General features: G+C 36.8%; 1 protein-coding gene and 3 pseudogenes across 6 annotated transcripts in view; 1 reads left to right on the forward strand and 3 right to left on the reverse strand.

The window, feature by feature from the left end:
- Lrrc63 (leucine rich repeat containing 63) overlaps positions 1-8,727 on the forward strand; it is a 33,206-nt gene extending 24,479 nt beyond the window's left edge. The window contains exons 8-9 of the mRNA XM_078015921.1: positions 3,595-3,834; positions 8,051-8,727. Of these exons, the coding sequence (XP_077872047.1) occupies positions 3,595-3,834; positions 8,051-8,237 (427 nt within the window). The 3' untranslated portion in view covers positions 8,238-8,727. The remainder of the gene's footprint in view (positions 1-3,594; positions 3,835-8,050) is intronic.
- Positions 8,728-40,348: 31,621 nt separating this feature from the next.
- Positions 40,349-85,757, reverse strand: LOC120888454 (thyroid receptor-interacting protein 11 pseudogene; annotated as a pseudogene). 5 transcript variants are annotated; one of them, XR_013423363.1, is made up of 5 exons: positions 84,988-85,757; positions 82,462-82,640; positions 77,884-78,109; positions 52,289-76,811; positions 40,349-51,472 (listed from the first exon to the last, which is right to left on the reverse strand). The product of XR_013423363.1 is annotated as a thyroid receptor-interacting protein 11 pseudogene, transcript variant X4 (transcript). The 5 variants fall into 5 exon arrangements; XR_013423362.1 differs by having other exon boundaries at positions 52,289-77,227; XR_013423364.1 differs by lacking the exon at positions 52,289-76,811.
- A 17,074-nt stretch (positions 85,758-102,831) lies between these two features.
- LOC101974650 (phosphatidylinositol-3-phosphatase SAC1 pseudogene) lies at positions 102,832-104,592 on the reverse strand (annotated as a pseudogene).
- A 32,724-nt stretch (positions 104,593-137,316) lies between these two features.
- The window catches only part of LOC144365145 (thyroid receptor-interacting protein 11 pseudogene), a 9,208-nt pseudogene continuing 2,345 nt past the window's right edge, over positions 137,317-144,179 (reverse strand).

A 144,179-nucleotide genomic window follows, 5' to 3' on the forward strand; every position in this document is an offset into this window, starting at 1 on the left:
CACATGCCCCCCCCCCATTATGGATCAGAGAGCATTCAGCCTTTGGTTTGGGGGGATTGGCTTACTTTGCTTAGCATGAGTATCATGCAATTTTGATTTTTACTTTAGAATAATCTAATAAAAATAGATTATTTTGTTATTTTTCAATAATAATTTCTTAATAACTCTCTTTAGATGATAACCTTTAAGATCATTTTATATAATTCCCAGCTTCTCTTTCAATACACATCAACACAAAGTTGGCATTTTAGTTGTCCATCACCTTGAGATTTACACAAAATTTTGAAGAATTTATATTTTTGATGATAATAAATTTTTTCATTCTAAAACACATTTTTTATATTTTCAGATCTTGTCTGATCCACCTTGTATCTTTCTTAATAGGCTTTTCTAAGTATTCTATAATTGTGTTGTTACTGTGAATATAATGCTTCTCTTACTTCCATTTTTAGCTCTATCCAGCATAGAAAAACTATGTTTTTCTTTATGTTATCTTAAAATCAAGCAATGTAAATCAAGTTCTCCTTAGATCTGATGGCTTTCCTTTTGTTCTCTAGGAGTATGATCTTTGGCAAAGGAGATCATTTTCTCTAATTTTACACTATTTATACTATTATTTGATTTTCCATGTGACAATCCCTGAATTTTAATAGGAGAATTCTGCCCATCCATATTTGTTAAAGACTGATGTATTTAATTTTTTTTTTTGCTTTCTGCTTTACTTTGTATTTACTATTTATTTCCTGTTTCCCCCTCTCCTTTTCCCTACTTTTCCCTCTTCTTCTTCTGGTTTGTTCAGCATAATATTTATTCTCTTTTATTCCTCCCTTGTTAATTGTGGTGTTTTACTATACTTTTCTAATCCCTTCCCCAAACTCATTATCAAACATGTTTTCCTTCATATTTTACATAAGCCTCCACATAATGGCCTGTCTGCCCACTGCTGTCTTTGACATCTAGTTGAGACTTAAAAATTTTTATTTTCCCTTAAAACTTACCTGCCTTTTATCTAACTCTAGATTTTATGGAGATGGCTTAGAAACTTTTGACAGAGATTCCCATTGATATTTTCCTTTGCATTATGTCTGTCTGTCTACAGAACATTTATCAAGTATTTCAATCTCACAACATTTTCAGGCAATCTCCATTCATTTTTAACTGTATGTTTCAAGATCCATTGCTTGCTGCTGCTTTGTCTCTTCTTTCATCTCATCTTGAATCTGGAAAGATGTCTGTTTTAAGTCGTTGATGGGATAGTGTTCCTATAGACCTTTTCTCTAGTGAGTAGCTTTTTTCTCTGAATCTTGAAGATAACAAATGACATCATCAGTGGTGGTAGATCTGGCTCTGCAGCCCTCCCTCTCCATCAGCATTTCCTCCCCATCTTCCAGCATGGCAGGCCAGGTGCCTGATGCCAGTTTACTCTTACTTTGTAAGCAGCTCTTATTCTCATCTGAGAAGCCTTAAGGTTCTCTCATCATCTCTGATCTTCAGCAATTCCATAAGGTAATACTTAAGAGTGGATCAGTTTTCTTTTGTAAATCTGTCTTTCCTTGGATTCAGGGAACTCTTAATCAGCCAGCTCACACTTCTTTAAGACAATATGTTAAGTGATTGCCTCTTCCATATTTTTCTACTTCTCTTCCTGAAATGACTATTACTTATATATTAGGTCTACTGGATCTATCTTCGGTGTCACCTACATTTTTCCTCATGATTTTTCTTTATACTTTTGTTTTGTTCTGAATCATGCCTTCTACTTGGCTTCTGATTTGGATCTCCACAATGGTCATGTTCTTCTGTTTATTCACTTAAATCTTTTATTTCACAAATCATGCATTTGGGTTCAAGAAAGCATTTGGATGTTTGAGTGTGCACACATTTGACTCTCATTGTTTTTCCTGTTCCCACCCCAACTTCTTATCTGTCTCTCCACAGAGAGTGCTTGCCTCAGGGCCACTGTCCTGTGCAATGTGTCTGTTTTCCTCATCTGGTAGCTCTTCTGCTTGCCCAATGGCAGTTGAGAATGTCACCACTCAGAACAGCAGGAATGTCAGTCATGACTCAAGGAGACTCCTCTGCCCCCAGAGTGCTCAGTTTTGAAACTGGATGTGGGGGTCTTCCAGCTTCAAATATTGTTTGGCCAGCTTAGCTCCCCAAAACCCATAAATAGGAAGAGGGCACCCAAACTTCTGGGTCCTCAACATGGATGTCCTGGGAACATTTGCTGGCCTTTCCCTTGCATGTGCCACACTCATTCTGGTTGTCCACACAGGACTTGTCCTTGTCAGAGGGGGCTGCTACAGCAATGTCCTGTAGGCTTGGTACCTTGTAAATAACAGAAACTCATTTCTCATGTTCTGGAAGCCCAGAAACCCAATATGAATATGCAAGTAAATTTGGTGTCTGGCTAGGGTGTGCTGTCACGTACACAGCCACCTTCTCCCTCTTGCCTCCCATTATAGAAGGAGCCATCTGAAGCCTGTTTTATCCTGCTTATGAGAGCTGTCCACCCCAACCTAATCACCTCCTAAAAATTCTACCTCTAAATGTCATCACCTTGGGGACAAAGATTTCAACATAGGAATTAAGAGGGACATAAATATTCAGCCCATAGTCAGTCTCTCTGCTTCTGGCATGTTGGCTTGCATTTGATGCAGAGGAAAAAGTGAGCATGCTAGTTCTCTCCTTCAGGACCAAAACAGCCTGGAGTCTTGCTCACCTGTACCAGATCATGGGAGGCCCAAGGTCAAACTGGAAGAATTCTGTTATCTGCTTAGCCTCTTTCTGTTTTAAATACATACCACCTTCAAACACATTTTAATACTGTTAGTAAGGGTCACAATATGAGACTAGACTGTCAGTGAGAACCTAGAAGCCCCTTGCTCCCTGCCTAAATTCCATTTTCCAGTCGGTTCACCTTTAATGCATATGAAATTTTGTTGGCCTTTGACTTCGATTTTTATGTGTCCTTCATGAACAGATACTTTTCTGTCTTCTTTCAGCACTAATTAGAAAGGAGATAAGTGACTGTGGAAAACACTACTGAGACAAGTGAAAATAAGAAAATCAAGTCATGCTGGTTTTCTGAATAAAGGACCAAGGATTATTGAAAGCAACTGACACAGTGAAGACTTAAGGGGACTTGGGTGTTGAAAAAGTCAAAGCATAACATAGCACATGGTGTATTTTGATGGCACAAATTTCACTGGTTTTATTACCATTGGAATGACAAATACATGTTGAAATTCAATTTTCTATAAAAGCATTTTTTCTGTATGTTTTTAAATATTGTATTATATAATGTTTGTTAGTCTTCCTGTGATTGTGGACATTATTTCTTTTTCCACACTGATGACCCCATTCAAAGACCTTCCAAATACAGGCACCAACTGAGCACACAAAGTGTACTTATTTGGGTAAAAATATATTAGTTCAGTTGTTTCATATGTGAATTTCTCTTGATTTTAATACTTAAATACACATGTGTTTTTTCCTTGCCACTAAATTTGTTGCCAGTTTTTAAGAACGCTGGGACAGAATTGCATAAATATTGCATAAATATCTTTAAAATGAGTTTATCTTTGTTTACAGATCTCTTGACAAACTGATTATTGATGGGAATTACTTGTTTTTTCTTCCACCTGGAATTTTGAAGCTTAACCTGACAAAAATCCAGCTTGAGAATACTTTCACTCATCATAGTTTATGGGTCGAGAATTGTTTCAATAGTCCCCAACAACTTACTCACATATGTGCTTTGTTCATTGTCAAAAATGATCTACTTGGTTCTTATGATAAGATCCCACTAAAAGTTCAAAAGTTACTGATATGGTGAGTAAATTTTGAAGTACTTCAGACCAAAGTACACCTTTTTGTATCTGAAATGTCTTCATTAAGGGCTGGGGCTATAGCTCAGTAGCGGAGTCTAGCATGTGTGAGGCAATGGGTTTGATCCTTAGCACTACATAAAAATAAACAAATAAAATAAAGGCATTCTGTCCATCTACAAATACAAAAAAATTTAATTTCTTCATTAGGGGCCAAATAACAGTTTTACTAAATCACACACACACACACACACACACACACACACACACTCACACACACACCAGCGCATCACCTACAAAAGCATATACACAATTCTTCAAATTGCCCCTTTCAGCTTTTCAGGGATAATAATACAGTGTGAATTTAGTGCCATTTTTCTCAAGTTATTATATAAATCCAATATAAAGAGTGGATTGCTGAAGTATATTTATACAGCTGTTACATAAATCCTTTCTATGAGTTACTATGTACATAGAAGTGTACATAGTAATTTTTTAAAAAAAATTCCTCCACCCAGGGAAAATGTTTGCTCTACTGTGATAGAGACCTGGACAGAGCAACTGCTCTCCTCCAGCATCTATGACCAGTTGTAGAGTCATTACCTGATCTCAGGACTAGAATTCTTAAACCCCTACATACTTATAGCTCACTTAAGCTTGTTTATTATTTCCTTCAGATAGCATAAAACCATTTTTACTTAAGTATTAATCATCAGCACTGTTGATTTAATAAATACTATTGTATGCCTAAGTTTCCCTGGAATGTCTAAATTACCAGTATTGACTCAACAAAAGGCAGATGCTATAGTTTGGATCCTGAATGTTCTAGAGGACCATGTGTTAATGGTGTGGTCCTGAAGATAGTACCTCCATTGAGAGGTAGTGGCACCTTAAAAGGGTAGGGCCCACCAAGAGATGACTAGGTAATTGGAGACATGCCTTTGGATGGGATTCTGGAGTCCAGTTCCATCTTCTTTCTCTTTGCTTCCTGGCCATTCGGTGAGTGATTTTACTCCACCACTTGCTCCCATCACGATGTGTTGCCTCACCACAGATTGAAAGCAATGGGACCAATTGATTATGAATAGGCACCTCCAAAACTGTGAGTCAAAACAAACCTTTTCTCTTTTTACAAATTGAATAACTCAGGCATTTTGTTAGAGTGATGCAAAGCTAACACAGCAACTATTAAAGAAACGTTAAAAAAAATAGTTAAAGATCTATCTATAAAAAAAGGACCAAGCCAAGAAGTTTTCAATTTTAATATACTGAAATTTCAAAGCACATGAAATTTTATTGCAAATGAGAAAATTTTTTAAAATTCTCCAAGGGAAAAATGTTTTAAAGAAGCAAAACCCAACTTGTAAAGATTTAGATTCACCTCAAGGTTGGGAACATGAACTTGAGATTCCTAAATTAAAGCTAGACCCAAAGAAGGCCTACATGGTTCCAGAGCAATGAACCACCAATGTATTGGACATTCTCGATTTATACAGCAAAGATTCCAGGAATTTAAATTCAATGAATATTATCTCATAATTTAAAGAAATTTACAAACCATCAAAAATAAAAACCAGAAGAAACAACTAACATGTACTAATCTTCAAGAATCTAAGATATTAGTATTATTTACAGAATATGTAAATGTTTCAAGAAATAAAATACAATTTTAAACATAGTTAATAAATAAGAGATTATCAAATATGGCCAAGAAAATATAGAAAAGAAACTTTAACTGAAACTAAATTCTAGAAACTAAAAATGTAATACTTCAAATCAACTTGGTGCATGAGTTAAACAATAGGTTATGCTACATGAAAAAAGAGGCAGAAAAATCACAGTTAAGACAGAGACAGGAAGTAAAGAAGGAAAAGAGTTAACATAGACTTTGAGAGCCAAAAAGTGAGAACAGAATAGCAGAGTCCTCACTGGATGAGATGATGGCTGCAAAGTCTCAGAAGTAATGAAAGGTGTAAATTCACAGACAGCTCTGCACTGGCTCAGAAAGGTACCTCATAGTGAAAATAAAGAACACCAAAGACAAAGACAAGAAACCAAAATCAGCTGGAAGAAAACCACAGTAATGGCTGAGGAACTGTCAGCAACAGCACAACAGTGTCTGAAAAAATATTATATTCTGCCTGGCAAAACTACCTTTCAAAAAAGAAAGACAAAGAATGGTGTTTTTGGAGGAAAACAAAACAGAGAATTTACTCTCAATAGATTTTCCTTAAGGATATGCATCCGAAAGAAGGAAAACAACTAGAAAAACAAAGTCCAAAATGTAAGAAGGAATAGTGAAAACAGAAATTTAAAAACAAGTAAGCAAACATAATATCTATGAAATGATAATAATAGTAATGGGCTTAAAAGGAGATATGGTTAAAAGCAGACATTAAATAGAAAGAAAATCTTTAAAAGAGATTTTTATGATAGTAAAAACAATGTATCTAGGAATATATCAAGTGAAATATGCTCAAGATATTTATGAAAAACAATTTAAACAATGAAAAAGTAAAGAAGTCTGAATGTAAGGGGAGGGATACATATTCAATACAAAAAATATAGCAGATATTCCCAAATACAGCTATAAATCCAATACATTTTTGGTCAAATCCTAATACAATTTTTTCAGGAACTTGATGATCTGATTCTAAAATGTACATGGAAAAGCAAAGGATCCAAAGTAGCCAGAGAAAACCTGGAAAAGAAGTCTAACATACAGGGCTTGCAAGACTTTATATTAAAAGTTAAAAAAAGTAAAACAGGTTGGTATTAGGTAAAGGGAAGGACACACTTAGTAATGGAAGAAGAAAACATAGCCCAGTCATTTTGTTTTCATGCATATGTGAAAACTCAATATTTGACAAAATGGCACCGTGGATCCAGAGGGAGAGGCTTTTCAATAAATGTTGCTGAGACATTTGCTCATTTTCAGAGAAAAAAATATTTAAAATTAGATTTCTGCTAGGCATATGTCACCACCATTCACAAAGATCATTTATGAAGATCATTTCCAATAGTGTTAAAAATTTAAGTATGAAAACCAAAATCTTGAAGCTTTTAGAAGCAAGTACAGGAGACTTATCTTCATGGCATACAGGAAAAGACACCTTGAATAAACCACAGAAATGCAAACAGTAAAGCAAAGTTTATGAATTGGATCCAAGAGAGAAATTTTCACAAATACAAAATACCATCAATGAAATTGAAAAAAACAAGTCATCGACTGAAATAAGATATGTCAATGCTTATAAAAAGTTGAAACATGTATATCTTCCACAGATCAATTAGTAAAGATATAACCCAGAAAAAAGTGAGTAATAGGAATATGCTGTTAATTCATGAATGATTCAGATAACAGATAACTAAGAGGAATGTTAACCTCATGGTAATCAAGGAACCAAAATGTGAAATAGCAACAATAGATTTCTTTTTTTTACTTACCTGTCTTATCAACTTTTAAAAGATTGATATTGTGTTGACTTTCCATGCCTGAAGACAGAACTATTGGCTACTGTTGGTGGTAACTGTAAACCGCTGGACAGCAATTTGACAGTTTGTTACTTACCCCTTAAAACAGCAGTTTAAATCTTAGGATTCGGCCTCATGGAAGTAGTTACCCGTGAACACAAGTCTGTTACAGGGATGGTAACTGCAGCTTAAATGTGCATCATAAAGAGAGTGGTAAAATAAATTGTGGTCTACCCAAACTATCAAATGTGCTATTAGTAAGAATGAAGTAAAACAAAATATATCATTATGGAGAGTTGTCTAAGAGACTACACCTAATACTTTTGTTTAAGAAAAGTAATATTGGGTTACACATGTGAATACTTCATTGTTTGGCACTTTTTAACATTTAAGTTTTTTGTCTTACCAGGGGTGCTTAACCATTGAGCCACATCCCCACTCCTATTTATTTATTTAATTTTGAGACAGGGTTTTGCTAAATTCCCTAAGGTCCCACTAAGTTGCTGAGGCTGGCTTCAAATTTGTGATCCTCCTGCCTCAGCTTCCAAAGCCACTGGGACTACAGGCATGGGCCACAGCACCCTGCAGCATATAATTTTTCACTTGATTGTAAGTGCCACTTCTAGAGGATAAGCTCAACGAAGAGAAAGGTTGTATGTTATAGTACTTTGGATCTTGCAAAGAGAAAAGTGTTTTTACTTTGGTAGAAATTTATTACATGTTGACTTGATGTTTCTCCATTTCAGCACATCCAGGTGTGAATGGTGCCTTGGTCCCAAGTTTGGTGAAGGTTTTCGTATCATCCAATCCTACAATATCTTTGGAGCAACAGAGCTTCCTGTCATGTTTCATGTGTGTTCTCTTTCCTGCTATAGGAAAATAAAGGAGAGTGGTTTTGCTTGTGAAGGTGATCTTTATGACAATACATATTAAATTGAACAAGAAAGATAGTACAGTGGTTTATCATTCTCTCTGTAAAGGAGGGTAAAGTTTATGTTTAGTCATTCCTCTCTTTGCGTACAGGTTCTGACAGAAGTGTCTTCTCAGATGAATTCTCTGTGTAATCTAACTTCTTGTGAAAGTTTGTGATTGGTAGGAACTTGTTGCAGAATAATTTTACTCAAAAAAGATTAGTAAAGGCTTCTGAATTTCAACAAAGATTTAGAAAATTTCTTTCCATAGCCTGTTTACCATAAAAAGAAAAATGCTCCTATGCTTTGCAAAAAGATTTGGTGCATTTGATCTTTCAATGCATCCTCAGTAAATGAAAAGGTAGCATTTTGAAGGCATCACTGAAGTTTGTGCTACAGATGGCTTCAATGTTATGCAACCCAAATTCTCAATGTTTGTGTGCATTTCTTTGGAAATCTGTCCAGTGCTGATCATCTCAATTGTGGTTTGCTTTTTGGAATAAAAGATGAATTCTAGATTGGTTTTTAGTTGTTTGAATTCATTTCCCAAGCTCTTAGAAAACGGGTACAATTTCCAGTGGTTACCTTGAACTTCATTGCAGAAAGCTGAGATACTGACCATTAGCCTGATTCCCTAGGTCAGCACTACGTTTACCAAGGTCTTAAGTGATAATCTGACAAGAAAAAAAGAATAGAACTCACAAATTGCATTGCAAAGCAACATACACCTAGGGTAGAGCTTGAAGATTAAAGAATTATTTTTTGGTAAGAGGAAGTTTAGTAAGTGTTTTGCTATAACAATTTTATATGGCACTGAATTGTTTCATGTATGGCGTGTGTTTTATGTGCAGTTAACTTAAATACAAAATATGGTTCATTGAATTTTATGACATAAATTTATGATCTAAATTTATACAGCTATCTTAACATTAGAGAATGTCAGAAAATCCACAGTATGTTAGGTTTATGTGTATCATTGAATAATATTTAAATTAAAGGCAATATAATGAGGCAAAATAATTTTTTGACAATTGAACTAAACAAATCAAAATACCTATACACTATTCCTTGAAATTCAGTTGATTTTAAGTAGAAATAGGCAAACTTTGCCTGAGAAGTACAAACTGTATTCTCCAGCAAAATATATTACTTATAATAGAAATATATACCATATCACATATGTAATCCAGAAGAAAATATTAGCATGATAACAAATTAATTCATTAAATCATAATATACAACCAGGCGTGTTAGTGTATGCCTGTATTCTTAGATACTCAAGAGGCTAAGGCAGGAGGATTACAGTTTTCAGGCCAGCCTCATCAGCTTAGTGAGGCCTTGTCTTAAGAAAGGGAAGAAACTTTACCAAGACCCTGTCTCAAGATTGAAAATAAAGAAGGCTGAGGATGTAGCTAAGTGGTAAAGTGCCACTGGGTTCAATCCCCAGCGTCCTCTGCAGAAGTACTTCTAGTGTGTATTTCAATATAGAGTCTCCCTTGTAATGCCACCACCAAGTGAAAGGTAGAGATAGTAATTTTGACATGTGTTGGTATGTGTTCTCAAATTTATATCATGCATTACTGCTTTTAAAATGAGATTGCCTAGCCAAACCTGGTAGCCTAAACCTGTAATCCCAGCAAATCAGAAGGCTGAGCAGGAGATCACAAGTTTGAGGTTTGAGGTTAGCTTTGGCATCTTAGCAAGATCCTGTCTCAGAATTAAAAATAGAAAGATCTGGGAATGTGGCTTAGTAATAGAGTTCCCCTGGGTTCAATTCCCAGTACCAGAGAGAGAAAGAGAAGGTGGGGAAGAGGGGAGGAGAGGGAGGCAGGGGGAGAGGAGGAGGGACAGAGTGAGAGAAACATTGCCTGGCCTTATACCACATCAAAAATTAATTTCCAATTTTTAGACCTAAAGATCCATATTGAAAATATAAAGAAATAAATAGGGACTTCAAAAAATCAGAATGAAAAGCATCTTTCTAACCAGGAATTGAAACTGCAATGATAAGATTTACTATCTAAAAAATAAACCTAAAAAATAAAATTAAGTATATGGCCAAAACCACCATAAATAAAATTACAAGCCACACACTGGGGAATATAACTATAATGTATATGACCAAAAAGAGGTAGGCTATTAACCAAGGAATCTCGGTTGTAAATTACTGAAACCCACTTGAACCAGTTGAAATTATATACATATATTCATTTGTGCATGTGTCTGCAGGTACAGCTGATTCAGGAGCTCAAACTGTGTAATCAAGGCATGATCTATTTTTCTATCATCTAGCTCCATTCATCCATCTATCAGCCTGTAACATTTCCAAGTTTGCCTCATAACCAGGTAAAAAGGATTGCTGCTGATAATCCCAGGTTCATGTACTTAGCATTTCAGGAACCTCAGAGAAAAGCACATCATCGATTCCACCTGTCACCATAAAATATATTAGGGATAATTTTTATTGGTTCAGTGTGGGACACATAACCACATATAAACAAATCCTTATAGCTTCATAGACAGAGCCCTCTGATTGGCTGGGCATGAGTCACAAGCACATCTCATGAACTGGGAAAGGCAGAATTAGCCCCTCCCAAAACAAAAGAAATAGATTCTTCATTAGATAGAAGAGTCCTGGAACTGAAAATTGGGGAAAGGAAAAGTGTTTGGGGCTCCTAAAATCCAGAACTGCCAGAAACTTCTAACCTTCTTAATATTGACTAAGCTGTAACAAATAATGAAAAGGATCTCTTTAAAGATTAGATACTTGAATAGCTTTAGGAACTAAAATTAAATGTATTTTTATCACAACAATTCTAAGAATTGTCGTCTCAAAAATACTTGAACATTATAGGCAAGGATATTCACCATAAGATTATTTATGTGGTGAAAAATTGAAAACAATCTAAGTTTTCATCAATAGAAAATTGGTTAAATATGATAAATCCACATACAGCAATATCTTTCAGTCATCTAAAGAAATAGCTGTTTTTCCTGACATGAAAAGATGTCTATCAAATATATCTGTTTTGAAAATTATGTACTAAGTAATCTAATCACATAATTCAAAATGTGTCAAAGAGTATAACATAAAAATTCTTTCTTTAACCGAAATTCTTCCTTTATTTCCCTCTCAGAGGTAACCACTGAGATCAATTCTTTTGTATTCTTTCAGGATAGCTTATGCACATATAAGCTAATATATAAATGTATTTATTTACTCTTTATATAATGTTATCCTAACATATATTCCTCTCTGCACCTTTCCATTCAACATTATGTCATTGAGGTAGTTCCTTATCAGTACCTTATTAGCTTATATTTTGTGGGAGATGCGTACTGAGGATTGAACTCAGGGGCACTCATCCATAACCCCAGCCCTATATTGTATTTTTATTTAGAGACAGGGTCTTACTGAGTTGCCTAGTGCCTCCTCATTGTTGTGGCTGGCTTTGAACGCAAGACCCTCCTGTCTCAGGCTCCCAAGCTGCTGGGATTACAGGCATGTACCACTACACCCAGTTTTACTTATATTATTATAGTTACATATTATCCCATTAAGCAACATATGCAATTTATTTCTATAGCTTACAACTAATGGAATATTTACTTTTTTGATTCTGGGGATTGAATCCAGTGGCACTTTACCACTGAGTTACATCCCCAGTCCTTTTTATTTTTTATTTCTTAGTGCTGAGTCTGGTCTTGAACTTGCAATCCTCTCGTCTCAGCTTCCTGAGTTGCTGGGATCACAGGCATGTGCCACCATGCCCAGCTTGATGTGGGATTTTTTTTTTATGTGAAGATTTTAAACTATAAAATGTATTGTTGTTTTTTTATGTTTTTTGTTTTTATTACTAAACTTAGTAATTCCATCTTCACTCCCTAGATTACATAAATATTTACCTGGATTTCACTTACTTTGCATTTTAAACATTGAATCACTCAGAATTTTTTAGTATAGTGATGCATTCTGGTCTTTCTAGCATTCTGGGAAGTTGTGCTCTCAGTCATTATCTACTCAATTTTTACACCATCAACTTGGGATACTTACATTTATAATACATTAAATTATTGCATGGTTAGGTCTTTTTTTTTCTACCTTCTATTCTGTTCCATTAACTTGTCTATTTAATGCCCAATACTGCACTGTTATTGTTTTTTTTTTTTAAATTACATCTCAAAATATCTGGATTATCAGTTCAAATTCATCACTTTTTTGTGCAAACATTTTTTTCTATTCTTATGCCTTTCTCTTCCTATAATAATTATTATACTTTTTGAAATTATTTTCTCTTTCCCCCACAAGCACACTGCTTTAGATTTTGGTCAGAACTACATTAGTTTGAAGAGAGTTGACATCCACACAATCAGGAACACTCTGTGTAGCTTCATTTGTGTAATTAAAATGATAATGATAATCCAGCCATCAGGGGATTCACTTCTGTAGGATCCAGACTGTTTACAGGGAAAACAATAGTCTGCATCTTATGTGGGAGTTATAATTATGGATATAATTGCTTTGGCACTTTCTCAAAAAGTATAATTTCAAGATCAAAGTTTTGCTCCATACAGCTCCATGGAACTTAGTGTCTTGCTCTGGAAGCCTGGGTGCCAACTCTGCCATCTCCCTGCTTTGTTCTCTCAGTCAGCATCAGGGTTCTCTGTGGAATCAGCATTCTCAGATGACTGTGGTGGCAAGCAGTGAGTAGGCATGGAGGGGCAGGGTGGTGTTGTCACAAGAGAAGAGATGCCTCTGGAGAAGGGTCCAAGGAGTTCCCAGAGGGGAAGGAGTATTCAACCCAGGACCAGAGGGGTGCCTGGCATATATGACAGAAGAGAATTTCAGCATAAGCCAGACAAAGGCATAGACAGAGTATTTTTTAGGAAGTAGATACATATTCAAGGGAGAATGGGGGATATGTTGGGAGTGAGACCCCTCCTTGGGTTGGGGGTCTTAAATTTATAGAAGGGCTATAGTTAGGGGCCAGACTGGAGGTGGAACCAGGGTGAGAGCTGCACAGTTTCATGCCAGTTTCCCTGCACTTGTGTATTTTCCTCATTTTACAAGGGCATGTTGCCCGTTCCTCAAGATTTACAACTGGGTTTCTTTCTGCATTTCAATGGCTCCTGGATGTTTCCTTTAAGACTCAATATTTCTCTGTCTTAATCCTAAATTGCTATCTCCTTTTAAACCTTCTTTTCTAGGGACTGTCATTTCATGCTTGGAATCTCAGAGAGAAGAACTTTGCAATATCCCTTGCATGCCACAGGGATATGTGACTCACGAGGAGCCCTCTGGCCTTGCGGTTGAACCCTAACACACCCATTGAGACAGTGCTTTGATCCTGAGTCTGTACTTTCACAATCTGACTCTCATAAATTGTCTTACCTACTATACCTCCAGAAAGATGATTTGAAGATTTTATATGGTGTCTTTGTCTACCACAGATGACAGATGGAGTGGGGATGAGGAAGAACCAATCCTCAACCAAGCCATCAGAGCTTTCTCCAGCCCAGGCTGGCCCAGCAGCAATGAGGGCTCCAGGCATCGTCCTGTGAGCTCAGGAAGTCAGGTGCTGAGGCCTGCAGTCTGCTTGCACAAGTGGGCCACAGGAATTGCCCATTCTGTAGTACTGACTATGATCTCTCCAGGCCCCTGCCTCTTCTCCACTAGTACCCCATCCCTCCCAAACTTTTCAGTATTGTGGGTTGACCCCCTGTTGGAAAGCCTCAACCAAGGTCACGTTTATACACATGGAGTTCTTTGAGCAAGTGGACAATTCAACCTGGGCAGTTGCCACAGGGTACAGAGGAAAGGGGATAGGAGTTGATTCTTTCTCCTCCCAGAACCCAGAATCAAGGCCCTCACGTCCAATAAAGAAAAACAATGGCCAGATGATTTTCACAAAGTACCTCAGAGCATTATAGGACTGATAAAGCACCTGGTACAAGACTTGTCACAGAGCAGGGACTCAGAATGGTTGCTATTTTTTAAATATCAGGACTGGAGTCTGATCAGTACCATCCCAATTTTCCCTTTTCCTACACTGTGATGGTTGCCTTTCAGGGCATTATGGTTTGTTTCTTTAAATAGATTTTTAGATATAAACTCCTCCATTTTTTTTCTATTTAAATTATAAACACAATGACCTTTCCAAATGACTGAATGTCCATTGAGGATCTCTGACTTTTTCATTTGTTGTTTTCATTTCATTTGGGGGAAAGGGAAGGATGTAGTGAGCATTGACAGAATTGATTCTTCTTTCTATTCTCTCTGAGTTGTGCTTATTTAAGCACTTCAAAACTTTCAATAGGATTACTTTGGCTACTGAGCAATGCAAGTGTTGCGAATGCTTTTAATCTCAGAAATCCATATATCCACAAGAGTGCCAACTCATCTTGACTACCTCACCACTCTTTTCTAATATATTAGCAAGTTCTATTTTCCACTAATAATAAATGCTATGCGTCTGATCAGAAGATGGTTGCTGGTGACATATGGGTAGTGGGATCAAAGTGTAAGGAGACAAATAGATGAGGATGGTAGGAACCCAAGGTTAAGAGAATAATTCTACATAATGAGTCCACTGTACTGACTCTCCACATGCTTTCTTTGCCAAAAAGCAACCTGCCTGCTCAGGCGAGGAAATGTCACATTCCTCAACATACTGAGGCAGCAGGCAGAAGGTAATGAACGATGAGAGTTGAGAAGATGAAGGCTGGTTGTCAAAGAAAAGACAATGGGTTGCTAAGGGCTAAGCTCTGGTTCACACTTCCCAGCTCAACCTCCTGTACTTCCCAGTACAAGCAATTACCTGCTGTGCTGCTCCTTCGGTCCCCAGACATCCAGAGAAGAAAGAGAAGGTGCAGGAGTCTGGGAGCCTAGAAAATAGCAAGATACCCTCTTCCTCACAGGCACCTAGTTCTGGGCCCACTTCTCTCTGGAGAAGTCTGTCTTTGTCCCTTTCTTAAATAAAACTTGTTTTTACAGCTGCGTTGGCATTTCTCAGGTGTTCAATCTTCCACAAAAGGGCACTGAGGACCGTTCTTGCTCTCCAAGACCAGTATCCAAAGGGTTCATTCACAATGACCTTTTGCAAAATACCTCTGGAGAAACCTGGAGATTAGTTGATTTGTAGTGGAAGAAAGAACATAAAAATAACAATATTGAATAAAACTTTCCAACTAGCTTTCCCCAGAGATCACATTCTGTTGGCTTAGTTCAGTTCACCAGTGATCACTGAACATCTACTAGATGCCTGGCACCATGCTAGGTCCTTTGGAAAAGTTACAATGGGGAATGTCCTATGACAGAAGTGTGCCCATCATGCCATAAACACACATATACACAACCCAGAGCCAATTCTGGGCACTCAAGGAAGTCTTCCTAGAGTATATTATTCCCACCAGATAAAAGTGTTTCTGTTGTAAATGTACAGCAGAGAATTAACAGAAGATAAAACTACAGAAAGAGGGATACAACTATGGCCAGGGACATAAGATTCTCATACAACATGATGAGGAGTTCATCAGCTGTTAAGGAGTGAGAAAAAGGTTATTAAGAGAAAAATAACATGATGGATATGTTGTTTAATAGCTCCTGTGTGAGATCATACAAGGTTTAGAGATGAATTGATTGGGTTAGTAAAGCCTTAACCTAATCAGTGAATTAATCCCTTGATAGGGATTAACTGAGTGGTAACTGTAGGCAGGTGGGGGCCTGCCTTAGGGGTATATTTTTTTGTAGTGGGGAGGAGTGCTGGTGTTCTCTCTCTCTCTCTCTCTCTCTCTCTCTCTCTCTCTCTCTCTCTCTCTCTCTCTCTCTTCCCCCCCCCCGCCCCTTCCTGGTGCCATGTCTGCAGCTGCTTTCCTCAGCCACACTCTCTGTCATGATGTCCTGCCACCCCTGGAGGCCTATGAAATGGAATTGGCTTCTTATGGACTGAGACCTCTGAAATCATAAGGCCCCATATAAACTTTTCCTCCTCTACTTGTTCTTTTCGAGTCTTTTGGTCAAACAGCAAAAAAGCTGACTAAAACATATACTCTAAATAGATGAATCTGATATGTACAGAAGAAATTTAGAGAGGATGCTAAAGTTTCTAACAAGGCACAATGATAGTGGTAAGGAGAAATTATTGGAAAATAAAATTGGCAGATTGGGTGCTGAGCATGAGGGAAGGGGGCCCTCTAGAATAATTCCCCTGATGGGAATTTTATGTGAGAAAGAAATATGAAAAAAGTTTGGTGCATCAGTTCACCAAGCCTATAACATTGCCATAAAAAAGGTAGTTCATAGGACTCCTACTACAAAACTGTATGTTGGTTTTAATTCATATTCCATTCTCAAGTGGGTACTGAGGTGGGGTTGAGGCTACTTTATGCAAATGTGACATATTAAAAAAATCAAAAGTTGCCAAACAAACAAAAAGAGAAAATAAGATATTTTCTTTATAAAAAAGAATTCTATTTTACAAAATAAACCTTCATATGACATCTTCAAGTTGTCGGATATGAATTAATATACTGCCCAACAGAAGCGTATCTATTTTCTAAAATAAGACATGTACATCTTTCAAATTGATTTATTTTTCCCAAAAAAAAATTCTAGAGGAAGGTCAGTATTTTCTAGAGTTCATTAATTTATTCAGTTAGTAAATACTTACTGAGTTCCTATTCTATGCCAGACTGTCTTATATGCTTCAGTAACTGCAGTAAACTAAATCAACAAAAAATCCTATCTTCATGGAATTTCCATTTTAATGGATGGTCCTTTTTTAACGATAGGTTATGGTATTTTCCATCCTGCTAATGTATATGGTATATTCTACTGCAGAGTTTGCATGTAGCAAGCACCTTTTGTATATTTGATTGAATAAATTCTCAAAACAACAGAAAGTGACTCCAATAATATATTGCATAAATGACTTCCCAATTTCAAATATTCTGATCTAGTCAGACTCCAATGAGATGCCAGACTATATATTCTCATTTTGTGAAATACATTCAGATACATGATCACAATGTTTAAGTTTTTATTAGAAGGAAAAGACATGAGGATTTGAATATTTTTTCTTCCGTTCACTTATTCTGTCATCAAATAGTATATTGCTGCATCAGTTCAACATATTAATATCATCCAGGTTACATTGCCTACCTATTTTATAATTTTGCATAGCACTTTCTTCTACCAATGGAAAGGAGGACTTTTAAAGTCATTGCTTGTCTAAAATTACCTGTGTGGCACAGAGCTCTTACCCACAGCATTTTCTTTCTCTCTTTCCTCCTTAAGAGAAGAATCCTGATTTTGTTAATACTTGGAGGCACAATTTCCCTCTTGTATGAGTTCCTACTTTTCCCAAGCTCCATTGAAGCTGCATATCTAGAGCTATGTAATGTTTTGAACAACTAATTTAAAAAAATTAAAAAAAAAATAAAGAAGCTGCAGATCTGGTCAGTAAGATATGAATGAAAGTGTTAGGTCAATTTGACCCAGCTATCGCCCTTCTCGGACTATTCCCTGAGGATCTTAAAAGAGCATACTATAGGAATACTGCCACATCAATGATCATAGCGGCACAATTCACAATAGCTAGACTGTGGAACCAACCTAGATGCCCTTCAATAGATGAATGGATAAAAAAAATGTGGCATCTATACACAATGGAGTATTAAAATGACAAAATCATGGAATTTGCAGGGAAATGGATGGCATTAGAGCAGATTATGCTAAGCGAAGCTAGCCAATCCTTAAAAAACAAATGCCAAATGTCTTCTTTGATATAAAGAGAGCAACTAAGAACAGAACAGGGAGGAAGAGCATGAGGAAAAGATTAACATTAAACAGAGACGAATGGGGGGAGAGAAAGGAAGAGAGAAGGGAAAGCATATGGAAATGGTAGAAGACCCTCAATGTTACACAAAATTACATATAAGAGGTTGTAAGGGGAAAGGGGTGAACAAGGGAGAGAATTGAACAACAGCAGATGAGGTAGAGAGGGAAGATGGGAGGGGAGGGGAGGGGGGATAGTAGGGGATAGGAAAGAGAATACAAAAGTCACTAACATGCCATTATGTAAAAATGTGAGTGTGTAACCGATGTGATTCTGCAATTTGTATTTGGGGTAAAAATGGGAGTTCATAACCCAATTGAGTCAAATGTATGAAAGATAATATATCATGAGCTTTGTAATGTTTTGAACAACCAATAAAAAAAAAAGTGTTAGGTCAGACTCCAGGAAGGCTGTTGAAGAGATGACTGATTTGAGAGAAGACCTTTGTGATCTTTGATCTTTCTTTCAGCCTAGTATGTAGACAGGGTGACCGGAGTTTCAGCAGTCTTTGGGGTCATGTGCTCATCTTGAAAAGAGAAAGCAGGAGCCTGGGTCCCAATGACACCATGAAACCACAACAAGACCTGGAATTGCCTACCTTCTACGTGAGAAATAAATCAAATTCTGAGCTTGCCTTAGCCACTTTTGGTTTTTTAAAATTATATCCATTCAAATCTTCTAATAAACATAGTTTGATATAGATGTTAATCAGCTACACCAGGGAAGAGTCAGATTCCCTCTAATACAGAATATTTTCTCAATTACCTTTTAAATTCAGTCAGGCTTGTACACAGCACTGGGAAAAAGGCTAAGCAAACTGATTTGCCTATGATCCATACCGTGAGGGGGACAGGCAGCCAGGTCCTCTGACCTCACCAACACTGCTTTATATGACATACTGGCAGGAAAATCAGTGACTTCTAGTCAGATTAGCTTCCTTTTTTGTACCTCTGTATACACTAAAATTAAAAAAAGAAAAAAATCCTAAATCAGCAAGTCAGGAAAGCCTGGGAACACCATGTCAAATCCAGCTTCTTACTAATACTTCCATCATCCACCAGGATGTCAGATTTCTAGCCTCACATGAGCATATTGCTCAGCTCACTGCAGACATTACTAAATCAGTCCTAATACTCTTGCCTTCTAGACCCTGACCTGCCTCTGAATCTTGGTCAATATAACATTTACATATTAGCACCTTACAAATGTATTTGATATCACTTCTTTTCAGATTACAATGCTATTTATTGGTACTGGCTAGCATCTGTAGCAAAATACTAAAACGGGATTCTCAAAACTGGCAGGGAAGAGACTGGCTATTGATCAAAGGTAGAGAAAAGAGGCAGAATAGTTCAAGTGCTCATTACAGGACCATGGACAGGGGAAAAGATGTGTGAGTTTTCCTTTGAGGCAGGTGGACAAAGGGAGGATTGGGACTAGGGGTCTGGTGAAAGGGTTCTATTTGGTGAGCTCTACTCCGTACTTGGGATTGGGGTCAAATGACTGCAACAGGATCTACTGCTGAGGGATCAGGGCTTAAGAGAAGGAGTGGAAAGTAGCAATTAAAGTAAGCATCACCCAGATGGTGGGAACTGAAGTGGCATATTCCTACTGGGTAATATGATTCTCCAAGAAACCCACAAAATTGCCTAGAGCATCTATTAAGCCCCAGTGGCATAATGCCAGATCATGACAGTGCCAGTGACACAAGGCTGTGCCAGTTACCTCTAATCTCCTTTGCCTCTGGGGCACCACTCTGAAAGGCTTAGGAACTGCATCCAGTCATTGGGTGAGTAAAGAAGAACCAGGAGTAAAGGAGTGGGGAATGATAGGTACAGCTGATCACAGCTGTTGCTAAACCCAGGTCCAGGCTGCTTGCTGCTTGAAAGCCAATACTCAGTAGACAGGAGTTGGTGGGAAGGAAGTCAGTCTTATTCGAGGGCTGGCTCTGAGAAGATGGAAGGGTTATTCCTCTCAAAGCTCCATCTTGGGGAACTTGGGGGGCACAAAGGACTTTTATAGGGAGGGAAAGGAGAAGCAGAGGAAGAAAACTATGTGCTGAGAAGGGTCCAGAACAAAGCACTGATGCTGGACACTTTCAGAGAAATGGTAATGGAAGAGACAGGCTATTGACTTAAGATGGCCAAACAAAGAGAGAGGAGACAGTTGTGTTCCATTTTTACAGTCAGGTTATAATGCAGGTAAGAAAATCCTAGGGAGTCTTTCCCCACCCACCGAATTACTCAGCATGCAAATAAGAACAACAGTGAGAAAAACAACAAAGTAGCATATTTGAGGAGTATTGTTCTCTGAGCCCCCAAATTTCTATCAGAGATTCCACTGAATGCAGGAAAGCATTACATGATCATGGAAGCTGCAGTAGAAGATTCTTTGTGGAGTGGGAAACTTTCCAAGAAACCTACAAAATTGCCCAGAACATCAGCCTAGCCCAAATGGCACAATGCCAGATCACAAAATATTGAAAGCAGTATTGAAGGCCAGCAGAGAAAAAAACCACATTATTTCATGCTCTCCATGGCTCCCTCCCCTCCTGGTCCTTCTTGCTCAAAAGAAGCAGCCACACTCCCCTCACCCGTGGACCTCTTCTGACCTATAGACAATATGCAAGCCCAGGGCACTGGAATCACCTGGCCCTCTTGAGAGAATTCCTCCCATCTATACATGAAAATTGAAAAGGATGTTTCCTGACACCTGCAGCACAAGAAGAATCAGGATCTATTCATTATGCCACATCAACTTGGAAATGTTTCCCCCTCCCCCCAATGCCATTTGGGAAGCAACTCACTGACTTTTTCTGATTACTGGAAAAACCTAAGCCTGTTAAATTTTTACCGTATTTCAAACAAAAAAGCTGATAGTAGAACATTCTGCAGAAGCTAGAGGTGCCTCCAGAATACTATTGTGATGACATTTCCCTTAAGTTGAAACTTTATGGAGCCAACTGGCATATTCCTCAGGACTCAGACAAACCACTTACCATAATTGCAAAATGTTTAATAAGAACCACAGGTTTATGCAAAACTATAAAAATAATAGATAATAGTTTTATTTCCTTCTTTTACTTTTCTGTAGCTCAATTTCATATAGCTTATGGGTGGTATAAATTTTTTTCTACTAAAAGGAAATGCACACTAACTGTTCTTTGTGATCCCTAGGTCACTCTTGCTTTTGTCATACACTTTTAATTTGAGTGAGGTACTAAAATGCAAGTAGTACCCAAGTAATTTATAGTAATGCAAAATTTGGCTCAAGAAGCCGATCAATAGTCTCCATAAGGCCTAGACCAGATACAGAGAGAGTTGCAAAAAGTCATTATCTAATTGGAAATCTCTGCCAGGGCACCAGATCTCCAACTGACCTCAACTGAACATTCTCTTCACCCAGAAAGTGCAAAAATAGATAGTCCTTGAAATAACTTCAGACAAGGGCATTTCTCTGTAACATCATGCATCATAGAAAGAATTGCCTAATTGGGACTTTCCACTTTAATTTTCCTTTTCTGTTTCACAATGCACCAAGGAAAAGACCCCAAATGATAAACAGCATTTCTTCTGTTAAATTTCAAAGTGTCCCTGTATTTAGATTCCACCTGAATTCATTCCATTATCATGACAGAGGTGTCTGTTGTCATCACCATTAGCTCTAAATCCTTGCCTCCCACTTTATACAGAGCAAATGGAATTGCAGATATTTGTAGTTCTCAGTGGACACTGAGTTAAAGACAAATACATGTAAAAGAAGCAGGGAAAGAATATGACTTAAACATAATGGGATGCTGTTAAGCACTGTCTCTCCAAGGGTCTAGATTTTGCTCAATTTGCCAAGACCCTTGTCCCAGGCACAGCACAAGGAGTTCCTCCAAGAATACTAAGGCTCCCCCAGAATATGAACCCACTTTGAGGTTTATAGGTATCCTGGAGAGTTCTGACAAGTTATTCACATAGGGTACCTATACAGAATCAAGCATCCTGGTACTGCAAGGGGTCGCCCCAGCTGGTCACACAGATGGTGAAGCACAGGGTCAGGTGGAGCCCAGGTGAGTCCTGTCTAGAGCTTGCAGAAGGAAGGGAAACAGATTCCCACATATGTGAATGCTAGGTGGTCAGAAACGGACAGGCCATTCAAGGAAGCTTCTGGGCACAGAAGAAGGAACCTGCATAAATTAACTGTCAGTTTCCTCCCAGTTCAGATCCCTGTCTGCACTGACAGCCTCCCTTCCAATTCTGACAGTTTCTTTCCTGTCATATCCCAGGTAACTGGGTTTCCTTCTTCTCTATTCTCCATAGGCCCCTATTGCACACCCTCTTTACAACCTTCCCCAAGAGCTATATTCTCTCCACTCACAGCAGCACTAGTTCAATCATTGCCCAGCCAGCGGCCATCTGGATCCTCTCCCCTCAAGAACTGGTGAGGTCAATAGGCATGGTGGTACATGCTTGTAATCCCAGTGGCTTGGGAGGTTGAGGTTGGGAGGCTTGCAAGTTCAAACCCAGCCTCAGCCACCTGAGGTCTTGAGTCACTTAGCAAGACTCTATCTCAAAATTTTTATATATATATATATATATAAAAGGGGGCTGGGGATGTGGTTGAGTGCCTCTGAGTTCAATCCTTGGTACAAACAGCAACAACAACAACACACACACACACACACACACACACACACACACACACACACACACACACACACACACACACACACACACACACACATACACACACACACCTCAGCAAGGTTCCACCTTCAAAGCCCTTCAAATTCTTTAGAGATCCAGATCTTAGTTCCATGATAGTACTCACCAGAAGGCTGATAATCCCACACTTCACTCAAAATTCCAGGTAACTGAATGTTCCTGAGAATATTCCACACATACATACTAATTTTATCCCAAAAGCAATCCATAAAAATAATGTGTTTCTCTTATGTCAAAGAAGTTCTAAAATTTTTTATGACATTATCTCTGAAATAAATCATCACCTCCAATTTACATAACTTTCAGACATCCTAAGAGGTCTGTTCAAGAACTGAATGGGAAGTGAGTAGGTGGAAGTCTCAAACATGGTCAAAGCTCAATTCCAAAAATGGGTTTTTGGTTCACTTCTTTCCCCAACTAGATTTTAGGTTCAGCACAGAGAGTTACCAAGGCACTAAATTTCTATGCCACATTACTGTAATAAGTGTTGTCTGGAAAAGTTTTGATTTTTTCCTCAAAATTGTTCCTAATAATTGTAGAGCAAACACACAGTATGCCAGCTGTCCATCACCTATTTCTCACATCACTGTATGAAATATTTCCTGCAGGAGGTTGGCATGTTCCAGGCCAGCTTCAGCAACTAAGCAAGGCCCTAAGCAACTGAGATCCCAAGCAAATTAGCGAGACCCTGGCTCAAAATAAAAATTAAAAAGGGGATAGGGATTTGGCTCAGTGGTTAAGCCCCTCTGGGTTCAATCCCCAGTACCCCCAAAAAAGAAAATTCTGAGAAAACTTTGTGTTCCCAATAACAAGTGACATCATCATCCTTCCTGCCCCACCTTCACAAAACGTTGAAGATCATCTTTCACAACATTTTCTCACTTGAGATATGGAAAGATTGTCTTACTGTGGTAATTTTAATTCTTAGTTTTAAATTCCTTATTTTTTGATGGTTTAATTTCTTAATCCTCTTGAATTTTCAAGGGAGCAAATGTGGCTTACATTCTAAATAAATAGAATAAGCACTTTATTATTTTAACTGAAACTGGCCTTGGGCTGTTTTACTTTTAAAAAGGAACAAAAAGAAAAAGAGAGAGAAAGAGAGGCAGAGAGAGAGAGAGAGAGAGAGAAAGGGGGGAAGGGAGGGAGGGGTGAGGGAGGAAGGAAAGAAACTCATTCAAAAAGGGAAAGCTAAAAGTATCAGCTTTCCCACACTTTCATGGCTTGTTCCAGAAAAAGGAACAGCTTCTTTACTTGGAGGAACCTGAAAAATGTTTGGCCGGTTCCTTCCTCTTCTCTTCAGCCCGAGCTTCAGTCTCACGAGTGTCATCCAGAGAAGCCAAGACAGGAAGCACAAGTGTCAGAATTGGTTTTCAGCCTCATTGTGCTTTATTTCCTCTTACCACAAACTCATGGCCTGTGATTGTCATGGCATTGTCACCACACGCTGAGCTTTTTATGTACTTAGAGTATATGTGCTTATGGAACATCTAGGTTCCAATCCCCAAACCCAGAATGAGGAAGCAGGTCTCCTTTCACACCGCATCAGAGTTGCATCAGACCGGATGGTGGGAGTGGCAAAGAGCAGAGACCACAAACCGTCAGCCTCTACCTCCAGGCACCAAGGCACCTCATTGTCGTTCCCCCCTCAACCCTTTCCTGGCACAGTGCAGAAGGGCTATGCTTTCTGAAAAGAATACAGCTCTTACTAAAACTGGCAATCAAGCAAAAGGAAAAAAAATCAAATGACCAGCTATTTTAGAGAATATTTAAATTCCCATGTGCGATGGCACCAAATGCAAACCATTGTTTTGGTCTCATTACTGGAGGAATTCCCAGAGAGAGGGAGCTTGAATCAAGCTGGGGTCCTTGGCCTAAGTGTCTGAAGAGAATTTCAGCACGTGCCAGAGACATAGATTTATTTAGGAAGGCAAATATACATTCAAGGGAGAATGCAGGGCATTTAGAAGCTTTGGGGGTAAAGCAAAGAATACATATTCAAGGGAGAATGAGGTCTATTTCCAGAGGGAGAGACAGCAACTGGTTGGTTTGGGGAGTTGATATTTATAGAGGGAGAGTAGCTAGGGGCTGGACTAGAGGAGGAGTTGGATGATGTTACACAATTTCTTGCCAGTTTCTCTAGAACTCACTCACTGCCCTCCTGTTACTGTTTGCAGACAAGGGCATGGGTCCAGGATGTGGAATAAGGACATAGACTGGGTTGCTCGCTAGGCTAGTGTCCTATTTCAAAGCTGCATTCTAAGGGCACATGGGTGTTTCTCTCTTTAAAAAAAAAATTTTATTAGTTGTTGATGGCTCTTTTATTTGTTTATTTATATGTGGCACTAAGAATTGAACCCAGTTCATGCTAGGCAAGCGCTCTACCACTAAGCCACAACCCCAGACTAATGCTTCTCTTTTGAGACTGTTTCTCTTTCTTTTTCAGTACCTCCTAATTCCTATCTCAGATCTGGCTGTATCCAAAACAGCTGAAAAGAATACATACAGCAGGAGAGAAACTACACCTCAGAAAGAAGTAGACTTTTTGCTTTGGCCAGCATGTGTTGAGGCGGCAAGAATATCATGAGAAGATGTGCCTTAAAAAGCTGTATCTTCCAACAGGATGGAGCACTGTTCTAGGGAAGCATTAATAATGTTCAAATGTTATTGCCTTTGGCTACTAACAAAGTACTACAAATCAGTGACTTAAAATAATGCAACTATCATTGTGCAGCTTCAGAAGGTCTGAAGTCTGAAATGGGTGTCACCGTGTTAAGGTCAATGATAGTGTCCCTATCTCAAGGTCAGCTGATTATCAACTTTATTTATTTATTTTGGTACTGGGGATTGAACCCAGGGATACTTTATCATCAAACTAAGTCTCCAGCCATTTTTATTTTTTATTTTGAAATAAGGTTTTACTAAGTTGCTGAGTTGGTCTTGAACTTGCAATCCTCCTGCCTCAGCCTCTCAAGTTGGTGGAATTGCAGATGTGTGCCACCGTGCCTGACTCCTAGACTGATATTTATGTTCAATTCAGCACTTTAACATTACTATTCTGGATCCACTGTGTTAACATGGGTCTGTTCTCTATGTGATTAGTGTTCCTTTATAACCTGTGTATCTTCTCATTGCATTTATTATTTCCTTTTTGTCTTTGATGTTCTGAAGTTTCACCATGATGTGTTTTATGTGGATTCGGTTTCATTGTACTTGAGAATTTAGTATGCATTCTCAAACTGAGGCTACATACTATTTGTTTTCTTTTTTTAAAATTTTTAGTTGTAAGTTGACACAATACCTTTATTTGTTCATTTTTATGTGGTACTGGGGACTAAACCCAGCCCACATACTGTTTCTTTTTTTTAATTCATAGCCAATGGCTCTTCTCCATTTTCTCTAAGCTTTTATAGCTGTGATTTGTGAACTTCTTTTTAGTTCTCTGTTTCGTTTACCTTTTCACCTGTTTTATTCTGGTGTTCTATGTTCAAGATGATTTTTCCATATTAATCTTATATTTTTTCAGTTGTTCCTAATATGCTATTTAATTCACATGCTGATTTTGTTTTAAATGACTTTATTTTTAGAAATTCTATTTGATTCTTTTCAACTCTTTTTCATAGAATCTATTCTATGATTTACAATCCTATGAAAATGAACAAGTCACTATAACTGTGTTTATTTTATAGTTTCTTTCAGATTAACCTGGTTTTCCAATTCTCAACATGTTATTCTTCTATTTGTGGTATTTGCTGAGTCTCTTTCTTGGGGAATGATTTCTTCTTTTTGGCTAGAATTTTTTTATTGTGATTATTTTGGGTGGGTATCATCTTCTACCTCCACTGCCCCCACGAATCCCATAAGCATTAGGTTATGAAAACCTTTCACTATTTTGGTAAGAACTCCAGTGGTTTCAATGGCTCTGCTCAGTGTATATCTTCATTTCTTGGTTCAAGTCTCCCAGTCTGTGCAAACAGGACACACTTAGACATCATCAGCAAGGTTTTTATTTTTCATGAGTGATTTTTCTCCCATGTGCCCACACATATGGTAACTTTCTTCACATCTTTCTCAAGCCAATGGACACAATTTTTCAAAGTAGTATTGGCTTTTCTGCATTTTTATTGTCTTAAATTAAAATTCAGATTCAACTCTGAGGCTTCAAAAGTTATTATCTCAGGAGGTTTCTCTCCAGAGCTGGTATCATCCAGTCAACCCATTCAATTCTATGCTTTTGCTACTCTCCAACACTTTCTTAGTCATAATTCATCAACTTAGTTTGGTGCCTTATTGCAAGAATAATAGTGGCATTCTCTGTGATGGTTTTATGAGTCAACTTGGCAAATCTGAACTACATTTTCCCTTCCTAGTATGTTTCTAGTCAGGGATGGCCACAGGAGAAATTGGCTTGAGGCACCTCTCTAAAGACTGATGGAGGCCCAAACTTTCTTCAGTGGATGCACATTTTCCTTGATTTGCTGACTCATCCTGTTGGCGTGGGGCAGCTGCTAGGACCACAGCTCCTCTAGCTTCCTAGGGATTTCTTCCTTTGGCTTCTCCACATCCTGCAGCAGGCAGGAGTGCCCCTCTACAACAGGAGCACCCATTTTCTGTGAGTCATCTACAGCTGTAAGGATGGGGGCGTGGAGGTTGCAGACACAAATGCTGTATGTGTAGACAACATGTAGGTGTGGTCAGGGAAGAGTTGAGCAGGAGATGGGGGAGGTCCCTGGACTGCAGAGCCCTCATCACTCCTTCACCTGAAGAGACGAAAGAGATAGAGGTTTCCAGAAGGAAAAAGGCTATGTGGAGTAGCTACCTTGACAGGCTGTGACCTTTGGTCAAGGAACATGGCCACCTCAAGGCAGCTTCTCAGGAAGAAGCCAAGAGAAACAGATACTCTGACCTCACTCCCCTTCCTCTCTCAGCTGTCCTTTTGGGATTACTGATGTCCAAACTCACCTGGAAGCCAGAGAGGTAGGGAGACATTGACACAGAACATCAGGTTGAACTCCTGGGGCAGACAGCAGGGTGGAGACAAGTGGATCTCAAGGAGCAAACAGAAGATGTCCAGCAGAAGTTCTGACTTCTACCACTCTTCCTCATCTTAACAGAAATTACAAGCCAGGTGCAGTGACTCATGCCTGAATTCCCAATGATTTGGGAGGCTGAGGCAGGAGAATCTCAAGCATGAGATTAGCCTCCATAATTTAGTAAGAACCTGTCTCAAAATAATAAATAAATGGAAAGACCTGGGGACATAGCACAGTGGTAGAGAACCCCTGAATTCAGTCCCCAGTACACACACACACACCTTAAGTACAACAAAATTCTTAGTTCAGTAACCTTGATAAGTTAGCAGATAAACATGAGCCATAGGTATGTTACCAAAAGCTCAGTTCTTGTCCCTAATGCCAATCCAATAAGGAGGACACAGTTTTGAGAAAAAGAAAAAAGACGGTTTATTGCTTTGCTAGCCAAGGAGAAGCACAGGGATCTCCTGTCCCACAGGCTGTGATTCTGCCTATCAAGTGGAACAATAAAGAAATGATTGAAAGGCTACATTCCACGAGTTCTCTGTCCAGAGTTTGTAATTCACTTGTGAATTTAGAAGATAGTCATTTCTGAAATCTTCTGGAGCCATGCAAGTCTGAATTACTTCCTTCCTGTGGTGAGTGAGTTCTCAAGGACAGATAACTCTGCCTAGGATGGGGAAGACAGGTAATCCTGTTTCCCTGAGATTAGGAAGCGGGAGAGATTAGGGAGCAGAGAGAGAGGAAGAGAAAGAAACATGTTGGTTTTAAAAATAAGTAGCAGTGGCAGAGCAGCAAGGGCTATATTCAGATCATGAAGTGGACCACTGTAACAGGAACAGGAAGGTAAGGGGGTAGCAGTGGTCCACTTCATGCTTTGAATACTGCCCTTACTGCTCTAAACAGACATCTATTTTTTTCTCTCCTCCCTTATCTTTCTTTCCTGATCTCTCCTCTCTAATCTTCTTCTCATTTCAGCGGAGGGTAGTGGTGGAGGATTCCTTTGGATCACCTTTTTAAAAATCCAGTTGATGGGCAGAATTACAGGATCCAGGACAGGAGGTCCCCTGTGTTTCTCCTTTGCTAGCAAAGCAATAAAACTTCTTTTTGCCTTTTTCTCAAATCATGTCATCATTTGGATTGGCATCAGGGACAAGGACCAAGCTTTCTGTAACAAGGAGACAATTCTGTAGACTTGGTCAACTGTGTGGTCCCCCTCCCATCCATATGCTTTTTTATTTATTTATTTTTTTTAATTGGTGCATTATAGTTGTACATAATGGTTTGATTATTGTTATATATTCCTACATGTACAGGATATAACAATATAATTTGGGGCTGAGGATGTGGCTCAAGCGGTAGCGCGCTCACCTGGCATGCATGCGGCCCGGGTTCGATCCTCAGCACCACATACAAATGAAGATGTTGTGTCCGCCAAATACTAAAAAATAAATATTAAAATTTTCTCTCTCACTCTTTAAAAAAATATATAATTTGGCTAATCCTTGTGTCTTCTTTTTAAAAGCTATTTACCTAAGGCCAGTTAGGCCTGCTCTGGCTTAAGTTAATAGGATATTACATTTCTTTACAAACAACCCATTATCTTTTGGATTATGTTTGCAAGGACAGAGGAATTTAAGACTCCTCCCTCCCGATAAGAACACAAGTTACCATGAAATGGGACTTTTCTGTTTTGTTTTGTTTTGTTTTTGGAAAGGAAACTTTTATAACTTTTCTCAAAGCCATAAAATCTGTAAAAAAGCCTTTTCCAATTAGAACTTGTCAGCACTGGCCAAGGTGACTCAGGGTTGCATTTAGATTAAGCAATTACAATAATAACTTTTCCCCCATGGGTTTCACTTGGATACCCTGGGTAAGACCATGCACAGTAGGTACTTAAAAAATATGATGTGATCCTACTGTCAGTCAAAAGTTGAGAGGCAATACCCAGGCAGGACTCTTGAGAAACTTCTCCAAGACACCCCCCCCCCAAAAAAAAGTGAGACAAAGAGCCCATTGGCACTCTCCTTACTGAGAGAATCCACGCTCTCCCTTGAGAGCATCTTTCCTCCCTTCTCTTTTCCCTTCTAATAAACTTTGTTATACTTTTACTTAGTCCTATGTCTTGCCTGAAATTTTCTCATGCAAGAATAACAGCTGAGAACTCCCACACAATCTCAGATGTTAACCTCTTGCTCCATCAAGATCTGCTTCACCTCAGAAATCTCTTCATTCAGGAATTAATAATGCTACTGTCATTGACTTCATAATATCTGTCGTCTTCATTTCTGATCACAGGGAATACCACACACACAGAATCCAGGTTGATTTCCCCTTTTGCACCATTTGAATTTCATCTTCTAGGACTTTTGTTACTTCTTAGAGAATGGAGACATTTTTTATTCACATTCTATTATATTTCTCCACTGTGGGCTCTCCTCAAGAGAACCACCTTCTGCGGAGTGGGGAGGATAGTAAGTTTTTTGGCTGGCAACCTGCCTCCTAAAGCAGAGTGTTAAGAAAGAGGACCGGGAGGCTCTGATGTGCAGATTTTCACTGGATTCCCTTGATTTCAACTTATATCCACCCCTCTCACTCCTGTTCACTGTGATTCTGAGAATAAACTTCTGGTCTCAGAGAGGTAGGAGGGTAGTTGCTTAACTTCATGAGGACAGAGGGGAATGCCTGGCCACTCCATACATGGACATCCAGACATCAATGTGGCTGGAGCACAGGGGTCAAAGATGTCCCATTCGCATCCTTTGCCCAGGGCATGGCATAGCGCACCTGACTCAGCCTGCCTGCGGTGTGAGGAGGATTTGCTGGTTCCCAGGGGACTCCTCCTCTGTTGAGCTTTCCTCTGTGACACCAATAGGAGCGACAGACCCACCATCAACCAAAATAGTGTGAAAATCTTTCTCACTTGATGTTCTCGCCTATTCAATTTAGACATAGACATTTTTTAAAAACCTCCTTTGCAGTAATTTTAACAGAGTCCTAGAAGAGAGGGAGGAAAGAACCTATAGCTGATCTGCCATGCTTAATGCAGTTCACACCATCCTTTCTTAACATTTGAACAGGATTTTTGCCTTATGTAATTTTTAATATAAGGGTAACACAGAAACATATTTTAGAAAAAAGTATCACACACAAAAAGATTAAGATTAATTTCAGAAGAGAAGTAACTTTTTTTTTCCTCTTTGGTCTTTAAATAAAAGACCAAATAAAAGGTGGTTGAATAAAAGGTGGTTCTATCTTCCGCTGTGATTGCAATATCAAGAATTGTGAAATTTGACAGGAAACGTGAGGGAAGGGTATGTTGAAATGAGCTCCAGACAAAATGTCCTGTTGCTTATAGAGCTGGTCACCTAAAATGAAAGTTAGGGACACCTAGGACTCTTTCTCTTGGGCTTTTTTGGCCACTTGTTATCTCAGATGGGGAAGGAGAGAAGCTGGGATGAGCAAGGAATTCATGCAGGTCATGGTCAATGACTGAAACAATAGCCAGGTCCATGAGGGAAGGTAATTGTTGTTCTTTAAGCATGACATGCACTTTACAAATATAACATTAGTGAATAACAGATGAACTAACAATTTATGATTATTAATTCGTTAGTCGATTACTGATTAATTAGTGATTCATAATTCAAAATTGTTTTTACCAAGGATAAAACAAACAGGGAGAACATTCCCAGCAGAGGAGACATTGAGGACAAAGGCCTTAAAGTGGGAAAAGCTACATGTTCTCCAGGATGTAAGAGACACCAGTGTGGCTGGAATACAGTGGTTAGTGGCAGGACAGAGAACAATGAGGACAGGGGGCAGGAACATGGAGGATGATTGATGATGAGAAAGCATTGGTGCTCTATAGCACCAGAGAATTGCTGGGGTGAGAAGAGGAGAGTGAGGTGGAGGCCATGGGACAGTGCTCAGACACCTGGATGCCTGAGATAAGATCTAACAGGAGGTGCAATTATTGGTGGCGACAATGTCACATGTGTGATTTCAGGAGTGTGTAGATAGGCTATGGGAGGGGAACAAAAGACCAGAGACAAAGGGGATGAGAGACAGAAGGCAGGCTGGGGTTGGTCATCCACATGGACTCGGGGTTTGGGTGGACAAACTACTTGCACAGAAGCCACTTTGATGACCCCAGAACCCCTTCACCCTACTCTCCACAAATGCCACCCTCTCATCCAGCTGTAATGCCTGACTCAGCTCCCATGGGAAGGTGGGCATTGGGATGGATGAAGCCTGAGTGGCAGCACACGTGGGCTTTGAGAGGCAGCACTGTACAAAGAGACCATTGGACTGACCCCAGGTGGGCAGAACACCAGGTCAGGGGCAGGCCCTCAAACCCACAGTGGGTTCCCTAAACTAAAAAACAATGAGTGTGTCTGAATTCCTCTTTTGGAAATGGTGAAAGAGATGAGCCTTCTGTCTTTATTTTATTGACACACATAAGTATGGAAACCTAGAAGAGAAAGCAGGAGAAGTTGGGCTGGAAACTCTTAGGACTCATGAGGACCACCTGAGGGGTCATGGGTCTTACAAAGGGCATCTGTCCAAACTATGGCCATGATGGACAGTTAGGGTATCCATTCAGGCTGCTTTAACAAAATATTGTAGACAGGGTAGCTTATAAATAACCTTCATTTCTCATGGTTCTGGATGCTGGGAAGTCCAAGATCAAGGTACCCATAGATCTGGAGTCTGATGAGGATGTGTTTCCTAGTTCATACATGGCACCCTCTAGCTCAGTTTATATGTGGAGGAAAAAAAGGAGCAAGACAGGTCTTTGGGAGCATTTTCAAAAGGGTACTAATCACATAATTACATCCCAGAGGCTCCATCTGCTAAAATCATATGGATTGTGAAAAGTGGAGGGCATCTGATATAACCTCTTATTTGAACAAGAAAGGAAGTGGGTCTCAGAGAAGTTGGACAATTTGCCTAAGATGGTTCATTTGCTGAAGTGGCAAGGGCAGGATTTGAACTTGGACCTGTTGGACTCTAAACATGTGCTCTTTACTGAACTCTGGCAACCAGAGCAGGGAAACAGTTCCATTTGGGTTCTGAAGGCTAATTGGAAATTATTCAGGAAGGAGAGTAGGGAGGAAGTGGAGTTAGTGTACTAGGCAGAGGGAGCACAGAGAGAGCAGAGCTGAGAGGGTGAGAGAGCCTGATGTGTCCAGGCAGCAGCAAAGGCCACTCAGGGTGGTTAGTTGATTCCACAGAACACTTTCTCCCCTCCAAGCAAGTGAGCTTCTTCCATTCATCATTCCTTCCTGTCAGTCTTCATCTCAATAATTCTCCTTATTCTTCAAAATATATTTCAAGTCAATTCTCCCAGGAAGTCCTGCCATCGGGAGGAAACACCAGGAACACCCAGATGGAGGGTCCTGCTGTCATGTAACTAATCTGTCAAGGTTATGAAAGAAAGGAAAACTGAGGGATTGACCTGGATTAAAGGAGTCTAATGGGACATGATGAATGAAGTGTTTGATTCTGAATTAGAACATGAATGACAAATTTTGTATACAGTCTATAGATTTTTTTCCTAAAGATTATACCATTGTATCCGTCGTGTTATTTTGTTGATTTTGATCACTGAACTCTGATTTATAAAGAACGTCTTTGTTTTTCAGAAATTCCCACCAAAATATTTGGAAGTTTCATTGCTGTAACTTACTCACAAATATACACACTGGCTCATCTTGAGTATTTTAGTCTCCAGAGGAAAGAGTGAGTTTCTAGTGCTTTCATATTAAAAAAAAAAAAAAAAAAGTCTACATGACTGTCCTCACCCTTCAGTTGCTTCAAGGAAGGGGGATGAGGGATACTACTGCCTTAGTTCTTCCACTGGGTATGCATTCTGGTCCTGTCTTATGGACCTCCTCCTTCTTGGGCAGTTTATACCTTTATTGACCCTAAGTCCTGCTGCCTTCTGTATTGGTCCATGTGTGATTCCCCAGTCCCCACCCCTGGCCTGCCCCAGCCCCTCTATGCTTCAAGATATTTTGGTCTGAACTCCTATTATTCACCACTTCCATCTTTTGGTCACTGAGGTCTCAGAGAAGAGGCATAGGTTGGCTCATCTTTCTCCCTAGGAGATGAGCCACAGTTTGCTGGCCAGTGTAAGGATTGTTTATTCTGGGGTCAGTTGTGGTTGGATTTGATCATTTTCAGGGGCTCTTCCAACTCTCAAAATCATGGTATTTCAGGAACTTGTGAGAAATCAGACTAGGGACAGATACAGGCAAAGCTGCCTGTTCTTTCAAATACCTTTGGAAATGTTCTGAGGCAAAGCTATGTCACCAGTGCCCCCTTTTGGTATATTTTCTTCCAGTTCTAAAATTCTGTGGTTTAGGTCTGGGGATTTTGCTCAGTGATATAATGTTTGCATAGCAGTGCAAGTCTCTGTGTTCAATCCCAAACACCGCAAAAATTAATAAAAATAAAATTCTGTGGTTTGATATGTCTTGATACTATAAATAAATTCTGCAAGTAATCACCACTAAAAGACATTATAAAGTTAGAGGTGCAGTCCCCCCTCAACAATGAATCCCTGGAAATTATACAGTGAAAGGAAAAATGATAAACATGATCAAATATTAACAATGCCATAAAATTAGCAATTTTCAAAATATTAATGAAAAAAATCTCCTGTGTTCAAAATATCCACCAAGAAACACATACAAAATAAAACTATTCTACAAGAAATGAAGAACATATGAGTATCACTTTAAAACAAGAATCCATTTATTCTTCATTTTTTGTTCTTTGAATATTTCCTACATTAAAATATTATCCATTTTCAGTTTTTTATTTTAATATATTTTTCTTACCTCTTTGAGAATATCAATTGTCCTTTTGTGAAATGTTTTTCAACTATACGTACCACTCCTATATTTCAAAGTTCTTTTTTTTTCTGTTTGTTTTGATTCCATCCATCATGTAAGAAGTTACCCATTAATATTTTAAATTACTTGTAAAAAAAAAGGGGGCATTTTTGCACTAGGGTAGGGCTGGTGAACAGGCAAGTCTTTGTAAAGTTTTAGGGAAAGAACTCGATGGTCATCCTTATCCGAAGTACACATATGAAGACACGAATTGTTGTGAACATACTTTGCATTCAACCAGAAAATAAAATAAGAAGATATTCTATTTAAATCAAAACAGAAAAGAGGAAATTTAAAAAATGGTTACTTTCTGCTCCATCTTTCTAAAGCTTTTGCGCTGTATCTGGAAATAGCCAGATGACTTAATCTCTAAGAATGTGTCTACATCATATTTAAACTATGTTTTTCAAAAGAATTGATGGGAACTCTACTTAGAATGTCCAGCAACCTGTATGTATTGCCATTTAATGAATGAATTTTCTCTCACTAATTATTTAGTTTTCTATATGCTCTCTGTGGACACAGATAGAAAGATAAATAAAAATTATTCCCTCACAGTGATAAAAGGTAATTAAAGGGTTGCTTAATTTTCTACTGCCTTCAGGAAAAAAATCTCATGACCTTGATACAAGATTAATCTTCCGCCTTTTCTCCAGCTTTCCTTTACAGCCCTCCTAGTATATCTAACTAAATTGAGCTGCTTTCTATGATTCCCAAACTCTCTATCATAATTTCAATTCCATTGCAATATATTTTACTTTTCTTCTCCTTTAAAAAAAATATATTCTTGTCTTGGGCATGGTACTGTCCAAAAAGACTTTTGCTAATTTCCTGCCAAGAAGTGTATATATGTATACACACAGAGAGAGAGAGAGAGATGGCAGCTTCCTTGGATCCAAGTAAGGAAAGGGGTATACTTTAACTTTATCTCTTCCTATTATGGTCTCACTCCTGGCCTATCCTAAGCTGTAGGAGTCTTCATTATGGTTCCTGCCTTTTGTATGGTAGGAAAGTGCTGCTGTCCAGGAGCACAAGGTAGAGGAGAAAGCCAAGATGCCTAGGCGGCCTCTGTACCGACTTTTAACTAATCTTCCAAATTCTTGTGCCACCCACACATCAATTTCTAGGGCTACCCAGTGCCTTCAAGTCCTAAAGCAAACGAAGGCAAAAAAACTAAACAAGAAAAGCGAAGAAACACAGCACCAAATTTGACTTGCTCTTTACTGTTCTCAGGACTCAGGCTCAATGCTGTATGTTTTGCTGTGTGTTTTTTAGTCTTCTAATTTGTCTTTAGAATAGGCTTAAACACTATAATCCTCTGCTGACAATTGTCCTATCATTGATTTCCTGCTTTCTTTCAAGTTGACAAGTTTAGGCAAAGGCCATTTTTTCAATTCCATTTTTGGGCTTGACAAAACTTTCTCCAAACAGGATTACAAACAAAGCTTTCATTTTAACACTAGGATAGATGATGAATTATATAACTCATCGGGTCATGATTTAATGTTGGGTATTTAGGTAACACTGTTTCATTTTAATTTGCTTTGTTTCCATGTAAGCACTAAAGTATTCTGTAGCCCAATATTACCTAAATCCTATGTTTCCAATTTTTGTTTACTGAGGATTCACTCTGTGTCAGGCATTTATCATACATTTTCTTATATTAGGATAAGAAAATGAGGTTTTGAGGGCTGGGGATGTGGCTCAAGCGGTAATGTGCTCTCCTGGCATGTGCGGGGCACTGGGTTCGATCCTCAGCACCACATGAAAATAAAATAAAGAAGAAACTAAAAAAATAAATATTGAAAATTCTCTTTTTAAAAAAAGTAAAGAAAATGAGGTTTTGAAAGAATAATTCATTTGTCAAAGATCCCATACAATGTTCAAAAGGGATTTGAAATCTGGTATGACCACTCCGAATTTCATGCTCTTAAACAATATTCTATACTTCTTATGAATAAAAATCATAATTATGTTTGTAAACATAAGTTTCTTTCTATAGTCATTGTGATGTGTTGACTATACGTATAATGCACCAAATAAGTTCAGCATTGTAAAAATTGTAGAGCCATTGAATATGAACCTATTCATGGCATTTGACACCTCAATTTATAGTAGGTATATTCCTGAGTTAATTTACTTTCCTTATATAAGGAAAATTGCCTTAAATATTTTTTCTAAGTTTGCCTTATTTATTTATCATATTGCTCAACAATATGTGCTGAGGATATGGTAACATTCAGCATAATGATCTTAAAGTTTGTCATGAAAGAAGAGAGCTAAAATATTCCTGCTGATGATTTGAAAAGAAATTTCTCAAGGTTAGGCCTTTCCTAGAGAGTGAAAGTTGATATTTCTATTTTTAACCTTAATTTAAAAGTCTATGAACCCCACAATTTTCTTAGTTTTTAGGGATGTCAGTCTCCTTGTATGGCCCAAAAGGTTAATGAAAATACAGTTTCCCTAAAATCACAAACTTGCTGATTTGCTTGTCTTAAGGAGGTGGTTACTGATTTAATTTCAGTTGTATTTGACAATTTCAGATAATGTTGTTATCAATGGAAGCATTACTTCTGGAAAGAATGCAATATCAAGTGGCAGGTTTTCTTTGTTCTGAAATACAATGGATATAAGAAAGGCGGCCCCTACACATGAACCCAGGAGCATCATCTCACGTGAGGACAGACTTCTCTCCAATTCTTGGCTCAGACCAAGCTCCCAGTTCAAGAAGGGCCCTGCACACCTGCAACTGGTACAACTCTGGGCAACTACATTTCCCAGAGACAGCATGACACCATCTAGTCTGTGTTCTCGGTCCTACCTTCCCTTCCCTTTTCTTTCACCTCTCTCTTCCTATTCACATTCCATTGCCTTGTTTCTCAAAATACTCCCTCTTAGGTAACTGTCATCATTCTCCTCAGGCAGTTGGCTGATAAAGACTTAATTAAGCCAGTGGCATGTGGGAGCCAAACTGTACCAGCTTGTGAGAGATAACTGCTCAATATTCAGGAATTTTACAAGCAAACTTTCAACTTTTGGTAGCTGGTCATCAGCCTTGTAGGAAATGCTTATACCCAGGAAATCGGCATTGTTAACACTCCCTTCTGGCCTGTGAGGAGCTGGCTTATCTGCACACCACTGGGTACTACACTGCCCAGGGGACTTGCAGTCTTAGTGGGTACTCTTGAAAACCTTAAAGATTCAAAACGAACTTCCATTTCTGAGATTTCTCTAACAGGGAATATTTTCTAACAGGGGTAAGTGATAAAAATAATAAGAGACATTGCCAAGGGTTACCACATAGGCACACCCCTAGATCACCTTGGTCCAAGTTGGCTCTACAGATACATATCACTAGGAGATATGGCAGGAAAAGGTCAGAAAGGCAATGCCTCTCTGGGTCAAGAAAGATTCCCAAAGATACGTGTACACGTAACCATTATATAAAACAGTTCTGTAACACTGACCTGCTGAGACAGACTGTTTTCCCATTACTGACCAAAACAAAGATGAAGCATGCTTTCCAAGAGAGGACCAGGCTTCTTGTACCACCACAAAGGATGTGGCGGTAACTCAGTCTGTGCACTGAAAAACTAAATTTACTGAATGCCAATTAAAGAATCTAATGATTTCTAAAATGAAAATAGGTCTTAATATTCTACTGAGATCTTCAACAATCAAAACTTCTGGACTAGTGCCTAAAGAAAGGCCACCTTTGTTACCTAAGTTGCACTGAACTGCACTTATTCATAGCCCCGGAATATTTTCTTTAAAAGAGGGAATGGATCAATGGTGCTTAATATAAATTAGTCCTCTTTTCCATGTATTTCTTTCCATGCTTCTCTAAGAATTGATTGTGTGCTAACTCTGTACCAGTCACTGTCATGGCTATACACAAGAACATTTAAGTTGTAGTCCCACATTGGGTTTCAGAAGATTCTGTGCATTTCAAAGATAGATGGTGAAGGAAGTTCTACTGAAAGCCCTCATAGAGATTCTACCAGTAATATACGGAGAAATCACTTTCTGATTTGCTCACTATAATTAGAAAATGACATTTGAAAGTTATAACATTTTACCTTTTTGGTCCCACAATAATAGTCATCAAAAGCCTTTGAAAGTATATGATTTTATTTCTAAGGAAAAATGTGATATAGCTTTATAGCATTCTTGAGAGGAACATAAATGTAACAAATTAAAAATATACTTTATAGGGAATATCATGAAATACAGCAAGAAAAATTTTGGTTTATAATTAACCCATGTTTCTGAAAATATAGAGTCACATTTTAATAAAAAATGGATTTTAAATAATGGGTTCTAGGAACTGCAGTTGTAGCAACACTTGGATTTATTTTTATATTTGTTTACTATTGGAAAAACACACGTTTCTGTCAAAGCACATCAAATTCATGATCACATTTTATATGGAGAGCTCAATAAATATCCTCTTGCAAGCTGTACTCATTTTAAAATATGATCAATAATGGAAAAGATTCCATGAGCTTCTGGAAAAAGGTAAAATAGTGTGTAGATGTCTATTAGGTACATTTGATTTATAGTATTAAAGTCAGAAAAATCCGTATTAATTTTATACTTAGATGACCTGTCTGCTGGTGATAGGGGTCCTTGCAAACAACATTTAGTTGAATTTTGTTTTTTGATACAATCCATTAATCTGTGTCTTTTAACTGAGGATTTGAGGCCAGATGCATTCAGGGTTATTGTGAATATGCGTTTGTAATTTTCTGATATTTTGGTTTGTTTACTACATTTAATTCTGTCTTAATTTTCATTTAGTTGGTTGCTCTTCTCATGGTCATCATCTATTTAGGAGCTTTGGGAGTTATTTTTGAGGTATGTCTTTGTGCAGTTTATCTTTGAATATTCTTTGTAGTACTTCTTCGGTGATCATAAATTCTTTTAGCTTATCCATATCATGTAAAGCAATTCTTTCTACATGGATTTTGAAAGAGCTTTGCTGGATTTAGAAATCTCGACTGACAAATTTTTTCTTTAAGAGTGTTCTTGAATATCTCATTCTAGGCCTTGTTCTTCTTTAGGATCTGAGTTCAGAAGCCACAAGTTAGCCTTTGTGGCTTGCCCCTAACTGAGACTGATGGTTTTCTCTTGCAGCTTTTAGTGCTCTTGCCTTCCTTTCTATGTTAGGTATTTTCATTATCATGTGTAAAAAACCAAAAAGTTGAAACTGAGAGAAAATTTTTAAAAAGGAAATAAAAAGGAAGAAAAGATGATATATATTTATAGCTACCAGGTATTTTATCTTCTCTTTTTGATTTTTGTAAATTAAGAAAAAAGATAAATCAAAAGTTACCAGCCCAAGCTAGGTGAAATCAGAGAAGAGAAAAAAGCAGATCATACAACAAATACCTTTCTGACACCTGGAGCTTCCAAAACCACTAAGAACACTTTCATTAAAATTAATTGTATGAAAATTTATATTAAATTATGTAATGAATATTAATTAATCAGATTTATATTAAATTTTATTTAAATTCATTTCTTTACATTTTATTAAATTAATTTAAATAAAATTTAATAAATTTTTAAATATAAATTATGTTATAATTTAATATAAATTAATTTTATTAAATTAAAAAGCAATACAAATAAAATTTTAAGTGCTACATCAAAAAAATAAATTAAATGTAATAAAACTATTATAAAATTATTAAAATAAATTTAAATTAAAGGTGATAATATTAATTTATATTTAATTATAATATAATTTATATTTAAAAATTTGTTTCATACTAAATTAATTTTAATAAAAATGTTCTTAATGGTTCTAGAAACTACGGGTGTCAGAAGCAATTGCCATATCATCTGCTTTCTCTCCTCTCCAACTTTCACCCAGCTCAAGCTGGAAACTCTTGATTCATCTTTTATCTTAATTTACAAAAATAAAAAAGATTAATTTTAAATACACTTTTTGATAACCCAGAGAAGCGTTTAGATAAACAGTCCAGATTTTAATGATATATTCTTACAAATTAACTTTTCTATTGGAAATGATTGATGTATTAAGACTTTTGGTTTGACTCACACTTAACGAGTAGAAACCATTTTCCTTATGGACATATTTAACACCTAGAAAATTAAATTTTACCTGAAGTGACTTTGTAGCCAATTGAAATAGTTAAATGGATAGGTTTTGATTAAAGAATTTTGATAAAGAGAATCTTAGAATTGAACCACTAAATTTCATATTTGGGCCCTCCAAGTGTAATTTTGTTTTAGTAGTTGGACAATGTTGAACAAAAAGTCCTGATAAAGAACTATTAAGCCTAGTTTGTTCATCTGGTCTCAAGGGACACTTTTGGATCTTCTCACTCAAAATGGCTATATTTAACACCTAGAAAATTGAATTTAACCTGAAGTGACATTGTGGCCAAATGAAATAGTTAAATGGATACTAACAAATAATCCTTGTCCGTGTCTTTCTGTTGGATAATTTGAGTGAGTTTCTCAACCTCATCTTTAGAAAGCTGAGTCATCTGTTTGGTTAAAGATATATTCTTTGAATTACAAAGCTGAATATCAAGTATTCGTTCTTTGATTCTTTTCACAAATTTTTCCATTTTGGCTTTACATATGGCATGGTTTTCACTCCCATTTTCTATATTAAGGCTTTTCACTTTTGTTTCTGGAAAAGTACCAGAATTCTCTGTTTGAATGTCCTGTCTCTCTTCATGCCCCTGGGCTTTTATTTGTTCGATGGTTTTCTGCAAATTCTTAATTTCCTTGTCTTTTTTAAAAAACAGTTGGGTATGTGCTGCCTTCATCTGCTCATACTGGTATTTAAATTTATCCATTTCCTCCTTCTGCTCCTGTAGAGACTGAAGTAGTTGTATTTGACTCTGGTTTTGATCTTCAATGACCTTTTGATGATGTGTAACTTCCTCTTCCAGATGATTCTTGATGATATTCAGTTGAGATACCTCAGATTCTAGTTCTGTGATACTATCGAGGGTTTGAGGCTCTGCCACAGCTCCAAGTGGATTCCGCTGTTCCCTAAGTCTTTCCAATTCTTCTTGCAGATGTCTGTTTTCTTCTTTCATGGAGCTAAGACTTCTGTCTTTTGCCTCTATGGTCTGCCTTAAAGTTTCATCTTGTTTTAAGGCCTGAGAACACTTATCTAAATCCTTTTGCAATTCTGAACTTTCTTGTTTGAGTTGACCAATAAAAAATTCTTTCTCATTTACAAGTTGCATCAATTGCTTCTGTTCTTCTAAACAAGATGCCAACATTTCCTTAGTTTCTTTTTGATCAGTAGCCATTTGCTCAATATTCTTCTTGAGTCCTGCTATTTCAAAGTCTTTCTCTTGACTGAGTTGCACTACACGCTCCTGTTCCAGCTGTAAGGCAGAGGTACTCCAATTACATGCATTTGAGAGTTCCTGAATAGTCTGCCTGTAATTGTTTGCCTCTTCCAACAGTCTCTTTTTGGCCTGACACAGTTCTACTTGTATCTGTTCTTTCTCTCTTTTCAGAGTCTCCATAATAGTGTCTTTTTCTAGAGAAATTTGGTTGTTACCAGCAATAGATTCTTCCAACTGATGCCTTACATCTTCACATGCTGAAATCAACTTGTCATTTTCCGTTTTCAGATCAAGAGCAACTTTCTTTAAATTTTCATTGAGCTCTTCTACTTCTGCAAGATTTTGCTTCAAGTTAATAATTTCGACTTCCCCTTCTTTAAGCAAGTCATCCTTAAAATTAGAGTCTTCATTAACAGCACATCTTAACTCGTTCTGAACTCTACATAGTTCCTCTTCCTTTTGGCTAATGTATTCCTTAAGTTCCAGGTTTTCCTGCTGGATGTTTAAACTACTTTTTTGTGACTGACGTAGCTGACCTACTAAATCTTTGACTTTAACTTCAAGCTTCTGCTTGGTTAAAAGCAAATCACAGAGGCTCAGTGCACTCTGAGTTAACTTTTCTTTCTGTACATGCAACTCTTTAATTATGCCCATTTTATCCTTCTCAAGTTGATGAACTCTCTCTTTTTTATCATCCAGATCTTGTTTCAACTTCTTGATTAGACCATCTCCTTCATTTTGCTGTTTTGATAGCTCATCTATTATCAAATTCATGTGCTTTGGGGCTTCCCGGTGTTCATTGTACAAATATTGTAACTCAGCTATCAGCATTTGCTTTTCGTTAATACTCTCATACAGCTCTTGCTCCTTAGCCTCCAAGTTCAGTGTTAAGTCATGTATTTGTACATTCAAATTCATGTCTGTTGAAGCCACACTTCTAATGACTTCATATTCCCAGCTCAGTTTGCAAAGTGATATCTGAAGTTCTTCCTTTTCTTGACTCAATAATGACTTCTCTTTTTCTAAAACTTGGACATGCATTTGAAGTTTCAGATTGTCTTCAGCAAGGCTGGTATCCTGTCTTAAACTAGTCAGTCTCATTCTTTCAGCATCAGACAGGGCTTGTTGGAGTCTGAGCCCTTCTCCCACTGATGAACTCTGTGGAGAAATTGTTCCCTTTTCCGCAGCAGGATCACTCTGCTCCATCACAGAAGGCTGCAATTTACTACGTTGCACTTTCAAGTTTTCACACTCTTCAGTTATTTGTCTCTTTTCCACACTGAGCTGCTCCTTTTCTCTCTTCAGGACATCTCTGTCGTGTTCTGCAGAAGATAATTTTTTCTTTATGACTTTGATTGTATCCTCAAGTTCTTTGATTCTTCTTGTGGACTCTAGTTTTTCAGTTTGTAGAACCTGAATAGTGTTTTGCATCTCCCAGACTTGAGACTGATCAGTGACTGTAACTCCTGAGTCACCTTGGTGTAACAGCTTTTCAAGTTCTGCGATCCGTCCTTCATAGTCATTTGACTCCTGTTGATGCTGGTGATTTAACTCTGCCAGTTTCTGTTGATGTTCCTTCTGCAAAATGGACATTTCATGTTGGTGATGATCCATGTCCTGACTTCGGTTTTGTTCCAGTACCTTAATTGTATGGTGTAGTTTTCTGATTTCATTTTGATGTGAATCATTTGTTCCTTGTACCTGCGTGTTACACCTCCAATGGCCAACTTCACAAGGTGCGCTGGTTGCTGGTACACCACCCGCTCCTGAAGGTACTGATTGAGCAGTTGACTGCAGGCTCAAAATCTGCTCCTGTAGTGCCATCTGGCTTGCTTGAAGATGGCTGATGTCTACCTGTTTCTGTTGCAGCTGATTTTGGTAACTTGTAGATTGAAGGTTTATTTGAAGCTGTGATGCTTCATCCTTTTTTTCCAGATCAGTACAATACTTTTTAAGTCTTGTATTTTCTGATCTCAACCTTGATTCTGTGGTTTCAGTTTTTTTTCCTCGACAACGAAGGGAACTGTCTTCCACAGCTTTGGAGACCTCCACAGGCATATCTATGGTGCAGCTGGAGACTTGGCCAGTGGGGGAAGCCAAGCTGCCTCCCACCTGACCCAAGGACTGGCCCCAGCCGAAGCCTAGGCCTCTAAACCACGAAAACATTGCTAGAGCTTCAGAGAGCCCTCAGCTCTGCTCCAAAAACCGCTCTATGACCATCCACCTTCTAGCTGAATGTCCTGGACCGTTGCAGGGATCAATTATGACCAAAGCATTCAGAATTCTGGGGAGTGCAGGGTTCCTGCCACCTTGGAACTCTGCCTTAAAGGTAGAGGCCTGGCCTGGACTTTGACTAGAAACTTGCCACCAAGGGCTCAGTCACCCCCGAGGGGCCTCTGCTCCCTCCCTGGACTTTCAGCCCTCTGGTTGGGTGACTTCTCCCTCAGAGTTAGTGACTTCCCCAGCTCCAGCTGGTCCTGCCACCTCCATGCTGGCTGCCAGAACACCCCCATATGAGACATTTTACCCTGTCTTGGAGGCCTGAAGTTGAAGTTCTGTCCTCAAGGACTCAAGTTTTCTATGAAATCTAATCTTTTGGTGATGGTTTCCAGTGGAATTTTCTTTCTTTCTTTCTTTTTTTAAATATATGACAGTGGAATGCATTACAATTCTTATTACACACACAGAGCACCAGTTTCAACATCTCTGGTTTTATACAAAGTTTTTGCACACCAATTCATGTCTTCATACATGTACTTTGTATAATAATGATCATCACATTCCACCATCATTTATAATCCCACGCCCCCTTCCTTCTTTTCCCACCCTCTCTGGCCAATCTAGAGTTCCTTTATTCCTCCCATGCTCCCTCTCCCTATCCCACTATGAATCAGCCTCCTTATATCAAAGGAAACATTTGGCATTTGTTTTGGGGGGGATTGGCTAACTTCACTTAGCATTATCTTCTCTAATTCCATCCATTTACCTGCAAATGCCATGATTTATTCTCCTTTATTGCTGAGTAATATTCCATTGTGTATATATGTCACATTTTTTAAAAATCCATTCATCCATTTAAGGGCATCTAGGTTGGTTCCACAGTTGAACTATTGTGATGTGTGATTTGTGTCTTTCATTTTCATGAGTTCTGACTGGTTTCTTTTCAATATTTCTATTTCTTTATTGAAGTGGTCTTTTATCTCCAATATTAGCTTTCTTCATTCATTGCTTAGATCTTCTTTTAGTTTAACATTTTAATAATCATTTTTATAACCTTTGAAATTTCATCTACTTCCATATCTGTGGGATCCTTTGTTGGGAGATTCTGAATTTTGGAGGCGATTTCTTGGCCTATTTCCTCATGTTTTCAGAAGTCTTGGTTGGACTTGTGCATCAGTTTAGATGGATTCTCCTTCCTCTTTTAAGTCCTCTTGTGGATAGTTATCTTTTTTGCTTTATGAGTAGATATCCAATGTGCAACCTGAGATGCCCCTCTGATTGTTCCTCCTTGAGACTTGTTTTTTTGTTTTTGATTTTGGTTTTGGATTTTTGGTTTGAGAGTTTTGTTTCCCCAATTCTCTGCCCTTAAAGTAATGTGAAGGCTCAGGTGGGGCTAGATCATCATGTGTGGAGTAAGATTTGCTGTTACTTACTTGGCAGAGTTGTGAGTATTGCTCCACAGTGAGATCTCGACTCTATGATCTTGAAATGTCCTGATCACTTTCCAGTCCCTCTTATAGGAAGTGGGAGTCAGGAATAGCACTACTGTTAGCAACAGAAGTACAGTTTCTGCTGTCCACTTTGACATCTATAGCAATAATTGCCACCTATATAGGAATGTTGAGGTGAGCATCAGTACCATCAATACCAAAAATAAAAAATCATGAACTCAATCAAGAATTAAACAGCAGGTGTCTACTATGTTGTGTATTCTATCAATAATCACAACAACATGAATGGGGTATGAGTTACATTAACTATCTAATTCTATTAGACAGTTAAATTAAAGTTTCTTAAGTAAAGAGAAAATAGGGTAGGAAAGCAACAAAAGTTTGAAATATGTTAAGTAAACAAAAGAGAGTCAGGAGATAGGTAGCTGATGTTGACTATAAAGAAGGAATTACAAAAACAATTAACTAAAAGTAATTAAAAGACAAAAGATGAGAGGGAGCATGAAAATTTGGTATTGGGGTGGAGAGAAACTAAAGAAGTGGATTAAGGACATAAACCAATATAGAAACAAACAAGCAAATGTAAGATCAAAACAGTTCAAACCTATATATAATTATATCCTACCTAAGTCAAAACAAGGCTAAATCATAAACAGATGCAAAAGAAAGCAATTAAATGAAAGTAAAATTACATAAATGTATATTTTTTCTAACCTATCCACACAGTGAGGATACACACACACATACACACACACACACACACACACACACACACACACACCCCTCAAAAATTGCAGAATAAAAAGAAATAACAAATAAATAAAATATAATAATTAGCCAACCACAGGAATATGGTTTATTTATCCCAGGTTATTAAGGAAAATGTGTATTATATGGTATAAACTATGTAATTTCTAATACACACATCACAATTTAGGCAAATAAGTTCAAGAACTCTAAACTCTGAAAGTTCATGCATTCTTTGAACCTGAATTTAAAATATAGCACTCTTCATTAGGGTAGGCACTAGATTGACACAAATAAAATATGAAAGTCAAGTATAAATACATATGGAAAAAGAATTTATAAAAATACATATAACCAATAGTATGAACTCATTGAATGAGTTAAGAGAAAAAATAGATTATGAAACATCATAAATAATATATCTAATTATGTTTTTGACAAAGTAGCTATGTTTGAGTTTCAAGGAGCTGGAAATATTTAGCCATGACCAAATCAAGCACTGTTTTCTCTGGGCTGATTATTCCCAGTTCTTCTCTCATAACTTATGTGGCTTCAGTTCAAGCACTTTCACCATCCTACTCACATCTCTTTGGATATATTCTGCCTTAACATAATCCTATAGAAGATGAATAATAAAAAAATGATAGTTGAAGAATAGCCCAATTGGCTACTTGTAATGGGGATGCCACTTTGTAATAATGCAGCCTGAATTGAGAAGTGCTTTGTACTGTAGTCATATTGTATTGCTCACTCATATTAAACTCATTCTACTAATCTGAAAGATCACATTGGCATACACAGGTACACTCCAGCGCATGCTGGAACATGGAACTCTTACTGCCATTTCATAACATATTCCTTACTTTCTCATCCTGGACCTTATGGAATAGTGAATAGAATATGACACTGAGAATAAAATTTGGTTTAGGATAGTGAATATTTTAAGTTGAAACTTAATATGTTCTACATGTGAAAATAAATTTTGAGGATATTTTCATTATCATGTATGTTCTTTCTACAACATCTTCAAAAACAGAGAGTATATTCTTCAAAAAGACAAATTATACTTAGGAGGCTGAGTCAGTAGGAGTTCATGTTCCAGAAAAAAAGTAAAAAGGAAAATGGAGATGGGAATGTAGCTTACTAGTAGAGCATTCTTGGGTTCTATCATTAGTACCACAAACCACCATCGCACAACAACAAAAAACAACTGAAGAAAAAAGCATAATTCTAAGAGTTTGTATTTATTGAGACTTTACAGTGAGTCACAGTAACACTGTGACGTAGATCACAAATGTATTTTAGAGATTATTTATATTACTTAGATTAATAAATAATTTAGATTATTTTAGGAACTGATTACTTGCTGTGATTCTGACATAAAGAATTTTTTAAATTTATTTTTTATTTTTTTAATTTGTTCTAAGCAGTTATACATGACAGTAGAATGCATTTTGAACATCACACATAAGTGGAGTATAACTTCTCGTTCTTCTGGTTGTACATTATGTAGAATTATACAAGACATGTAATCATATATGCACATATGGTAATAATGTCTGATTCGTTCTACTATCCTTCCTATCTCACCTCGCTCACCTCTGTTCAATCCAAAGTTCCTCTGTGCTTCCCTACCCTACTCCCTTATTGTGGGTTAGCATCCACATATCAGAAAACATTCAGCTTTTTGTTCCGTGGAATTGGCTTATTTCACTTACTATGATATGGTCCAGCTCCATCTATTTACTAGCAAATGCCATAATTTCATTTTTGTTTAAGGCTGAATAAACAAGATTTTATTCTTATATATACCACATTTTCTAGATCCATTCATCTACTGAAGGACATCTAGGTTGTTTCCATAATATAGCTATTGTGAATTGTGCTGCTATAAAATTGATGTGGCTGTATCCCTGTAGTATGCTGATTTTAAGTCCTTTGGGTATAGACCAAGGAGAGGGATAGCTCGGGCAAATGGTGGTTTCACTCTCAATTTTTCAAAAATCTCCATACTGTTTTTCATATTCGCTGCAGCAATTTGCAGTCCTGCCAGCAATATATTAGTGTACTTTTCCCCCACAACCTCAACAACACTTATTGTTTGTATGCATAATAGTTGACATTCTGACTGGAGTGAGATGAAGTCATAGAGTGGTTTTGATTTGCATTTCTCTAATTGCTGGTGATGATGAACATTTTTTCATATATTTGTTGATTGATAGTATATCATTTTCTGAGAAGTGTCTCTTCAGGTCCTTGGCCTATTTGTTGATCAGGTTATTTGGGATTTTTTTGGTGTTTAGCTTTTTGAGTTCTTTACATACCCTAGAGATTACTGTTCTATCTGATGTTTGAAGGGTAAAGATTTGCTTCCAAGATGTAGGCTGTCTATTCATCTTACAGATTGGTTTTTTTTGCTGAGAAGCAATTTTAGTTTGAGTCCATCCCATTTATTGATACATGATTGTAATTCTTGTGCTATAGGAGTCTTATTAAGAAGTTGGGGCCTAATCCCACATTATAAAGATTAGGGCCTATTGATAGAGGGGGGGGGGCATTCATTTCATTTTGTTGCATATGGATTTCCAGTTTTCCTAGCACCATTTGTTGAAGAGGCTATCTTTTCTCCAGTGCATGTCCTTGGCACCTTTTTATAAGAAAGGAAAGCTCATAGATGTAGACATGTTCATTATTACACAACTAATCATTGGTTGGAAAATAATCAAAGCTCTGTCTCACCCAATCTGTATTTCTTTCTTCCTGTCTGTTTTTGTTATTGAAATGCAGAATATAAATGTCCAAAGAGGCCACAGATTCATCAAAGTGATTTATTTTTCTATACCACCTAGAGAATAGTAGATAGGAAAGAAGGAAAGAGGAAAGGAAGGAAGGAAGGAAGGAAAGAAGGAAGGAAGGAAGGAAGGAAGGAAGGAAGGAAGGAAGGAAGGGAGAGAGGGAGGGAGAGAAAGGAAACAGTCTTGGACATTAGTTTTCCCACCACTGGAGGATTAGTGTTTGGGCCATGGCGTGGGGAAAGTATGCAGTTGGAGACTTGGATGTATGTTTGTGGGCAAAAGCCTGGGGAGCCAGCTGCTTCCTGCAGCCCCTGCCATGGGGCCTACACTACCCCTTGCTTCTGGAGCCATGATAGTCTAAACACCAAGAGAATTCACCTTTGTGAGGAAAGGGCTAAAACAATGTTGTTGCCAGACAGAGCACTTTTTTCATTGATTTTTTTAAAAAATGACAGCGGAAAGCTTTACAATTCTCATTACATGTGTACAGCACAATTTTTCATATCTCTGGTTGTATATAAAGTATGTTGACACCAATTCGTGTCTTTATACATGTAATTTGGATGACGATGTCTATCACATTCCACCATCCTTGCTAATCCCCTTCCTCCTCCTTTACCCTCCCACCCTTCTGCCTTATCTAGAATTCACCAATTCCTCTCATGCTCCCCCTCCCTACCTCATTATGAGTCAGCCTCCTTATATCAGAGAAAACATTTGGCAGTTGATTTTTTGGGATTGGCTAACTTCACTTAGCATTATCTTCTCCAATGCCATGCATTTACCTGCAAATGCCATGATTTTATTCTCTTTTATTGCTGAGTAAAATTCCATTGTGTATATATGGCACTTTTTTTTTTTAATCCATTTATCCACTGGGGGGCATCTAGGTTGCCTGCACAGTTTAGCTATTGTGAATTGTGCTGACATAAACACTGATGTGGCTTTGGCCCTGTAGTATGCTGATTTTAAGTCTTTTGGGTATAAATCAAGCAGAAAGAGACTTGGGTCAAATGGTGGTTCCATTTCCAGATTTCCAAGGAATCTCCATACTGCTTTCCAAATTGACTGCACCAATTTGCAGTCCCACCAGCAATGTATGAGTGTACCTTTTCCCCCACATTCTTGACAACTCTTGTTGTTGTTTGTCTTCATAATAGCTGCTATTCTGACTGGAGTGAGAAGATATCTTAGAGTAGTTTTGATTTGCATTTCTTTAATTGTTAGAGATGATGAACATTTTTTCATATATTTGTTGATTGATAGTATATCCTCTTCTGAGAAGCGTCTCTTCAGGTCCTTGGCCCATTTGTTGACTGGGTTATTTGTTTATTTGCTGTTTAGCTTTTTGTGTTCTTTATATATCTTAGAGATTAGTGCTCTATCTGATGTGGGGGGGGGTAAAAATTTGCTCCCAGGGTGTAGGCTGTCTATTCGTCTTATAGATTGTTTCTTTTGCTGAGAGAAAAATTTTTAGTTTGATTTCATCCCATTAATTGATTCTTGGTTTTAATTTTTGTGCTATAGGAGTTTTATTAAGGAAGTTGGGGCCTAATCCCACATGATGCAGATTAGGGACTACTTTTTCTTGCATTAGACATAGAATCTCTGGTTTAATTCCTGGATCATGATCCACTTTGAGTTGAGTTTTATGCATGGTGAGAGATAGAGGTTTCATCTCATTTTTTTTTTTTTTTTGCATATGGATTTCCAGTTTTTCCATCACCATTAGTTGAAGATGCTATTTTTTCTCCAATGCTGTTTTTAGCCACTTTGACTAATATAAGATAATTGTTGTTTGGGGGGGTCAGTCTCTGTGTCCTCTATTCTATATCATTGGTTTACCAGTCTGTTTTGGTGTTGTTTTTGTTACTATTGCTCTGTAGTATAGTTTCAGGTCTGGTATAGTGATGCCACCTGCTTCACTCTTCCTGTTAAGAGTTGCTTTAGATATTCGGGGTCTCTTATTTTTCCAGATGAATTTCATGATTGCTTTTTCTATTTCTATGAGGAATGCCATTGGATTTTGATCAGAATTGCATTAAATCTGTATAGTGTTTTTGGTAGTATGGTCATTTTGATAATATTAATTCTGCCTATCCAAGAGCAAGATAGATCTTTCCATCTTCTAAGGTCTTCTTTAAGTTCTTTCTTTAAGGTTCTGTAGTCTTCATTATATAGATCTTTCATCTCTTTTGGTAAGTTGATTCCCATGTATCTGCACCAATGTAGACTATAAGATTATAGTGCTAAACACATAAATATTAGCATATTAAAACTTATGGAAGGTCCTAGGCCTTCAGTGAAATTGACTCTATTTTACTCCCACCTCAAATTATACTTTAAATATACAAAGGAAAAGTTATATTCTTTAAGCTCCCTTTCAAGGTTATTATGCGCATTTACCAATTATATGAAAAAATCAGATGCCAACTGGTTAGCAAAAGTCAAGTGAATCTAAGGTTAATTTTTATCTATAACTTCCATGTATTAATCTACATTGAAATAGTTATATTTTAAATCTAAAAATTTACCTATGCATCTATATATTTATACATAAAGAAATCAAAGGACACATCAGATGTCCGCTGATTGACAGGTAGTGAGGTCTGTAATATTCTATTGGAAATAACACTCTTTGAAGCCATCACTTCTTTCCCTCAATTGTTGGGACCAGCTTTTTCAAAACATACTTTAAACGATATTATGAAGAATGTGGAAAATACAAGTGTCATGGTTTAGACATGAGATGTCCCCCAAAAGCTCATGTATAAGACAATGCAAGAACCACCAGAGTGAAATGATTAGATTATGAGAGTTATAACCTAATCAGTGGACTAATCAACTGATGTGAATTAACTAGGTGGTCACTAAAAGCAAGTATGGTGTTGCTGGAAGACACAGGTCACTGGGGGCATGTTTTGGGGGTTTAGATTTTGTCCCTGGTGAGTGGAGCTTTCTTCTCTGCTTCTTTGTTGCCATGTCCTAAGCTGCTTTCCTCTGCATGCCCTTTGGCCATGATGTTGTGCCTCACCTTGAGCCCAGAGCTATGTAGTCAGCCAACCACAGACTGAACCTCTGAAACCAGGATCCAAAATAAACTCTCTCTCCTATATGTTGTTCTTGTCAGGTCTTTTGGTCACGGTGATGGAAAAGGTGACTAAAACGACAAGGAAGGAAACTTTGGTAAAACAGCTACTTCTAATTCAAACTGAAACCTCAAGGAAGGCCAAAGTCTGGAAGAGTGTTTTATGGATACAGCAGTGGGCTTACATGGAGAGCCAGGCTAGTGGAATAGGCTCTGCTCAGGTTCAAGGTCCACTACAGGATTTTCTCATCTAACCTGTTTTTTCTTCTTTTACTTCTGCATGACACATTGTTTATCTAGAGGGGTATGTTCACCATATGGTGTGGGCCCAGTTTTTGGGGGGGAGGGGGAGGAACCAAGTGTTGAAATTGGCTGAGGACATGGTGGTCTTCACAGCATTTGAGGCAGAGTGTTTGCTCAGGGAGGAGCTGGCTGCAGGGAGGAGGCATTTGCCTCTGCTGCTGAATTTTAATGAATGGAATCTATCAACAGAGTCAGGACACTGTAAGGCCTAACAGGTTCCAGGCCCCTCCTGGGCTGAGATGAAACTGGGGATAGGAATCTGACACAGAACTTCTCATACATACTATTAAAGAAACCCAAAGCCACAGCTTGTCCTCAGGAGGCCATTTCTTCTGGATACCAAGGTTTGCAAGCTTTACTCCTGCCCTATTGTCAGATGCTACTGGGAAATAAAGGACACCTTCTTCTGCAGCATTGTATACATAATGTGCAACAAGTTGCTTCCATAATTAGCAAACAAATGTCACATGTTATAAATTGTGAATACACAAATTCTGAATTGCATTTTGTCCTTAAAATGAAAGACAAAGCCTGCAGAAGGCAGGTTTCCTTCAGCCCCAGGATACTACAGCCCAGACTACACCACAGAGCAGGCTCCGCTTTAGATCTGATCTAGTTGTGCACGGGTGGGAGCACAGGTAGCAGTGGTAACTCATTCAATATTATTCCTCCTAGGGTGTCTCTGAGTCCACTCTATTTATTTTACTGGCAGAAAGCATGTTTGTTCATCTCTTTGCGTCACTGAACCAACTGTGAAACGGGAGAGCACAAGATGGATTCTATTCCTTGTGAGTTATTAAAGCAAGTTTCAGCAACTATAAATCCTGATAGAAAACTTTCCAGATATAAAAAAGGAAACAGATGTACAAATTGTAGATGCATACAGGACACCAAGCAAACAAAATCACAGTAGACCAACACCAAGACACATTGTTATAAAGATATCCAATATACAGAACAAAGAGAAAATATTAAAAGCTACAAGAGAAAGGAGGCAGATTACATTCAGGAGTAAACCAATAAGGTTAACAAAGGATTTTTCATCACAGATGCTGAAAGCGAGAAGATCCTGGAACCACGTATTTCAAACACTGAAAAACAATGGATGCCAACCAAGAATTTTGTATTTAGCAAAATTAAGCCTCAGGTACAACAACAAAATAAAAATCATTCATGATAAACAAAAGTTAAAAGAATTTGCAGCCAGAAAACCAGCATTGCAAAGCATCTTGAGCAAAACAATACACGAGGAGGAAATGAAAAACAATAACCAAAACCAACAGTGGGAAGTACCTCAGTAAAGAGAGAGGGCGGGGGGAAAGCTAATCATGGAGAAACAAACCAAATTTTTAAAAAAAGATAAATAATCAAACATGGCTGGAATTACAAACCATATATCAATAGTAACTCTAAATGTTAATGGCTTAAACTCACCAATAAAGCGACATAGGCTGGTAACATGGATTAAAAAAACAAATCCAACAATATGCTGTCTCCAGGTGACACATCTGATTGGAAAAGACATACAAAGGCTGAATGTGAAAGGTTGGGAAAAAACATACCATGCCCACGGTCCTCGTAAGCAAGCAGGGGTGGCCATAGTCATATCGAATAAAATCGACTTCAAGACTAAGTTAATCAAAAGGGATAAGGAAGGACATTATATACTGATAAAAGGAATAATTGACCAACAAGACATAACAATTATCAATATTTATGCACCAAATAATGGGGCTGCGACATTCATAAAACAAACTCTCCTCAAGTTCAACAACCAAATAGACCACAACACAATAATTATGGGTGAATTAAACATACCTCTCTCACCATTGGACAGATCCTCCAAACAAAAGTTGAATAAACAAACTATAGAACTCAATATCACAATCAATGACCTAGACTTAACTGATATATATAGAATATATCAACCATCATCAAGTGGATATACTCTTTTCTCAGTAGCACATGGATCCTTCTCAAAAATAATATGCCATAGGGCAACCCTCAGTAAATATAAAGGGATGGAGATAATACTATGCATTTTATCTGATCATAATGGAATGAAACTGGAAATCAATGAAAAAAGAAGGAAGGAAAAATCCTACATCACATGGAAAATGAACAATATGTTACTGAATAATCAATAGGTTACAGAAGACATAAGGGAGGAAATAAAAAAATTCTTACAGATAAATGAAAATACAGACAAACATATCGGAATCTATGGGACACAATGAAAGCAATTTTAAGAGGGAAATTCATTGCCTGGAGATCATTCCTCAAAAAAAGAAAAAACCAACAAATAAATGATCTCACACTTCAACTCAAAGCCCTAAAAAAGGAAGAGCAAAACAACCGCAAATGTAGCAGAAGGCAAGAAATGATTAAAATCAGAGCAGAAATCAATGAAATTGAAACAAAAAAAACTATTGAAAAGTTGACAAAACTAAAAGTTGGTTCTTTGAAAAAATAAATAAGATCGACAGACCCTTAGCCATGCTAATGAAGAGAGGAAGAGAGAAAACTCAAATTACTAACATATGGGATGAAAAAGGAAATATCACAACAGATGCTATAGAAATACAGAAGACAATTAGAAATTATTTTGAAACCCTATATTCCAATTAAATAGGAGATAGTGAAGACATCGATAAATTTCTTAAGTCATATGATTTTCCCAGACTGAGTCAGGAGGATACACACAATTTGAACAGACTAATATCAATGGATAAAATAGAAGAAGCAATCAAAAGACTACCAACCAAGAAAAGCCCAGGGACTGGATGGGTATACAGCGGAGTTTGACAAAACCTTTAAAGAAGAATTAATACCAATACTTTTCAAGCTATTTCAGGAAATAGAAAAAGAGGGAGGTCTTCCAAATTCATTCTATGAGGCCAATATCACCCTGATTCTGAAACCAGACAAAGACACCTCAAAAAAAGAAAACTACAGACCAATATCTCTAATGAACCTAAATGCAAAAATCCTCAATAAAATTCTGGTGCATCGAATACAAAACCACATCAAAAAAATTGTGCACCATAATCAAGTAGGATTCACCCCTGGGATGCAAGGATGGTTCAATATACAAAAATCAATAAATGTTATTCACCACACCAATAGACTTAAAGATAAGAACCATATGATCATCTCGACAGATGCAGAAAAAGCATTTGACAAAGTACAGCATCCCTTTATGTTCAAAACACTAGAAAAACTAGGGATAACAGGAACTTACCTCAACATTGTAAAAGCTATGTATGCTAAGCCTCAGGCTAGCATCATTCTGAATGGAGAAAAATTGAAGGCATTCCCTCTAAAATCTGGAACAAAACAGAGATGCCCTCTATCAACACTTCTATTCAATTTAGATCTGGAAATACTGGCCAGAGCAATTAGACAGAAAAAAGAAATTAAAGGCATAAAAATAGGAAACGAAGAATTCAAATTATCACTATTTGTGGCTGACATGATTCTATACCTAGAAGACCCAAAAGAGTCTACAAAGAAACTACTAGAACTAATAAATGAATTCAGCAAAGTGGCAGGATATAAAATCAACATGCATAAATCAAAGGCATTCCTGTATATCAGTGACAAAACTTCTGAAATGGAAATGAGAAAAAACACCACATTCACAATATCCTCAAAAAATAAAATAAAATACTTGGGAATCAACCTAACAAAAGAGGTGAAAGATTTATACAATGAAAATTATAGAACCCTAAAGAGAGAAATAGAAGAAGATCTTAGAAGATGGAAAAATATACCCTGTTCATGGATAGGAAGAACTAACATCATCAAAATGGCGATATTACCAAAAGTTCTCTATAGGTTTAATGCAATGCCAATCAATATCCCAATGGCATTTCTTGTAAAAATAGATACAGCAATCATGAAATTCATATGGAAAAATAAAAGACCCAGAATAGCAAAAGCAACTCTAAGCAGGAAGTGTGAATCAGGCGATATAGCGATACCAGATTTTAAACTATACTACAGAACAATAGTAACAAAAACAGCATGGTACTGGTACCAAAACAGGCAGGTAGACCAATGGTACAGAATAGAGGACACAGAGACCAATCCACAAAATTACAACTAGCTTATATTAGACAAAGGTGCCAAAAGTATGCAATGGAGAAAGGATAGCATCTTCAACAAATGGTGCTGGGAGCACTGGAAATCCATATGCAACAAAATGAAATTGAATCCCTTTCTCTCACCTTACACAAAAGTTAACTCAAAATGGATCAAGGAGCTAGGAATCAAACCAGAAACTTTGAGTCTAATAGAAGAAAAAGTTGGCCCTAATCTCCACCTCATGGGGTCAGGCTCCAAATTCCTTAATAGGACACCTATAGCACAAGAGTTAAAATCAAGAATCAACAAATGGGACTTACTCAAACTAAAAAGTTTTTTCTCAGCAAGAGAAACAATAAGAGGTAAATAGGGAGCCTACATCCTGGGAACAAATATTTACCCCTCACACTTCAGATAGTGCTCTATTCTCCAGAGTATACAAAGAACTCAAAAAATTAAACAACAAGAAAACAAATAACCCAATCAACAAATGGGCCAAGCACCTGAACAGACACTTCTCAGAGGAGGACATACAATCAATCAACAAATACACAAAAAAATGCTCACCATCTCTAGCAGTCAGAGAAATGCAAATCAAAACCACCCTAAGATACCATCTCACTCCAGTAAGAATGGCAGCCATTATGAAGTCAAACAATAACAAGTGCTGGCAAGGATGTGGGGAAAAGGGTACACTTGTACATTGCTATGGGACTGTAAATTGGTTCAGCCAATTTGGAAAGCAGTATGGAGCTTCCTTGGAAAACTGGGAATGGAACCACCATTTGACCCAGCTATTCCTCTTCTCGGACTATACCCAAAAGACCTAAAAAGAGCATACAACAGAAACACAGGTAGATCAATGTTTATAGCAGCAAAATTCACTTTAGCTAGACTGTGGAACCAACCCAGATGCCCTTCAATAGATAAATGGATAAAAAAAAATGTGGCACTTATACACAATGGAATATTACTCAGCACTAAAAAACAACAAAATCATGGAATTTGCAGGGAAATGGATGGCCTTAGAGCAGATTATGCTAAGTGAAGCTAGCCAATCCCTAAAAAACAAAAGCAGAATGTCTTTTTTGATATAAGGGGGGCGACTCAAAACACAGCAGGGAGGAAGAGCATGAGAAGAAGATTACCATTAAATAGGGACGAGAGGTGCATGGGAATGGGAGAGAGAAGGGGAATTGCACTGAAGATGGTAGGAGACCCTCATTGTTATGCAAAATTACATATAAGATGGTGTGAGGGGGAAGAAAAAAGAGAGAGAAAAGTGTCACAGTAGATTGGGTAGAAAGAGGGGAGGGGAGGGGAGGGGAGGGGGGGATAGGAAGGGCAGCACAATACAATAGACACTAGTATGGCCCTATGTATAAACGTGGCTGTATAACCAATGTGATCCTGCAATCTGTACACGTGGAAAAATAAGATTAAGATTATGTACCCCTCTTGAATCAAATGTATGATATGTCAAGATCATTGTAATGTTTTGAGCAACTAATAAAAAAATTTTTTAAAAAAGACTCCTCAAAAAAAAAAAAAAAAGAAATAGAGGAAGGAAGGAATAAAAGGGCTTAAAAACTACAAAGACAAAAAAAGTTATATCAAAGATAAATAGGAACCCAACTGGAAAAACTCCAAATGGATAATCAGAGCAACAAAAATAAAGTAACATTGGATTAATATTCAAAGTAGAAAATACATATCCACCCAAAGGACTTAAAAACAGTATACTACAGGGAGACAGCCACATCAATATTTATAGCAGCACAATTCACAATAGCAAAACTGTGAAGCCAACCTAGATGCCCTTCAGTAGATGAATGGATAAAAAAAAAGTGTCATATATATATAATGGAATTTTACTCAGCATTAAAAGAGCATAAAATCTTGGCATTTGCAGGTAAATAGATGGTGATGGAGAAGATAATGCTAAGCGAAGTTAGCCAATCCCAAAAAAACTAATGCCAAATGTTTTCTCTGATATAAGGTGGCTGACTCATAATGGGGTGGGGAGGGGGAGCATGGGAGGATTAGATGAATTCTAGATAGGGAAGAGGGGTGGGAGGGGACAGTGGATTTGCAAGGGTGGTGGAATATGATGGATGTCATTAACCAAAGTACATGTATGAAGACTTGAATTGCATGTCAACATATTTTATATATAAAGAGATATGAAAAATTTTGGTATATGTGTGTCATAAGAATTATAATGCAAAAAAACCCAAAGTACATGTATAAAGGCATGAATTGGTGTGAATATACTCTATATACAAAGATATGAAAAATTATACTGTATATTGTAATAAGATCTGTGATGCATTCTGCTCCTGTCATGTATTTTTTAAAAAATCAATAAATCTAAAAAAAGAAATATATATCCATAAGACCATACTAATATAAATGATTAAATAATAAATGGAGGAAAGCAGACAACTCTCCTATACAGAAGCATTTCAAATAATTTACGTAGACATCACATTGAGGTAAAACATAACACTCCACTTAGCAAGTCTGAGCTGTGTATACACTTTCAAACAGTGAGGAACAAAAGGGAAATGAAAGAGTAACTTTCCAGTGGAGGAGCCTGGGAAACAGTACTTCAGGCAGGTGACCAACAACGCTGTGTTCTGTGGGCAGGACATTGTCTTGATAAAAGTTTATGAGAATGACACTTTACTTTTGTGATCTTCTCTCCAAAGTCTATAATCCCAGGCTAATTATGAGGAAAATATTATTCAAATCCTAAATGAGGGACATTCAACTAAATACCTGGCCAATCCTCCTCAAAGCTGCCAAGATCTTGACTAGGTCTGAGAAACTGCCCCAGCCAAGAAAGCCTAAGGAGACATGATGACTGAATTCAACGTGCCTTCCTAGACAGCATCCTGGAAAAGAAAAAGGACTGGACATTAGGTAGGAGAGATGGCCATCAGGTGGAAATAAAGGAAGTCTGACAAAGAAAGGACGTTAGTTAACAATAAGGTATCATTATGGATTCATTAACTGTGACAAAGGAGACAACTAATGTTAGAGGCTAGTAATAGGGGAAACTGGGCCTGGGGTTTATGGAAATTGTACTGTTTTTATAATTCTCTGAAAAACAAAAGCTATTCAAATAAGAAATTTATTTATTTTTTTGTAAAAAAATAAGTCAAAGCTATTACACTCAGCAATAACCAGTGCTATGTGGATAGTCAAGGAAATGTCAAAATACTGCTAAGGAACTATGGGAAAATTAGCAGAACATACAAAGGAAACAGAAGTTTTTAATCTAGGTAAGATAAAAATTAAAAGATGGTTTAAGTATAGTTGTATATATTTTTCATTAATGATAAATATGGAAAACCACAAGATAGCAGAAAGGGGAGATAAAAGCTTTCACAACTCCATCTAGAACAACTATTATTAGGAATTTTTTTCATTTTTTAAAATATGTCCCTATTTTTTGTGGGTTTTCCATGGTTATAATCATACTTGACATTCATTGTAATCTCTTGGACATTTTTGCCTCCCTTCACTGAAGATAAATCTCACATAGTCCAAGTCAATTGGCCTCAATGTTCATTATGAAAAAAAATTGGTTTCAGTGAAAGGGAGCCATATGACTTCTCAAGACTATAGGTGATAAAACCTAGAATCTGCTATTTATCTAGGACACGGTGCAGAGTCGGAGCAGATACATATGATATTATATGGGAACTCAATAGTCTATCTCTTGATTTCACTGTGGAGATGGTATGATATTTAAGAAACTAAACAGAAAGTGGGGGGAAGCCCTCTGGCAGGCAAGAGTCACAGAAATAAGAAGTAGGGTACTGAGAACACTGAAGACGGCAAGTGGGCTTGAGGGATTTGGAAAGGGCATGTGTCTATTTCAGATGTGAAAATCTATACAATGGTGATGAAACTGAAGAGCGTGAGGGGAAATCTATTTTGTACCTGTGTGGTGTGTGAATTTGACATCAGAAGGGAGAATGTGTTGAGAGTAAATGGCAAGAAGTATTAACACTATTAAAATTCCTGTAGTCTCCTCTGGGTAGGAGCTTTATTCAAGACAATATTTTTTCTTAAGATTTGATAAGATGGCTATTTTCCTAGTCAAAAAATTTGATGTCTGAAATTCTAAGAGTGAGACCAGAAACAGTAAACATTCTTGAGCACAAACTGCCACCCAGTGGATGAATGTGCATGATGCAAAAAGCATTTGCAAAGGAAAAGACAAAGGAAGACAGCAGGGGGTTGCCTCCATGATGTGAGGTTGATCCAAAACTGATTATGCCACTCAGAATGGCAGGCCAGGTTTTACTACATGATTTCAAAGTATCCAGATAAACATTATCAGAGGCTTCATTAAATATTAAAGTCTCATTGATGCTAATCAAACTTACGCCCATGAATTTCCAATAAGACAAGTCAAAGTTACTTATCTTATAACAGGGCATAAAGAGAGTTGTCAAGGCATAGATTTGAGGTTCAAGTCATAATCCTTCAGGTACTGAGATCTCTGACATAAAGTCTGAGATGAATTACATTTTGGGCATAGTCATTTAAATATTCCTACATCTAAATGCAAAATAAAGATTTATAGTGGGAATATATAAAGACAACGGATGGAAGCTGGACCATTCAAATAAGCAGTGAGGCCATGTTTACCTGGGGATTTCCTGATGGTTCAACTGAGAGGGACAAAGCAATATTTTTCTTTTGGGGGTAACCCCACAAGAGTCATCTGGTATTCTGTAGACAAGTCGAAACCTATTCACTGTGTTATTTAAACAAGAAGGAAACATTATATGGGATTGGAATGACATTGAAGGTCCAAGGAAATCATCTTGTCTGAGACTTGAATTTTTTCTAATATTCAGCATCCTCACAAAAATGTTTACCTATCCACCTCCAAGTAGAGAACTGCCAACTGATATACTTATTCATCATCAGGCCTGGGATTTATTGACTTTGCTCTACTTACAAGATAATAAAGTAGCCTATCATGGCTTCACGGATATTGGCAGAAGACAAGAGATATCTGTCTTAAACTTCATTGTTCACCACTGTGGAGCAGCATGAACACCAGGTTTGAATTGGTTTCCCTAATCGCCCAAGCCTTACAGCAAGCAGAACAATGCAGGAGCCTAGATATATCCTATGCACAATTATTTGTTTCCTAGGTTGAGAATACTTAGTCTGGGGAATCCACCATTTTTTATAACAAATGGGAAGCAAGCTAGCTCATTTTTCCCAAGTAGGACCTAATATAACTCAAGGTTGCTTGCTGAAAAATTGCTTGTATAAAGAGCAATCAGGGATTTGCATTCTTGGTATAACCAGTAAAAATGTGCTAGGGTGCTTAAGCCTCATTAGTGATTGCCTTTCCCAATATTCTTACCAATTTTCTGATGATTCCCACTAGTTTTGGTGTTTTTCTAACACTTGAGCATTTTCTATTTCAAATACATGCTGGGTTTTATCCTCTTGTCACTGAGACTTCTTTTCTCCAAGCTGATCATTTCTAACCCCATTCCTCCATTGACCATATCTGATTCTGTGTGCCCTCACCTTTAGAATTGCTTTCCTCTGAACTTGTTTAAGAGTTACTTTCCCAAATGGACTATGATACTCCCAATGATGGTACAATACCTTTAGAGCAGACTAGAAAAAGTACTTTTATTTTAGAAATATACTTCTTAATTTTTTTATTTTTAGCAAACTATGCTTCGGTGAGCTTTCTTGGCAGCTCTGTTTGTTCCCAAAGCAAAATTTTGTTTTTACCATAAACTGCCACTAAGTCATATACTTCTCTATTCCTATGGCAGAGAATGGAAACTCCATGTAGTGTTTTATCAAAAGAATTATTATGCAAAAGGGATTCCATTCATCACAGTAAAAAGTGTTAGAGTGAGTTCCTTCTTTCTTCACCATTCAGTAGTTATAGCAGGAAAGTATATCTACTGTTGTCTTTACTTTGTGAATTATGAAACTCTTCTATATAAACTATTTGTTCTTTGTGTTAATATATATGGCATATGACTCTCATACTCTTTGTTTCAACAGGTATCCAACAGTCAGATGCTTTTACCCCCTCCACCATGCATACAGGAGTATATAGACAATGTGCCCCTGTTGCTTTAAAAAAGAAAACTGATATGTATGTGTGTGTGTGTGTGTGTGTGTATACATACATATATATATATACACACATATATATATATATGTGTGTGTGTGTGTGTGTATATATATATATACACACACACATACATATTTAAGAGATGGATATTACCCTATTACTACTAAGAGTATAAGTTTAATTTTAAAAACAATACAAACAACTACAAACACAGAAAAATTGAGAAAATAGTGCAATGGACCCCCAGATACCCTTCACTAAGATTCCACAATTATCAAGATTTTGTCACATTTGTATCATCTGTCTGTTTTCTTTCTTGTTATTAATAGCATTGAAGCATGTAGTAGCAACACTTAGATAACATCAGCTCATCTCTAAATAGGTCAATATGTAGCAACATGGGTAATTTTTACATAACTTCTATGCCACTAGCATCTAACAAGATTGACAATAATTCCTTGGTATCATTTAATAGCTAACTTTACTCAAATTTTCTGAATAAATCAGTCTTTAGAGTTGTTCCAATCACAATGCAAACTAGATTCACTCATTGTATGCAATTGACATGCTTCCTAAATCTTTGAATCTAATAGTCCCTTTGTCATTCTTTTTTTAATTTCTTGACTTTAACCATCTGCAAAAAGTCAATCTTTAACTCACAGTCTAAATATGTGGTACCCTTTAACAATTCTCCTCCTCCATATTTGTTATAAACTGCAAAATTATTTCAAGGTGTCTTATGTACTTCTTATTCCAGCAGATTGAGAAGCAGCAATGTCTGCTTGCCTTACATGTATGAAATCCTGTCAAGAAATTATTGACTCTTTTCTTGAGCTAGCCTTCCTAACTGCTTACCTCCCTCACTTTTTCTTTCCTTCTGTCCTCCCTCTCCCTTCCTCCTTCCCTTCCTTCTTTTTGTCAAGCATATATGTTGAATTTTGTTAAGACCTTTAGATACCTATAAAGACAGTTATATGATTTTTCTTCTTAAAAAGTATGGTATGATGAGTAGATGAATTGTACTAATGATTTTTCTAATATTGAACTTGTGGCATTTCCATAATGAATGCCATGTGCTTAGATATATTCTTAATATTTTGCATTCTATTTGACATTATAGATCCTATTTAACAATATTTTTAAAAGATTTTGCATTGATATTCATAAATCAGACAGGCCTGTAATTTTTTAGTACTATTTATCAGGGCTTCATTTTGACACATACTTTATAAAAACAGTTTGAAAGTTTTCTCTTTTCTACACTCTGGAACAATTTATATACCACAGGGTTTATCAGATCATCGAAACGCTAACAGAATTTCTTGGTAAAGTCAATTAGAATGATTATCTAGAATTATATCATGGGAGGAGGATGGCCAGTAGCAGAGTTTTGACAACTTTTTGGAGTTTTCAGGTAATTTTTACAGAATTATTCCAAGTAGACTTTTACTATTTTCTGTTTCAAATATTATCTCACTATTATTTTGTATTTCGTGAATTTGTAATTTCACCAATTAGGATGAGTCACACCTTATTTCTCTTCATTCTTAATCACCTTTTTTAATGTTTTATTTTGCTAAGTTGTCAATTTCTGCACTTTTTTCTCTATTTTTTCTGCTTTATTTTCGTTTTCATTTCTGTATTTTTATATTCTATTGAATTCACTATTTTCATCTTATAGATAAAGGTTTTAATGTAATAAATGTTTCTAAAAACACTGCTTCAAATGTATCCCATGAGTTTTGATTTTTTTTTCATTTTTATATTTTCTAGAAACTTTGTACTTTCCTTTTACTGTTACTTTCAGCAACACTTGCAATACTGCTGTTCATCTTCATCTTAAAGTCCTGTTCTTTTTGATGATTTGGTCACATCCACCCATAGTCTGGGATTTAGAGGGATTTCAAGTCACAAACTTTTCTTGAAGATGCTATCCATGTTTTTAGTCAGCTATCTTGTTAATCTGTTTGAATTTCATAGAAGGAGTTCTGAAGTGATGATTCAAGACTGCCACTATGATCATGGATCAGGAAGATCTCCCAGGAAGAAAACCAGTGAGAATTATAGAGTACTGTCACAAAATGTACTTTTATGAGACCAAGGGTACTGTCACAAAATGTACTAACAATTACAGAATCTGGGTGCCTTTACAGGGAGGTTATTTGATAGAAACAGATTTTAAAAGGATAGTTTTACAACCCAGAATCATTTCTTTTTATGCATCTAGAAGATGGAATTTTCCTTTCATCCTGTGATTTCTTTTATTTCCTTTGCTGGCAGGTTGAAGAGTCTACAGTTTCAAGATCAAGCACAAGACTCACATTAGCAATGAGAAAGTAAGAACTTACAACATGGAAAGTGAAGAATACAACAAAAATTTTAACAACTGAAACCTGGAGGATATAATGCTCCAATTATATTCCCAAGACCATAGCTTTGGAAGGAAGTGTAAAGTCAGGAAGAAAATGATGACCACTTAGACCTTCAAATGAGTAAGATCTGCAATTAACCACTGAGTATTATCAAGGCCAAATTTTCTTCATAGTGTTTAAATAGAGGTACTCTGTAGAAGGTTATGCATTTAAAGGTATATAAATAAAATAATATGACTAAAAGGGGAAGGAGGAGAAAAGATAAAGCTGGTACAGATTCACATCATATAAATCTTTTTACAAAAGTTCATCTAGGTTGGAAAAGAAAAGATGTGATTTTCTAGAAAGTTAACAAAATCTAATGGGAGAATGTTTTCCAACTGTGCAGCTCTTTTTGAGGGGCCAAAACTGAGAGCAACAGCTCCACACTCTATAAATAAACAAACAAACAGGCATAAAAAGAATTTGCTAAGAGGCAGGTCCCCAAATATCACCTGAGACCTCTAAAGCATCCTCTACCTGCAGAAATTAAGGCTTGGGATGGGGGAAGTTGGTAGGGCTTTTCTTAAAGAGTATTGTCAAGGTCTTGTGTATTTTCCTTCTGTCCTCAAAAGAATCCACACTCTCCACCCTCAGCAGAGACAGGTGACAAAAGGGAACTAAATCAATTAAAGAACTTTTGCTAAACTTGACCCATGCTTCCTATGTCTGAAGTGTGACCTATGTTTATTCTTCCCTGTTTTAAGTCTAAAGGAAGAGGTTGGCTAATGGTTAGAGCTCTCTGCAGTAACAAAGAAAAGAAAGAGGGCTATATATGAAGAATAGTCTGCACATTCAGAATTTCTTGGGGGCCAAAAAACCAGCTTTCCTGTAGGCTTAGGAACCATAGCTAGGCTAGAACTATCTTTGAAAGAGTTTGCCCAAGACTATAGAAAGAGGCTATGTAAAGTGCTCTATCAAAGTAAGAGCTGAGAGGGACAGAGAATGGTTAGCTGAACACCTTGTCTGAACATGTGTGTGAAGAACGTAATTGGGGAGGCCTCCCATTAACCCAGCCTAACTCTTATCTTTCCCTAATATCAAAACTCTGGCATCAGTGAGTAGAAAACATTGGTATCATATGGAAAACAAACATATTATGCCTTATTCCAGTCCCACCTAGGAAGGAGAAAAGCTTTAAATTGAGATTAGATTACACTTTTTAATATTCCAAATTTTACCACAAATTAGAAACAGTTTAGTGTTAGGTAAAGAAACATGACCAAATGCCTTAAAATAGATCTCCTTTGGAAGCATTCTTTGTTTGGAGTTCTTTTAACATATTATTATTATTTAAATAAATTCAACTAAATATTAAACATATAAAAACACCTGGTTAACAGTGGTCCTCAAAATTGTTACACATTAAAATTATCTAATAACTTTTAAAAACCATTGATGCTTATCCTACCCCAGATTCTGATTTAATTAGACATCAGAATTTCTAAAGCTTATTAGATGATTCTATCATGCAGCCAAAGTAAGGAATGACTCTAAAAATAGTCTACTAAAAAGTGTACAGATACATCCCTATATTACCCTCAAATATCAAGAGAAATTAATGAAAAGGCGGAATTTTTCATGGAAAAGATCTACATGTTTGTTTTCTCTCTGGGCACTATCCTAGAGATCTGCTTAAATAGTTTGTATTCATTTCATTAAAGGCATATAAATGAGTAAGTGCTAAGGTCAAGGTGTAACATAATATAAACACTCAAAATATAGTATACAGGAGTGGAAAGAAATATAATTTTATAAAAATTAATATTGGTTATTAACATACAGGAGTCTATAGAGAGCATGTACCTTAAAGTAGTCTGTTAAAGTTTATATTGGTATAAGGATATAAAAATGTCTAAGGATATATAAAAAAATAAAAATGTCTAAGGATAAATAAACATGGCTGAATATCCTAAAACAGACCTTCACTAAGAGTATTCTTTCCTGAGAGTGACCTTAATTTTTCCCTATGATTGGAATAAATTCACCTAATCATTGAGAATATGATAGTACCTGGTGAAAATTGATAAAGTACACATACTCCAAAATAAATTTTCTTTGTTTATTTTACCATTCCAGACCTTACACTACATCATTAAAGGATTCTTTCCCCTCCTTTCTTCCTTTTTTCTTCCACAGAGCTAAGATGATTGCAATGTGAAAATCTTTGCTAGATCATAAAAATATGAAGATAATTAAGACATGGTCCTTACTCTATGAAGGTTATACTTAGTAGTAGACGGCAAACAGAACATTTACAAATCACCTCATTAGGAACTTTAAAACTGATGCTCAGAGTGGATAATAATGAGGCAAACAGCCAAAGAAAATGTTCTGGTTGAGGTGATCTCTGATCTGAATCTTTTTTTTTTTTTTTTTGTACTGGAGAATGAACTCAGGCCTTACACATTCTAGGCAAGCACTCTACCATTGTGTTAAATCTCCACTTCTGATCTGACTCTTAAAGGGTGGTTATGAATTCTTCAAGAGAGTGAGAACTCAAGATAGCAGATTAGAGGAAAACTGAATTTCTAGTTGGTTCATGGCTCAGGATTCAAGCAGTGAGAGTATTACTTCAGTGCAAAGTGGGTGAAAGAAGGTATTAACCCAATGTCGGGCAGAGTCCCTTAGAGACTCAGAAATTTGGGTGCATTGAACAAAGAACAAGAAGGAGTACATTGGAGCCAAGTAGGCTGCAGCAGTGGCAATGGAGCTGGTTCACCTCAGAGAGGAGGTGTAATACAAAGACAAACACAGTGGACACATTTGGCACACACAAAAAACTGTGGATCAGTAAAGCAGCCTGAACTTAGCTGATCCAGAGGCTGCATATCAAACTAGTGTCTGGAAAGTGGAGAAAAAGCTGAGGCCAGGGCCTTCTTGGGCTACACTGCAGCTGACTGCTATAGAAACCTGGGAGACCAGAGAAAATGTTGCCATATTGTCCCCGCAAGCCCCTACCATGTGGCATAGGCTGTATCTAGTAGAAAGTGAGTGGCACGGGCAAAGGGAAGAATGTATCCAGGGGATTCAATCAGAAATACAGAAGAGAATGCAACTAGCCTTCCCTTAGAGTCTGCAGAACACATGACCAGCTGAAGAGGTTCAAGGAAACTGAACAGATGGGTGCTGATACACTCAGGGACTACACCTGGAAAGGTAGTATTTTGGGGTGGCAGGGTGTGTGAGACCTGTGGAGGATGGGCTCCCATATCCCACCAATACAATTCTTGGGAAGCACCTGCGATCCATACTCCCAGCAGGAATTGGTATCTGCTAGGCCCTTGGGGTATGTTGATCAAATCTCCCCACAACAGTTACCAACCAACAAAGCCCCTATGGTCTGATTAGACCTAAACTCCATCCCCAAAACTTCCCTCCCAGAACTCTGCAGAAGCCTCATCTTAAAATGCACTGATCTGGTCTGTGCAGACAAAACTCCAATCAACAGTACTTCCCATTCCATCCTACCTTATACTGGTGAGAATAGAAGCTGAGAACTATTTCAACTAACTTCAAGCTTAGGCCACTCCTATTGGCAGCTCAGTGAGCAACACAAAAAGAGGAAGGGTTTAATGAGCCTTTGGGGTGTGTGCTTTCTTCCTCTCTCCCTCTTTCAATATCATCCAAGAAAAAATAGAACAGTCAGGTAGAGGCAGTAACCATTCATCCATGTTGACAGTTTTGACTACCTCAGTATAAACAATTCTTTCATTTTTCATTTTGTGTGTGTGTGTGTGTGTGTGTGTGTTTTCCTGCTATGCTGATCAGTTTGTGGACAATTTCTCCCTCCTTTTTAACAATAGTTATTTTTTGTCATGTTGTCTCTTGATAGTTTTTTGTAAATTTTGTTTTGTTTGATTCTCTTGTTTTTCTCTCTCCTTCTCCCATTTAATAGCCAAATTCTCTTGTTCATTTTCTCTAATTTTTTCTCCTCTTTCTTTTTACACACCACTTGCTGCATCTCTTCTGTATTCTCTTCACATTGCAAATATCCTAAACTTTCTTTTTCTTTGCTGTTACTTTTTTTTAATGAACTGTAGTTTCACAATCTCTTAGAACTATTTGGTTTATATAATTATTGCCCCCATCATTCATGTTGTTGCAATTATTAGTACTGTGGATGATATACTTGACACCTACTGTTTACTGTGATACCACATGTAGTTCATGAATATTTATTGTTTTTGCTGTTGGCAATTGCTGACTCATCTTTCCTCTTTTTGTGGTAAATAGTGTTGTAGATGTCAAGAGGCATTTACTTTGATGCTGTACATTGTTGGCTTTGGTTTTTGCTACTGTATGTCTCCTCCATTTCTGTGAGATGCTGGGAATCTACAGGGAAACTATAAGTTCACAGGACAGAGGCATCACAATACCTGAGTTCAAATTACACTACAGAGCTATAGTAACAAAAAACTGCATACTGGCATAAAAACAGACACACACTAATTGTAATGAACAGAAGACACCGAGACAAAGTCACACATCTACAGCCATCTGATCCTTGACAAAGGTACCAAAAACATACATTGGAGAAAAGATAGCTTTTTAAACAAATGGTGCTGTGAAAACTGGTTATCCATATGAGGAAGAATAAGACTAGATCCTTATCTCTCACCTGCACAAATATCAACTCAAAATGAATCAAAGACCTAGGAATCAGACCAGAAACTTTGCAACCCCTAGAAGAAAACATAGGGTCAATATCCAACACGCAGGCATAGGGAATGACTTTCTCAGTCAGACTGCTAAAGCTCAGGAAATAATGCCAAGTGCTAATAAATAGGACAGCATCAAATGAAAAACCTTCTGTACAGAAAAGGAAACAATTAGGAATGTGAAGAGAGAATGTACAGAATGGGAGAAAATCTTTCCTAGCACTCTTCTGATACAGGATTAATACCTAGAATATGTATATATAAAAACTTAACACCAAAAAGAAAAACACCCAATTAATAAATGAACAAATGAATTAAACAGACACATCTTTAAAGAAGACATACAAATGGCTAATAAATAAATAAATAATTGTTCAACATCATTAGTTATTAGAGAAATACAAACTGACACTGAGATTTCATCTTACACCCATCACAATGGCAATCATCAAGAATACAAAGAACAATAAGTGTTGGGGAGAAAGTTGAGAAAAAGAAGACTTTTCCTCTATTGGTGTAATTGTAAAGTAGTACAACCACCTTGGAAATCAGTAAGGAGGTTCCACAAAAGTAGAAAAGGAACCACCATATGACCCAGCTATAACACTCCTTGGAATTTATCCTGAAGAATTAAAGTCAGCATACTATAGCAATACTTGGATACCCAGTTTATACCATCACAATTCACAATAGACAAACCATAGAACCAGGCTAGATGTCCATCAATGGATGAATGGATAAAGAAAATGTGGCATACATACAATGGAGTTTTATTCAACCATAAAGAACAATGATTCATGGCATTTGCAGGAGATGTGCATATACTATATATTTTAAAAAAAAAAAATTTATAGTTGTAGATGGGCAGAATGCCATTATTTTATTTGTTTATTTGTATGTGGTGCTGAGGATCAAATCCTGTGCCTCACAGATGCTAGACAAGTGCCCTGCCACTAAGCCTCAGCCCCAGCCCATGCATATAATATATTGACAACTGAATGTTGGCCATATCTCTGTAAGAAACTAGGGACACACATTGTATTCATTCCCTTACATGTTTACATTGTATATACATGTAATGGCTATTAAGATGCTAATTTAGTAGAAAGACTAAGTGAAAGGAATCTTGAACAAAGTCTTGATTTCTAGATGGTCTTGAATGCAAACCAACCTCTATGGCCTGACCTAGCTTACGGGCCCATATTCTAGGAATTGGAAAAATACAGAATGACTAGAGTAGATGGTGTAGAAAAAGGAGTGCAAAGTGAAGAAGTAAGCAAGGGTGAGCTCATGACTACATTTGCACATTTCAGTCAGCATGTTCATTTTGGAGATGGTGGGAAAACCATGAAGTAATTTAGAAAAACATTCTGGGGCGATATTTGGATTTCAAAATAATCAATAATGGCAGGGTGAGATGCAATCAGAAAAAAAAGGGCTTATCTAGTGACACAGGTGAGCGATGATGACCTGAATGTCTGGTGGTTGAAACATTCAGAGGAACTCCAGGTCTTCTGGCTGCACAACAAAATGAATAGTGGTTGAATTCTCTAAGATAACATAGAGCACAAGAGAGAAGTAGGTTTCAGTGAGATAGAGTTAAGTTTGGAGGATGTTGTATTTAAGAGGCCATAAAAGCAACATAGCCAAGAGTGGATATGTGCTTAAAAATAGAAAAACAATGAAGTTACCTATGACTATGAAATATCAAGGATGAAAACAAGGTGATGGAGATGAGGAAACACAACCTTAAAGTATGTGATTCAGGAAAGCATGGTAAGCTATAACTGAAGCAATGTATGATGCAAAATTTTAATTAAGAAAATGAAGGCTATTATAAACTCCATTGTCACCATCAGCAAATCTATTTTCTACAAATATTTCTCATGAAATGCGAGTACTCATTTAGTGTGTGTCTGGGCCAGGGGGTGGCTGGTTGAAAAGAAAATGTGGTATTTTAAGCTAAAGAGACTCATGGAAAATTTAATCATTTAATAAAATGTGGTAACTGGACACTCTAGCCTTCTGAGAATTTGATGAAACAAATGTGCCTGCTCCTGATATACAAGGGACATGGTTCACCTCAGGCATCTGGCACAAGCCACAGGTAATGTGATGTAAGCACTTCTTTCTCTGCAAAGAAAATGCATCTAAATAAAGTATGAAAAAACTGTCTCAACACAGTAGACATGTAATCACTTTGAGTTCAAACTAAATGTGTCAATCTGGAAAAAGATGTACTGGCAGATTTCTTTTCCTTCATTAAGCAATGACCTAGTGTAGAACAATGCACTGCTTACAGCAGCTGTCTCATTCTTGATATCACAAGCAAAGTTTAAAAACACTGTCTATAATGTAAATGTATGTGCCCTAGACCAGGTTACCATAAATACATCCAATAAGCATACCTGTCATGCTTCCCATTTTTTTCTACACAATTTATTTTAAAAAAATTATAGCAAAATCTATGATTTCACTACAGCTAATGTGTTTGTGCATATGAACTGACATTGGGTACAGCAATGAGGCTATATACCACATCTAACACAAGTACATTTCTTGTTTGTATTTCAAACATAGAGACCCATGCATAATACACACACACACACACACAAAAAAAAAAACAGGTAACTGAACAATGTTTCTTTAAATGTTCTGGATTCCATAGATTGGTATTATTCTCTAAGAGTTCACAAAAAAAATTAAGATGGATACATTATAAATATAAATTTAGGGGGCTGGGGTTGGGTGGTGGGTAGGAGCCTCAGCACCACATGAAAGTAAATAAACAAAATAGGGGTTTGCTTCCATCTACAACTAAAAAAAATCTTTTTCTATCCTGTGCTTTGTGTTCAATGACTTCCCTGAATTGGTAAGAAATGAGGTACTTTTTTGAACTTCACACTGGGCTATAGAATGCAAAGAAAAATTAAACAAAACAAGGTACCCAGTTGTGGCAACCTTCAAACACAGTATTGAAACTACTGGTCTATTGACTACCAGTTTTCACTATATGAAACATTTTGGGGGTTGCAACTATATGTTTTTAACCTATCCTAGTAGTACCTCAAAAAATTTTGACTGAATGTATGAATAAATGATATTAACAGAAAGTTGAATATAAAATTTAGATATCTTTAATTAACTATAAAATCTGAATGGAGATTTGGATACACAAAAATATGTGTTCAAATCTTATCTTGGGGAAGCACACACCCCTATAATTCCAGTGGCTCAGGAGGCTGAGGACGAGGGTCGAAAGGACAGCCTCAGCAACTTAGTTAGCAACCTAGTGAGACCCTGTCTCAAAATTCAACAAATAAAATAAAAATTAAAATAGTTCTGGGAATGTGGCTCAATGGTAAAAACCCCTCTGAGTTCAATCTACTACCACACACACACACAAAAAAAAAAATCATAAATTACATGATTTTGAACTCCATCTGAGTGTAGTTTCCCATCTGAAAAAAAAGGGCAAACACCTATGTATTTCATAGTATCTATAAAGGCAAAATTAGGTAATAAATATAAAAGTCCTTTGTATGTATTTAAAAAATGCTATCTGAGCTAGGTGTGGTGGTGCATGCCTTTAATCCCAGTGGCTTGGGAGGTTGAGGCAGGACAATCTCGAGTTCAAAGCCAGACACAGCAAAAGCAAGGCACTAAGCAACTCAGTGAGACCCATCTCTAAATAAAACATACAAAGTAGGGCTACAGATTGGCTCAGTGGCCTATTGCCCCTGAGTTCAATCCCCAATACCAAAAAAAAAAAAAAAGATATCTGCTGTTATTATTCTACATTATATACATGTAAGAAATACATGCATGCAATTTACAAAATCTTTTAAGAGGCAACATGACAATTTACATTTAAAATATTCCCCCAAATTAAATGAAGCTTAACATTTCTCTTTAGCCTACAAATAAACTCAACCAAAAATGGATATATATCTTCCTTCAAGATGCAGCTCTAGCTTTTTCTCAAGCAAATATTGTCAAAGAATGGACACCTATGCCTCCTCTTCCTCAACGCACCAACATCTGACCTGGCCACCACTGCCTGCAAAACAGCTTCAATACAGCCAAGCCATTAATTTTTCTTCTCAGCTTTTTCTTTATTTTATACCTGAATATTTCTTTTTGAGCACCTCTCATAACTAGGTTGGCTCCTTCAAAACAGCAAAACCCTACTTCTATAATTATTTTTTGTAACTGGCTCAGCTTTTTGTTCTTCAAATGCAGGTGTTATATGAGATTCCATCCTTGCACCTCTTTTTTGCTCACCCTATTTTTTTCTTAGATGATCAACTTGCTCCAACAGATTCAGGCATCATCTTGGCATAGCCAACTTCTAAATCCATGTGTTTGTCTCAAGGTACCTTCGAAATATTTCCATCTGCATGGTCTTCATTCTGTTTGAAGTGAAACTCACTACCTTTTTCCCTTCTCCAAAACCTCCTCCCTTCCTTTGTTACCACTCATGGTAGTTACTACTCATGGTAGTTAGCGGAACAAAAATTCTAGAGTCATCAATTCTCCACTCTTCCTCCCTTCTCATTTCCATGATCTATTCACATAATCTATTGATTCCATCTGTGAAGTGTCTCTCTAATGCATCTACTCTCTCCATTTTTAACTTCTACCATCTTCATTGGGGCTTAGTTATTTCTTTTTTTTTTTTTTTTAAATATATTCACTGCCTCTTACCTAGTTTCTCTGGTTTGGGTCTCTCAAAATTTGAATCCGTCCTGTGAATGGATGACAAGGAAATTAAATGACACTCCTCTACTTTTGATGGAGTAATGTAGATGACAAGAAAGTAGATGACACTCCTCTACTTTTGATGCTCACACACTATCTGGAAAATAAAGTCCAAACTCTTTGACGTGGCATTTGGGACCCTGCTAATCTATTTCAAACCTGTTTTCCACTCCTAACTCAGGCAAACTGTTCTATCTCTAGAACATGTTATAAACTAAATGCCCTGGATTATGGTGTTCCCTGTTCCTATTAGGGTTGTTCTTCATTTGGAGTCTATTCATATGTTATTTTCTCTGTAATACTGTCTGTGTCTTGCCTTCTCTCATACCCTTCCTTCTGTTATTAAAAGTACATTTTAGTTATAGAAAGTGTTCATCTCCTCTCCTGCAGTAGACCCAAAAGGAAAAGTCTTACTCATTTTGATGCACTTTGGTAGCACAATATCTGACAAAGAGAGTCTATCCACTAAATACTAAACTGAGCAGACCTATTCCTCATTTCAATAGGCTATACCAAAGAATCATTCTCATCTGTAAAACATCATACTGATTACTTTGTCAGTTATCATTATAATGTCTTTCTTTCTTGTATTGAGGATTGAACCCTTGGTGCTTTACCACTGAACTGTATCCCCAGCCATTTTATTTTTCATTTTGAGACAGGGTCTCACTGAGTTGCTAAAGGCCTCACATAATTGCTGAGGCTGACTTTTTACTTGTTCTCAGGTCCTGTCTCAGCCTCCCCAGTCACTGCAGTTAGCATTAGAGTTAAATGAAAATCATTTGGCTTTCATAATAATTGGGAAAATGTACCCTAAAGATGAATTATCCATTGTAATCTTCTTGGTTTTACATAGTTAGCTAAATTTCTCTCTTGCAGTCAGTTTGGAAGGACACAGGGAAGTTATTCAAAAATCCAATCAAATGTCTGCAAAATACGCAGAAACAAAATATAAAACCTTTACTAGCACTGTTAGAATACCAAGGTAAGAGTCATAATGCCTACGAATTTTTTGCATATTAAAAAGCTAAAGATGTTGTAAAGTCTAAACATAATATTACTTCAATGAAAAGTAACCTTAGAGAAATTGCATATATGCTAAAGGGGCAGTGTTAAATCAATATCATAAAATATTTTTGTGTAACTCTTAAAAATAATCAAATAAATACTATTATAATAAAATTTCCTTCAACCTTGCTCTATTACTATGTGTGAGGTGTCAGTAAAATATATCCTGTGGGCAAAATGTGGCTCCTCACCTGTTTTTTGTTTTTTAAAAAAAGTTTAATTGGCACACAAACACACTCACTTCTGTTCTGTCAGAGTATGATTCTGCTCCATATTGGCAAAGGTGAGTAATTGAGACAGAGACTGAATATCACACAAAACACAAAATATTTATTATCTGGCCCTCTAAAGAAAAATCTGGTCAACTCTACTATAGACAGAAGTTGGAAATCTATCTGAAAACTAATCTAATTTGTATACTGTGTATTTTTTTATCATAGAATTTAGAATCTTTATGCAAAGATGTCATTTCAACAAATTTTTTAAAAAAGGCATAAAGATGATAGAAATGTATAGATATCAAGTATATAATAAACACAAAAAACTTACAGGATTTTAAAAAACTATATCAATTTATTTTAGTTCTTTTAATATAAACCTGCCTGATTATTCACTAACTAGGAAAAGGAATGGCTCATTTTTATAATGGAATATGTTACTGAAAAAGAACTTTTCTACTACCTATGGTCTCAATAAAAGAGAAAAACCAATTCTTTTTATAGGAATAAAAGGGTAAAATTAAGTATACTTAATTTTTTTTTTAAGTGAGGGGAGGAAAAAGGCTAGAAGAGGAAGAAGAAGAGAGGAAAAGAAAGAAGGAGAAAGAGAGGGAGTCAGAGAACGAGGCAAGAGAGACTGGAGAGGGAAGGGAGAACCCAGTACCTCATTCTCTAATCGATATGAAGCCAATCTGTGTGTCAAAATTAAGGCCATCTCGGACATGGGAGAAAAATTTGTCAGGATGGCAAGATGTACAAAGGTTGAGATTCTGGTTCAGGTCGTGAATATTCTGTGGAAGAATTCCTTCTTGTTCTAGAAAAATCCTTAAGATAAAGATTTTTCAAAAGAGAGAAAGCATTTATTTTACCAAATGCCAAAGAAATACGAAAACAGTATGTACAACGATGTAAAAGAGTTCTATAAAAAATCTAGTAGGAATAAGGCAAATTATTACTTATGTTCACAACAAGGAATAGCTAAGAAATGGTAGATTTTTATCACCTAAGTTTATGAATGAACTGTATGAACTTCCATACTGTCCTGTAGACATAATCTAGTTACAGAATTTTATAATCAAAATCAAGGGCTTATTTAAGAAGAAATTTTTCAAACTACAAGATTATTTTTAACCAAGATTCATTTGGTTTAGACAGAGTGTGCTTTTTAGTCATCTAACGGTCTGGTCTTCTTTCCTCTTAATTAGCCGTATTTTTCACTGAAAACTTGCTTCCCTATAAAACTTGAAATGTGAATGAAAATTAGTGATATTATTTGACAAGTCAAATCAAGAATCAATTCCAATTCTTTATACTTAGGTATTAAATGACTAAGGTTTTACTGACTAGAATAGGAACACAATTCAAATCAGCTATCAATTTTCCTTTGTAGAAATAACAAATAGTTTTCAATAGATATTAAAAGCAAAATTTTTTAAATTCAAGATGCATGAGACCACAAAAAAGAAAAGTGACTGTGTATTTATGTTACCTAATATTTTTTGAAGACATATATCCTTCCAATTAATTAGAAAATATGAACAATTTTAAAATATTAGCTTTCCAAATGCTTTTATATTCTAGAGAGTTTACCCAAGGAATGACTGTAATGTCAAGTAAATGCTAGTTAAGTTTAAGTAGAAATTGAATCTTTTTCAAGGCCAACTGCTTCTTCCTTCACTTTCAAATCAATGAGAGATACCAGACAAGAAATTTTATGTCATTTGCACATGTTGAGAATAGATTTTATATTTAAAATGAGTTTTTGTGTAGTGTATATTGCAGGGTATATCTGCCACCTGTCTTCTTGGAGTTAGCACCTGGTCTCTAAAATAATTTTCATTTCAGAAGCAATGAACAATAATCAAACTTGCAGTTCCACAGTGAAAATCAAACATACCTGGTAGCTTTAGGGATTGTCAATATGGGGTCTGGGTGAGTTAAAAAGTCACAGGCATTCAGGATGAAGATTATGAAATGCGTTTGCTGATTCCCTGGGAAGAGTAAAACAGCAAGGTCCTACTGAAGGTCCCAGTACAACAATAATGTCTTCTAAGCTACAGCCATATTCTGCTATCACAGCATCCACTGTAGCCATAGCAAACCTAATAAAGTACCTCGCAGGCCTGGAAAATAGGAAGAAAAAGAGATAAGGAAGATTAAAACATAAAATTTCAACTCAATTTGTGCCTAAGTTAAAAATGAATAGATTCAGCTTCTGATTCACATAATTATTACACATAGTACTTTTTCCAAAGTGTGATGTACTTTTATAAAATATGTGACACACATAGTTATTTAATAGGAGTCACTGTCCTCTTCCTTTAAAAACTGTGTTCTATAAGCTTCATTTATACCATCTTAGTCTTCTCTCTTTACAAATTATTAATTGTGGTAAGAAACATATAAAATGTACCATTTTAAGTATACAATTCAGTAGTATTAAGTATATTTACCAATCTCCTGCAGAACTTTTTTATTCTGCAAATCTGAATCTCTACATCCATTTAATAACTAATTTCTCCCCTCCCTCAGTCTGTAGCATCACAATTCTTCTTTGTTTCTACAAATTTTATTATTCTAGATATTCCTACAACTGAAATCACATAGTTTTTATCTTTTGGGAAGTGGTTTATTTTATTTAGCATAACAATGTCAAGGCTCACCCATGATGTATTGTGTCAGAATTTCCTACCTTTTTAAGGCTAAATAATATTCCATTGTGGTATACCACAATTTGTTCATGCATTCACCTATCACTGGATATTTAGTTTGCTTCCACCTCTTAGGTATTATGAATAATGCTGCTATGAACATGGGGCGGGATATGTCTTAGATTCTGCTTTCAATTCTTTTAAATGTATATTCAGATATATAGTTGATAAATCATATGGCAATTTTATTTTGAAATTTTGAGGAATTGCCATAGTGTTTTCAGAGCTGTGAGTCACTCAACATTGTTCCTTTTTTTTTTTTTTCCGGAGATTGTTGTAACTCTCAAGAATCCCTTTGAGATTCCAATGAAATTTTGGGATGGATTTATTTATTAAAAAAAAAAGTGCCTTTGGGATTTTACAGGGATTGCATAAATCTGTAGATCACTTTAGGTAATACTGACATCAATATTAAGTCCTCCAATCCATGAATATGGGATTTCTTACCATTTGTTTGTTTCTTCTTTCATTTCTTTCAGCAGTATTTTGTAGTTTTCATTTCTACCTCACTTTCTACACACAAAACAAGTCTACTTTCATTAACTTTCCCTTTTACAAACTTCCCTTCCTCTTTGTTGGATCCTGTGGAATTCTAGGATTAAACCATTTCCTTCGCTCCTACTTTCATCTACTTCTGGAAGACAAAAACCAAACACTGTTGCTTTTTTCCTTTGTTCCCTATATTGGGAGTTAGATTCAGCTGATTAAGCTGGACAGTGAGGAGCCCCCTTACTCCTTCCTTCAGCACTCCATATGTATATGCTTCTGAAACTAAGCACTCAGGAGAAGAGACTAATATTTCCAGATAAAGGAAGAAGATGATAAAAGCCACAAATATTTAAATGATAAATTAAACTCCTGTTGGGAACCCACTGGATATGTGGTTATGGGAAGAACAGAATGAAATATCAGATTCTAGGTGAGTAAGTGGATGGGCAATCAGTAGCCAAAATAGAAAACCAATGTGTTAAAGAAGGCAGTAGGAAAAACATATTGCATTTTTAACATGATGATTTTGAGTTACCTCTGAAATTAAAAGCAGTTATTTCAAAAGAAAGCAACTAGAAAAAAGCATTCTGAGCTAAAAAGAGATATTGTTGAGACTTTTATGTGGACAAGAGCATCTCTCTGCCTTGATTAATTATTCACACACCTATAATGTATTCATCCCCTATTTGTTTCTTTCCTGAAGGACATGCATAGGCAAATATATTCATCTGACTGAGGAATTTTTATTAAATTAATCATATAGAAGAATTTTATACTTTTTGATAGCTGATAAAATAATAAGTAAGTAAATCATCCAACTGTATCCTATTTCAAGGTTAATTTAAGTATAACGTGAAAGTTCACTTTTATAACTTCATTTTGACTGCTTCATCTTAGAGATCTTAAAACTAAACATTTCAAAACATTATTAGTTAATATTTCCTTTTTAAAACCAAGAACTGAGATGCAAAACTTAAACAACTTTTGACAATGTCATATGATAAACATGACTTCTCAACCAATTCCATTAATTAGCTAGGTCAGAAGAAAAATATGTCACTTTCTTCTCTACAGTCTAAATATCAATGTAGTCACAGATTTACAAGTAATAAGGAATTCAAAACATCAGTTCTCATTTCACATAGAATCATAACCACAGGATAATCTAAATATTATTTTCAAATACCTTCCCGCACAAAAAAAAAAAAAAAAACTATACCTTAGTATAGCATCTTAAATTGCATCTGTGCTCTTCGGCAACAGTTATAGTTAAACACATGTAGTCATTTAAACTATATGCAGTTTGCAAACATGTCTTCCTTTTTTAAACTCCATACTTTTACATGGGCTGCTGCATCTGTGTGAATTCCTTTGTACACCATGCCTGACATTCCTACTCCCTGGTGCCTGGGAGTTCCAAGGGTTCCCAAATAGAGGCAACACCATGTCTCTAGGCAGTACTTAGACAAGCATGGAGGGTTGCTGTTTGATTATTGCAATGACTGGAGGTGCTACTGGCTTTAAGAATTGCAAGGGCCAAAGATACTTTCAAGGTCACAGTAGAATTATCTTACCCCCTAATGTTAATAATATCCTCGCTTACAAACACTGACACTGAACCAAAACCTAAAGACTCCTCAGGAATCTACCTAGGGACCATCTCCTTTGGGAATTCTACTCTAATTCATATCATTTGACTTATATATTCCCTTTATCTGCTACTATAATAAGTGTATGCAGGCCCCACCCTTATCATTACATTGATCACAAAGTCATACCCACTAGAAAAATTCATTTTTTTTCTATACCAAAAATTTAGGAAAATCCTCAGTGCTTAAGTAAGTATATTTACCAGAGTGAGAAACCCCACATGCTTTTTTGACAGGATCTGCAAAAACTATAGGTATGCAATCAGCACCAAGAGCTGCTATTGTGATTTCTCTCTGGTTCAAGGTTATTCCATTAAAAGATCCAGGCTCCTCCCTTCCCACAATCCACACTTCATTGGCATGATCAGTCTAATATCAAAGATACATGATAAAAAGATTTTGAAAATGGGGTTTCTCATAACATAAGCTTTTCTGAAAGCACTTATTTCAGTGCAAAATTGTGTAACCAGCTTAAATTACTAGAATTCAATAGGTCTATCATTTTAATACAAAACACTACATGCAATATCTCTGCATGTTTTATTCAGAGGAATCTAGGTCTTAAAGCTCATGATGAATACCTCATACTTGAAATGGATACTAGTCTTCCAAAAAGTAGAAATTTAACATTTTAATAAGAAATTAAAATTAATTATCAAATTAATATTGCATTTATTTTTCCTAGATGCAAATAAAGCTAGAATTTTGTAAGGAACAAGATATTCTACCTTAATTATGATGCTAGTGTTTAGAAAATAATGGCTTTTCTTTCTTACCATTCAGGAATCTTTCTTCTACATCAAAAAGGACAGAGTTACTATACCAAGAATTAACCATACTTTAAGAATTGAAGAGCTCTAGATAAAAAAAATCCATATGTGTGTGTGTGTGTGTGTGTGTGTGTGTGTATATGTGTGAAGCCATTTCTGACACGTGATTGGGTGGCTCCCATTAAGAGTCTGAGGCGTTCTGGCTGTGTCGGAACTTTCCCGGCCCTTTCCTGATGAGAGAGCCCATCCGTGTGGGGGTGTGCCTGACCACTGACCCCGGGGGCCCAATCACTGACCCTGACCTTGGAGTGCAGTCCCCCCCAACCTTCATTGGATGGAATTCTCCCCTGAATCTCTTGTTCCCAATAAAAAGCTACTCCCAGGCATGCTCACTCTCTCTCTCTCCTGCTAAGCCCTGAGTAATCCTTGCTGCCCTGCTGGGCGGTTAGAGGAGGGAACCAGAGAGGGGAGCTGTCTCGGACCTGGCAATAGAAATAAGGTAACTGAGTCTGTGTGTTTTATTTGATCTCTTCTACCTAACTTTATGCCAAGAACCTCATTAATGAAACCATTGCGCTGGCCGCATGGTGGATGTGTGTGAGTGTGTGTGTGTATATATATAGAGAGAGAGACAGAGAGAGAGAGAGAGATTTATATAAATATGAGATTTATGTAAACATATGAGATTTATACATTTCATAAAATTGATCTTTAGGCTATGATATATAAATCTAAGGAAACTACTACTAAAATTTTAGATAAAATACCAGAGACAAAAGAGAAATACCTTAATTAAATTCCATGTAGTTTCTGGTATGATCTAAAAATAGGTTCAAAATATGAAACAAAATCTTACCTTTATTTGATAAAAATTTTCCACATTAAAACCTGCAGTTTTTGCCAACCTATGTAGATTTTCTTGAACAACTACCTTGGGATCTCTTCGTTTGGAACTACTGAAGAGATTGAAGGAGCTGAGAGTTGGTATATAAGATATCCCACCTGTTCTTGTAGTAAATCCATGTATGAAAATATCTGTTGAAGACAAGTAATGAAGATTAAAAAGATGCTCTCCAAAAGACTACAAAGCATTACAAAAGCCAGTCTCTCCAGCACACCTCCCTGATCACTAAAACCAGCTCTTGTTTATCTGGCTTCTAATTTTGACAGCACTTTGTACCTCCATATGTTCTTTTACCTACTGCTGTTTACTTTCCATATGGGATTACTGCTCTTCAAAGGGTATCTTCTGTCTCACCTGTCTTTTGGTACCAACAGCATATAGCTCACAGTAAATATTGTCTAACCAAGAAGGAAGATTGACTATTTTAAAAATAGTCAATTTCTTCTGGGAAAGTTTTAATGAGTTGATGTTTCAGAACTTCTAAATCAAAGATTTCTAGTGTTATAAATTGCATCATAAAGAAGGGCTGGGAAATTTGTTTAAAGCTAAATTTGTTTAGAACAAATTTGTATATTTAGTATGGCTTTGAAGGAGTCTTCCCTTGTCACCGTGACCCACAAGGCCATCCATAACACACATTGCAAATGATGCTAATGAACAATAAGTGAACAAAAGAAAAGATGGGGAGAGGTGAGCAACTTCTGAAGAAAGACTGGATTTTCACATATTCAGAAAAACAACCAAGAATGTTGAATATACCTGGGACCAAAGGAGATGTGATAATAGTTAATTCTCCTTTCAGTGCTGGCAGACTTCTCAAATATGTTTCTATTTCACTCTGGATTTCTTCTAGTTCATGAGCTGGATTGTGTTTATCTCAATGGACTGTTTCAAAAGGCCATCCCTCAAAGTCACCTATAAATCTTCAAACTCAAAATTGTAAACCCTAATGAAGAGATGATCAATAAAAGCCTTCATTAAGGTTTTCCTGTGTGCAGGTACAATTACCTCAATGCTGCTCAGATTTTTTTCATCTATTTTTTGTTTAATGATATACAAAGAGGCAGCCATGCTGGAATTACTAACAGTCTCAAATTCTCTCAAGAGACCTAATAATCCATTGCTTGTTTCCAGTTCACAATTATCATGTTCACCATCCCTTTCATGCCTCATGTTACTTGCAATCCATTATGCAAAGGAACTTGGCTTGGCAGCAAGGTGGATGGCATTCAATGTCTTCAATAATGTCTAATGGCAGTTTTCCTGACAGATCAATTTCAAACCAAAGAGATCAATCAAAACTGCTTCTGCCATCCTTCAATAATACACAAAGTTTTTCAAAGAAGACTTCTGTGCCAAAGAAATTACCTGAAAAAAGAAAAATTGGCGCAAGAATACAAAATGGTACCAATTTTCTTACACTTACAACAGAAATGTGTGGCAAATTTTTAAAAAATAATTAATTGTCTTGATCTCAAAAAATAATCAAAATAGGGTTGGGGTTGTGGCTCAGTGGAAGAGTGCTTGCCTAGCAAGTTCCATCTACAACACCACATAAAAATAAAACAATACAATCATTGTATCCATCTACAACTAAATATATATATTTTAAAAATTAACCAAATAGTACCTATACCCCTTCCAGAAAAGATAGACCACTATTAATCATGGGAAAAACATGCCAAAGTGATCTTTTATTCTTTTTGTGAACATGTGGGTACATCTTTCCAGAACAATAATTCTTTTTCAGTAGAAAATTACTTGTTGCCTTAGAAAGTCCTGTTTTTTAATTACAAGGTGTCAATCTATGCGCTCTACCATTGGTTCTGTATAACTGTTAAATTGGGTCACATCCCCCCATATGAAACCTAGAGAGGCCTTAAGTTTAAGAGTTTAACCGGAAAATCGAAGTTTTGTGGGATGGAAGCTGAGGGACTAAGGGACTTCCCTCAGTGTGTGCCTTCTGGGCAAGAATCGCGGAAGCGGCCGCCACTTGGATCCCAGGCGCTTCCTACCTACCTGGTTATTCTGGTTGGCGCCCAACTCCTCACCTTCACGCGGGGTTAACGATCCCCCCGGTGACGCTTTGGGTGACCCCTTTGCCCGGACCCTGTTCTCCCGCCGCCCCTCGTCCTCTCCGCTCCCGCCGAATTTCATTTCCACAGCTGTGAGAGGGTGGCCTCCCGCCTTTGATGGACACCACGGATTCCCACGCGGCACGTCTGTCACCGCGGAGTCCCTGTCCACTGTGTGGCGCTGGGCTCCGGAGCGCGGGTGGCAGCTCCGCACCCGCCCGGCTGCTCCACCGACCGCTCCCCGCCCACTTAGGGCTTAGGGACCAGCGGACAGACTCGCAGCAGCGCGGTTCCCCTTCTTGCTGGGCTGTCGGCCTGTCCGCAGGCAGCTCGGCCACGACCCGCGGCCTCCCTCGCGAGCCCCGAGTCCGCCCGAAACCCGGAAGCCGCGAGCCCCACGCACCTTTGCCCCTCACCGCGCGCTGGCGCCCCAGCAACCTCCACGTCCGCTCCGGGTGGAAACCCGATGGCAGAGGATGGGGGCCGGGGGCTCCTGGGGCCGGGGTTCCTGGGACAGGTCCGCGCCGAGCGCCCGCCGCGGCTCAGTAGTTCCTAGTCAGGAACCGCAGCCGCCGAGGACCCTCAGGCGGAGCCAGGCGGGTCAGCGGGCCCGAGGCGGGCACTCCGGACCCGGAGAGGGGGCGGCGGGAGCGGGGGCGCCGTGGAGTGGTCGCCAGGAGCGAACGGCGGGTCCTGTGAGGGCCGGGGCGGCGGGAATGGCGGTCGTGGGGCCGCTAGCGCGCGGAGGGCAGGAGTCCGGGCTGCGGGCGACTCCCCTGAGCGGGCTGGAAGTCCCCGCAGCTGGCGCTTCCCGACGACCAGCTGAGCCAGCAGTGGGGCGGGGACACTTGGTTTAAGGAGCCCGATCCTGTCAGGTTACCTCTTAGCGACTTGTCCCCTCCAGGTTCAAGGAATGGGCCTCTAGGGGGCGGTTGGTTAGTGTAGTTTTTGTTTGCCTTTTGGTGATTCTGCCTTTCTTGAGAGCAAGCCAGTCCTCATGACAGCTCCCTCACTTTTATTGACTACACAAGGGTCACCTTTGCCCCTACCCCTTTTTTGCCCTTTTAAATAGTAGGTTTCTCTAATTGGAAGAAGGCACCAATTCTTAGAATCTTGCTAAAGGTACAATTCAGCGTCCCTTACCTTTCCTCCAGGAGTGTGATTTCACACGTATTGAGCAGCTAAGGTATGGAAGGCATGTGCTATGATGGTGAAGGGGGAAAAAATCCAGCCTACTCAGAATAAGAGTCTCTGTAGAACTGGCTAAGGTGGAAGAAGAGGTCCCTTTATTATTGTTCAGGTGGTAAGTGCTGAAGAAGCTTTGCATGAATGACAGAGAATCTCTTGGAGGTGGACACCTGTTTCTTCTTGACCAGAGACTAGGAGCATCAGCCCAGCCCATTCTCCTTATCCCTGGCAACTGTTCTTGTCAAATTGGTATTTTCTCTGGACATCTGTTAAGAACCTTGAGTGGTAAGTGGTACACCTAACCAGGAGGTACACTGTTGTTTTATGTTAACTTTTACCTCAAGCAAAATATAGGTCTTGTAGTTGTTAAAGCAAGTTTACTATATTTATATAGACAGTGTTGAGAATTCAAATTCTTTCATGCATCAGTAGTGGCAGTAAAAAACAAAAAGAGAAACTATTTCAAAATAGTGAAGTTATTAGAAAAGAAAGTTTGTTAATTTGCGTTTATTTATTGGTTCCTGTAATTGGAGAAGGCACCAATCCTTAGAATCATATTAAAGGTACAATTAAGCATCTGTTACCTTTCCTCCAAGAATATGATTTAATAAATATTGAGCAGGTAAGTATGGAAGGCATGTGCTATGTTAAAGGGGGAAAAATTTCTGCCAACTACAGTAATTTCTTTTCACTTTCTGGTACTAACTTCATCTGTCATCCCATTCTTACTCATCCTACCCCAGTGGTTTTCAGTCATGGCTACCCATCAGAATTAAAGTGGAACTTTAAAAAATAATAATAATGCAGGGAACCTCACCGCAGATATACATTGAATCAAAATCTCCTAGAGTCAGTCCTGGCATGTCATGTTTTTCTTTCTTGTTTTATTCTTTACAGATGATTTAGATGCATAATTTGTTTTGAAAAAATAATGGCCTTCTTCCCAAGCCATTCAAATAAAGGCTGTTCCTTGGATAGGCTACATGACTTCATCTTTACACTTGCTGTTTGTTCTACTTAGGACATCCTTCTTTTTGTATGCCTGTTTAACTGACTGCTCCTTATTCAGTCTTCAAGCTCAAACATAGCCTTCCTTGAATTCCCATCCTAGATGCAGAATTGTTTCTTTAGCATTTTGTTCACATACCAGAAACTCTCTTTGATGCAGTCCAGACCTCTATCCAAACAATAAATTGAAAAAGTTGGTTAAACATTGAGTTGTATAATGTATTTGGATGAACTTTATGTTATATAAATTATATCTAAGCAAAGCTTTTTTTAAAATAGAAAAGAGCAGTTAAGTCAGAAAATCGTGAAAAGAGTGTAACAGTATAAACTTTTATTTTTTACCTAAAACAGCTGTCTGCTCATTTGCCAATCTATTCAGAAAGCCCAGGGCCTTTTCTTTGCACATGGTCTACTGATTGGATTTCTATATTTTATCTCTTGCATAAATCATACAGCTAACCCACTAGTAAGATTTCCCAGATTTTGTTCCTTTAAGAGGAGAATAAAGGCACTTGAGAAGCAATCTGAGTGCAATTTTAATCTTTATAATCTTTATAGTTATCTCACACAGCTTTGTTGGATCTTTCTAAAATATTAAACATAGTTTTTAAAGAAATGACAAACTTTATATCCATGCTATTTTATTTATGTGTATGTTATAAAAGCACAGTATCCAATACAAGTGGCATAAACAGATTGGAAATAAACACAAGCAACTCATAGGACCCTGCATCTGGTAGTGCAAAAATGGGCAGCCTCATTGGAGTGAACCTTGCTAGCCATGAGCATTTAGCCTGATATGGGAATTAGCCACGAAATTTACAAAAGAAATAGGGTTAATTGCTTAGAGGTCAAAAGTAGATAGGCTAGGAGAGCATCTACTCTGCCCTCCATTTTAATTATTTGACTATATGTGTTCTTCCTCATAGAGATTTAGAACATTTATTCTGAAGACAGATTGGGCCTGTTTTTTCAAGGGGAACTGCTGGGGAAATCCCCAGACTTACCCTAACATGTAAATTTTATGAAAACAAATGGGATTTTAAAAAATCATTAGCATTGTTTTTAAGGCATTTCCACTACAGTTTATGGATCTTTAATGAAAAGGTAATATAACAGATAAAGTTTTCCTTCTTAAAAGCTTAAACTAGTTTCCCGGGGGCTGCCATACCAAATTACCACAAACTAGATGGTTTACAATAACAAAAATTTGTTCCCTCACAGTTATGGAGGCCAGGTTATAAAATAGAAGTGTTGACAGGACTTTGTACCCTTTGAAGCTTTCCTTGCCTCTTCCAGTGGGTGGCTCCAGACACACCTAGCCTGGTGACTATGTGACTTGGGTGTCTGTGCCTCCATCTTCACTTGGTCTTTCTGTGTATCTGAAAATCTCAACACTCTCTGTCTACCTTTCTCTTATAAAGAGAGCTTGAAAATAAATGGAAGAGCAATCAAATGAGAACAAGCAAAGGCTATTTGTTCAGAGGTTGCAAGGAAGTGCTACCATCTGCATTTTAGCTGAGTCAGAGGCAGGAAGTGGAGTGAGTATGACTTGATTGGAGGTATAGACATAGGGAAGCTACAGGCAGGCTGGTTAGGAGTGAGGCATCCAATGATGATTGATCAGGAGTGTATATTTGGTGTTCTCTGGTTGGTCCCAAGTTGGAAGCAGAGATAAGAATTAGGGAAAATATCATCATTAATCAGGAGTGACTATTTGGGGGCACTTGTTATATTTGGTTTCCTGGGTTATTAGTAGAGATAGTGTTCTGACTTCAGATATTTGTCTGATTTATAAATAACAAATTGGCTTCCTGGACTGCTAACTGTAGATAGTGAGTCGGTTTCCTGGGTAGGTTGTTGCAAATCGTTTCTCAAGAGTTCTGATTTTTTTTTTTAAGTGGTCTGGCCATTGTATGGTTACATATTCATTCTTATACCTTTCATTGAATTTAGAGACCACACAAAATCCCTTAACCAAATGACATCTGTAAAGATCCCTTCTTCTTCTTCTTCTTTCCCCACATAGGGTCATATTCATGGGTTTTCAGTAGTAAGACATGGATGGATGTATTTTGGGAGCCACCATTCAACCCACCAAAAACTCTTCTTGGTTTAGAAATGATGCCTGCTTGTTCAGAGTTATAAAATAGAACAAAACAAAAACCTTGTCCCTTAGTGTCCTAAATAGACAGACAGGTAGGTTATGACTAGATTTCTCCAAAGACCTATGATTTCTATCTCAAAGGCAGGGACACTTTGCAGTGGTTGCCTGGGCATTCTTTAAAGCTTCAATTAGAGTTTCAGACCAACTCCTTTATGTCTACACTCCCAAATGAGATGTTTTGGTAGGCACTAACAAAACATGTCTACATATTCAGAGAAACCCCACCTTTGGTATGAAGCTTAATGCAATATGGATAACATGAATACTGCCTGCATTATCTTAGAGAGTTAAGGAACAAAACAAACCTTTTCTGTTTCTTTCTGTTTTCAATTTTGTGAAATTTTAATTTTAGTGCCTGGTCAGAAAATGGAAAAATCACTGGGATATAATAGGTATATAATACAAATTTCATGATTTGATTTATTAATTCCTTTTGTACGAAGGCTGGCTATGTTCTAACTTCTAAAAATGTGGTTGAAAATCCTGGGCTGGGGCTGTTCCTCAGTGGAAGAGCACTTGCCTAGCACATGTGAATCACTGGGTTTGATCCACAGCACCACATAAAAATATATAAAATAAACATATTGTAAAAAATTTTTTATTTAAAAGTTTTTATCAATAGTTTTTATTTATATATGACAGCAAAATGCATTACAATTCTTATTACACATGTAGAACCCAATTTTTCATGTCTGTGGTTGTATACAAAGTATATTCAAATCAATTCATGTCTTCACATATGTACTTTGATTAATAAAGTCCACCACATTCCACCATCACTTCCAACCCCATACCCCTTCCCTTCTCCTCCCACCCCTCTGCCCTAACTAAAGTTCATCTATTCCTCCCATGCTCCCCCTCCCTATCCTATTATGAATCAGCCATCTTATATCAGAGAAAACACTTGGCTTTTGCTTTTTTGGGATTGGCTAACTTCACTTAGCATTATCTTCCCCAACTCCATCCATTTATCTGCAAATGCCATGATTTTATTCTCTTTCATTGTTGAGTAATATTCCATTGTGTGTGTATGCCACAGTTTTTTAATCCATTCATCTATTGAAGGACATCTAGATTGGTTCCACAGTTTAGCTATTGTGAATGTGCTGCTATAAACATTGATGTGGCTGTGTCCCTGTTATATGCTGTTTATAAGTCCTTTGGATATACACCTAGGAGAGGGATAGCTAGGTCAAATGGTGGTTCCATTCCCAATTTTCCAAGCAATCTCCACACCGCTTTCCATATTGGCTGCTCCAATTTGCAGCCCCACCAGCAATGTACAAGTGTACCTTTATCCCCACATCCTTGACAACACTAATTGTTGCTTGTATTCATAATAGCTGCCATTCTGACTGGAGTGAGGTGAAATCCTAGAGTGGTTTTGATTTGCATTTCTTAAATTGCTAGCAATGATGAACACTTTTTTCATATATTTGTAGATTGATTGTATATCATCTTCTGAGAAGTATCTGTTCAGGTCCTTGGCCCAATTATTGGTTGGGTGATTTGTCTTTCTTTCTTTCTTTCTTTCTTTCTTTCTTTCTTTCTTTCTTTCTTTCTTTCTTTCTTTCTTTCTTTCCTTCCTTCCTTCCTTCCTTCCTTCCTTCTTTCTTTCCTTCTTTCTTTCTTCTTTTGCTTAGCCTTTTGAGTTCTTTATGTCCTAGAGATTAGTGCTATCTGATGTGTGTGGGGTAAAGATTTGCTCCCAAGATCTAGACTCTCTATTCACCTCACAGATTGTTATTTCTTTTTCTGAGAAGAAAGTTTTTAGTTTCAATCCATCCCATTTATTGATACTTGATTTTAATTCTTGTGCCACAGGAATTTTATTAAGAAAGTTGGGGCCTAATCCCACATGATGGAGATTAGGGCCTACTTTTTCTTCTATTAGATGCAGGGTCTCTGGTTTTATTCCTAAGTCCTTGATCCATTTTGAGTTGAGTTTTGTGCATAGTGACAGAGAGGGGTTTCATTTCATTTTGTTGCATATGGATTTCCAGTTTTCCCAGCACCATTTGTTGAAAAGACTGTCTTTTCTCCAATGCATATTCTTGGCACCTTTGTCTAACTAACTGTAAACTAATTGTAGTTTTGTGGGTTAGTCTCTGTGTCCTCTATTCTGTACCATTGGTCTACCAGTCTGTATTGGTTCCAATAGCATGCTGTTTTTGTTACTATTGCTCTGTAGTATATTTTAAGGTTTGCTATATTGATGCCACCTGCTTCACTCTTCCTGATAAGGATTCCTTTAGCTATTCTGGGTCTCTTATTTTTTCAGATGAATTTCATGACTGCTTTTTCAATTTCTATGGGGAATGTTTTTGGAATTTGATCAGAATTGCATTAAATCTATATAGTGCTTTTGATAGTATGGTCATTTTGATAATATAAATTCTGCCTATCCAGAAGCAAGGTAGATCTTTCCATCTTCTAAGGTCTTCTTTGAGTTCTTTCTTTAGGGTTCTGTAATTTTTCAATATATAGATCTTTCACCTCTTTTGTGAAGTTGATTCCCAAGTTCAAAGTTCTGGGCTAGGACTGTAGCTCAGTGGTAGAGTGCTTGCCTAGCACATGGCAGTTCTGGGTTTGATCTACAGCACTACATAAAAATAAATAAAATAATGATATTGTGAAAAAAATTCTTAAAAAAAAAAAGGTCCTTCAATCTTGGCTCTGAAGTTCAATTCCCATTGATTTATGCAATTCAGTGCATTATCAGTAGATGGCAGTAGATTGTTTTCATTTTTTTTCCATTCTATTGTAGAGATACAGAAAAAGCTCACACATCCAATTTTACAGCAGATATCTTTTCATGATTAGTTGGTTTAAAAAATGTCATGCACGAGTTCTTCAGTTTACATTGCTTTAGAAAAAGAGATCAAGAACTATCAGTAATTTGGTTATTTTCATTGTATAAATCTAATTTGCTTCATTCTATGAGTTATTTCATCAATATTCTAGGGAATATAAAAATAAGTAACACATTGTATTTGCCCTTTTGCAGTTTATAGTGGAAGGAGAACGATAGTGTAAAATAATGGAATTAATAAATGTGTGTTGAAAAATTCACCACTTTGGTGGGAATTTGCTGAGGGCTTTATTTGCATTATTTAATTTCACATATTGTCCTTACAGTAACATTAATGAGGCAGGTACTGTTGTTCCCGTGTATAAATAAGGAATCTGAGCCTCAAGTTAGAAATAATTTACCTAGTAAGCTATGAAGTGGCACAACTTGAAATCAAAACTAGCTTTTTCTTACTCTAGAACCTATAATATTATCTATCATGTGAGGCAGAGAAACAATCGTATTAAAAGAGAGAGAGCACATATTCTCAGAAAGATTAAGGAAAGTTTCTTAAAATGCCACCCAAAGTAAAGTTTGAAGATTGATTTTGATGATGACATGATCAGAGACTGTTGTAGAAGCCATATTCTATCAGAACAGGGTAAGTTGGAGTACAGATAAACCATAGTTAGACACCTATTCTATGCCAGGCAGTGTTGGGTCTCTTCTCTCATGCAGTTTACATAAGTTGAAGGATACAGAAGAGATGTAAATGTAAAAGATGTCAGTGGCAATAGATGTCAGTAATAATAAATACTATCAAGCAAAGCAAGGAAACAGAAGATGAAAGAATTGTGTCACGTTTTTAAGAGAGTTATCAGGAAAGCTTCTCTGCTAAGACAGTTATTTGGGAGTGGGTAAGGAATGATTACATTCCTATAGAATTTAAAAATACAACCAATTAATGAAAAAATGTATTTAGCATGCATGATAATAAAGGAATCAAGATACTAGATTGTCTCTAGTATAAGACAATTATTGGGGCAACATCCTTGAGCAGCCTACCTGTGGGTTGTCTTCAAATATTTTCCAAAGGGCCTATGAAGTGACAACAATGAGCTCTCCTTTATGACTTTCTGGGGCAGATCTGGTTGAATTGCCCTGGGGTATCTACCTTTCTAGAGACCTCTCTGCTAATTAATCTGGAGGTTTGGCTTGAACAACAAGAAAAATGAACTTGTAATTTACTGAGTTGGGAAAACTATGAAAGAACACCAGAATTCAATTTGGAACATATTAATTTGAAATGCCTTTTAAATTCCATGTGGAGATATCAAGTAGGCCATTTGGCCTGACTTTTTACTTGAAGAAAGACATTCAAGCTACAGATATAAATTTGGGAGTTGTTAGTCTATAGATGGATTTTCAAACTGTAGAACTAGATGGTGGATGGCATAACCAGTAATATGTGCCGCAGTCTGGCTGGGCATGAAATAACTGAGCCACCACAAAAGCCTTGTAGATTCAAACAGCAACTCTTTATTCCCGAACTCTCACCGGCACTATACACGCACGCACGTTCTGGGAAAAATTCACTCCCTCCACCGGGCTCTGCGTACCAATTCTTTCAGAACCCTGGGAGAACTCCACTGGAACTCAAGGAGTGGGTGCCTGAGGCAGCAGGATTTGTCCTAATCCCAGCAGGATCTGCCCTAAACCTGGAGCCACCCTATTCCAGCAGGATCCACCCTAAACATGGAGCCACCCTAATCCAGCAGGATCCACCCTAAACCTGGAGCTGCCCTAATCCCTGAGCAGGGTCACCTTTCATTCCTACTTGGCTATGGCTCTCAGCAAATATGTGTATGAGAAAAATAGATGAGAACTGAGCCCTGGAATATTACAAAAAGTGAGAAAGATAAGAAGGAAGCGGCAAAAGAAACCAAGTGTGGTTTTTTTCAGAGAAGGTGGTCAGTTCTAATGTGTCAAAAGATGCCATTAGGGCTGGGGTTGTGGCTCAGTGGTAGAGTGCACATCTAGCATGCTCGAGGCCATGGGTTCCATCTTCAGCATCACATAAAAATAAATAAATAAAATAACGTGTTATTTTTAAAAAATGCCATTAAGACAAATAAAAGGGAGACTGAACTCATCCATTGAATGTAACAACATGGAGGTCAGATGAGAGCTTAAAGAGTAGAGTGGCAACTGTTTGTTCTTGTTGATTCAAGAAGAATGAAGGGAAAGGAATTGAACAGCATGTATTGTTGCCTATAAATGAGAACAAGAAATGGATGAATAGCTGACAGGGGTTACAGAATCAAAGCAATGGTGGTGGTGTTGGTGTAAAGGTAAAATTTCCAAGCTGATTCTAAGCCGCAGAGCCTGAGTTAAAGTGTAAAGGACCAGGCTTGTAAACCTGCTTCTAAAACTGCAAAGCATGGGTTAAATTCCTGAGGCAGTTAGGACAAGGCCCTACTGACCATTTAGTGATTTATGGACTGGGGTCCTGTGCAACTCCTCACGTAAGCATTCAAGACCCTGTGCAGTTTGTCACGTAGATATTCAGGGTCCAAACCAATCAGTTTGAATGTGTACCCCACCTAGGAGCACCAATCATTCCTGCCCTGATTGTTCCCGCCGATATATGTACTAATCATGTTTCAGAATTGTTGTTCAATTTTCCCGCGCCTCATGATGATTTATTCTGATGTATGCAAAGCCCCCCACCCTCTCCCAAAAGTGTACTTAAACTCCGCTTGAACTCTGCTCTGGGCTCTGAGCCGCTCTCCCTTCTTGAGTGGGCACAGAGTCCCAGCGCGCTGGAACAGGATCCTCAATAAACTTCCCCCTTGCGATTGCATGAAGTGAGTCTCTTGTGTGGTTTCTCCCCTCCGCCTCTCCGCTGCACCCCAACATTGGTAGGTGGTGATTTATCAGAGTCATTCAGGATGACATATATGGCCAAATAAAGAGTGAATTATGTTGAGAGAACATTGAAATAATGTCTTTGACAAAATGAGAAAGTCCAAGAGCAGACTATTGGCCTTAGTTACAAGAAAGGATGCTTTATTCATTGTAAGAAAAGATAGACTAATATGTGGGTACAGGTTCAGAAAGACTAGTAGATGAATAACTTAGTAACCTCTGATATTTTCTACTATCTCAGTTACATAAGAAGGTAGGCTATCAGCTGAAAAGGGAAAATAGATGTGGGAAGTTTGTTTTTTTGTTATAAAAATAACATATTCAGCTACTTGAGTGAAAATAAAGCAACTGGTTGGATTTTTCTGGGAAGAAGGTCAAGGAAAGAGCTCTAGGAGAAGTGGGGGTGAATGCAAAAGAATCTAAGCCAGATAAGGAAGTAAGAATACATGAAGGGCTGAAGGATCACGTAAAGGTAGAAGTGTTAATGGATTGGAAGTCTTGGTGTTGTGATTGAACAATTCTTATAATCAAAATACTGAATAGAATGAGCTAGAAAATTAAAACATAGTTTGCAACTGAAATAATGTATGAGGTACTATTATTCCTGTGGGTGCCTGGGGAGAGTGGATGAAAGAAGACATCAAGGAACTCAGAGGCCAGGGTATTAGATTTACCATCTGTGTGGATGTGGAAACTCCAGAGAAATGTAAAGGGGAAAATGATGCAGAAACAGAAGTTATAATCTAGGATTGAGGAAGAGAGAACTAAAGATCAATTAATAACAACAAGGACAGGTAAAGCTTAGTCTGATGGCATGAACTTCAAAGAATCAGAGGTTTTAAATAGAAAAGAAAGATACTAGTTTGGTAGTGCTGACAGGGAACAGGAACAACACCTTACCTCCAGATTTAGTAGTGATTTGAGGATGAAGAAGCAATATTTTTGGATTTCAGTTAGAGGCAAAAGATGAAGGGAAAGTTCACTGAAATTGTGAAAGATAGGATTTTTCAGAGACCATAATAGAAGGATTATTAAGTGGTTGAGGTAACACAACATCAAATTCAGAGACTTATCAAGTGAATATGGATGGGTCTTTATGACCAGGAATGAGCCCTTGGGAAATAGAGTATAATGGGGACAGTGATCACAGTGTCTTTGATTATGGAAATGACACTAATTTAGCTGAAAGAAAAGGGATTCACCAGGAAGGCAACTTAGCTAGTAAGAATTTAGGAGGAGCCTGCAGAATCCACAGGGTTCCTTCTTCAGTTATGCAAATTACGATATTGAGGCCAGGGGAAGTCTCCAGGAGCTGCAGCTGCTCCATCAATGTGCTTTACTTGAATATTTCCCAAAAGAATAAAAGGTGATAGTAGGAAAGGGAATAGAAAGAAGGAAGTTGGGGGCTGGGGATATTTGGGGATGTAGCTCAGTTGGTGGAGTTATGTTCTTAGTAGGCACAGAGGCTGCAAGTTCAATCTCCAGTACTGGGGGTGGGGGGAGGGGAAGGCCATTAAAGCATCAAAATGACTACAAAAGTGTAGTTTGATTCTGGAGGGATAAAGATATACTTCTACCCTTAACCTAAAATTTAAGAGCATAAACTTTGGAGCCCAAATACCTGAATTTAAATCACATCTCAATAGCTAGCAAACTTGACTTTGGTTAAGTTTCTTGGTCTATTCATGCCTCACTGTACTTTTCTATACAATGAAAATCATAATAATAATATCTACCTCATAGAGTCAAATGAGTTAGTATTTGTAAACTTAGCATACTGCCAGGCACCACATAAACACTAAACAATATAGATTTTATTGTCATTGTTGTGTTATGCTCGAATTCGGGACCCCCAAAAGACCACCAGAGACCAAGATCGATGTAAACAGCAAAGAGGTGTTTATTGCAATAGCTAGGTTCTCCACTCGCACATAGTAACTGGTGACGCTGAGAGGCCCTGAGCCCAGGTTTTGCAGTAGTTTTATACATTCTTTGGAGAAGGCAGGGACCCCCACATACATCATAGCATCTCTTAGCAAATCATCACACACAGTGGGAAAATCATATAACAACTCTAAAACATGATTAGCACATTCACTGGTGGGAACAAGTTGGGTAGGGGTGAATGGTTACTACAAGAGGGGGATTCGTTTGAACTGATTGGTTTAAGCAAAAAGGGGTATACGTGCTGAACTACATGGTTTCCCAACACGTTAATCAACCACCATGAACTACTGGGAGGGTCATCTGGCATCCCAGGTATTTCCCTGTGCTGATTGGTGGCTGCTAGGGGGTTGCTATGGATCCCCACCTAGCCTGACTGAGTCAGGGACACCTGGTGCAGCAGATATCTCCTGTTATTTGTAGATAGACAACTTAGCAGGGTGGGAATGTGCCTAGAAGTGCTCTGTGGGTCTTTCCAAGGACAAAGGTCATGTCCCTTCCTTGGACAGGCTTTGCTCTGAGGTTGAGGCTGGTTTTTCAGTTGTTGTTGTTTTATCTAAACCACTCATAACAATGTCCAGAATAAAGCAAGCACAATACAAATACTTATGGAGAGAACTGTCTGAAAGTATAAAGGCATGCAATTTTACATTAGGTGGGAAGAATAAGGATGTTGTCTATGAGCATGAAAGACAAACTAAAGAGCTCGAGAGAAAAATCAGATTTGGATCTGTTAGCACTGATCTGGGACAGTTCTGGGTGCTAGGAGGAAAGGACTTAGAATAATGACATGAACAGAGTAAATGGACTCGCATCAGGGAAGACTTCAGGAAAGTGGTACATTTGAGGTGATATTTGAAGGAAGTGACCTGAAGAGACAGGAAAGAATCATACATTCTCAGGGGTGATTATAACAATCTGCTAGTTAAGCTCTCAGGCTTTCTTTTGCATGGTAGGATATTCTGGATAGGCTTAAGTCTCCTCAGGTAGAAAGGAATTTAACATTGTTTTTCTCTTTTTGTTTATATATCATATTTTAATCCTTTAAAATGTATGACTAATACATGAGTACATTGTCTATAATTTTTAGGAGAATATTTAGTGTTTTTAAACATTTCCTAGCATGTGCCTTATTTTATGACATTTGTTTGTTCTTTCTTTCTCAAAAAGCTTGTAATCACTTGAGTACAATTTAGGAAGATGCACAGGTTCTATATAAATCAATAATTTTTTAAAAAGGATCAGTCATCTGAATAGAAGAATCCTTATGTTTAATGGGAGATGGCAACTTCCAATTTCAAAAGTACTTATTGACATTGGATTCCATTTACATATCATAAAATCTTGAACCAATTTCGATGCATAGGAATGGACAGGCAGATTTGGAGACCTTTTTTCCTAAAGCCGATAATGCCCTTACTTCTGCCAACTCAGCATTGTGATGTTGGAACAACTTTCTCTTCATCTTTCAATGGAGAAAAATATGTATTCCTTCATCTTATCAGTTACTCCTAAATCAAGTACACTGGCACATGATTTTCAATCTGCTTAGGTTTTACCCTGATCAAAATAACACTGGGCAAGAGTGCTATTTCCCCACATCCTATATTTGTGGTAGAGATTGCTAAAGCATTCTTAGAACTAATTCTCACCAATTGTGTGTGTGGTTGTTATAATTATTTCAACAGCCCTATAAGGGTGTAGAGATGAAGACACAGTGAATCAAAGAAGAAACTTACTCAAGGTCATAACAGTAAAAAGCAGGAGAACCAAGATTCAAATACAGTTCGACTTTTCTTCTAAAATCTCTCACTTAATCATTGTCTTTTAATTACTGGTACCAGGGGTGAAATGTCATTGCATTCCTGTGACATGTTTGACAATTTATAACAATATAGATGTTTTTGTAGGAGTAAAGAAAGTGAGCCAGACTGTGGAAAAGAGGAGATTACAGACAATGAGAATGTCAGGCAACAAGGAAAGGAAGAGTGAAGAAGTTCCTAAAGACGGTAATGAATCAATCTTAAGAAATAAATAATTAAAAGAACATCATCAAAAAGTAGTACCAAAAGATAATTATGTTAGAAGGAATAATAAATTAAAGTAGAAGGAGTCAGTTATATTTCACCAGGAAGAAACGTACTCAGTGTTTAGAAAAGTCATAACAACCTGAAAATACAGGCCTATGTTGAAAATCCATCAACTATAATTGCTATTGAGTTGTTGTGGTAACGCTATAGTATATGTGCAAGTGGTCTAGATAAAAAAAATTAGGACAATCAAAATATTTATACTCTTCCATAAAAGAACAGTTATGGCATTGCAGAAGACAACATTGAGTTGCCTGAATTGCCTACTATTATTACCTTTGATTTTGATTTTGTCTAGAATCTGGGAGGATTACCAATCCAAAATGTAACTTTCTTTTAAATCAGAAAAAAACACCTAATTTTTCATATTCCAATATAGAGACATAAGTGTCTTAAAATGTCTGCATTTAGTTTTTATCATGTACTGTATTCTTTTGTCTAGCTGTGGGTAAAGAAGATACATCATCACTAACTGAAGTTGTAAAGCAAGTTACAAAACAACAACAATCACAAATATCAGAAATAGAAATAAACAAAAAAGTTTTGTTTCATTTACAGGTAACTTATTTCATATAATCTTTTAAATGTCTTCAAAATTTAATAGTGACAAAAATTTTTAAGAGAACTTCATATTGGGAATCAATTTTAATTACACTATACAATCAGTCAACAAATATATGAAAAAATGTTCATCATTGCTAGCAATTAGAGAAATTCAAATCCAAACTACTCTAAGATATCATCTCACTCCAGTTAGAATGGCAGCTATTATGAGACAAACAACAATAAGTGTTGGCGAGGATGTAGGGAAAAATGTATACTCATATACTGCTGGTGTGGCTGCAAATTGGTGTAGCCAATATAGAAATATGGAATATAGAAAGCAGTATGGAAATTTCTTGGAAAATTGGGAATGGAACCACCATTTGACCCAGCTATCCCTCTCCTTGGTCTATACCCAAAGGACTTAAAAACAGCATATTATAGGGACACAGCCACCTCAATGTTTATGGTAGCACAATTCATAATAGCTAAACTAGGGCCCACTTTCTATTGAGCATTTTGCTAAGCATTTTTCTCAACATTGTCCTTACCCTTGCATTGCTCATGATTTATTTTGGAAGGAGTCCAAGTAAACAAATAATTGCACTCATGGTGGTAGCAGCAACAAAAGAGGTAGGAGCCCAACACACTTAACACTGAAGAATTAGTGATTGCAAAAGAAGTGATGTTTCAATGTTGGGTTTTAAAAGACAGTTGGAATTCACTGATTAATTTGGTATCTGTCGGGTTTAGTCCTCCATTTCCTCCTGACCTGCGGAATAGATGGGGAAAGCACGCCCCGACCAGGACTAGCCAAAAAGGTAACCAGGACTAGCCAAGAAGGTAACAGGATGAGCAGAGAAAGGTAAAGGTTGAAGCCTGCACTCAGCCCTCCCTCACTGGAGGACAATGAGACACAGCAGGGAGACCAGTCAAAGCAGGATCTCATTTATTGATAAAACACATACAGCTAATATAATGTACAGGAGCCAATCAGGGTAAAGTTCAGCAGGGTGGGGAGAATTTACATCTACACCCATCCTACAGGAAGTAATGGGGGACTTGAGCTGTCTGAGAAACCTTTGGTTTTTAAACAAGAAGCAAATTAAAAATTGCTTTTATATAAAGAGAATTCTTTTTAAAAAATATATATATAAAGTGCTTGTTATAATTCAACATTCATTCATGACAAAAATGTCTCAGAAAATTAAGATTAGAAGGGGAACTTTGTCCATCTTAAAAAAAAAATAATCCTAAAGTCAACCATATACCTAAGGTTGGAAGACTGATTTTTTTTTTTAGAAAAGTATGACATTTTAATTTCATTTATTGATGTACAGTACACAAATTAAGAAATAAAATCATTACAGGGTTCTGAAATATAGTTTATGACCTAACATACCAATAAGTCCGTTCCCTGCAAGCAGCCATGTTGTAGGACAGATGAGGCAAGGCACTGAAGATAGCAGGAAACAGGTTTTTTTGGCTGCAGCCAGGTTCAGAGGGCACAGCCTTTGCTGTAATCAATCAATCCCCTGAACTCCGAGTTCAGGGAGTTTCAGAGTTTTATACCCAGCATGTAAGGGGAGGGGTTCAGAAGTTCACAGTCTGCAGAAGTTCACATAAAAGCAGCTTTTTCTTTCACTGTTCTGGGCAAGTTAATTCTTCAAGGACAACATCTGAGAAGGGGAGAGCTTCTTCTCCTCTTTCTTTCTTCCCCCTGCCAGCTGTTACCATGGAGCCCATTTGTAACTTATCTTAAAAATGTAGACATCTCTGTGAAGCCCAGCTCAAGGCCAGAGGCCTTGTTTGCACATTTCTTCAAAGTACTATACTGGATACGTTTGTGAAAAACTAGTAAGGGGGTGCCCAACACCTGGAGTGCTGGTATCTTCCTGGCCAGTGGCCAAGTAAACAGGGTGACACGAAAATAGGAAGTTTATCTACATTGGACTCTTTCACAGAGACTCTTTTGCTGACAGTCCCAAAATCAGCCATGATGAAGAGGACTTTTCTGTGAGAAAGGGGGTGCCCACTTCAGCCACATTAGTGGTTCAGACTTGGTCTTTGATGCAGTAGTTTTCACATCATTACCGTGAAATGCCCAGTAAGTAGCATTTGGATAATATATTATAGTAGACATGAGCTATGTGTCAATATTCCATCTTTGGAACAAATTATGCTTATTTACATGTTAGGAATAGGTGACTTTATCTACTTACCCTATTGTGAGTTTTAATGACTGATTTTAAGCTACACACGGTTTTCCCAGCTATTATTTCTTTCAGAGTTTCTAAAAGCAACAATTCTTATTAATGTTTGTAAAAGATTATATTGGAAAAGATAATGTTAAAATGAAGGCGCTTTTAGAAACATTTAAGGACAATATAAGGTACTACTATTGGAAAAAACCCTGTACATATTTTCAAGCAAAACACTTAAATATAATAGCAGTGTTTAATCAAATTGTTTTAAAATAGTAGTAGCTACACTACCTTACATACTGTACTATTATTGAAACCTCATAATTACAATTTGAATATACAATCTGACTTACAATTTCAACTATGCACAGCTTCTGAAGCATATTTTTCAGGTTTGTTTTTGCACATGAATTGAAGTTGAAGTTGGTCCTTGATTTGAAGAACTATAACTACCTGGAAGCACTAAATTTTAGACACACTTATTGATAGCCAACAAAAAAAGTGACAGAGAGAAAAGCAATAGTAACATGCATGGAAAAGCAGCTCTTGCCCTAAGTGCAATATCAGATCTAGAGAGGCCTCTGGGTCTCAATGAATAACCCCCAAAGAAACCAAAATGTACAGGAGGAAGCAGCTGGCCAGTCAAGGGTATTTCCCACAACGGGCAATCCTTAAAAAGGATTTGGATCTTTAGCATAAGAGAGAGACTTTCCATTCTTTGATTCCATGCACACCTGGTAAAAAGACAGAAGTCCGTCTTGACCCTTCATCACAAGTAAACTGCTGGTGCACTGCATCAGCTCAAGCTGACTGAGGTGGAGGCAGCCTACCAAAAACTGAAGAACCCAGACCCCCATCCTCCTCCTCTTTCCCGTGAAGTCACAGACTATGTCATCAAGTATCTGATGTAAGTGACTTACATTTTATAGACATAGTAGAGTTAGCTCATTATTAAACTTTGAAGAAAAGTCCAAAGGTGTGGAAAAGTATGCTTGCTAATGGTGACTGCATCTACAATGACAATAATGAAACAGCTAGAAAAATAATTGTACTGTTTTAAATAATGAAAGAAGCTAATTTTTAAAAAATATATTACTCATCTGCAACAGCTGATTAACTTAACAATGAGTAGATTCCTTCTTTTCTGTGAGCTGAATTCAGGTTATTTTTCAATTAAAATATAGCTTCAAATTATAAATATAACCATCCTAACAGTAAAGAGATCATCAAGGCAATTCTAAGTCATTACTCCACACAGAGCACAAGAGGTGCTTTTGGATAAAGGCTTTTAAAAGACAGTGTCTGATGTGGAAAGGGGTTAATAAAGACTCCAGTTCTGCATCATGGAATCTTCCAAGCCAAGCCACTTTCCACAAACACAGATTCAGTCTATCTTTTTTTTCTGGACAAATCTAGGAGCATCAGCAAAATCCTTGCCATTGTAAAGAATAATAAAAAATGTTCCAATGCTTGCAACTCCCCAGAAAAGTACATAAGCCAGTGTTTCTGTCCAAGTGTCACCAGCCATAAGCAAACAGATAATGCACATCAAAAAGTCAACAACCATAGTAATAGACAAAGTCTGGAGTTTCTAGTTCCTTGGAACACTTAAAGGACTAAGAGATTCTAATTCATCCACTGAATAGTTTCCAAGAAATAAGTCTATGGAATCTTGTCTAAATCCATCAGAATAGTTGATCTTGTAATATAGTTTGAGTGAGTTCCATTCATTCCTTATGAGTCCTAACTGAGTTCTCTTCCCAGTTCTGGTAAAGTCAGTCTTCAAGGTACCGTTTCTGGCATATTGTTTGGCACCAGCATTTGCATTGTCAGCCCAGACATTTTTATAGATGTTCTCAAATTCATCTTGTTCTTCAAGCTTTTGACCCACGTGCAAAACACCTGGTCTCTGAAGCTGGGCCTGAAGAAATGGAGGAGCTAACAAACTCAGGGTCTCATTGGTTCTATCTAGACAATCCATGCAATTGCTGGGGAACATGCCTTCCTGGTTTGTCACCACTTTGCCGGCAGAGTCTACTAGAAAATAACTTAATTCATCTTGAATTTCTGCTACCTGATCCAATAAAATACTTAGTAGATTCCATCTCATATTTTTACATTTCTTATGGAAGTCAAAGGCAATGTATCTGATCATTCCACTTCCCAAGGAAGACACCATTGTTGCAAATGTTTGTTCAAGTGGTTTCTCTGAGCCCTTCTGGTTTACCAGATTGATTATGACTCTTTTCCATAAATTATTACTTGTGAATCAAAATGCTTTGGAAACCATTCATATGATTTGTTACTTTGTTGATCTGCAGCCATGATTTGTACTTGAGGTTTTGTCTTTGGGACCAGTAAACAGGATTGATCCTGGAGTCTGTACAAATGAAGCCTTGCTCCCATTATAGTGCACAATTTGTTCTGTTTCTACAAAGTTAGCTGCATGGCCGTCAGAATCAATTCCTCTTACATAATAACCCACACGAGCTCTGAAACAACTCCTCTTGGAGATGAGAATCCAATTAAAGTATTTTCCATTGATAGAACATGAGTGCATAGTAATAAAACCATGTAACACTGGAAGAGCAAAATGATGAACTTCAGGCTGAACAGACAGTTCTCTTAGAAGATGACCATTCCATACAAATCACTGATCTGCCCATTCCAAGAGACTCATTTCTTGCAATTCTGGACTAATGTTGGACAACCGCTGCAAAGTAGGGGTCAAATCATATGTTGTTGAAAAGTAAAACACATCCACACTCAAGACATGGTTTAGCATGGAAAGGAAAGTTTTATAATCTTGTAACTGAATATTGGTTAAGAGCAACATTGTCTTCTTATCAGAAAGGACATCAAAATCTGTTGCTTTCCAGATTACATGATTGAAAAATTCACCTATTTTTTAATTTTTGGTAATGATGATAAGATAATTACCTGCCACCAGATGGATTGTGCTCAGTACACCAAATATTGGTCTTGTGACAGCTGAAAGAGGTACATCTTTCTTGGCTGCAAGGGTGACCTCTGTGGACACATGGTCAATGTTAAGTACGTCATCTGCTCCATCATCACAAGCTTCCACATAAAATTTTTCAGGTGTAATATGCAGCTTCAGCCCCTTGTAAGTCGTCGCTGCCATCCTATACCACTTTTCCTCTCTACCCCGCTGGCCTGCCCTGAGCCTCACCACCACCTCTGTTAATGCCTGCCTGGCACCCTGGCACCCCAGCTACCACCTCACCCCACCCCTTTGCCGCCCCTGGGGAAAGAACCCAATGTTTCTTTCTTCACATGAGTAGGAATGCAAGGATGTCTTCTCTTTTTTCTATTCAGGAAGTTACTGGGAGTTGAAGCCAGTACAAACGTGTAAGAGAAAGAAACAAAAAGTATGGATCAAATCATATGTTGTGTCAAATCAAAAAGTATGGGTCAAATCCAGATGAGAAAGGAAGAATGAAACTGTTTCTATTCACAGGTAGTATGATTATTTTTAGAAAATCCCAAATAATCTACAAGAAAGCTATTAATACTAAAAAGTGAGTTGTAGGATATGATTGATATACAAAAACGAACATTGATATACAAAATAAACCATTGTATTTCTATATATTGGCAGAAATATATAGAATTCTATAATTTTCAGAAATTCTATAATTCTATAATTTTCAGAAATTAAAAATATTGAAGCAATACCACTTACAATAGTACCAAAACTATGCAATACTTAGGGATCATTTTGACATAAGGTTTATCAAATCTATATGTTGAAAATGCAAAATGTTGATGAGAAAAATTAAACAACACTTAAATAAATGGAGACAGACAGTATGTTGAAAATCAGAAACCACTGAGTTATGGTGACAGTTCTCCCAGGTTTACTTATAGATTAAAAGCAATACTAGTCAAAATCCCAGAAGATTTTGTTGTTGTTGTTGTGGTGGTTGTTTGCTTGCTTTTTGAGTAATTGACAAGCTGATTTCTACAAGTTGTATGGAAATACAAAAGAGGACGTAGAACAGCCAAAATAATTTTGAAGAACAATGTTTGAAATCTTATACTACTTTGGATATTTTCCAACACAACAAACAATTTTCTGATTCTCCCAATGCCAACTGCATATTGAACAGTTCAATAAAATTCTGATATTATTTGAGGTTAGCATCAGATCTCACAAGTTAAAGGGATCATCCCCACAAGGCTCCTCCATTTCCAGGGTCAATGATAATTCCCAGACTACTTATACACTCATACTTCTGACCAACTAACTATAAAACAGGAGTATTTTAGTCAGTTTTTTTTAATCACTATCATAAATACTTGAGAAAAATAACTTCGAATAGGAAAGCTTTGTTTTGGCTCATGGTTTCAGAGGTTTCAATCCATGGTCAGCTGGCTCCAAGGCAGGAATGTCATGGAAGAAAGTGTGGCAGAGGAAAGGTACTTAGCCCATGGCAGTCAGAAAGCACAGAGAAAAGTAGGCGCCTAGGACAGATAGTCCCCAGGGCATGCCCCAGTAATCTATATCCTCCCAAATGCCCCATCTTTCTTTAGTTTCTGCCACCTCCCAGTAGTCTATGCAGCTGTCTGTGGATTATTCCCCTGATGACATCAGAGCCCTCACAATCAATCATTTTCCAAAAGCCCACTGAACCATGCTGAACTCGGGACCAAGCCTTCAAGAAATGAGACTTCAGGGAAAATACCAGATCCAGACTATAACGAGGGTTTCTCATGTCTACCCCCCATCCATACTCAAGGCTTAATAATTTGCTAGAGTGAATCACAGAACTCAGGAAAGCACTTTACTTACTATTACTAGTTTATTATAAAAGATACAATATAGGAACAACCAAATAGAGAAGCTGCACAGGACAAGGTGCTGGGAAGGGACTTGCCTAGAGTTGCCATATGGAGCACACCACCCAGAACCTGCATGTGTTCACCCACCTGGAAGGTCTCCAAAATTCATCATTAAAAAAATTTTTATGGAGGTTTCATCATGTAAGCATGACTGATTATTAGCTCAACTTCTAGCCTTTCTCCTCTCCCAAAAGGTGGGAGCAGTGTAGATAAGGCTGAAAGTCCAGGACTTTTATCAAGTCTTGGCCTTTCTGATAGCAGTCCCCATCCTGAAACTCTAGAAGCCCATTGAGAGTTACCACATTCCAAACAAAAAACACACAAGCAAATAAACAAACAACAACAACAACAAAAAAAATGGTTTTTGGGGGGGTTTGTGTTTTTTTTTTTTTTTTAAAGCAGATAATAGAAGAACACTTGAATATCTTCATGCCAGGAAAATTCCTTGGAAGGAAAATTCCTATGAAGGAAGGATGATAGATAGGAAGGAAAAGGGGAGAAAATGTTTGAGGGTAATGGATATGTTTATTATCTTAATTGTTGTGATGACTTTGTGAACATAATAATATTAAAACTCATCAAATTGAAGCTTCAGTATGTGTAGTTTTTTTCATTCTACTTTGCCTCAAAAAACTAGAGCAAAGGAGCACACAAGACTGAGAAAAGAGAGAAGAGAAAGATAAAAGAGGAGGAGGAGGAGGATGAAAAACAAGAGGCTGATTAAGAGGAAGAAGAGGAAGGAGTAGTGGTAGTAATTTAAAGTTGGAAATGTATTGAAGGAAAAAGATATTAAAGCTAGTAATAAAATTTAACAGCCTGTTACATTTGCTCAGAAGAGAGAGGAGATGATGACCAAAGTAGTATTCATCTCCTCTCCCTGTATTAATAAATAGAGTTAATATCCTAATGTCACTGACAGAACACCTGTCTCTTTCCTGACCATGTGCATCACTCACTTAATAAACACTGAGTACCTACTTTGTGCTAGGACTATCTTAAGCATTGGGAACATGTGATAAGGACAGAAAAGATTCCTGTAGCCATAGAGTTACTTTACAGTTAGGGGAAGCAAAAATTAAAGAAGTTTTCTTAAAAAATAATAAAATAATGGATAATTTTAGACACTGATGGGTTCCAAAAAAATATAAAGGAGGGCAATGTATAGAGAGTAACTATGGGAGGGGAAAGGGTGGTTAAATTATATTTTGAATCAGAGAAGCCTATTTGGAAGAATAGTAATAAAGCTGAATTGTGACAAGACCCAGCAGTGTTAGAGAATTTTTTTTATGTCATGCTGGGGATTGAACCCAGGGTCTCATGATTGCCAGGCAAGTGCTCTACCACTGAGCTGTATCTCCAGCCCAGGGTTGAGAATATAAGGTAAATGGAAAAATAAACAATTACAAATGCTCTTGGGAAGAAATTAGGCCTATTTCATAAACAGAAAGGAGGCTAGAAGAAGGGAGAATAGTAGATGAGAAAGATAGCAAAGTAGATAGGTATTAGAGCATATTAGGCCATATAAGCCACTTTGGTGAATTTGAATTTTATTTTTAATGCAATGGGACACCACTGTAGAATCTTGAACAGGGAAGTAGCATAACATGATAAATGTCTTTCAAGGATGCTTCTTCCTGATAAATGGAGCCTAAGAGAAGGACAAGAATGAAAATAGGAAGATGATTAGAAATTAGGCCACACCACAAAGATTGGTCCGAAGTAAATGTGGGGATTTATATTAGAGAACCAATTCTCACATTTTGGTGGGAAGTAGGATGTGGGATAAGGGATATGGAAAAATTAAGAATAACTTTATGGCTTTGGATTATCCAGGTGGAAAATGGTGTAGTTTGTTGGAATCAGAAGAAGTAAGGAGGAACATGTTTGGTGTGTGGTATGGTTTGTACATAAGGTGTCCCCTAAAAGCTCCTGTGTTAGTGCAGGAATGTTCTGAGGTGCAATGATTGGATTGTGAGAGCTTTAACCTTCTAATCAGTCCATCCTAGTGTGAATGGACTGGATGGTAACTGTAGGCAGCTGGGGTTTGGCTGAAGGAGGTAGGTCACTGGGGAAGTGCCCTGGAAGGGTTCATCTTCCCTGTGACTTCCTTCCTACTTTCCTCTGTCTACTTCCTAGCCTCCATGTCTTCCACCACTCCCTTCTACGATGATTTGCTGCCTCAGTTGGGCCCAGAGGAATGGACTAGACCTCTGAGACCATGAGCCAAAATAAACTTTTCCTCCTCTCCATTGTTCCTGTTGGATATTTTGGTCACAGCAACGAAAGGTAAACACAGTGTGTAACTTAAATATTTTCTGAATATATCCAACTGAGGTGTCTATTAGACACCCAAACAGAAATGTCAAGTGGGCATTTGAAATATTAGCACTGAAGACAAAAATTGAGTTTCACCAGCATATTGTACTTTTCAATGTACTTATCTTTTTGGTCTCTGTCAGAAAAAGGATTGAAGGCCTTTGTCTTTTTAATTCAATACCTTCCTCCCAACATTAAAACTTTATTTAAAGAGAATGACCAACTAGATAGAAAAAAGGAATGGAGATAGCCAGCAATTATTTTGGTGGGAGGATTTATAGAATTTGATGTATAGTTTTTTTGTTTTTTTTTTAAAGCCATACTGTTAAGTACTTTGGGGAATATAGAGTTATGTTAATTTGCATTTTTGTTCCCAATTTTTCAGCCCTTTCTATATTGATACCCTTTCCCATATCATTATAATGCTCTGACATCATGGGTAGATATACTTCCACTCCTTGACTCTTGAGTTTGATCATGTGACTGGCTGGGGCATTAGCAGATGTGATTCCAGCAAAATCTTTTTAAAAGCTCTTAAATAGTTGAGCTTTGGCTTTTCTGTATCTGCTATCATCATGAGAAGGACATGCCCGGGCTGACCCACTGGAGGACAGGAGACACATAAAGTAGAAGCAAGACACCCCTGCCAGCTCAGTTCAAAGCCAACCTAAATTGTCTTACAACCAGCCAAACCCTAGACATTTTTTTCTTTGGTAAATACATAAATACTTAAATTTCAGATGTACCTGTATATTTAAAAGACATAGTACATAGTACATAGTACCTGTATACTAATGTAGGAGAGAAACAAAAAAAATTACAAACTGCCTGACTAGAGTTCAAAATTCAAAACCAGTATTTGACAGTTACTGGTGAAATGATGAATTATCTTTGTTATTCAACATCTCAGAACCTCAGTTTCATTATCATACAGAGGGAATAACAATGGCAACTGATGAAGGCACTCACCCATACCATTCCTTTTCATTTTTTAGTTTTACTTGGGAAACTGGATACAAAACTCTGTGGTTAATTTCATATTTTCCTTTTTCAAAAATGCCAAGAGAAGAAACTAAATGAATATGTTTCCTGAGTAAGGGGACTTAAAATTTCTGCCTAAAAGCAATTTTGAAAATAAGCTGCCCCAGGGCAGGGATGTGATTTCATTGAGCTCTTGCTTAGAATGCAAGGCCCTGGATTTGATCCTCAGGTACACACACACACACACACACACACACACACACACACACACACACACGTGTTTGAGATGTGATTAGAAACACCTAGCCAAGCTAGCCAATCCCCACTTCTCCCAGTCATATGAATCACCTAGCCAACCCCTTCTTTTCCCAGTCATGTCAGTAATGAACACGTGTTTATTGTTGTGTCACTGAAGTTTTGTGGTTCTAGCAATAGATAATTGATACAAGGGGAAATGGGCTAGGAAGGGAGAAAAAATTAGTCTTTTGGGGACATGAGTTTGCCATGGCCAAGGGCATCTGGCTATGGAATTAAAAAGTCACTTTTATTCTCCGTATCATCAGTAGAAGCATAGCTGAAAATTATAAGTATGGGCAAGGTAACCCAAGGGTTATGTAGAGAGGGAGAAGAGAGAATGATGAATTACTGAACTCTGTGTTTGAAGACCTGTGTTTGAAGAATTCACTGAGATTAAGAAGGAATGCTCAAAGATAGCTAAGGAGAATGAGGAAGAGTGTTACTAGGAAAACTTTTTTTAAGGAGGCACCAGTTAGCCATGCCCAATGCCCTAGAGAGGTAAAGTAGATATTTTAGATATCTTAATACTCATTTTACAAATGAAGAGAGGGAGGTGGGATGGGTAACTAAATTTGTTATGCATGATCACACAAAATAGTGAAGAGCAGTAAGGACTGCTGGAACCTAGGTCTAGGTCCTTTATTTTATATTATTTTTTAGTGCTGATGGACCTTTATTTTATTCATTTATTTATATGCAGTGCTGAGAATGAACCCAGTGCCTACACACGAGAGGCAAGTGCTCTACCACTGACCACGATCCCAGCGGGTCTTTTAATTCTTGAGTCAGGGTTTTATCATTTTTATTATATTGTCTTCCTTGACACCCATAAATATATTATTAAAATATATTATTAAATGATTTTAATATTTTATACATAAAATATTAAAACAAAATGATGAAATTTAACATTTAGAATTTAAAAGATGACCATTAAAAGAAATATATAACTCTGGGATCTTTCTGAGAAACTAATTGTTACATTATTGCATATTTCCTTCTATTATGCATCAGTTCTTTTCTGTATCTGATTAATGTATATATTTATGTTAAGTGATTTTCCTATATGCATTGTGGATCAAAACAATTTTCCTCTCATGCTGAGTACCATGAATTAATAATGATAATGTTGAAATATATTACAGAATGAACTTCATGAACTTGAAAAGCTAATAGCAGCCATCTCTGCAGAAACTAAAGAAACAGAGAGGCAAATTTATCAGAAGGATGCTGCCATAGAGAATTCCAGACTTCAATGTGGAAGCCTGGAATCTCAAATCAAGTCCTTATATACAGAGAATGTGAAGCTTAAGTTTGATATCAAAATGGCCCAAGAAGATTTTGAGGAATGCATGATAAAATATAAGACTTACTATGCAAAAATAAAAGCTCATAAAGACAGTTTGGGGGAGATAAAAAGCCAATGGTCATTTGTGATTGAACTCTGTGAAAAACAAGATCTAGTAAAAAAACTAAAGACAATGAAAGAGGAACTTATACAAGATCTCCAAAATCCAGGAGGGAACCAAATGACACAAGTACAGGTTTGAATTGTTACTTATCAAAACTTTTTCTTTCATTCTAGTATATATTAAATAGTACATTCATCATTAAGTTAATAAAATGCTATTTTATTGCAATCAGAAACTATTTTCACAATTTTTAAGAACTTGGATAAGTACATGAATTTAGATAACAACTACCTCAAATGTGCAAATGCATAAAGGAAATATTTATAAATACATTGTGAGTTTCTAAAAATATATAGTTAAACAAAATCACAGTGAACAATTAATCCATGTGTTGCAGAAAGTATAAATTCAGAGAAAGGTTGAGGCTCTAGCTTCTATGCCAATGCATCCAGACCAATTCCAACCAATTTAGTATGCTGTTATGGAAAGAGTCTGAATTAAGAATTGCACTTTAAATATCTTTGTATTTCTCTTACTATTCTTTGAAGTCAATAATAAGTACAAACCTAAAATACCATTTTTTTTGCTATTGAATTAAGTATCCTTTGCATTATTGTCAGGCAAATGCCACGATAAATACCACTTTCCTTTGTCTTAATTTGTTTTTACTTCTGAGTTTTCAAAGTAAGGTAGCTTTGTTTGAATAATAGTTATTTATCCAGTATACCTATAGAAGTCATAATCTAATCCCATGTATCAAAATTAAAATTTAATTTATCTACTTTTCTTAAAATATGGCCACATTGAGTGTTGCAGATTTACATGAACATTGCCTTTCTGACTTGTATATTTTAAATTTAATAACTATACAGGAAGACATTTCAAAGCTAAAGAATGAAATTATAACTGTAAAAGAATCTATCAATGAAAAAACTTGTTTTCTTGAGGAAGAAAAGAGGAGACATGAAAAATTAACAAAAGAAATAGAGGTAAGTGTTAATTATTGACATTTCAGTATTTTATAAGATCAGGTTTTAAGCGTATGCCATATTCATGTTTCCATAGTTTACTCTCAATTATCAAAACAGCTAGAGAACAAAAAATTATAAAATTCAGCAGATAAATACATATTATTAATAGATAGACTCCCTCATTCAAAGATGTTCAAATATGTGAATATGTTCAAGCAAAGGAAGTACTATTTAAATATGGCCTAGAATTCTTTCAGGTCTCATTGCACCCACAGCTTGATATCTGCTTAATGGCAAGACAGCAGAGGCTATAGTCATAGAAGATGACAATTCCTAGACACCAGATACTCCTCAAAATAAAGTGAAACACAATGGGAATCATCTTCATTCTAAATCTTTCTGATTACATATTTGTAATTCTCAAGAGCCAAGTTTTAAAAAAAGCAATATGTAAAACCAAAAATGAGACAAAATTCTCATCACCTGCAGACTTTTACAGTGAATTATTATTTACATGAATGGAGAACAAATATGATAAAGAACACATTTTTAATAGTGAAAATGTTTTCCACTAGGGCAGCATTAATATGAAAACTAAGAAGATGCCTATTTTTACTTGATTATAACTAATCTGACACAATATAAAAAGCATCTGAAGTATTAAAGATAAAATCCTCACCTTTACATGTTCTCTATAAAGAGATACTATGGAAGTACACCATAACAATAGAGAAGACAAGACTCAACTCTTAAAATTTTTTTGAAGCTGGTAAGGTGTAGAACACCTGGAGTTTTAAACACTATTTGTGTCTATATACATTGTAAAAAGCATTTTGGAAAGGAATTTGAGGTTATGTAGTACTTTTCTTATGCTGACATGTTTTATCAAGGCACAACTGTCATAAGTCCATAAATTGTAAATGTTTGATTTTTTATTTTTATGTGTTCTTTTTACTTACACATGACAGTAGAATCCACTTTGATATATTTAGCCAAGCATGGAATATATTTTATTCTAATTAGGTTCCCGGTCTTGTGCATGTATAGGAAGATGAGATTCACTATGGTATGTCCATATATGTAAATAGGAAAGTTGCATCAGATTCATTCCAGTGTCTTTTCCATTCCTATCTCTTTCTCCCTTCACTTCATTCCCCTTTGTCTAATGCAATGAACTTCTTTCTTCCCCATCCTATTATTGTGGGTTAGCATCCACATATCAGAGAGAACATTCAACCTTAGGTTTTTGGGATTGGCTTATTTCACTTAGCATGATAGTCTCCAGATCCATTAATTTACTGGCAAATGTCATAAAGTAATTCTTCTTTATGGCTGATTAACATTCCATTATGAATATATACCACAATTTCTTTATCTATTCATATGCTAATGGGCATCAAGGTTGTTTCCATAGTTTAAATATAGTGAAATGTGCTGCTATAAACATTGATGTAACTTATTCACTTTAGTAGGCCAATTTTAACACCTTTGGTTAAAAATTGAATGGTGAACTAACTAGATCAAATAGTGTTTTCATTCCTAGTTTTTTGAGGACTCTTGGTACTGTTTTCCAGAATGATTGCACTAATTGTAGTCTCACCAACAATGTATGAGGGTAGCCTTTATTGTTACTTGTATTCTTCATAATTATCATTCTGGTTGGAGTGATGTGAAATCTCAGTGTAGTATTTGCTTGTTTGTTTTTGAATTTCAAAGTGTATTTTGACATTTATTTTCTATTGGATTTACAGACATTGAACATTTTTTCATATATTTTTTAACTATTCATATTTCTCCTTTTGAGAAGTGCCTTTTTAGTTCCTTTGCCCACTTATTGTGTTATTTGGGTGCTTTTGGTTTTGGTTTTGGTGTTAAGCTTTTTTAGTTCTTTGTAGATCCTTATGTGCGATTCGGGTAGCAAAGATTTTTCTCCCATTCTGTAGGCTCTCTCTTCACACTCTTGATTGTTTCTTTTGCTGTGAAGAAACTTTTTTGTTGGTGTTCTGTAATTTTCATTATATAGATCTTTCACCTCTTTCATTAAGTTGATTCTCAAGGTTTTTTTGTTTGTTTGTTTGTTTGAGGCTATTGAGAATGGGGTAGTTTTCCTCACTTCCCTTTCTGAGGATTTGTCACTGATATACAGAAATGCCTTTGATTTATGAGTGTTGATTTTATATTCTGCTATTTTGATGAATTCATTTACTAGTTCTAGAAGTTTTCTGGTGAACTTTTAGGGTGTTCCAGGTATAGAATCATATCATCAGCAAATAGTGCCAATTTGAGTTCTTCTTTTCCTATATGTATCACTTTAATTTCTTTCATCTATCTAATTGTTCTGGCCAATGTTACAATGAACTATGTTAAATACAAGTGGTGAAAGAGGGCCTCCCTGTCTTGTTCCAGGCATTTTCAGGTAAATGGATGGAGTTACAGAAGATAATGCTAAGTGAAGTTAGCCTATCTCAAAAAACCAAATGCTGAATGTTTTCTTTGATATAAGGAAGCTGATTCATAGTGGGATAAGGAGAGGAAGCACGGGAAGAATATAAGAACTCTAGATTGGGCAGAGGGGTAGGAGAGGAAGGGAGGGGGCATGGGGAAATTAATGATGGTTGGATGTGATGATCATTATTATCCAAAGTACATTTATGAAGACACGAATTAGTGTGAGTACACTATGTATACAACCAGAAAAAATGAGCTCTATATGTGTAATAAAATTGTAATACATTCTGCTGTTGTATATAAAAATAAATAAATAAAAATTTAAAAGAAACTTTTTCATGTGATGCCAACCCATTTATTGATTTTTTAATTTTACTTCTTGTGCTTTAGGAATCTTATTAAGGAAATTGATTCCTAAGATGACATGTTGGAGTGTTGGGCCTACATTTTCTTCGAGCAGGTACAGTGTTTCTGGTTTAATGCCTAGGTCTTGATTGACTTTGAGTTCAGTTTTGTGCCAGGTGAAGATAGGGATTAAATTTTATTTTACTACATATGGATTTCCAGTTTGTTTGAGTTGATTTTCATTTTGATTAATGTAAACATGCATCTGTGTTACCATCATCTAGATCAAGACATAGAACTTTCCCAGCATGTCCAGAAAGTTGTTTTGTGCCCCTTTCATAGGCAAACTGCAATTTCATCAGCTGAGTTTTGAAAAGAGATTTACTGAGAAATAACTCATGTTCCATTCACCATTCAAATTATTTAATTCAGTGGCTTTTAGTATATCTATGGATTTATGCAAACATCATCCAAATTTTAAGAATTTTCTTTACCTCAAAAGAAACCCATTATTTTCACCGTGACTTCTCCATGTGTCCTTGTTTTATCCCTAATTTTGTTCCACCCTGCTTTTTTACGCCTTCCTGATCTCCTAAGATTCTTTTATCATTTTCTTTCTTGCTAGAAAACTTCTTAATTCATTATCCTAGGGTAGGTCTGCTAGTGCCAAATTCTTTTCTTTTATTTATTTATTTTATCTGGGAATATCTTGGTTTCCCCTTCTTTCCTGAAGAATGTTTTTGCTATATATAGGATATAGAATTGTGGGCCAGCCGTTCTTTCCATAGCTGAAAAATACTGTATTACTGGAACCTTTCTGGCTTCCATGATTTCAATGAGAAATCTCCCATCAGCAGATAATCTCCCCACATTAGTGTTTGTTTCTTGTTTCGTCAAGATTTTCTTATCTCTGGTTTTCATAAATTATACTATGATATATTTAGACATATATTTATTTAAGTTTAACAATTAGTGGTTCTTTCACCTTTTGGATTCTAAAAGTTTATGTCTTTGGCCAGATTTGGATTTTTTTATCCATTATTTATTTGAATAGTTTTTCAGTTTCTCTTTGTCCTCTCCTTGCAGAACTTGAATGACAGAAAAGTTAGGACATTTCCTATAGTCTCATGGGCCCTTGAGACTCTCTTCCTTTCCCCTCTCAATCTATTTTTCTTCTATTGCTCCAACTGAGTAGGTTTTTAGTGCTCTTTCTTCTAGTTTATTAAATTCTCTTGTTATCTCCAGCTACTGTTGAAATCCATGTATTTATCATTTGGGTTATTCTGTCTTTAATTCTTCAAATTTAATTTGATGTTTTATCTTCTATTCATCTGTCACGATTTTCTTTTTTTTTTTTCTACTTTTTCTAGGCATGTCTGTAATTGCTTGTTGAAGTATTTTTATAATGCTTGGTCTAAAATGCTCATCAGGTAACTGTAACTTCTGTGTTATTCTGGTGTTAGTGCTGATTACAGCAGCCACCAATGTTATTCTGCTAAATGCCCTTGCAGCAACAAATTGAGCAGTAGACCATGGAGCAAGTACAAGGACTTCAACACGTGGCCTCAAACCCAGGGCTGTGCCTACAGGGTAAGCAGACTGCTGATCACATGCCTAGCACAAGGGGAGTGGCCTGCCACTCAGATGCCCTTAACATATGCCATGTAAGCAGTAATCCATGCACTTGTCTCCACAACAGAATAATTTGTTACCACATTTTCTAGCTATCTACTTGAACAAATCTTATGGTGCCTTTTAGGTCTCCTTTTCTCCCTTGCTTCTCTGGGGTTTTCTCATAGGACTGGCATCTAGCTGTGTAGTCATTCTGCAGCCGACATTAATACATGAATGCAATTGTCAGTTGTACAGCTACGTGTTGTATCCTATCAAGTTATACAAGATTTGTTCATGATCTCCAGGAGCTCTGAAAGTGCATCCCCCTGTCTTTTCAAATTTTCAGCTCAGATTGTTCAAAATTTAGGCAAGAGTAACCACCAATGCTTTGCAAAATGTCTGTTATCACAAAACACTGCTTGCAGCACTCATCATTTGCTAAAAATTTCTGCACTGCTCCAATCTCCTTCTGGATTTGGCAAATAACACTTTTCTTTTTTTTTCTTTTTTAACTTTGGACTAAAAATCACTGTTGCTCAATGCTTTGTATTTGAATATTTCAGTTTGTATGCTTTGTATTTTGGGTTCCCCAATTTTTCCCTCAATGATTCATAGCTTATCTTTATTCTTCACTCTCATCTTCAGTTCCCTTCTTCCAAAATGTATAAAGGTAGACAGTAGACAGGGGAATAAAAAGACATTTCAGGATAAATATTTGGAAATTTTTTTTCATTTAGGTATAACCTAGAAATACTAAAAATATTTATTTGACAGGAAAAAATACTGATATCTAAAAACCACGTTCATTTTTTCTGAACCAAAAATATAAAAGAAACATTGACATAAAAAATATGCAATGCAACCCTTAAAAGCTACCAAGGCTGTCAGTAAGATATTGAGAAAGGACAGAAAAAAAAAAAGACTCAAAAATAAGAAATAAGTAATAAAAACCTTCTGGTATTCGAACTTATCCTCTCTTTAAAAAATTGGTTGTTTTGAGAAGTACGTTATTCAAATTAATGACCAATTCACATCAGGCAGTTATTACAATTACTGTCTTAGGTTCTGATGATAGAGAAGTAAAAAAAATTAATAAGAATCACGTACCTCATGGAAACTGCACTGTAGTTGGAGAGACAGGCATAAACAAAATATACAAAGAATTTTAGATAAGAATAGGAGGATTAAGAACAAAAATATAGAGAAGGTCTCTTTGGGGGAACACCCTGAAATATGTGAAGGCGATAGGTATATAAATATCTAAGGAAGAGTTTTCCAGGCAAAAGGAAAGGTATGTGCAAAGATTTAAAATGGAAACGTGTCTGGGCTCAGGGCATAGAAGCACAGTGTGTCCAGAGTAGAGCAAATGAAGAGAAAATTAGTAGGAAATGAGATTGGGTGTTATTCTGATTATATATGTTCTTGTTCACTTTTTTCAGTGTGTTTGTGAATATCACACCTATTTCTATTGGCTTTATCTCTGCTTGGGTGGCAACAGTCACTAAGTAAAAGTAACCATCCATGTCCTAGGGCAAAAGCTATCTCTTTCCATTTTTTTTTTTTTTTTTTTAGTTGCAGATGGACACAATACCCTTTTTTCCCTCTCTATTTACTTATTTTATGTGGTGCTGGAAGTTGAACCCAATGCCTCACATGTGCTAGACAAATACTCTACCACTGAGCTACAACCCTGGCTGCTATAAAGAAGTTTTCTCTAGAGAACCTCTATATCCTTAGCAGCTTAATGCTGATCAAGTTTTAATTTTAGGACACATATCAAATCACAATGCTACTTGTAGAGTCTCAACAAATGAACTGGCCTCTAACAAAGCTCACAAAGTGACCTTTGCCTTCATGAAATCACCTGAGCCCAATACAAATCTATACTTGTCAGAAAGTACCAGAACAGAACTTCTAGCACATGTTCCTTCACTTGCCTATTTTTGTAATACCCTTTTTATGACACTCTCCTGAAGATATATTTTTTCTTTAGATTTATGAATGTCTTCTTTAAGTCTGTCTATGGTTAATAACAAGAGTTCTACTAATGGGACTCTGCACATCATTACTCTGAACCATTGTGAATTAATTTCATAGCTTAATTATTGGAGGATAATTTTAGAAGTGGGCCAATTTACAACTGACCAAATTTACTAACCAAAAGTTTGCTCTAGATATTTTATTACTATTAATACATCTGATAAACATGAATGTGAGCATATTCAGTGACATGTTTTTATTAACATTTTATATGTATATATGGAGAAAGAGAATGGATATGGTATGTGTAAATGGATACATATCCTCTTGAATATATTCAATGTATTTAAAACTTCTTTTGGATATAGTTTCATTATTAACATATTTCAAATTAAACTCATTCATTTCTAATATTTTAAGGGTGTTTTTTTTTTTGCCCACAGATCAATAAGACTAGTTCACCAGTTGGGATAAATTTTCTACATTTGCAGAAATAACAAAAACTGAAAACTTAAAAGGATATAAAGTTCCGAGCAATTTTTGTGAAATGCTAGTTGACACATTCTCACTTTGTTTTTCCAGCAGTATTGTTAAATGCTTAGATTGTTTCTGTTCTAGTTTCTCTGCTCCTCCTGAAGAACTAAATTTCAACATAATTATTTTCCTTTGCAATTGTGTATGTTTTATTTTATGCATTTAACAAAAAATTGTGTGAAGGTGTCCATGGTCTTCATTATATTGTCAATAGGACCCATGGCAGAGTCAAGGTAAAGAACTCCTGGGCTAATGGGAAAGGTAGGAAAGAGAGAGGGAACCAAAGAGGAGATTCAGCAGATAGCCTGATCTGGTCCTAGGAGGAAGAGAAACTGAGGGATAGAGAGATGACGGACAGACACATGGTTCTAAGTCCTTGGAAACTAGGAAGCATGGCTCCTATATGTTTTTGCCAAATCAGTTATTTTTATACATTTGTAAATTAGGATTTTGAAAACTTGATCCTTCTTTGAATTGACCAAAAAACACCTTCCCGACTTGCTAGAGCACCTCTAAAATATACATGAAATAGATAGCTTTTGTAAGTCTTTTGTTTCTTTCATTGTATTGGTTAAGGTAGTGCTATAATGAGATATCTGTTCACACCCCTGAGGACAGCCATGACCAAAAAGACAATAATATGTATAACAATAACAAGAATATGAAGAAATTGGAAGCTTCACATATTACCCTTGGGGATGTAAAATGGTGCAGTCATTTTGGAAACTAGTTTGGGCACTTCTTCAAATGATTAAACATAGTTATCATATGTGTCAGTCAGCTTTTCAAGGCTGTGACTAAAATATCCAATAAGTACAACTTAGAGGAGGAGAAGTTTATTTGGGGTTCACATTTTGAAAGTGTGAGAGTTTCAATCCATAGTCAATGGACTCCAGGGTTGTGGGCCTAAGAAAGGGAAGAACGTCATGGAAAAAGGGCATGGCATAGGACTGCTGCTCAACTCACAGCATCAAGGAAGCAGAGAGTGGGGAGCCAGAGACAAAATATAATCCCCAAGGGCGTGCCCCAGTCACATGCCCTAGTTCTACTTCCCTCAGTCACACCCCACCTGCCTACAGTTACCACCCCATAATCCATTCAAATTATTAATCCAAGTGGATTAATGCACTGATTAGGTTACAGCTCTCAGAATGTAAGCATTTCATTTTACCACTGAAATTCTTGAATTGCCTAACACCATGAGCTTTTTCAGGGCATGTTGGTCGTATAGTGTTATCAAGTCATAATATCATGTCACCTACTAATTCTCCTATGCATATGCCCAAGAAAGATAAAAACATGCACATGAACACTTGCATGTAAATGTTCATAGCAGCATGATTCATAATAGCTAAAAGTGCAAATAATTCAAGCATCCCTCAAGTGATAAAGTGGATAAATAAAATGTGGTAGATTATATAATGGGCTATTATTTGACAGTATAAAGAATGAAGTACTAATGTATCCTATGAAGTAGTATGCATACTACTCCATAGATGACCTTAACACATTATGCTAAGTGAAAGAATTCAGTTACAAAAAACAACATATTATATGATACCATTATAATGAAATGTAGAAAAATGCATAAAAAAAGAAAGATTGGTGGGGATGCTAATTCACAATAAGTGGTGGTAAAGGTGCTCCCTCTCTCATTGTGAGGATAAGTGCTAGCAAAGCCATGCTGGTGGGAAACGGAACCCTTCTTTTTTTATGTAATTGGGACTTTTCATTTTCATGCTCATGTTCCCAACAGGAGGCATGAATATGTTTAATGCCAAACCAGATTAAATTTCAGATGGCTAGAACAAAACAGGTAGTTCATGCCTTGAAGGATGTTCTACTACCCCTCAGCATTTCGAGAACAAAAATAGAAGGCTGTTCTTCTGTCTCAGAACATTGGGGACAAAACTGATAATGGACAACAATCATTCTCTGAAAGCTCACGAGAATTTTAGGCACCACATTGATTATATCAACTAAGAACACAAGCCCATATTTCTGGCCTCTTAGAAAGCCTAATCATTATGCTTATTGCACAAAGCCCACTATATGTAGGTTTATTAGATTAAGGAAAAGTTGTGTTATTTTCTTAGGAAAGTTAAGGCATATAAAGATACATTCTCTTCTTTTCTATAAATCCTCTTTTACTTCACATAGGGACTTATGATGAGCATAGTTAATATTGTCGATAAGTGGACTGATATTTAGAATTGCCTTTCACTGAGAGAGATTACCAAGATATAAGAACGAGGGCACCTTGACTAAGAAACTCTTTGAGAAATCAGATCAACCAGTTTTATGAGAATAAATGTTGGCTTTATACAACATTTTTAGAATAATGTTAGAAATATTATTTTATTTAGATTCTTGGGTTTAGAATTCTTAAGTTTTTGGCTGAATGGGTTCCTAATATGCTTTAAGAATATTATATTTTAAGTATAATATTTAAGGAGACTTCTTTAGATGGAAATTTTAGATTAGAAATGAAGTACAGGTGTACTTTAAACTTAAAGGTTAATGAAAGGTTAGGAGACTTAGTGTCTGGTTATGTAGTTTGGCATCTGTTAATAAGAAAATAGTATATCTTGGGAAAAATAGTGCACCTTGGGAAAATCTGAAAAATGTGTCACATTTTATTAATGATTTTGTACCCTAAATAATTGATAAGTAAATGTCATATCCTGGAAAAATGGAAAGAAATAACTATATTATCTCTTAGATCTTAAGATCGATGTATGGGTCTATCTCAGTGAACCACTGAATATAGGAAATGGAATCATTTCTATTAAATGATGGCAAGAAAAAACATTAGCAAATTGAATTTAACAGTTTGTTATTAAAAGAACAATTTGTGAATTGGGCAGCCCTCAGAACCATCAGAGGTTCAGGAGATCCTTTTCATAATATGAGCAGGTAGCATTTCTGGACAGAAAATGAAAGTGAGGTAGAGAAAAATTTGATTGGTCACTGCGTAGTGGCCTTATTTGAACATGTTCTGATCAGGTGGCAGCCTGTGATTTATTGAAGCATGGCTACAGTAATTGTCTGAGACTGGCCATTTGTTACAAAAGTATACTCCTATATTAGGTCCTGTGTTAGTCCATATATTATATTATATTAGTCAGCTTTTCATCACTGTGACCAAAATCCCTGACAAGAACAACTTTGAGGAGGAAAAATTTATTTTGGCTCACAGTTTTAGAGGTCTCTGTCTATGGTCCTCTGTCTCCAATGCAAAGGATACCTGTTCAACTCATGCCAGTTAGGAAGGAGAGAGACAGAGAGATCCACCAGGAGAAGAGAAGAGGGTGCCAGCAGGGAGAACAAAAACCCTTCAACTAGGTCCCACCTCCTAGTAGTACGATCAGCTATCAATGTTGTATCCACCAAAAAACTGAAAATTAAATATTAAAAAATTCTCTCTCTTCTCTCTCTCTCTCTCTCTCTCTCTCTCTCTCTCTCTCTCTCTCAAAAAAAGCTGTTGGATTTAATACTGCTCTTACATTCATGGCTCAAGGAAGCTGTCATGTTTTGTTTCTTTATACGGCAGATATAACCATATTGGTAGGAACACATAACTTTTCACATAGACACCAAGAGACCAATCTGTATACACAAACTAAAAATTGAAAATGGATCCACTCAGACCTTACATTATTGAATCATATATAAAATCATAATGTGAATTTATTGACAACTTCCCAGAAGACAGAAAAGAACAGTATTAAAAAGCGGTCTTCTTCATCATTCTTAAAAATTCTTCCTCATTTATTTCTCCATCCCCATCACAACAGCTTCATCAAACATTTCCCGCAGCTCATCATCGGTTAAATTCTCCCCGAGCTCCTTGACAGCTCTCCTGATATTACTTAGTGTTATCCTTCCAGTATCATCATCATCAAATAATTTGAAAGCCTTCAATATGTCTTCTTTTTCATCTTTCTCACCCATTTTTACACTTATAATGGCAAAAAAATTTCAAAACTAACGGTGCCAATTCCTTCTTTGTCCATTTCAGCTATCATGTGTTTAACTACTTCTTTATTTGGTTCAAATCCTAAGGCCCGCAATGCAATCTTCAATTCTTATTTACTTTTTTAAACAAACATGCCAAAAGTCTCAAATTTTATTACATGTGTTTACTCCACCAAAGTACATATTACCTATCAAAAAAAATAATAAATCACTATTTTGTATTATGAATCTTTTTTATGTTAATACCCTTAGGAACCATCACATTGCTACAAACAACACATTCGATAAGTAAATCTTGCTTCTGTAACTCAAGGGTGAAAGCTTAGAATATTTTTTCAACTGTGTTGAGGACACATAACATTAAATGATTTACTAGAAGACCCAAACAACCAGACAAAAAGTTCATATTTGAGGAAAATCTTCTGGCTGCTTTTAATTCCAACTAGAAGACAAAGACAGGGACAGGGATATGAGTAAATCATGTGCATACCCACAGAACTTATGTCATCATCTAATCATCCTTGTTCTCACAGACCATTCTGTCCTATCTTTTCTATGTTTAAAAATTAGCAGTTCCCCCTTTCCTCATTCGTGTTCCAGCTCAAGAACACTAGAGTAACCACTTGACACAGATCAAGAGCTATGAACTCAGAAAATGACAAGGAAAATGGAACTACAGGACAAAACATTGTAAAATATCATAGAATGACTATGCAGTTGTCAGCATTTATCACCACAGTTACAGACAATTTATAGAAACTTTAAAAGCATTTGTTATTGGGCTGGGATGTAACTCAGTGGTAGTGTACTTGCTTTCCATGGGTTCAATCCTTAGCACCACAGAGGTGTGGAGGGGAAAGTTCTTATTGTCAATACCAAACACTACCTTCCTGAAATCTTTATGATGTCAAAACTTAATATTAGTGATAATTTATCAAAAACAACAGTGTTGTGAAAATCGTTTTATTTTTTGTGAACATCAATTTAACTTTTTTTGCACTTGAACTGACAATAATCATAAACATTGATGTTGCTAGCCCTCAAAATTTGTAGCTTATATAAAAATAATTTTAAACTGCTACACAATGTTATACATGTGCAGAAGTAGGGGACAGCCATAGGAGATTTTTAATATCAACTTTTGTTATATAGCCTCAAAAAGTTCACTAACATGAATTAGGTTTGAAAACAGAAAATTGATGATGAAACTCTTAAACCATTTCACATGTTATAAGTCCTCTCTGTTAGGTATCTGCAGAAATAAGAATGAGACAATTCTTTCCATTCTAGAGGCCAACTTAGTTGCCAAGAGAGATACACTCATGTATATCAAAGACTCAAATAAATTGTAGAACATACTGTCACAGAAGAATAAACCAAGCTCTTCTTTCATTTTGGAAACACAAAATAAGGAGCAATATTTTCCAAATGGGGAGGGGTTGATTAAAAGAAGAGATGACTTTTGAAGTTTGCTTTAAAACAGATTCTCATTCTTAAAGTTCTTAAGGTAGATGTTTCCTCTCATTAGACTTTGAAAGCTCCTATTTATTCCCCTGCATCTCTGCCAGCTAACAGACAACTGGCAAAGAATAATGTTCTGATATCTGTTGAGTGAATTCATGAATAAGATAACCAACAAATCAGTCATTCAAACACAGTTTCTACCAAAATCTCTCAATCTTTCTGAAATCTCTCCTAGATCTGATATTATTGGTGTAGTATTTCTTGATTAAATTTCTTGAAAATTGAGCATGTGATATCTTTTTCTAAAAAGAAAGAAATTTTTAAAATCTTTTCATGGGCACAAATCAGTTTCATGAGTGAATAGTAAACATTTTTTTTTAACTAGAGTGTTATAGTTATAAATAGAAGTTGGGTTCATTTTGACAAAATCACACATGCATGGACTTTGATTTCCTCCAGTGTAATCACTTTTTCCTCCCCTTCTCCCTCCCCCTATTCTATGGATCTTTCCTTCATTCATTTATTTATTTTTGATTTGTGTTTTCTATATGTACATAAAGGTGCAATTCCCTTTGCTTTGTGTGTGTGTGTGTGTATCAGATTTTGTTAAATTGATTTTTTATTTTCTCATTCCCATCCTATCCTTCTTCCCTCTCTCTTAATCTTCTACTCCACTCATCTTGCCTATATCTTTATAATATCAGATCCTCCCATCACTTCTTTCCCTTATTTTGCTCTAGCTTTCCCATAGAAAACATTAGATCCTTGATCTTCTGCACCTTACTTATTTCGCTTAGAATGATGTTCTCCATTTCCATCCACTTACCAACAAACACTGTAATTTCATTCTTCTGTATGACTGAGTAAAACTCCATTGTGTATGTGTTCCACATTTTCTTAATCTATTCATCTATGGATGGGCATTTGGGCTGAGTCCATAATTTGACTCTTGTGAACTGTCCTGCTAGAAATATTGAAGTGATTGTACCTTTACAGTAAGTTGATTTTAATTCTTTTGAATAAATACCAAAGAGTGGGATAGTTGGATCCTATGATATGATGGTTCTAATTCTACATTTTTGAGGAATGTTTATACTGTTTTCCTGAACGATTACACTAATTTGCAGTTCCACCAAAAATGTATGAGCAAACCTTTTGTCCCACATCTTTGCCAGCATTTATTGTTACTATTCGTAGTTGATCATTGTCATTCACCACAGTGACACTAAACTTTCCTGTAATTTGATATGTATTTACCTGATTAATAGAGATGTTGACTATTTCTCTTCTCCTTGACATCTGACCATTTTCTCTCTGGTAAGGATCTTCATAACTCTCTTGCGTGCTTACAATTCTAGTTCCTTATTTCAATTACTGGCAGACTATCCACCATTATCTCAAACTCAGTGTATTCAAAATGCCTGAGCCCTGTCTCCTCTCCAGCTTTCCTGATTCCTTCAATATTCTGCCATTTTCCAAACACTCAAACTAGAAACATCCATAGCATCTGCCTCCGTGGCCCACACTCAGCCAGTCTCCATCAGCTCACACCCAGTCATTATCTTGGACTCACAGTTGCCCCACTTCACTGGGGGGTCTTTCCCCCACTATCCACCTCTCTTAAGTCCATCTTCCTAATACAGGCTCAGCATCAAACCTTTCCTATGCAATGAGCTTCAGCAATTCCCAGTCTTAGGGAACGTGAAGACCTCACTGCAGCTTTCACACATTCTGCTTTCTCTGCTGCCTGTAGCTCCTTATTGAACCACTTCCCAAAGAGACCTTTGCTTTGGTCAGGTTTCTCCTACAACAGGCTAAAGGATGCACTGAGGACAGACCATGGTTGCCTAGAAGGCGAGTTTCCTTTGTTTTTTGTTTTGTTTTGTTTTTTGTTTTTTTGTTTTTTGGTACTGAGGGGTGCTTAACCACTTAGCCACAACCCCAGCCCTCTTTGTATATTTTACTTAGACAGAGGGAATCACTGAGTTGCTAAGTGCCTTGCTAAGTTGCAGAGGCTGGCTTTGAACTTCCTGCCTTAGCCTCCTAAGCCCTTAGGATTACAGGTTGATGCTATCACACCTGGCTCCTTCACTTTTAGAAATGCCCTGTGTCAGCAATTCTGTGCTGAAACTAACCAATACTCTATTTTCTCCAATTTGCTAGCCCACACGTTTCTATGCTTAGACCCAGAACTCACCCCCACCTCTGCTCTAGCATGAGCTCAGCTACCTCCTTGGGATGGTTGGTGTTGAGCCTGGATTTGCCCTTGGGGCTTTGTGCTTAGCAGGATTTACTCACTGCTCCTGTGGCAACTGCTCCCAGGTCATCACTGTATTTTTGGTGACCCAAGCTGTGGCACAAATCTTCCTTTTATTAGGGAAACACATCGTGATCATTCTTTTAGATATGTTTGCAGTCGAGTTTTTTTTTTTTTTTTGGAATGCAATGCTGGAATGCCTCTCCCTCATCTTTTAACTATCTAAATACATCCATTTAAAAAGCACAGCATAAGCTTCAACTCCTTTGTATATTAATTCATCAGCACAGATACCTCGCCTGTGAAACACTGCAGCACAAGGGCCCAAATCCCTCATTTCACATTGAACTACACATTCTTTGGCACTTGCTGCTACTTTACAATTTTCAGTTTTGTCTCCCCAAGTATATAGTCTAAGCTCCCCAAGAATAAAAACCATGATGGGTATTCTGGTATTTCCCTGTAGGGCCTACCTTGGCAGGTCCACAGTAAGTGCTGCACCAGAACAAGCTGGCTAATGATTTTCAAAGGACTCAAATATCTACTGTTTGCCCAGAACCTCTTGAATTCAATAGATGACAACTTGCCAATGACACAGCTTGGATCACCATCATCTCCCTAGGAAATTGTGGTTCATTAACCTTATTGGAGCCAGACCTAGATTATAAACACTGTTATATACTTATAAATAAACTAGAAATACTGGGCAGGGGGAACCAACAGAATTTAAAGAACTGAGATTTTAGATAGGACAGAGGGGTGGGAGGGAAAGGCAGGGGGCAGGGGGTTAGCAAGAATGGTGGAATGTGATAGACATTATCATCCTAATTACATGTATGAAGGCCCGAATTGGTGTCAACATACTTTATATACAACCAGAGATATGAAAAATTGTACTGTATACATGTAATAAGAATTGTTATGCATTCCACTGTCATTATTTTTTTAAATCAATAAAAAAGAACTGAGATTCTAAAGAGAAAGCCATAGATTAAAAATATGACGACATGACAGGAAAACTTATCCACCAAAAAAGTATTTGTGATGACAAACTAATGTAAATATTGTTGTTCTTTATTTTTTAATTTTTTTGTGCTGCTCCAAATCCAGGGCCTTGGGTGTGCTAGGCAAAAGCCCTACTCCTGAGCGACATTCCTAGCTCATGTGAGCATACTGGATGCATAGGCATTAATTACAGCTTGGGACTGCTGGAAGGCTCTTCCTTAGTATAGAATTTTCATTGAGATTGTAGTTAAAAGTTTATTTATTTGCAGAGTATCAATGATAATTCACTTTTTTAATGTCACAGTTATTTCATGGGTACACAAACACGGCTGAAATAAAATGAAAATGAAACCACGGAAACAAAGCAGTTTAAGAAAAGCAAATCTAAGTGAATGAGATGCCAGCTTCCTCTGGGACAGACCAGCCAGTCTAGTTTCCTGGCTTTGCGCCCCAGCCAGGCTTCTGTTGTGCCCAGCAGCTCAAGGGCTTCACCTTTCCATTTTAAATGTATTGCATCTTTCTCTCTAAGAGCCAATGTTTTCTGCTGTTTTTAGATATGAGCAGAGGGCAGGGGTGGCTCTGATATTGGGCCATAGGTGTAGAAGAAATATGTGTGCTGTGCTCTGCCTGGAATGTGAGCAATAATTATATTGGGGAAGACCATTCTCATACCTCCATCTTCCCACCAGAAAATTCTGCAGAGGCTCAAATAAACTAGTTCTAGAAAATCATTTTAACGCCTGTCAGGCCTTGTTTCTTGTTATCATTTGAATGTTTGTTCCCTCTAAAACTCCTACTGAAATTTAATTGCCACTGTAACTACATTAAAAAGATATTTGAGAGATGGTTAGGTCCTCAGGATTCTGCCCTCATGCCTGGGGCTACTATTACTATAGAAGAGTAAATTTAGTTCTCTTTTGTCTCTTTGCCCTTCAATCTTAGGTGATTATATATATAATGAGGGCACTACATTGCTAGACCCTCTGGAGTCTTGATATTGGACTTCCCAGACTCTAGGTCAGTGAGGCAGTAAGTTTCTGTTCTTGACAAATTATCCAGTCCGTGGAATTCTGTTAAAGGAGCACAAATGGACTAATAATGTCTCTTTAATCACTTGTGTGAAACAAATAAAAATTTTTAATTTTGCATATGTATGAACAAAAGACCAAACTTTAGTATTATTTTAAAATTCATATTCCTTAAACTGAGGATAGAGATCAGTGGGCAGGAGAAAGGTTTGAAACAATTTCTGGAAAGCTGATCAGTAACAATGTTACTTATCACAACCTTGATATCAACAGGGCATAGAAAGGTGAGTTCTTTTCTGACCTCTCTGGGCAGAAACATATAAGAAGGTAGATGCAGTTAAGAAAGATACATTTCAAAACAGACCACCAGGGCTGGGAATGTGGCTCAGTAATACAGCACTTCCCCAATATGTGCAATGCCCCTAGGTTTGATCCCTGGCACCACATACACGTGGGTCACAGCAGACAACTTTTCTACAAATATTATTACAAAAACAAAATAAAGTGATTTAACTTCTGTGATTCAACTCCATCCTTGAGGAGAAGCTACATACCTGTGGGACCTATCCTCCAATGAGCAACCTTGTGTCCCATCATCTGTTCCTAGCCCCTAAAGGCAACTGCTAAAGCTCTGCTTACTATGACTTGTGCTATTTACTCCCATATTTTGGAATAATATTTTATTTATTATTACTATTATTATTACTGTTATTATTTTATAGTCCTGGGGACTGAATCTAGGGGTATTCTAACAGTGAGCTATATCCCTATCCCCTTTAATTATTTTATTTTGAGACAACGTTGCCTTGGATGACCGTGAACTTCAATCTTTCTGCCCTGTCATTCTGAAAGGATAGGTATGCACCACCACACCTGGTTTATGTTATCTTTATTTTTCAGACATAATCTACTGACTTCCTACTATGAGAAGTAAGGATTATTTCACCTTTTCACCTCAAATACATATCATTATTCCTCCTCTCATCTTCCTAACAGAGTGGTATCATAAAAAAGAAAGATTAATTATTTAACTTGTTACTACATAAGTATGATAGTATGCTTCAGTGTGTAAAGAAATGTGTAATTATATACTACTATATATATTTCCATTAAAATAATACACATTACTATATAATTAATATACTATTTTATATAGATATATATTACTACTACATACCTTACTTTTTCATTTTCTCCAATAATCAATGTACTATTTAAGGACTCTTCGTTAATTCATAACTCTATTTTATGTATCTATCTATAATTGTTCCACAATTCCTCACCAAACCTGTGAGCTCTTCTCATGTCACCAGTCTATCACACTACTAGTTCCTTTCTATTGTTAAAAAAGACATCCAACTGGGCACCATGACACACATCTGTAATCCCAGGGACTTGGGAGGCTGAGGGACGAGGTTGGCAAGTTTGAAGCCAGCCTCAGAAACCTAGTAAGGCCCTAAGCAACTTAGCAAGACTCTGTCTCAAAATGAATGAATGAGTGAATGAGTGAATAGGCTGGCTGGAGATCTAACTCAGTGATAGAGAACCCCTGGATTCAGTCCCCATACCAGGAAAAAAATAAGATATCTACTCTTTCTAGACCCTGTGTCTTCCCTCTTCATTTTAGAGAGGTTGTTTCCAGGCCCCCTGCTCAGCTAGGACACTCTGTCACTATCATACTGGGAACTTATTACATTTGCCTCTTTCCTGGTTAAAGCCACTCTTTGTACCCATGTCTTCCTCTTTGTTGGCTACATCTTCTTATTGTACAGTGAGTTGCTTTCTAAAAAGAATGCAAGTTTTTTTTTTTTTTTAGATTTGAAAATTGGACAGTGTTTTTACAATATTTCCTACCTGCACACATGACTAACACTGTGCAGCTAGATATAAACTCTAGGTTGGAAATGATTTTCCCTTTGACTTCTAATGCCACTAGGATTTCTTTCTTTCTTTCTTTTTTTAAATATATTTTTAGTTGTAAATGGACACAATATCTTTATTTATTTATCTTTATGTGGTGCTGAGATTCAAACCCAGTGCCTCACGCATGCAAGGCAAGTGATCTACCACTGAACTACAACCCCAGTACTCCCATATTACTCCCATTAGGATTTGAGAGGTGATAGTATGGAATTTTCTAGCACATTTTATATGACCTGTTTTCCACTGCCTCCAACTTTGAAGATTTCATCATTGCTTCATTATCTATGAGGCTCTAAAATTTCAGGTAGATATGCTTTCCCATTTGTTACACTAATACCTGTTGTTCCATGAAATTTTCTGAAATTACTTTTTCTGTGCTTTTCTGCCCTCTTGTTCTCTTTCTAGAGTTCATATTAGATACAACTTCCCCAACTTCTTTTTTTCTATTTTAGCTTTCTTTGGTTTTGGAAGTGTTCTCTAATATCCAATACCTTATGTGGACTTTTCTTAACCTTCTATCACTTTTTAATTTTCTAGAGATCTTCCTTGTTCTTTGAAGATTTCCTACATTAAAATATTATACATTTTCAGTTTTTGATTTTAATATATTTTTCTTACCTCTCTGAGAATATCAATAGTCCTTTTGTGAAATGTTTTTCAACTATATGTACCACCTCTATATTTCAAAGTTCTTTTTTTTCTGTTTGTTTTGATTCCATCCATCATGTAAGAAGTTACCCATTAATATTTTAAATTACTTGTAAAAAAAAAAGTGGCATTTTTGCACTAGGGTAGGGCTGGTGAACAGGCAAGTCTTTGTAAAGTTTTAGGGAAAGAACTCAATGGTCATCCTTATCCGAAGTACGCATATGAAGACACGAATTGTTGTGAACATACTTTGCATTCAACCAGAAAATAAAATAAAATAAGAAGATATTCTATTTAAATCAAAACAGAAAAGAGGAAATTTAAAAAATGGTTACTTTCTGCTCCATCTTTCTAAAGCTTTTGCGCTGTATCTGGAAATAGCCAGATGACTTAATCTCTAAGAATGTGTCTACATCATATTTAAACTATGTTTTTCAAAAGAATTGATGGGAACTCTACTTAGAATGTCCAGCAACCTGTATGTATTGCCATTTAATGAATGAATTTTCTCTCACTAATTATTTAGTTTTCTATATGCTCTCTGTGGACACAGATAGAAAGATAAATAAAAATTATTCCCTCACAGTGATAAAAGGTAATTAAAGGGTTGCTTAATTTTCTACTGCCTTCAGGAAAAAAATCTCATGACCTTGATACAAGATTAATCTTCCGCCTTTTCTCCAGCTTTCCTTTACAGCCCTCCTAGTATATCTAACTAAATTGAGCTGCTTTCTATGATTCCCAAACTCTCTATCATAATTTCAATTCCATTGCAATATATTTTACTTTTCTTCTCCTTTAAAAAAAATATATTCTTGTCTTGGGCATGGTACTGTCCAAAAAGACTTTTGCTAATTTCCTGCCAAGAAGTGTATATATGTATACACACAGAGAGAGAGAGAGAGAGATGGCAGCTTCCTTGGATCCAAGTAAGGAAAGGGGTATACTTTAACTTTATCTCTTCCTATTATGGTCTCACTCCTGGCCTATCCTAAGCTGTAGGAGTCTTCATTATGGTTCCTGCCTTTTGTATGGTAGGAAAGTGCTGCTGTCCAGGAGCACAAGGTAGAGGAGAAAGCCAAGATGCCTAGGCGGCCTCTGTACCGACTTTTAACTAATCTTCCAAATTCTTGTGCCACCCACACATCAATTTCTAGGGCTACCCAGTGCCTTCAAGTCCTAAAGCAAACGAAGGCAAAAAAACTAAACAAGAAAAGCGAAGAAACACAGCACCAAATTTGACTTGCTCTTTACTGTTCTCAGGACTCAGGCTCAATGCTGTATGTTTTGCTGTGTGTTTTTTAGTCTTCTAATTTGTCTTTAGAATAGGCTTAAACACTATAATCCTCTGCTGACAATTGTCCTATCATTGATTTCCTGCTTTCTTTCAAGTTGACAAGTTTAGGCAAAGGCCATTTTTTCAATTCCATTTTTGGGCTTGACAAAACTTTCTCCAAACAGGATTACAAACAAAGCTTTCATTTTAACACTAGGATAGATGATGAATTATATAACTCATCGGGTCATGATTTAATGTTGGGTATTTAGGTAACACTGTTTCATTTTAATTTGCTTTGTTTCCATGTAAGCACTAAAGTATTCTGTAGCCCAATATTACCTAAATCCTATGTTTCCAATTTTTATTGTTTACTGAGGATTCACTCTATGTCAGGCATTTATCATACATTTTCTTATATTAGGATAAGAAAATGAGGTTTTGAGGGCTGGGGATGTGGCTCAAGCGGTAATGTGCTCTCCTGGCATGTGCGGGGCACTGGGTTCGATCCTCAGCACCACATGAAAATAAAATAAAGAAGAAACTAAAAAAATAAATATTGAAAATTCTCTTTTTAAAAAAAGTAAAGAAAATGAGGTTTTGAAAGAATAATTCATTTGTCAAAGATCCCATACAATGTTCAAAAGGGATTTGAAATCTGGTATGACCACTCCGAATTTCATGCTCTTAAACAATATTCTATACTTCTTATGAATAAAAATCATAATTATGTTTGTAAACATAAGTTTCTTTCTATAGTCATTGTGATGTGTTGACTATACGTATAATGCACCAAATAAGTTCAGCATTGTAAAAATTGTAGAGCCATTGAATATGAACCTATTCATGGCATTTGACACCTCAATTTATAGTAGGTATATTCCTGAGTTAATTTACTTTCCTTATATAAGGAAAATTGCCTTAAATATTTTTTCTAAGTTTGCCTTATTTATTTATCATATTGCTCAACAATATGTGCTGAGGATATGGTAACATTCAGCATAATGATCTTAAAGTTTGTCATGAAAGAAGAGAGCTAAAATATTCCTGCTGATGATTTGAAAAGAAATTTCTCAAGGTTAGGCCTTTCCTAGAGAGTGAAAGTTGATATTTCTATTTTTAACCTTAATTTAAAAGTCTATGAACCCCACAATTTTCTTAGTTTTTAGGGATGTCAGTCTCCTTGTATGGCCCAAAAGGTTAATGAAAATACAGTTTCCCTAAAATCACAAACTTGCTGATTTGCTTGTCTTAAGGAGGTGGTTACTGATTTAATTTCAGTTGTATTTGACAATTTCAGATAATGTTGTTATCAATGGAAGCATTACTTCTGGAAAGAATGCAATATCAAGTGGCAGGTTTTGTTCTGAAATACAATGGATATAAGAAAGGCGGCCCCTACACATGAACCCAGGAGTATCATCTCACTTGAGGACAGACTTCTCTCCAATTCTTGGCTCAGACCAAGCTCCCAGTTCAAGAAGGGCCCTGCACACCTGCAACTGGTACAACTCTGGGCAACTACATTTCCCAGAGACAGCATGACACCATCTAGTCTGTGTTCTCGGTCCTACCTTCCCTTCCCTTTTCTTTCACCTCTCTCTTCCTATTCACATTCCATTGCCTTGTTTCTCAAAATACTCCCTCTTAGGTAACTGTCATCATTCTCCTCAGGCAGTTGGCTGATAAAGACTTAATTAAGCCAGTGGCATGTGGGAGCCAAACTGTACCAGCTTGTGAGAGATAACTGCTCAATATTCAGGAATTTTACAAGCAAACTTTCAACTTTTGGTAGCTGGTCATCAGCCTTGTAGGAAATGCTTATACCCAGGAAATCGGCATTGTTAACACTCCCTTCTGGCCTGTGAGGAGCTGGCTTATCTGCACACCACTGGGTACTACACTGCCCAGGGGACTTGCAGTCTTAGTGGGTATTCTTGAAAACCTTAAAGATTCAAAACGAACTTCCATTTCTGAGATTTCTCTAACAGGGAATATTTTCTAACAGGGGTAAGTGATAAAAATAATAGAGACATTGCCAAGGGTTACCACATAGGCACACCCCTAGATCACCTTGGTCCAAGTTGGCTCTACAGATACATATCACTAGGAGATATGGCAGGAAAAGGTCAGAAAGGCAATGCCTCTCTGGGTCAAGAAAGATTCCCAAAGATACGTGTACACGTAACCATTATATAAAACAGTTCTGTAACACTGACCTGCTGAGACAGACTGTTTTCCCATTACTGACCAAAACAAAGATGAAGCATGCTTTCCAAGAGAGGACCAGGCTTCTTGTACCACCACAAAGGATGTGGCGGTAACTCAGTCTGTGCACTGAAAAACTAAATTTACTGAATGCCAATTAAATAATCTAATGATTTCTAAAATGAAAATAGGTCTTAATATTCTACTGAGATCTTCAAAAATCAAAACTTCTGGACTAGTGCCTAAAGAAAGGCCACCTTTGTTACCTAAGTTGCACTGAACTGCACTTATTCATAGCCCCGGAATATTTTCTTTAAAAGAGGGAATGGATCAATGGTGCTTAATATAAATTAGTCCTCTTTTCCATGTATTTCTTTCCATGCTTCTCTAAGAATTGATTGTGTGCTAACTCTGTACCAGTCACTGTCATGGCTATACACAAGAACATTTAAGTTGTAGTCCCACATTGGGTTTCAGAAGATTCTGTGCATTTCAAAGATAGATGGTGAAGGAAGTTCTACTGAAAGCCCTCATAGAGATTCTACCAGTAATATACGGAGAAATCACTTTCTGATTTGCTCACTATAATTAGAAAATGACATTTGAAAGTTATAACCTTTTACCTTTTTGGTCCCACAATAATAGTCATCAAAAGCCTTTGAAAGTATATGATTTTATTTCTAAGGAAAAATGTGATATAGCTTTATAGCATTCTTGAGAGGAACATAAATGTAACAAATTAAAAATATACTTTATAGGGAATATCATGAAATACAGCAAGAAAAATTTTGGTTTATAATTAACCCATGTTTCTGAAAATATAGAGTCCCATTTTAATAAAAAATGGATTTTAAATAATGGGTTCTAGGAACTGCAGTTGTAGCAACACTTGGATTTATTTTTATATTTGTTTACTATTGGAAAAACACGTTTCTGTCAAAGCACATCAAATTCATGATCACATTTTATATGGAGAGCTCAATAAATATCCTCTTGCAAGCTGTACTCATTTTAAAATATGATCAATAATGGAAAAGATTCCATGAGCTTCTGGAAAAAGGTAAAATAGTGTGTAGATGTCTATTAGGTACATTTGATTTATAGTATTAAAGTCAGAAAAATCCGTATTAATTTTATACTTAGATGACCTGTCTGCTGGTGATAGGGGTCTTTGCAAACAACATTTAGTTGAATTTTGTTTTTTTGATACAATCCATTAATCTGTGTCTTTTAACTGAGGATTTGAGGCCAGATGCATTCAGGGTTATTGTGAATATGCGTTTGTAATTTTCTGATATTTTGGTTTGTTTACTACATTTAATTCTGTCTTAATTTTCATTTAGTTGGTTGCTCTTCTCATGGTCATCATCTATTTAGGAGCTTTGGGAGTTATTTTTGAGGTATGTCTTTGTGCAGTTTATCTTTGAATATTCTTTGTAGTGCTTCTTCGGTGATCATAAATTCTTTTAGCTTATCCATATCATGTAAAGCAATTCTTTCTACATGGATTTTGAAAGAGCTTTGCTGGATTTAGAAATCTCGACTGACAAATTTTTTCTTTAAGAGTGTTCTTGAATATCTCATTCTAGGCCTTGTTCTTCTTTAGGATCTGAGTTCAGAAGCCACAAGTTAGCCTTTGTGGCTTGCCCCTAACTGAGACTGATGGTTTTCTCTTGCAGCTTTTAGTGCTCTTGCCTTCCTTTCTATGTTAGGTATTTTCATTATCATGTGTAAAAAACCAAAAAGTTGAAACTGAGAGAAAATTTTTAAAAAGGAAATAAAAAGGAAGAAAAGATGATATATATTTATAGCTACCAGGTATTTTATCTTCTCTTTTTGATTTTTGTAAATTAAGAAAAAAGATAAATCAAAAGTTACCAGCCCAAGCTAGGTGAAATCAGAGAAGAGAAAAAAGCAGATCATACAACAAATACCTTTCTGACACCTGGAGCTTCCAAAACCACTAAGAACACTTTCATTAAAATTAATTGTATGAAAATTTATATTAAATTATGTAATGAATATTAATTAATCAGATTTATATTAAATTTTATTTAAATTCATTTCTTTACATTTTATTAAATTAATTTAAATAAAATTTAATAAATTTTTAAATATAAATTATGTTATAATTTAATATAAATTAATTTTATTAAATTAAAAAGCAATACAAATAAAATTTTAAGTGCTACATCAAAAAAATAAATTAAATGTAATAAAACTATTATAAAATTATTAAAATAAATTTAAATTAAAGGTGATAATATTAATTTATATTTAATTGTAATATAATTTATATTTAAAAATTTGTTTCATACTAAATTAATTTTAATAAAAATGTTCTTAATGGTTCTAGAAACTACGGGTGTCAGAAGCAATTGCCATATAATCTGCTTTCTCTCCTCTCCAACTTTCACCCAGCTCAAGCTGGAAACTCTTGATTCATCTTTTATCTTAATTTACAAAAATAAAAAAGATTAATTTTAAATACACTTTTTGATAACCCAGAGAAGCGTTTAGATAAACAGTCCAGATTTTAATGATATATTCTTACAAATTAACTTTTCTATTGGAAATGATTGATGTATTAAGGCTTTTGGTTTGACTCACACTTAACGAGTAGAAACCATTTTCCTTATGGACATATTTAACACCTAGAAAATTAAATTTTACCTGAAGTGACTTTGTAGCCAATTGAAATAGTTAAATGGATAGGTTTTGATTAAAGAATTTTGATAAAGAGAATCTTAGAATTGAACCACTAAATTTCATATTTGGGCCCTCCAAGTGTAATTTTGTTTTAGTAGTTGGACAATGTTGAACAAAAAGTCCTGATAAAGAACTGTTAAGCCTAGTTTGTTCATCTGGTCTCAAGGGACACTTTTGGATCTTCTCACTCAAAATGGCTATATTTAACACCTAGAAAATTGAATTTAACCTGAAGTGACATTGTGGCCAAATGAAATAGTTAAATGGATACTAACAAATAATCCTTGTCCGCGTCTTTCTGTTGGATAATTTGAGTGAGTTTCTCAACCTCATCTTTAGAAAGCTGAGTCATCTGTTTGGTTAAAGATATATTCTTTGAATTACAAAGCTGAATATCAAGTATTCGTTCTTTGATTCTTTTCACAAATTTTTCCATTTTGGCTTTACATATGGCATGGTTTTCACTCCCATTTTCTATATTAAGGCTTTTCACTTTTGTTTCTGGAAAAGTACCAGAATTCTCTGTTTGAATGTCCTGTCTCTCTTCATGCCCCTGGGCTTTTATTTGTTCGATGGTTTTCTGCAAATTCTTAATTTCCTTGTCTTTTTTAAAAAACAGTTGGGTATGTGCTGCCTTCATCTGCTCATACTGGTATTTAAATTTATCCATTTCCTCCTTCTGCTCCTGTAGAGACTGAAGTAGTTGTATTTGACTCTGGTTTTGATCTTCAATGACCTTTTGATGATGTGTAACTTCCTCTTCCAGATGATTCTTGATGATATTCAGTTGAGATACCTCAGATTCTAGTTCTGTGATACTATCGAGGGTTTGAGGCTCTGCCACAGCTCCAAGTGGATTCCGCTGTTCCCTAAGTCTTTCCAATTCTTCTTGCAGATGTCTGTTTTCTTCTTTCATGGAGCTAAGACTTCTGTCTTTTGCCTCTATGGTCTGCCTTAAAGTTTCATCTTGTTTTAAGGCCTGAGAACACTTATCTAAATCCTTTTGCAATTCTGAACTTTCTTGTTTGAGTTGACCAATAAAAAATTCTTTCTCATTTACAAGTTGCATCAATTGCTTCTGTTCTTCTAAACAAGATGCCAACATTTCCTTAGTTTCTTTTTGATCAGTAGCCATTTGCTCAATATTCTTCTTGAGTCCTGCTATTTCAAAGTCTTTCTCTTGACTGAGTTGCACTACACGCTCCTGTTCCAGCTGTAAGGCAGAGGTACTCCAATTACATGCATTTGAGAGTTCCTGAATAGTCTGCCTGTAATTGTTTGCCTCTTCCAACAGTCTCTTTTTGGCCTGACACAGTTCTACTTGTATCTGTTCTTTCTCTCTTTTCAGAGTCTCCATAATAGTGTCTTTTTCTAGAGAAATTTGGTTGTTACCAGCAATAGATTCTTCCAACTGATGCCTTACATCTTCACATGCTGAAATCAACTTGTCATTTTCCGTTTTCAGATCAAGAGCAACTTTCTTTAAATTTTCATTGAGCTCTTCTACTTCTGCAAGATTTTGCTTCAAGTTAATAATTTCGACTTCCCCTTCTTTAAGCAAGTCATCCTTAAAATTAGAGTCTTCATTAACAGCACATCTTAACTCGTTCTGAACTCTACATAGTTCCTCTTCCTTTTGGCTAATGTATTCCTTAAGTTCCAGGTTTTCCTGCTGGATGTTTAAACTACTTTTTTGTGACTGACGTAGCTGACCTACTAAATCTTTGACTTTAACTTCAAGCTTCTGCTTGGTTAAAAGCAAATCACAGAGGCTCAGTGCACTCTGAGTTAACTTTTCTTTCTGTACATGCAACTCTTTAATTATGCCCATTTTATCCTTCTCAAGTTGATGAACTCTCTCTTTTTTATCATCCAGATCTTGTTTCAACTTCTTGATTAGACCATCTCCTTCATTTTGCTGTTTTGATAGCTCATCTATTATCAAATTCATGTGCTTTGGGGCTTCCCGGTGTTCATTGTACAAATATTGTAACTCAGCTATCAGCATTTGCTTTTCGTTAATACTCTCATACAGCTCTTGCTCCTTAGCCTCCAAGTTCAGTGTTAAGTCATGTATTTGTACATTCAAATTCATGTCTGTTGAAGCCACACTTCTAATGACTTCATATTCCCAGCTCAGTTTGCAAAGTGATATCTGAAGTTCTTCCTTTTCTTGACTCAATAATGACTTCTCTTTTTCTAAAACTTGGACATGCATTTGAAGTTTCAGATTGTCTTCAGCAAGGCTGGTATCCTGTCTTAAACTAGTCAGTCTCATTCTTTCAGCATCAGACAGGGCTTGTTGGAGTCTGAGCCCTTCTCCCACTGATGAACTCTGTGGAGAAATTGTTCCCTTTTCCGCAGCAGGATCACTCTGCTCCATCACAGAAGGCTGCAATTTACTACGTTGCACTTTCAAGTTTTCACACTCTTCAGTTATTTGTCTCTTTTCCACACTGAGCTGCTCCTTTTCTCTCTTCAGGACATCTCTGTCGTGTTCTGCAGAAGATAATTTTTTCTTTATGACTTTGATTGTATCCTCAAGTTCTTTGATTCTTCTTGTGGACTCTAGTTTTTCAGTTTGTAGAACCTGAATAGTGTTTTGCATCTCCCAGACTTGAGACTGATCAGTGACTGTAACTCCTGAGTCACCTTGGTGTAACAGCTTTTCAAGTTCTGCGATCCGTCCTTCATAGTCATTTGACTCCTGTTGATGCTGGTGATTTAACTCTGCCAGTTTCTGTTGATGTTCCTTCTGCAAAATGGACATTTCATGTTGGTGATGATCCATGTCCTGACTTCGGTTTTGTTCCAGTACCTTAATTGTATGGTGTAGTTTTCTGATTTCATTTTGATGTGAATCATTTGTTCCTTGTACCTGCGTGTTACACCTCCAATGGCCAACTTCACAAGGTGCGCTGGTTGCTGGTACACCACCCGCTCCTGAAGGTACTGATTGAGCAGTTGACTGCAGGCTCAAAATCTGCTCCTGTAGTGCCATCTGGCTTGCTTGAAGATGGCTGATGTCTACCTGTTTCTGTTGCAGCTGATTTTGGTAACTTGTAGATTGAAGGTTTATTTGAAGCTGTGATGCTTCATCCTTTTTTTCCAGATCAGTACAATACTTTTTAAGTCTTGTATTTTCTGATCTCAACCTTGATTCTGTGGTTTCAGTTTTTTTTCCTCGACAACGAAGGGAACTGTCTTCCACAGCTTTGGAGACCTCCACAGGCATATCTATGGTGCAGCTGGAGACTTGGCCAGTGGGGGAAGCCAAGCTGCCTCCCACCTGACCCAAGGACTGGCCCCAGCCGAAGCCTAGGCCTCTAAACCACGAAAACATTGCTAGAGCTTCAGAGAGCCCTCAGCTCTGCTCCAAAAACCGCTCTATGACCATCCACCTTCTAGCTGAATGTCCTGGACCGTTGCAGGGATCAATTATGACCAAAGCATTCAGAATTCTGGGGAGTGCAGGGTTCCTGCCACCTTGGAACTCTGCCTTAAAGGTAGAGGCCTGGCCTGGACTTTGACTAGAAACTTGCCACCAAGGGCTCAGTCACCCCCGAGGGGCCTCTGCTCCCTCCCTGGACTTTCAGCCCTCTGGTTGGGTGACTTCTCCCTCAGAGTTAGTGACTTCCCCAGCTCCAGCTGGTCCTGCCACCTCCATGCTGGCTGCCAGAACACCCCCATATGAGACATTTTACCCTGTCTTGGAGGCCTGAAGTTGAAGTTCTGTCCTCAAGGACTCAAGTTTTCTATGAAATCTAATCTTTTGGTGATGGTTTCCAGTGGAATTTTCTTTCTTTCTTTCTTTTTTTAAATATATGACAGTGGAATGCATTACAATTCTTATTACACACACAGAGCACCAGTTTCAACATCTCTGGTTTTATACAAAGTTTTTGCACACCAATTCATGTCTTCATACATGTACTTTGTATAATAATGATCATCACATTCCACCATCATTTATAATCCCACGCCCCCTTCCTTCTTTTCCCACCCTCTCTGGCCAATCTAGAGTTCCTTTATTCCTCCCATGCTCCCTCTCCCTATCCCACTATGAATCAGCCTCCTTATATCAAAGGAAACATTTGGCATTTGTTTTGGGGGGGATTGGCTAACTTCACTTAGCATTATCTTCTCTAATTCCATCCATTTACCTGCAAATGCCATGATTTATTCTCCTTTATTGCTGAGTAATATTCCATTGTGTATATATGTCACATTTTTTAAAAATCCATTCATCCATTTAAGGGCATCTAGGTTGGTTCCACAGTTGAACTATTGTGATGTGTGATTTGTGTCTTTCATTTTCATGAGTTCTGACTGGTTTCTTTTCAATATTTCTATTTCTTTATTGAAGTGGTCTTTTATCTCCAATATTAGCTTTCTTCATTCATTGCTTAGATCTTCTTTTAGTTTAACATTTTAATAATCATTTTTATAACCTTTGAAATTTCATCTACTTCCATATCTGTGGGATCCTTTGTTGGGAGATTCTGAATTTTGGAGGCGATTTCTTGGCCTATTTCCTCATGTTTTCAGAAGTCTTGGTTGGACTTGTGCATCAGTTTAGATGGATTCTCCTTCCTCTTTTAAGTCCTCTTGTGGATAGTTATCTTTTTTGCTTTATGAGTAGATATCCAATGTGCAACCTGAGATGCCCCTCTGATTGTTCCTCCTTGAGACTTGTTTTTTTGTTTTTGATTTTGGTTTTGGATTTTTGGTTTGAGAGTTTTGTTTCCCCAATTCTCTGCCCTTAAAGTAATGTGAAGGCTCAGGTGGGGCTAGATCATCATGTGTGGAGTAAGATTTGCTGTTACTTACTTGGCAGAGTTGTGAGTATTGCTCCACAGTGAGATCTCGACTCTATGATCTTGAAATGTCCTGATCACTTTCCAGTCCCTCTTATAGGAAGTGGGAGTCAGGAATAGCACTACTGTTAGCAACAGAAGTACAGTTTCTGCTGTCCACTTTGACATCTATAGCAATAATTGCCACCTATATAGGAATGTTGAGGTGAGCATCAGTACCATCAATACCAAAAATAAAAAATCATGAACTCAATCAAGAATTAAACAGCAGGTGTCTACTATGTTGTGTATTCTATCAATAATCACAACAACATGAATGGGGTATGAGTTACATTAACTATCTAATTCTATTAGACAGTTAAATTAAAGTTTCTTAAGTAAAGAGAAAATAGGGTAGGAAAGCAACAAAAGTTTGAAATATGTTAAGTAAACAAAAGAGAGTCAGGAGATAGGTAGCTGATGTTGACTATAAAGAAGGAATTACAAAAACAATTAACTAAAAGTAATTAAAAGACAAAAGATGAGAGGGAGCATGAAAATTTGGTATTGGGGTGGAGAGAAACTAAAGAAGTGGATTAAGGACATAAACCAATATAGAAACAAACAAGCAAATGTAAGATCAAAACAGTTCAAACCTATATATAATTATATCCTACCTAAGTCAAAACAAGGCTAAATCATAAACAGATGCAAAAGAAAGCAATTAAATGAAAGTAAAATTACATAAATGTATATTTTTTCTAACCTATCCACACAGTGAGGATACACACACACATACACACACACACACACACACACACACACACACCCCTCAAAAATTGCAGAATAAAAAGAAATAACAAATAAATAAAATATAATAATTAGCCAACCACAGGAATATGGTTTATTTATCCCAGGTTATTAAGGAAAATGTGTATTATATGGTATAAACTATGTAATTTCTAATACACACATCACAATTTAGGCAAATAAGTTCAAGAACTCTAAACTCTGAAAGTTCATGCATTCTTTGAACCTGAATTTAAAATATAGCACTCTTCATTAGGGTAGGCACTAGATTGACACAAATAAAATATGAAAGTCAAGTATAAATACATATGGAAAAAGAATTTATAAAAATACATATAACCAATAGTATGAACTCATTGAATGAGTTAAGAGAAAAAATAGATTATGAAACATCATAAATAATATATCTAATTATGTTTTTGACAAAGTAGCTATGTTTGAGTTTCAAGGAGCTGGAAATATTTAGCCATGACCAAATCAAGCACTGTTTTCTCTGGGCTGATTATTCCCAGTTCTTCTCTCATAACTTATGTGGCTTCAGTTCAAGCACTTTCACCATCCTACTCACATCTCTTTGGATATATTCTGCCTTAACATAATCCTATAGAAGATGAATAATAAAAAAATGATAGTTGAAGAATAGCCCAATTGGCTACTTGTAATGGGGATGCCACTTTGTAATAATGCAGCCTGAATTGAGAAGTGCTTTGTACTGTAGTCATATTGTATTGCTCACTCATATTAAACTCATTCTACTAATCTGAAAGATCACATTGGCATACACAGGTACACTCCAGCGCATGCTGGAACATGGAACTCTTACTGCCATTTCATAACATATTCCTTACTTTCTCATCCTGGACCTT

This window comes from Ictidomys tridecemlineatus, chromosome 6, assembly GCF_052094955.1.
Source record: "Ictidomys tridecemlineatus isolate mIctTri1 chromosome 6, mIctTri1.hap1, whole genome shotgun sequence".
Lineage (NCBI taxonomy): Eukaryota > Metazoa > Chordata > Mammalia > Rodentia > Sciuridae > Ictidomys > Ictidomys tridecemlineatus.